The 144,179-nt window shown below is 38.8% G+C and overlaps 6 protein-coding genes across 9 annotated transcripts in view; 1 reads left to right on the top strand and 5 right to left on the bottom strand.

Moving 5' to 3' along the window:
* Window positions 1–5,802, bottom strand: part of smtnl (smoothelin, like) — a 17,566-nt gene extending 11,764 nt beyond the window's left edge. Inside the window, exons 1-2 of the mRNA XM_082180540.1 lie at window positions 5,668–5,802; window positions 4,943–5,550 (exon numbers count right to left, since the gene is read on the bottom strand). Of these exons, the coding sequence (XP_082036666.1) occupies window positions 4,943–5,419 (477 nt within the window). The 5' untranslated portion in view covers window positions 5,420–5,550; window positions 5,668–5,802. The remainder of the gene's footprint in view (window positions 1–4,942; window positions 5,551–5,667) is intronic.
* A 21,916-nt stretch (window positions 5,803–27,718) lies between these two features.
* On the bottom strand, window positions 27,719–32,417 carry LOC309506652 (tapasin-related protein-like). Its single transcript, XM_082180554.1, has 8 exons — window positions 32,265–32,417; window positions 31,720–31,902; window positions 31,359–31,631; window positions 30,372–30,701; window positions 29,634–29,963; window positions 29,385–29,474; window positions 28,357–28,376; window positions 27,719–28,077 (listed from the first exon to the last, which is right to left on the bottom strand). Exons 1-8 carry the CDS (start codon window positions 32,338–32,340, stop codon window positions 28,069–28,071), a joined length of 1,311 nt encoding a protein of 436 aa, XP_082036680.1. The 5' UTR covers window positions 32,341–32,417; the 3' UTR covers window positions 27,719–28,068.
* A 296-nt stretch (window positions 32,418–32,713) lies between these two features.
* Window positions 32,714–36,743, top strand: gemin4 (gem (nuclear organelle) associated protein 4). Its single transcript, XM_082180474.1, has 2 exons — window positions 32,714–32,967; window positions 33,508–36,743. The coding sequence occupies exons 1-2, from the start codon at window positions 32,958–32,960 to the stop codon at window positions 36,660–36,662; spliced, it is 3,165 nt and encodes a 1,054-aa protein (XP_082036600.1). The 5' UTR covers window positions 32,714–32,957; the 3' UTR covers window positions 36,663–36,743.
* Window positions 36,744–37,875: 1,132 nt separating this feature from the next.
* On the bottom strand, window positions 37,876–40,202 carry dhrs13b.1 (dehydrogenase/reductase (SDR family) member 13b.1). The gene is made up of 5 exons (XM_082180568.1): window positions 39,973–40,202; window positions 39,742–39,860; window positions 39,536–39,659; window positions 38,567–38,893; window positions 37,876–38,345 (listed from the first exon to the last, which is right to left on the bottom strand). Exons 1-5 carry the CDS (start codon window positions 40,115–40,117, stop codon window positions 38,086–38,088), a joined length of 975 nt encoding a protein of 324 aa, XP_082036694.1. The 5' UTR covers window positions 40,118–40,202; the 3' UTR covers window positions 37,876–38,085.
* A 1,933-nt stretch (window positions 40,203–42,135) lies between these two features.
* Window positions 42,136–53,184, bottom strand: phf12b (PHD finger protein 12b). 2 transcript variants are annotated; one of them, XM_082180485.1, is made up of 15 exons: window positions 52,158–53,184; window positions 51,847–52,025; window positions 50,055–50,127; window positions 48,724–49,141; window positions 48,515–48,635; window positions 47,332–47,464; window positions 46,971–47,135; window positions 45,927–46,079; window positions 45,340–45,820; window positions 44,185–44,292; window positions 43,869–44,027; window positions 43,684–43,782; window positions 43,514–43,596; window positions 43,253–43,391; window positions 42,136–43,171 (listed from the first exon to the last, which is right to left on the bottom strand). In XM_082180485.1, the coding sequence occupies exons 3-15, from the start codon at window positions 50,103–50,105 to the stop codon at window positions 42,807–42,809; spliced, it is 2,475 nt and encodes an 824-aa protein (XP_082036611.1). In that variant the 5' UTR covers window positions 50,106–50,127; window positions 51,847–52,025; window positions 52,158–53,184; the 3' UTR covers window positions 42,136–42,806. The 2 variants fall into 2 exon arrangements, with proteins under 2 accessions (XP_082036611.1, XP_082036610.1); XM_082180484.1 differs by having other exon boundaries at window positions 52,533–53,184.
* A 2,392-nt stretch (window positions 53,185–55,576) lies between these two features.
* On the bottom strand, window positions 55,577–122,655 carry LOC309506616 (seizure protein 6 homolog). 3 transcript variants are annotated; one of them, XR_014208870.1, is made up of 15 exons: window positions 122,466–122,655; window positions 89,121–89,306; window positions 85,493–85,661; window positions 84,770–84,936; window positions 80,880–81,074; window positions 78,987–79,125; window positions 66,165–66,361; window positions 63,422–63,616; window positions 61,447–61,638; window positions 61,012–61,206; window positions 60,779–60,835; window positions 60,575–60,683; window positions 59,006–59,105; window positions 56,314–57,162; window positions 55,577–56,139 (listed from the first exon to the last, which is right to left on the bottom strand). XR_014208870.1 is itself a non-coding variant. In XM_082180507.1 (14 exons), exons 1-14 carry the CDS (start codon window positions 122,650–122,652, stop codon window positions 56,110–56,112), a joined length of 2,118 nt encoding a protein of 705 aa, XP_082036633.1. In that variant the 5' UTR covers window positions 122,653–122,655; the 3' UTR covers window positions 55,577–56,109. The 3 variants fall into 3 exon arrangements, 2 of the variants coding, with proteins under 2 accessions (XP_082036633.1, XP_082036634.1); XM_082180507.1 differs by lacking the exon at window positions 56,314–57,162; XM_082180508.1 differs by lacking the exon at window positions 56,314–57,162 and having other exon boundaries at window positions 60,779–60,817.
* Between the last annotated feature and the right edge of the window lie 21,524 nt (window positions 122,656–144,179).

The following is a 144,179-nucleotide window of genomic DNA, read 5'->3' as shown; positions in this document are numbered from 1 at the left end:
AGCAGCAGCCTATACTCTACTCCAGTGACACACACATGGGTGGTAATGTGACCCCATGCACGGTGGATAAGCAAGGTCTTCACTAGAGTTTCCTCACTTAAATTCTCTGCACACATGCATTCCTACAAGGTGGGACAATGGTTCCTGAGGGGCAGTGAGGTCATCCCGTAAACAACGAATTATTAACCTGTAACCATGGAGATGAAAATACATGGCATTGTCTGGAAGTAATTAGGAGAGCTAGGGGCAGCATGGGAGTGGCTGGATGCCTTTCTCTAGCCTCCCATCCACAATCTATTCTCTCTTTTCCACCCTCCCTCTCACATTCCCTCTTTCTCACCCTCTCTTTCTCTCTCTTGCACTCTACTGTATTAATAGCTGTGCAAAGGTTTTTTGTTCTGCTACTTCTTCTCTGCCAGGAATCTGTGCTGGACATGGAGATACAGGCAGGGCAACGGGAGGAGATTAAACGTTCCGTTCCATTGTGAGAGCTTTGGCTTTGGGCCAGTCCGAGCTAGAAACATCAAGCATATCTCAGGCAAACACATGCAATCAAACACACACGAGTATGTTCGAGTAAGCTCCTTACACCCTCCTGCTAAGGTGTGAAACTACACAGGCGAATTTTCATACACTTTCGCCTCATAAATAAAAGTCAGGAGTCCAGTGGCCTTGCAAATTTGGACGCTTAAGTGAATCTTTGCAAATAAATGCTCAGCCTTTAAGCCTTCTGAGGCCTGCTTGGCTACCTGGAAGGCTATCCAAATCTAGAATTCCCAACATCAAAACTGAATTTAAAGCAAAGCACATCAGATCAAACGACATTCCGTTCTGGGCTTCATGTTTTAAAAACAGCTCATCCCTGGCAATGTTAGACGGCTGTGTGGACTGAAAACTAGATGTACTGGTACTCTGGGGTGAGGTAAGCCAAAGTGAGGAGGGTGTTTCTCACACTGCCAGAGCCAAATGTGGGATTTGAAGTACTATTATGGTAATTTGGTAATGCTTGGCAACATGGGGTGTGTGTGTGTGTGTGTGTAGAGGAAAAAAGGTCCTTGCTACAGATGTGTGGTGTATATAAACATGACAGGAAAGATATAAATGTTTATGCTATGTCATAGCATGGTAAACGGTGTACGTCAAAATTATGAATGTTAGTGGTTATTTGCCAGTCTGAAAGTTCTTGAAAAGTATGACCACAGGAAAGAAGGATACACATTCTTGAGCTCCTCAGTAAAAACAATATTCATCTTAATTCTTAGGGCTAGTTTGGTTCAAGAAAATGTTCGTCAATAACGGGGATTTTTTTTGTCAACAAAAAGATGATTAAAAAAAGTGTGTCGTGGCAATAATTAAAAACAATGTGGATGAAAATATAACTAGTAAAAACACTAAATGTTTGAATATATTTTGTACTCTCTCGTAAACTAAATGTTAATTCAGCTGAAATTAGATGCTATTTTAGTTGTGTAAAACTGACAAAATACTGACGGATATGTTCGTCAACAGACAAAATGACTAAAACTGTGTAAAAATGAACGGTGAATGAACTGTCAAGAGAACTACAACACAAAATTGTTAGTTGACAGATTTCAGAAACTCACTGTCAACCATGTTAGCAAATAAACCAGGTTAGCAACCGAACCAAGATGCTAGAAGACAGCTGCTAACATTCAGTCTGATGCAGTGCTAACTTGGAGCACAATGTGGAGCAGCTAAAAAAAAACCTAAAAACTCTTAGACAAGAGCAAGAATCCGGAGGCCAAACCCAGGCCTTATAATCTTCATAATTTTGGATTGACAGCATGAAGCTAAGAGGAAATCGACTGAGTTAATGTTTAAATATTTCCAATATCTGTTAGCTTATTTGTGTCTGTGGGCATCTGTGTGTGTTTATATCCTTTCACTGAGATTGTAAATGTGCCTTAACGGAGTTTCCACAGATAACAGCCGTGCAAATCTTATCTTCCTCCCACCCCGATCTCCTGGAGAAGCACAGCCGAACACACACAGGTCCTCCAGCGGGAGTCAAAGTATCTGACATTTTCAATGCAGTGCCAGTGACTATATTGAGGCACAGTAGAATCAAAGATAACCCACTGACCCCTAAACAATTTATTCACATCGGCAGTAATGAAGGGCAGAGTCTTTGTGCTCGGGGCCAAGTGTGATCGTGCAGTGAGACCACGCTCCACAGGTGTGGTTCCCTTCCCAGCCAAGCACCTGTCCTCCGAGCAAGAGGGACTCCAGAGGAGCCAGCAGGGCTACATCTACATCACATTTTGGTGAGGAAAGAAAGGAGGAAGGTGTCCCGGGTGTTCTTCAAATCCTGACTCACCCAACGTACTTCAAATGAGGCAGAATGTCGACACAATGGTCCATTGAAACCACAGAAATGCTGCGGTAATTGGCAACAGCAGTGCAGGACTTCTCTGTGGAGCCAGCACAGAGTGAGGACAGAGCAAAAGCATTTCGCTGGCCGCATGAACTCTGAAAGGAGAGAGGAACACAGCACGATCCGGTTCATGTGCATTTAAAGTTTTGACGTAAAATTCAACGCAGCATAAACATACATAGTGAAGCCGGTATCTTTTTGTCATCAATCAATCAAACAATCAATCAATCAATCAATCAATCGATCAATCAATCAATCAATCGATCAATCAATCAATCAATCAATCAATCAATCAATCAATCAATCAATCAATCAATCAATCAATCAATCATTCCATTCATCCATACATCATCCATCAAATCATTTATCTATCTATCTGACTGTCTGCTCGCCCATCTGTCTGTCTGTCTATCTGTCTGTCTATCTATCTATCGTTCTACCTATCCATCCATCCATCCATCCATCCATCCATCTAAACCTTGACAAACTTTTTTAGTTACTGATATGAATTTCTTTGAATTGCTATTACTACATTAAAATTTTAATTCTTGAATTCATCTTGTTTGCTACCTTAATTTAAATTCAGTTTAAATTCAGTACTAAATTTGAACTATAAAACCTGTCAGAGGACTATGAACTGCAATGAGGCCAATCATAGAATGAGAGCAAGAAAGACGGAGAGGGAGAGAAAGTGATAAAGATATGATGTGGACTGGAGACTGGAGTGTTTTTTATGTGAGACAAAATGATAGTTGGGAGAACTATCCACAGAGAACAAATGCCACAGATACAGTGGCGGCAGTCTGAGATTGAGCCCGGGATAAACTGTTATTTCCCAAGAACAGAAAGTACAACAGGGCTCTGTAAGAATCTTAGACAGACAGAGTTAGGAGGAAGAGCGTGAGATAAAGCGTGATTCTCATGATATCTGCAGGTGCTCACAGCACAGCCGTGTGGAGGCAGGCCAGCACACATCCCCACGTGGAGTCTCGCTGTCTTTTTTTCCAGTCTTTCTAGCTCACTTTTTCCTGCAGGCTGGGACTGAAAGGGAGTGCTCCGAAGACCTGCCACAACAGTCTCTGAGTATTTTACAAGCCCAGAATGCAGCTCTCTCATTATGCGGTTGGCAGGTGTGGATGTGGCAGGGAAGATAACAGCCTTCCTTGTCTCTACTGACTCTCACTCACAGCCTAAATCAACTGCACTCCCAGCTACTGATAACATAAAACAAGACCTTATGAAACAAGCCAATGTAATTTGAATGCTATGCAAATGATAGTATTTTTATTCTCATGGCACAGAGCTCTAGATTAATGAGTGACGACTGCATGATGTTCGAGTTTTCATGTTACAGGCAGCAGCTGTAAAGGCTGCAAAGGCTTTGGTGACAGGTTCAACTCAATAGAAAGTCTCCTAAAAATAGAGCTGAATTCTCTAAATCCTGAATAGAGTAATTATCTATCATGTCAGAATATGTTTGGGGGTTTACAGTATAAATATGCAAACTATGAAATTTACCTATCAAATAAAACATGCTTTGAATGAATGACATCTGCTAAAATGGCCTGGGTTGTTTGAGCATTGTTTTTAATTAAAATGTGTAATTTCACAAATCTTTAGACAGGCAAGTGTAGGTTTCTCTGAGTGAAAGTGGCTCTGTTCCTGCTCCAAATTATGCGTAAACGCACAGCTTTGCATAAAATATGCTGCTTTGTTTCTGTGTAAATGAAATGCAGCATCAGAGCCACCTTAATTTATTTCCATAATTCCATATCATATTATTAATTTAGTTCTGTCATGTCAACTCTCGGAGTGTTTGGCATGGTAATGGATATGACGATGTTGATTTAGTACTGGCGGAATAGATCTGCTACGCTGCTGCTGTTATTGCTGCTGCTGTTGGTTATTGCTGCTGCAGAGTAAGTGCAGGGCTTGCTACTGCCAATAAATTCACGACGGACACACTGCTGTGAGCAAGTAAGACATGCTGCTGCTGTACAATATAGTGTACAGGAATTACCAATAGCAGATCTATACAGGTGGAGCTGAGGAAGGAGGTGGGTTTCTGAAAGAACTGCAACTGCTACAGCAATACTGACCAAATAATTGAAGGTTGTGCAGTGAGCTCATTGGCTAAGCCAATTAAGATGCAGCTTCTGTGTCGCCTTTGTAAACATCCAAAAAATATTACTTGGTGGTCAAATTGTTTATTCGCTTTGTGCCTATAAGGACACCCTTAACTGTGGTACAATAACCATAATGCATGGCCATATGTGGCTTAACTTCATCAGGTCGAAATGGTGGCAGTAAACGACTGTAAATTGATTTAAACCTCATCCCACATTTGTCAGAGACTGCGCCAAAGGTCTTCTGCTTTTACAAACATTCAGTTCGTTTGTATACGTTTTCCAGCTTCGGCCTTCTCTATATGTCTAAATATTTAGTTTTCGAACATAAGGTTTCTCACATCACTTCATTTTTTCCAGTTCCACAAAATGACCTCACTCGAGGTCACGCTTCCACTCATTCTTGCAGATGTCTACTCACGTTTGTTTTGCTGGTGACAGAGAAGGTGGCTCTGCTGGAGAAGCGTGTGGTGGTGGGGCTGGAGGCAGAGCCGCTGGCGGAGCCGGTCAGAGCCGCTATGCTGGGGGCCGCAGACGGTGGAGACTGATGCCCTGCGGTGCTGCTGTTGGTCTGTGGTGGCGCTGATCCTCCTGTGAGAAGTGCGCTTCTGTCACACACCGACCCAGTCAGCATCTCTACCTGTCGGGTCAAGGCCTCTAACTGACCCCTGAGCTGCCGGTTCTCCTGCTGCAGCTGCGCCACGGCTCGGCCTAGAGGTCCGCTCACATGAATGGCCTCTTCCAGTCTCCGTTCGATGCCTAGCTTGAAAGCGCTGACGTCCACGTGGATCTCACGCACGGCATCTCGCAATGTGGTTTCATAGCGGGCCAAAGCTGCACAAACCGTCTCCCCTTCCGGGGAGCCCTCTGCCACTGATGCCAACGGGCCTGCGTCCATCTCTTCTATGAGTCCAGGTATCTTCCTTCACAGTCCAACAACAAATTGAGATCTGTCTCTGATATTTCCCTTTTGAAATTGTTTAAAGTCCCAAATCCATATAGAAATCCAGAGGAAATGACAACAGTGACCTGTGGAATCAAAACTCAGTCAGAAACAAACTTAATTTCCTTATTGAATGAATGAAAACATCTTTAAAGCTCACTCAGCTTTAAAAAAAAAAGTCAGTAGAAATAGTGTTTACAGACCTTGTGTTTTCAGTATGATTTTCCTGCTGTAAGTGTGTCTGAGTGTGTGAGTGTGTTCTGCCCGCCGTGCTGTTTTAAAGTACAGCTCTCACAGTCACGTTAACCTCCTACTACTCCTGGAGTCCGGGGGAGGGAGGAGAGAGGGAGGGAACAAGAAAAAAGAGGAGGAGAGATAGAGCTCCACTTTATCCTGGCTCCCCCTCCTTCTTTCCACTGTATTTGTATTAATCTCCACTTTCACAACACAGTGCTCTGTCTCTGCTCTCTCTCACTCACTCTTCCTCACTCTTTTTTTCTCTCCTGACAGATAAAGGCCACTGCTCACATTACTCCAGCTCAAGCATGTCCCACTGTCTCACCAACGCTATATCAGAGAGGAACAGACACGCCTTTTGTTTTTTTTTCTGTCTCACTTTCACTGGGTTCAGAATGTGGTGGTTGAGGTCAGTATAAAGACTGCACTCTTAAGGTTTTAAAGTACCTGTTTGCACTGCAAAGATTTACAATATGCGGTTTAAACTGTCCTAACAAGTTTCCAGCATCAAGCAATTTGTCTGTCCGCACTGAATGTGAAACTGCAGATCATAATCACATCCAATCTAAACATATTATTTGATGTTTAATGTACCGTTATGAGAAGTGAGATTTTGGGTTACCTAATGCATTGTTGCAGAAACAGAAACCAAGTTGTTGCATCATGCAGCGTTTTTGAGTTCAGTTGGGACAGACAAATTGCTTGTTGCTGGAATGTTGGTTAGGAAACAAAAAATACTTTTGTTGGTGTAACATAATGTAATCAGGCTGATTCAATGTTATTAAATGCTATAATTTACTTTTTATATTTAATATTTACTTTTTAAATTATTTAATAAATATTGAAAGATAAAATGTATATAAAATACACTATTAAATATATTATTTTATATTTTATAAAATATTTACATTTAGTATCTTTAATATACACATTCAAAAGGTTGGGGTCGGTAAGATTTTTTGAAAGAAGCTTCTTGCTTATTAAGGCTGCATTTATTTGATAAAAAATAGTTGTTTGTTAATTGTAAAATATTATTGCAGTTTAATATAACTGTTCACTTTTTTATATATATATTTTAAAATGTAATTTATTCCTGTGATGGCAAAGCTGAAATTTCAGCATCATTACTCCAGTCTTCAGTGTCACATGATCCTTCAGAATCATTCAAATATGCTGATTCGGTGCTCAAGAAACATTTATTATTGTTATCAATGTTGAAAATAATTATTCTTTGATAAAAAAAATTCAGGATTCTTCAATGTATATAAAGTTCAAAATAACAGTATTTATTTAAAAACATTTTGGTAATATTATTTGTCTTTACTGTCACTTTTGATCAATTTAATGCATCCTTGCTGAATACAAAAAAAAATATCTAATTAGGTTGCCTGACAAAACATTTTGGAATCCTCCCTTCTCATTTAAATACAATGGCTAAACTCAATTCAACATAGTAAACAAGGAGGTAATTCCCTTGAGAATTCCCCCCTGTACTTCATAAGAGTTCAATGTCTTGTCCTTTCCAAACTGACCTTGTGTCCTGTCATGATCATTCAGTCTATAGACAAAATGGGGGCTGATTGGATTTCAAGAGTTTGCTGTTAAGGGTGAAAAGAGGGGCATAATGGATCTGGAGGAAGTGGGCTTGTTGTGTTTGTGTCTGTGTTTGTCTTTTGTGGGTGGAGGGAAGAGCTGCAACAGAACCCAGGCAAAGCAAACAGGCCTGATCAGATAATGAGGTACAGGGGGGGCTCTGGGTAGGCCTAACGGTCTGTGGCACAACCACTACAATGAGTCCTGGCCAACGGACTGAAATAACTTTACATTCCAGCCCACTGTTTACTGTAAACACTGGAAGCCGCGGGAGAGCGGAGGTGATTTATAGCTGTACACACTGGGCATGTGCTCATCAACTTTACATAACAGAGCTGTGAGTGAATGCTACACGCATGAGTCAAAGAAGAAGATGCCATGGTAAGGAATAGGTTATCTATTCATTTTTCCACAAGACATCTTGATCTAGACAGATCTAAAAAATGTGCTGCTATAGGAAAAGCAGAGATTCTTCAAGAGTTAATCTTGCAACATATCTTTAACATATGACTCAAAGTTTTCTGGAAATTCTGTGCAAGTTTCTGACTCTGAAGCAGCTGTTTTTTTTCTTCATCCCCCCCCTTCCAAATATGATTTCCATCTTGCAATGATGTCAGACTTTCACGTCAGGCACGGGCTGTAAATGTCTCTCAGGATCAGCAACAGGCACATAGAGGAATGGCACAATGTCATGCTTCACCCTGGCAGTTTGTTATTGTTTCTTACGCAGCCACCATTTCACTCCTATCGCCCTTATCTGATCTAAGATACTCAGTGGTGAGATGTCGCATCGAATAGGATCAGTAGTGCTGAGAAGGACCAGTGCAAGACCTCACATGCTCATGCAAGACCTCTTATCAGAGGAGGGATCGGTGATAGAGATAACCTGCACAGGTATTGCAACACTGACATGAGAGAAGGATGTGACTGAGACAAATCTAGGACACAACTATAACTTCTTCCCAAGGAGCTGTTGAGCCCCAGGGATTTCTGGGTGTTGGGAAATGGCAGCTGCTATACAATCCTGATATGACTCACCAAATTACAGTGTAAGATTATGTCTGATTTAAACATACTCATGTTTACAGTCATTTTTGACAAATTCTTACAAGACTAACAAGTCAGATAAACAATAGTGTCTATTCATGAAAGACACATAATACTTTCAACACTTCCAACAATCATATAATTATGTTGAACTGTATCCACAGTTTACAAACAACTATATAAACGTTTTTCTTTTTTTCTTTTTACAGCACAGCTTTTTAATTGTTTTTCGATGTAAATATGACAGCATAATTTCATCTCACTGTTTGTGTTTTTCATCATCTGACATGCATGAGTCCAGATGCTGTGGATGTTCAACGCTTCCACTAAGCTCACATTTTTAAGTCACATTTTTTAAAGCAAATATTAGTCCTGTGTTAATTTTTATTTTATTTTTTACTCCAGTTGGACGACGCACCTTTACTCTCTTCCATTGTAGAAAAGTGAAGCTGCCAATGTCCCAATCATAGACAGTATATAAACTGGACACAGCGACCCCATTGGATTCAACGGAGACAAGTGAAGTCAATTAGAAGCACTAACTTCCTGATGGTTGAGCGTACTGCGCAGACTCAAACTGAGCTTGACGACGTAGATGTGACGTGAGCAACCCGTCTATCTACTAGTAGCTGTGCCGAGAGAAATCTGAATCATTCCCTTCCGAAACTTGCAGAGACGGAGAGTGTGAGTAGGAGGTGTCCATGAGCTAGGAGCAGGAGAAACTTTTGCCAAGTATTCTGATTAATTACTTTGTCATTTTGCCTCCACGTCCCCCCGATTGCGCGCGAGCTTCTCTTCCTGTCCATACGGTAATCTCTCTACTGTGCGACAGAGAGTCGCGTGGTTATGACACAATCGTTAGCCTATTTTTACAAAAACTGCTTCTACGGGGCCATAACGTAAGATACAAGGTAATGGAGCCTTTTATACATTTTCGTGTTTCTTTAGAAATAAATAATGGACAAATGGAGTCTTTAAACGCCTCAGATGTAAAGTTATTTGCTGTCAAAGTGACGCCAAAATGAATGGGAGTCAATGGGATGCTAACAGCAGGTGATGGTCCGCTAGCCAATGGCGGCGCCCGGGGAAACTTCAAAATAATATGAAACCCTGCCCCCCTGGTCCCAATCTGGCGCTGACATCTTGTGCTCATTACGCAGACTCTGAGTGCGAGTCTGCGCAGTAGTGAGTGTGAAGTGGAGCCGGCGCAGCCCCGCCCACACTCATTATGTCAGTGTGAAATAAACTGTTATGTAAATGTAGAAATTAAAGTTAAAGCTCTAATCTACCCCCTAAAGATCCGGGAAAAAGTCCGTTGGTGCCTCATGGCTACTTCACTCAGAGAAGCTGTCAACCATAGCTGTCAATCATGAATGTCACACCCTGTTTGTAAAAGCATCAAATGAAATTACTAACTAAACTTAACTTATTTACTATTTACACTTGACCTTCCATCAGCCTGATAAAAAACTACTAAAAATGACAGACACCATCTTTGGCAAAAACATTTTTTGAAATGTTATTTGATTGTTTAATTTGTCTCACGTGCCATTAGATTACATAGAGGGCGGGGTTTATGACATATACTGCATCCAGCCACTTGGGGGCGATGGAAACGTTTTGGCTTCACTTTTCAGGACTGTTCTGTGGCACACACGTGGTTCAGACTGTCATTCCAAATCCGTTTTTTTGTGCATATCCGATTGAAATCCGATCAGATTTGGCAAGTGTGACCAAAAAAAAAAAAAAAAAAAAAAAAAAAAAAAAATTTCACATGAAATGCGATTTTTACAAATCCTTTTTTGGAAGGATTCTAATTTCTGGAAATCCGTTTCAGTCTGACCGCTCTGATCGGATTTTGTGTGGTTTATGTGACTTTCTCACGACCATGTAAAATGTAAACATCAGACGTGTCAAGCAGAAAATGACAATATAATGGAGAAAAAAGCCGTGCATAGCAGCCTCCGGTTCTGCCGCTGCCTCATAAAACGCAGTAGGCCAGAAATGCGATTTGAATAGGATTTCAAACCACATATGGGTGTAGCTCAAAACGGATTTCGCATTTCATGTGTTTTTTTGCTGTTCACACTAGCTAAATCTGATAGGATATGTACAAAAAATCGGATTTGTACTGACAGTCTGAACGTAAACCTTAGGTAGGCCTATAATCAATGAGAGTTTAGAATTATTTGATATTAAATGACAAATCCCTAAAGTTTCACAACATAAACCATAAAAAGCATGCTGTTGGTTAAAGCATCATGAAAGTGTTGAAAAGTACAAGATGTCTTGCAGTGTGTTCTGATTGGCTGAGTTTGAGTCATGAGTCAGGCCCCATTTTCACATTAGGTGCTGGTTTGCTGTTCTTATCTAGTTTTAGCTGGGGCACGTTCAAGTTCAAAACGGTGCGCAATGTTTTGCTACGGTTTCCGGGTTGAACGTCATGTTTCCTGGAAACGGCGTGCACCGGCGTGCAACGGGGTTTGAGCATAGACAGTAAAAGAAATGGACACAGCGACCCCATTGGATTCAACGGAGACAAAGTGAAGTCAATTAGAAACTCTTACTTCCTGGGGGCCGAGCGTACTGCGCAGACTCAATCTGAGCTTGACGACGTAGATGTGACGTGAGCAACCCGTCTGTCTTCTATTAGCTGTGCCAAAGGAAATCTGAATCATTCCCTTCCGAAACTTGCAGAGACGGAGAGTGTGAGTAGGAGGTGTCCATGAGCTTGGAGCAGGAGAAACTTTTGCTATGTATTCTGATTAATTATTTTGTCACTTTGCCTCCACGTCCCCCCGATTGCACGCGAGCTTCTCCGCCTGTCCATACGGTAATTCTCTACTGGTTATGACGCAATCGTTAGCCTATTTTTACAAAAATTGCTTCTACGGGGCCATAATGTATAAGCTACAAGGTAATGGAGCCTTTTATACATTTTCGTGTTTCTTTAGAAATAAATAATGGACAAATGGAGTCTTTAAACGCCTCAGATGTAAAATTATTCACTGTCAAAGTGACGCCAAAATGAATGGGAGTCAATAGGATGCTAACAGCAGGTGGGGGTCCGCTAGCCAATGGCAGCGCCCGGGGCTACTTCAAAATATTATAAAACCCTGCCCCCCTGGGGGGTTTGAGATACGTTTTCTCTTGTTTGGTGGGTGTGTCAGAACTGCAGTCCAATCAGCAGCAACATGTATATAAAGCACGTGGTATTAAAGTGAACTCGCACAATGGGTTCAAGGAAAGTAATTTACAAATGTGTTCGATGCAGCTCGGTATACGCAACAACTGAGGATATTAGAAGACATGTTTGTCGTAAGTTTTATTGTAAAAATATAGGATATCAACATAATGATGTAGTTGTTTATATTTTTAGCTTCATTGCAAGTGTATGACATTTGGTATAGAAATAAACAATGGTAATTAAGTGCTTTTCCTAAAAATGAGAAAGAAAATACAGGGTATTAAAACAGAATGAACTACAAATAAAGTCAGTATGTGAGGCTAAATAGATGTGTTTTCATCTGTATTAGGTAAGATGTGTGCTTCCATTTCAGTTTCAGCAATCCCTTCACTCGATTGGATGTTCTCTTTTGTTCTGGGCGGCAAGTGCAGTAACTGTAACATCGGGCATATTTTGTAGTATTAAACACATATTTATACCGACTTCATCAGGCTCCGAAAATTCTTCACAAAGAACACAAAGAATGGCCTTCTCAGCTGCCATAGTTGCAACTCTTGCGTCATCAGAATAGTGTGTTCAGCGCATCACCGTTTCTGTTTAAAAAACGTTGTGCAACGTTTTGTCGGGGCTGAAAGCAGCCCTGGTCTCCCAGCCTAACTAGCAGACGTGTCTAAAACACCTCTATGGCGTTATCATTATATCATAAACAGACTACTACTTCTAAACACTAGCTAAGAATATTTAGGCTTGTTTTTCTGCAGTAAATAAGCATTTTTGCAATATGTAAAAATATTACCATAACTATTTTGATCTTTTTATGGATGGATCAGTGGTGCCATTCTAAAATAACCAGCCTGTCCTTATTCGGGAGAATGAAGCATGGTGGGAAACATGTGGTAAACATAAACTAGGGAAGTCGAGTTAACCACAAATGATCAATTCTACGTCACAAAACTTTAACACACACCGGTTGAACCACGACTAAGCCTGTGAAGCACATGGTTCCTTAACCAAGCCATGATGACATAGACTGGAACTTTTCCTGTTCATATTGAGAAAATGTCAAACCATCAGCCTAAAGGAATAAGTTTCATGATCATCCTCAGACGTGAACCTTGTCTGGCTTTCATCTGCAATATAGCTGTTGACAAACCACCGATCCTTCCAAAAAACAAAAGCCCATCTATTTCACCACGTGTCAGCTGTGGTTTTCCTGAAAACAAGTCTGCGTGGCCATTACATCAGAGTTTCCATGGGAACCCTGAAGTCCAAACACGTCCAAAAGAATAACAGCCAAATGATGATGTCATGGTCGCTTCAAAGTCAATTTAATTAAGCACACATGGTGCCAAGTGTGTGTGTGTGTGTGTGAGAGAGAGAGAGAGAGAGAGAGAGAGAGAGAGTGCAAGCAGACGAGAGAACAATAAAACTGATTTAAAGTTATTTTTGTGATATTCTTGGCATTGTCTCAGAGGCATGAGCAAAGACAGTTTCTGGCAGGCTGAGCTGGGACAAGAGTTATAGTTGAAATGTGATTCTATTGCATATCTGAACCAGAGGAGATTGATTTCGTGCTCTCACAAATCATTCACATACTTAAACACATCACTGAGATGGACACTGCACGGCCTGTCTTGTCCACTCTGGTGCGGCAGTGTGAGCGCTCCAGCTGAAGAAATGCTCTTTCGCTGGAGAAGAGAGAGATGGAAAGAGGGTTGAAGGGTGAAAAGAACAGAGGTGTGGAGGAGGGGGACACATTCCCCAAACCCCAGCCGACCTCCTGAGATGACTGGCTCCGGATAATTACAGCCCCTTTTGCTTGGAACGGCCAGGATGGGCTGACTGAGCTGTACTTCACTGTTCTGTGCTGATCTCCATTGCTGCACACACACATACACAGCCTCTTTTATCAATCGAACCACGCACACACACGTACAAATACGTACACACATAAGCATGCCTGAGATTACATCCACACCACATCAGAACTCACCGCAACACAATTACCCCCTGATTCAGTTAAACCCTTCGATCAACACTGTACTTATTCTACTGTAGAAATGTGGTCTAGTGGTCTGCTGGGATGTCTTTGCAGTGGAGAAAGTGATCCCAACTCCATCTCATCCATGAAATGAGCCATATCTTAAGTGGGCTTTGTCTTTAAATGAATAAGTAAACAGAAACTATTGCAACAACAAGTGCAGAGTAATTATGCACGCAATGACTTAATATCGCGTTTGGATGGATTCATTTCCTCTCAAAACCACAATTTCCTTCCAAATTAAAGAGTCTGTTTGTCATTCTGGTGTAAATTAGGCTACACTTTGCCTAACATTTAAACAGAACAATGGGGAATGATAGTGTTCAATGAAAGCTTGCTGGAAAGTGGGTCATCTCATTCGAAAAAAAGTCCAGAACATACAAATGAAAAACACTGCTGGGTCCAAAAGTTCGAGACCACATTGAAACATGGGATTTATTTAATTTAAACAGGGAAATAAAAAGAAAGACATAGGATGTCAATGTAAAATGAATAAGAAATATTAAAGATTCTGTAGTATTTCTAAGTAATTCGAAATTTAAGTAACTCTTTTGTAGAGACAGCAAAATGTCTATCGCTCTTTGGATCATCTCAGGTTTTACACAAGATATTGAAATGTTTCTTGAGCATAAATCAGCCGATTAGAATGATTTCCTGAAGGATCATGTGGCACTGAAGATCGGAGTAATGATGCTGAAAATTTAGCTTCGCCATCCCAATTAATTACATTTCTATATAAAACAGGTATTTTAAATCGTGATAATATTGACTGTATTTTTGCTCAAATAAATGCAGCCTTGTTTGAGCATTAGAGACTTTGAAAACATAAAAAAAATGTACAGACCCCAAACTTTTGAACAGTAGCGTATATGAGTGTATTAAAACAGGGTAAATGCACAAACAATAAAGTCAAGCTCTTGTCTGCAAAGCGGAAGCCCCTTCCTGAGAAGCAGGAACTATCAGTCTGTAGCCCATGCCAAGAATAATAATTTAGCAATGAAAGATTTTCTAGGAAGCAAGTAAGAGTGATGTAATCGAGGCAACACAAGCCAAAACACATTTTCTGTCATATCCATCTATTGTTTCTGCAATCAGCTCTGCTGTACCGAAACTTAGCCAAAATCTCCCAGGCTCCTTTGCCCTACAGCAGCCTCATATTGCATGACATCATCCTCTCTCTCTTTAACCGTTGGTGAGGCCACTTACTCTTTAATGCACGCACGTACAGATGCAAAAATACACAGCAGTGCACTTGGAAAATCATCATTGGTATTAGTGTCACCATGTTGAAAGTGATGAGCTGGGATATGTGCACTCCTCTGGAGTGGTTTGGACAGCATAATGATCAGCTTATTTTACCGTGTTCCTGATGAGAGTTTCATGAGCTGTGCTGAGAATGTTCATTTTGGTTTCTCACTTGAGGGAAGAAAAACATATTTTTTCTATTAGTGGTTGATGTCAGCATGTACAATAGCGGTTTGAAATAGAAGGGTTGGAAAAGAGTTTATCAAAAAAATACAATGAAAACACTTGGACGGTGTGCTACTGATGTATATTACTCAATATGTCACATGGCTCACACTTGACTGGTTCCATAATGCATTGTATAACTGCATATAAAAGAAACCCCATTATAATGGTTTGTAATCAAAGTTAATTTGAAAACAAGTAATTTAATATAATATAATATAATATAATGTAATATAAACTTCAACCAAAGCTAAAGTTAAGAAGCTAAAAAAATCAGCTAATTTTTTATTTATATCTTTAAATTTATTTTATTTAGTCGCCAGTTTCCAATACTGCTTATTTCCAAGCAGTGCTGGATAAACAGTCAACCAAACAAAGGCTTGTGTGAGAGAGAGAGAGAATGCAAGCCCCTGTAAAATCTTTCATTTGGTGTGAGCTATTCACCATGACGGTTGAGAGGCCCTTTACAGGCTGAAGCACGGAGGCCTCTCCAGGTGAATTAAACTAGGTGTCTGTGTGTGCTTGAGTATGTGTACCATTCCTAATTGTTTGAGCACAAAGACACTTTGGAATGAACACTGAGAGCGAGCTTCAACATATTATTAGCATGAAGTCTTTGCTCACAAATCAGCCTTTGACAGAACACACACACATCACAGCGGGCCCGTGAGCTCATAGTGAAAGTGTTACTGATTTGTGCAATAACAGGCTTCGACGTGGCATACGTGCATGTGCTCACCTGTGAGGGATCAGAGCCAAATGTATGTAATCACTCATACACCTGCCACTGCAGTTACAGTATCAGCCTCCAGCAAGAGTCAGTGCTTTGTATAGCTCATTAGCTGCGATGCACCCTGGTAAAAATACAGTGAAATATTATAAGACACAAGTGATATATTCATATTGGTGCAATTGGAGCTGACAACTAATTGCATTTTTACTGCATACGTTGTATACTTAAATATTATATATTAGCTGTCATTTATATTCTGCTAAAAATTGTATCTATAGGCTATAGAACTATTTACCACTTCGGCGCCTTTCATGTAAACTGCATATTAATATTTGAAAATACTTTCAAATGTAATTTTTTCCTGTAATGGCAAATCAGAATTTTCAGCAGCCATTACTTTAGCCTTCAGTGTCACATGATCCTTCATAAATCATTCTAATGTGCTGATTTGGTGCTCAAGAAACCTGTATGCCATGTTAAAGAGATGTGTTTTTAGTCTATTTAAACTGACAGTGTGTCTGCTTCCTGAACGGCTAGAAAGACTCCAGAGTTTGGGTGCTAAAAAGGAAGTTGCAATTGATTTTGATATTCTAGGTATTATCAACTGGCCATAATTTTTAGATTGGCAATAGATGTGAAGGTTGTTTTATTATTGTTGTATGTAATACAAGTACCTCTGAAGAGCTTAAGAGCTTTGTTAAGAAAACATAAGAACATAAGTTTAAGAACATAAGAGCTTTTAGAATGTTATAAAACCTATAGAAATTAAACTGAATTGACAAAAAAAAAAGAAAAGAAAAAAAAAGACAGCCATAATCATCTTCTTTTTATTTAATTTATTTATTTATTTGTTTATTTATTTATTTAACACTCCTACCAGCCCAACAAAAGAAGTACACATCTATGTAGTGGAGTAAAAAGTACGATATTTGTCTTTCAAATGTAGTGAAGTTAAAGTAAAAAGTTTCCAGAAAAAATAATACTCAAGTAAAGTACAGATACTCAAATAGTGTACTTAAGTTCAGTACTAAAGTGAATGTACTTTGTTACTGCCCACCTCTGATGACAGGGACCCCATTGTAACATCCTACAAGGTAAAAAAAAAAAAGAAAAAAAAAAAGAAAAAAGGATGACATATTTGTGCATTTAAAGTCTCTATGAAAAGTTTTGGGGCTTTTATGAATAGCCTTACTGTTATCTATAAGCTAGTGTGCTCCAAAACAATGACAAAATTAAAATTTAGAAGACCAAACCCAACGTGAAAATGAAAATCAGGTTGATGCCAGAATCCAACGTCAGATTGATGTTAATCTCCAACGTTGGACAGACAAACCAAAATCTAACATCTGTCCGACGTTGGATGTTGACGTCAATCTGGAGCCGGGTTCTGACGTCAACCCGACTTTCATTTCCAAACAAAATGCAACCCCTGTAACCAAAATCATCCCCTGACTGATGTTACTACTTTCTACTCAAGGACCTAGACAGAAATTTAGGGGAGTAAAAAGTACGATATTTGTCTTTCAAATGTAGTGAAGTTAAAGTAAAAAGTTTCCAGAAAAAAATAATACAGTACAGTAAAGTACAGATCCTCAAAAGGTGTACTTAAGTACAGCACTCAAGTAAATGTACTTTGTTACTGTCCACCTCTGAATGCAATGTTTAATAGAGGGAGATAATGCAGTGTTGACAGAACCAAGCTCATATGGTCATACTTCCTGGATCTAGTAAACTCTATCTGCTGCGTTTTGGACCAGCTGGAGTTTATTAAGCATCCAGGGCAACCACCCAGTAGAGCATTATAATAATCTAGCCTTGAACTCATGAACTAACTTTTCTGCATTTTTCACTGTTTGTAACATATGTTGTAATTTAGATATATTTTTAAGATGGATAAATGCAGTTTTACAGATACTAGAAATGTGGCTTTTAAATGAAAGTTTGGTATCAAAGAGCACACCCAGGTTCCTAACTGACGAAGAAGACTTGACAGAGCAGCTATCGAGACAGTATTCTAGGTTATTACGTGGAGGTTTATTGGTCCAATAATTAAAGCCTCTTTTTTTTTGGAATTAAGTTGTAGTAAATTACTAGTCATCAAACATTTTTCATATCACCTATGCATTTGGGTAATTTTGTGAATTGGTATGTTTTGTCAGGGCGTGAAAAGATTCAGCTTAACAGTGGAAACTAACACAATGCTTCCTAATGAAATCTCCCAAGAGTAGCACGTACAGAGTGAAAAGCAACGGTCCTAGTACTGAGCCTTGCGGTACTCCATACTGAGCTCCAAGTGAATCGATATGACATCTCTTAATTTACTGCTACAAACTGATAACGGATAGATAAGTTTGATTTGAACCATGCCAATGCAATTTCACTAATGGCAACATATTTTTTGAGGCTATTCAAAAGAATATTGTGGTCAATAGTATCAAATGCAGCACTAAGATCCAGTAACACTAATAGAGAGATACAATCACGATCGGATGATAAGAGCAAATCCTTTGTAACTCTAACGAGAGCAGTCTCAGTACTATGATACGGTCTAAATCCTGACTGGAAATCCTTGCAGATACTATTTCTTTCTAAAAAGGAACATAGTTGTGAGGAAACTTCCTTTTCTAGTATTTTTTTACAGAAAAGGGAGACTCAAGATTGGTATGTAATTAACTACTTTTCTGGATCAAGGTTTTTTAATAAGACATTTAATAACCACCAGCTAATAGGTTTTATAGGTACATATCCTAATGACAAAGAGGAATTAATGATATTAAGAAGAGGATCTATGACTTCTGGAAGACTTCACTCTTTCAGTAGCTTATTCGGTATAGGGTCTAACATACATGTTGATTTTGATGATTTAACAAATGTAGACAATTCTTCCTCTCCTTTAGCACAGAATGAAATATATTTACTGTCACCTTTGATTAATTTAATGCATTCTTGCTTAATAAAAGTATTAATTTAAAATAAAACAAACAATTTCTTGTTACTTTTAAACATTAGTGTCAAAATATATATAGTCAAAAATAATTAATGAGGTCTATTTCATCCTGGATGATTTCACATGACAATATGTAGCAGGCTGCATTAGATTGAGCTTATTCTGTGAGTGTACTTGACTTGATTAACTTGCATGTATGGTGCTATATATATAGAACATTCATCACCTTTAATGTCTAGCTTAGCAGGTGAGGAGAGACCCATGAACAGATAGCAGCAGAAGCAGAATGGGCCTGGAAAAGGTTATCTACTGGGACACAAATAATTTTCAGTAAGGGGCAAGCAGAATTTAAAGTGAGAGTTCACCCAAAAATGTCATTCTAAACCTGTATGAATTTCCTTCTGAGAAACACAAAACAACATATTTTGAAGATTGTTCATTTTTGCTTTCCTGTAGCTCAAACAGTAGAGCGTTGGCGCTTGCAACGCCAAGGTCATGGGTTCGATTCCCAGGGAAAGCAAGAACTGATAAGAATGTAAATGTGTACCATGAAATGCAATGTAAGTCGCTTTGGATAAAAGTGTCTGCCAAATGCATAAATGTAAATGTAAATGTAAATGTTTTGACCCCACTGACTTTCATTATAATGACAAAAACCATGTGTGGTGGTGATCCGGTCTGCTGTTTGGAATGACAGGTCTGAGAGGTCATGGCTTGTGCTGGAGGGATGTGGCGACTGCTGGGCGTCTGTCACTGTTCATGATAAGCCTGGTGGATGGGTCTGGCGGACTGCAGAGGTACAGGAGATTAGACATAATACAGAGAGCCGAACAGAGACAAGAAAGAGTGTCGGTAGAAGTTGGCTTCTTACACTGGTCAGAGATAAACTCAGCTGTTGGTGGGTGTTTCTGATCCCGGATCAGTCGAATGCAGACTTGAACAGAGAAGTGGTGTTGAAAGATGATGTCTTTCCTTTCCCTCTGGAAATAATCCCTGTATGAATGAAAATGAATGATGAGCAGTAGGATGAGTATCAGCAGAGCTCTCCCACACACCGCTCCGAGACATTCTGTCCTGGACAATTATTGGAGTCCATCCCCTACGTCTCCACACTATTGACTGCGGGGCGCCTCTGCTGGACGTGCTTTACCTCTGACACCATGGTGGACGCAGTGGGAGGCTCAATAAAGTGCGTCATTGCTACATCTAAAACACACGATGAGGAATGGGAGATTTAGAGGTAGAGAGTAGAGGAAATAACTGGACTTGCCTCTGGCCCCCAGACTTATCCTTCTGTGTGTTTCTTTAGCTATGGCACTTTTGATCAGGTAAAAATGAAATAAACACACTTTTCAAAGTCATGTATCACAGGACAATTCTGCCATTTTTGTTGTCATGAACAAATGCCATTTCCATCACATCTGAAATCACCATTCAATATGTAGTGTAAATTATAGTAATGGAATGGATAGTTTTTTGGAAAATAATGACAGGCTTCTTTGTTTTGGATAAGCTAATTTTATTGCTAGCATTTTATGTGCCCTTAATACAAATTAAATATTATTATTTTTAAAATAATTGTGTGCATAATTTGACAAATTAATTGGAAATGCCACACTTTATTTTCTTTACACATCATGTTTCTCTCAGACCAGAACATCACTGAGGGAAAAGTCATAATTTTGGGGGAAAAAATTAAATAAATTTTTTTCTCACAATAAATGTTGAAGTCAAGTCAAGTCACCTTTATTTATATAGTGCTTTTTAAAGCAGCTTCACTGTGATAACATTAGAATAATGCAACATAGTTTGATTTGACTGTACAGCAGCTCTAGAAGAAAATAGTGTTATTGTCCAGCTTGAGTAAATTCAGTATATCATCAATGATGGATTTTCATATATTTATGTCTGGGGCTCAGTAAAATTTTTTGGAAATTGGGGGTGTTTACCTCATGATTTTTTATTAAAATATGTGACAGACTCTGGTGACGTATGCCGAACCTCTCCAAACATTTCGTCCCCATAAACCCCACCCCTTTCGTTCAACTTGACTTCATCCAATCGACAACAGATGGATGGATAGAAGTCTCGCCCTACATTATTTTCTTTTTCAATAATCCATTTCACTTGGATATCCATCAAAAAGTGAAAGAAAAGATATGTTGCTGCATCAACTAACATCACAATTTTAAGAAAAATCAATGTCCCTGCCTGTATTTATTACTTTTATTATAACCTTTATTTTACCAGGAAACGAAGCACATTGAGATTAAAGGAACACTCCACCGTTTTTTGAAATAGGGCTTATTCACCTTCTTTCCTACATTTAGATAGGTGGGCAAATGCATTTTTGTCTCAGTGCATGCATTGTTTTAGTTTGACAGGGTCGGCGCTAGCTTAGCTTAGCATAATGAATGGAATCCTTTGTTGCCAGCTAGCATGTCCTGAGTAAAAGTGATACTTTTTTTTTTAAAAACCCACCTAATTACTTCTTGTGGCCTGCGTATTCACAACAAGTACAAATAGTGATGCAGATTAACACTAGGCGATTTCCTATGCAGATATTGACTTGGGACTATATTAGGGGGAAGCACAGGTGAAGCACTGCTACTTGGGCGCAGAGATATCACGCCCAAGTAGCAGTGCTTCGCCTGTGCTTCCCCCTAATATAGTCCTTAATATATAAGTCAATATCTGCCTAGGAAATCGCCTAGTGTTAATCTGCATCACTATTTGTACTTGTTGTGAATACGCAGGCCACAAGAAGTAATTAGGTGGGTTTTTTAATTTTTTTATATCACTTTTACTCAGGACATGCTAGCTGGCAACAAAGGATTCCATTCATTGTGCTAAGCTAAGCTAGCGCCGACCCTGTCAAACTAAAACAATGCATGCACTGAGACAAAAATACATTTGCCCATGTAGGAAAGAAAGTGAATAAGCCCTATTTCAAAAAACGGTGGAGTGTTCCTTTAAGAATCTCTTTTACAAGAGCGTCCTGGCCAAGACTGACAGACACAGCTCATGTGAGTTTAACAGATAATATCCATCAATACATACACATATACACACACAAGCAAATCAAATCAAATTTCAATATCAATACATAACTAGTTTAAAACTACTTTGAAAATGTCCAATGAAACCAGCTCCCTAAGTTTCAACGTACTTTGCAAATTATTCCAGGCAGAGGGAGCAGCAAATTGAAATGCCTTTTCCCCAATTCAGTACGTACCACTGAAACAGTAGGACCGTACTATATGGGACCGTAGGCTATACCTACAAACATACTTTTTACAGATGTAGGTATAAAGATATGAAGGAAGTAGACCCAGGATAGATTTATAAATAAAAACATGCCAGTGTTTTTGTCTTCGGATGGACAAAGCAGACCATCCAACCCGAGCATACAACACACAATGATGAGTGAGGGTTTTAAGATTTGTTACGAACCCCAGTGCACCATGATAAACAGTTTCTGAAGCATGTAAACACTGTGAAGATGCATGCATATATAAAACACCACCATAGACCAGTACAGACATAAAAGTGGCTGCAACAAGCCTCTTTTTTGCCTCAAAGGAAACTTATTTAATGAATAATGGGCATTAAAACATTGATTTGAGTTTAAATATTATTATTTTTTAATACAAAATTTATTATGTGAGAAGAAAGAGACTACGAGATACTAGCACAATGGAGGTGACTGTCCACCAGGAACAATGATCAAATACAGTTTAGAGGTCATTATGCAAAAATCTTTCATGGAATGTTGCGACTGACCAATCAAAATGAATTATTTCTGAGAGCTGTGCAATAAACTTCTCCATATTAAATGAAAAGAACACAGAGGTCTGCGACGGGCGCCAGAGCTATTGATGACTGTCTATATTGCAAACACACGTGATTGAGCTGACAGGGGCACACAAACACTAAATGACTAATGGGAGAAAGATAAACAATGTTAGGAAAGACAGACAAGGTAAAGAGATAGAGAAAATGACAGGCCCCCAGCAGACCTGATAAAAAGGAGTGGACGACTTCAGTTCTCGGCACTAGGTCCACAAGGCGTACGAGCAGAAGGGGTCAGGGGAGGGCAGCGGCCCGCAAGGCTTTTCCATCCCTACCCGTTTTAATGGCTGGGAATCTGCCCTGCTGACCCTTCTCGTGTAGCGCTGCAGGGGAGGGTGTCTGATCCCCACCTTTGACCCCTCAGCTGGTCTTCTCTTCTCTTTCCTCAGTCAGTTCGGCGCAAATAACACCACATCATAGGAATCAGATTACAAGCAGGAAAAACATCAAATGCAGAGTATGATGTGTTTTACCAACAAACCACTCTTTGAATCTGCTATATTCAAGGACGGTCACAGATTTATAGGAGTTCAGCAGGGGAACGTCTTTGGGATCCTAAAATCCTCCCTACTGCAGATTCCTATAAAATAACAGATGACATAAAGATGGCCGCCTTTAAATTACAGTACAGTGCTGCAATATAGAGGCGAGCTGTGCGGATGTCGGAGTCATCACTCGGTTTGTGGCGTCACATTTTTTCTGAAGCTCACTTTCAGCTGACAGCTTCATCTTTAATCACCTCTGCATCTGGAGAGCCAAATGACTGAAGGAAAAGCCTGGCGATATTTCCTGGCAGGTCTCGGAGAACATAATCATATATGGTCTACAGCTTTGAACGATTGCTAAGCATTTTAGTATGTCTGCCCCATGACATCATGACCGAGCAAACATGTGTAATACGCTAGCCAATTTTCTAATAAGGCAGCAGGGAGGCTGTGTGTGTGTGTGTGTGTGTGTGTGTGTGCTGTGCACGTACCGGTACATGGCTGTTTCTCTTATCTTCAACCCTTTACATTTTTCAAAGGTGTGTTTTTGTTTCAGCTAAGCACTTTCATCAGGTTTTGTTTTCTTAGTTGGCATTCATTTAACATGGATCCACAGGCTTGTTCCACAGACGGCGTGGAACAATTACCCTTCTGTTCTCTGTCCGTGCTGCGCTTTACAGAAAAAGCAACAACAACAGCCTCAGGCGATGTGAGTTCAGGTATATGTTGCATGCTTACCGACTTAACCGATAAACACTACATCAAAGCAATGGTTGCTGAGAGACTGTAAACTATTATCATCAAGCTTTGAGCCCCCTGAGACCTTTATATGCCATAGCCATTTTCATTCATGTCATTCTCATGATTCCATGTGTTGATTTGTTAGATCCCCTTTCAGACAAACTCCCAACCCATTTAAACAGATCTTCAGACTAAGTTTTTCTTGGACTGATATTATTAGAAAGCCGTCTCCCACAGGCTCACTGTATAATTAAATGCATATGATAGTAATGTCCTATTGTATATAAATTAACCCTCCCTTTGAATTCATTTTGAAGGATGCTTTGGGGTCATTACAGTTCGTTAAGGTGATTTTTAAATATTTATTGGATTTATTGGATTAAAAAAACAGTAATATTGTGAAATATTATTATAATTTAAAATAACTGTTTTTCTATTTGAATATAATATTATAAAATGTAATTTATTCCTGTGATGCAAAGCTGAATTTTCAGTATTATTACTCCAGTCTTCGGTGTCACATGATTCGTCAGAAATCATTCTAATTCGCTGATTTGCTGGTCAAGAAACAATTATTATCAATGTTGTATGCATTTTTTTAGAAAGCTACAAAAAAAAAACCCAGCATTTACCTGAAATAGAATGCGTTTGTAACATTATATACTACTGAAAAAAACAGCATTAAATTGATCAAAAGTGACAGTAAAGACATTTATAATGTTACAAAAGATTGTTTTTCAAATAGGCCTACATGCTGTTCTTTTAAACTTTCTATTTATCAAAGAATCCTGAAAAAAAATTGCACACAACTGTTTTCAACATTGATAATAAAAAGAAATATTGTTTGAGCACCAAATCAGAATATTAGAATGATTTCTGAAGGACCGTGTGACACAGAAGACTTTTGTTAGCTTTGACATCACAGGAATAAATTACATTTAATAATATATTCAAATAGAAAACATTCATTTTAATTTGTAATAATATTTCACAATATTACTGTTTTTTTTTTTTTATAAAATAAACGCAGCCTTGTAACCTATATTTATCAAAAAAATAAAAATAAATAACTGAATAAAAATAACAAAATATTTTTGTGTAACATTGTTTATTATATCTTTTAGTTTATACATTAGTGGAAAATGTGCTATAGGACTAACTCTCATTTTTCTATGATCTCATAACTCGATTTGTCTCAGTTATCAAAATATCAAAATAGTATAAATCATGTTCCAGATGCTAAAATGTTTATGCCTGTGAACACGCTAAATTACACAGCTATAAACTTGTTTATATCTTGGTAGTTTTTAGACCAAGTATTTTATTGCCAGACCAGTTTGCTGGGCCCACTTAACCCCAACATCTGTAATGATGAAGCACTCTGTGAAGAACCTTAAAGGCCAGGCATGGATTTAGTTAAACCTCTATTTAGAGCTGGACATCCCCAAACTATTAAATAACCATGATGTCTAGCACATCTCCATTCTGATCTTTACTACACATATCGGTTCTTCATAGGTGTCATTAGGTGCTGTCAGAAGATACAGTGTCTCAACCAACTATCTCACACTCTAAAAATAATACAAGTCGTAATGTCAGCTCTTGGCAGTGCTGTCTAAAGGGAGAAGCCCGAGCGTAGATGTAAGGAGGGTGGAAAGATAGTAACGGGAGAGATGAGCGAGAGAGGTTCAAATTTAAAAGGCAGAAACCTCAGACAGATTGATGCGTGTAGCGAGCACAGAAGTCTTTCCATGCTATTCCATTTCACCGATTAAATGTGAGGGGTCTGACGGAGCATGAAGCCAGTGCCCTCACCAGAGAACCAAAGAATCCAAGGGAAAGTCTCTCTTTTGGATCTTCACGCCACCAGACTTCAAACACAGGCCAGGACATCACAGGAAAAATAAACACACACAGAGACACAGGACAGGAAGGGGGAGCGGGACATATGGAGAGGAAAATAAGACAGGATAAAAAGACAAACAGTCAAATAATCCTGATGATAAGGTGAAGAATTAAGGGAAAAAGCGAAAAGTGTCTGTTGAAACGTTTACTGGAAAGCTGGAATTTTATGGGAGACAAATGTCTAGCAAGTTTATTTGACACAAATTAGGTCTGCAAAGACAAATGCTGAGATACTCTAAAGTAGTAGAACATCTGGTACAGTCAGGAGAACAAATTTGCTCTGCATACAAACAGAGACAGCAGACTAGAGGTAATAAAATATGTCCTTAAAGAAATAGTTCACTAAAAATGACATTTCTCATCATTTACTCACCCTCAATTGATTCCAAGCCTGTATGATGAAATACAGCTGAAATACAATAGAAATATTGCCATGGCAACTAACTGAAATACAATTAAGTTGAAGTATTAAAAATGACAAAATAACAAAAAATAAATAAAATAAAATAAATTAAAGCTAAAATAAATATATTTAAAAAACAATAATTAAATAATTAAATACAAATGACAAATACACATAACTAAATGACTAAACTTGAAACTAAAATGAAAATGAAAACTGAAAATATAAAAATAAAAATAAAAAGCTAATAAAAGAAAATACAATAGATATAGTAATAGCAATAGCATATAAATAATTATCAAATAACATTGGATTAAGGTGAGTAAATGCTGACAGTTTAATTTTTGTGTGAATTGTTTCTTTAAGAGCAGCTTAACTGAAAATCCTGTCATTGTGCCTGAAAGTCCATTGGAGAAATGTTTATCCACCAACTATAACCAATTCAGCCATTATTGATTTCCCCAGAGCACTGACCACCACACGCAATCACATGGCTCTGTATTTCTGGGCTTTGGAAACAAAACAAGCCGTTCTCTCAATTCTCTTTGGATTACAACTCCCAGAGTGACCAGGCCTGTTTGTTTTTAAATCCCATCTGTGGTGAAACCAGGGCCACATGGTCGCCAATTGCAGCACATGGAGGTTAGGAGAGGGTTAATCAACTCCAATCGTTCTTTAGCTCAGCTTGATTGATTAATTAGAGCTAGAAAAATGATCTAACTTCCACAACCCATTAGCCGAAATAAAAACAAGTCACTGCCGAATGCTGTTTAAAATGCCAACAGGTCGAATGGAAACTGACAGGGCTAATAACGGATCACGGGTCAAGGGCAGGCAGCCCATCATTTATGCAGTTGGTGTAATAGAGACTCTTGATTTCTCAAGGCATAAGCCTCATACGGTCCCAGGGCAGCTGTTCCTGTAGAACTGCAAAGCTTGGCTGAGCACTGACCTTCCTCTAGCTACTGACCCACCAGGGCACGCTATAGTTTCCAATGAGCCCAAAGAGCATCACCACAGGATAAACCTTGAGATAAAAACAAAACCGTCATCGCATGCACATGAGTCTAAAGATTCTGAATTCACTTACAAGATTCCTTATAATGGCCCCATTGTGCATTTGAAGAGAGCTGCGATGAGAGAGAGTATATGAGAGATGAGGAGGGTACTGTGAGAAGGGGAATGTACCAAGTGCCATTTAGGAACAGCTGCCATTCCGGAGTGAAGTGTTTATTGTTTAGATAACTGGGAGTCAGGGAGATGCCTCGCAGGGGGGCTTCGTGTGGTCCAGAGATGAGTATTTAGCCAAGAATACTTCAAAATCTCACTGGTGTTGGCTTTCACCACAAGCAGAAAAAAGCATTGCAAACATCACACAAAGTTCTCTGATGATGGATATATTCCAGTTTGACGCAATCAGAACATGTAAAATTCAACAGATTTTATTTATATCCTAACATTTTTACACATATTCAATTCAAGTACATTATTTGAAGCATCAGAGGCATAATTTATTTCATATCTTTTTGCAACTTAAGAGCCCTTTTTGAATACCTTTCCCCACTTATATATATATATATATATATATATTTAATTTCTAACTCAAATGATCAAAATCAACAGTGCACTTTGCAATCATGAATTCCTTTCCCAATTGGCATTATTTACAGACATGCAAAAACGATACAACCCAGAAAGCAATGAGTAAATTCTTCTTCAGATTTTGGAGAGACATAGTGCCTTATCAGCCACAGTAAACAAGGACGTAAACCATGATATCTGGAATTACATCTCTCAAAACACTCCTCATTTTCCCATGAAGAGCACCTGATCTTGGCGAATGCAGCAGCAGGAGATGGCGGGGATGAGGGGAGAGAGAGACAGATGAGGGAGGGAGGGAGGGATGGAGGGATGTGTTGTCTGTTTCCATGACGGCGTACTTTAAAACTTCAGGCATGAGCTCTCAAAACCTCTGCACATAAGAGACACAAGGTAAACATACAGCCTGTGAGACTGGACATATGGCAAATATACACACACACTTACGTCACACTTCCACATATGCCAGTAATTACACATACATGTACACAAAGACGTGTAAAACACACACCACACACACATACACAAACATAAACAGTACAGAGAACCTATTCATCTCATTCATATTCAGTCATATACAGCTGGAGTCTGTGTCAATTTGCACAAAATATATGTTATTGTTACTCTTCTATTCTTTAGAGCTATCCCTTACCTTTTTTGCTGCATTTTGTCCTAAAACAAGAGAAAGTATTAAGAACATTAGATTTGGAACAAGTAAATAGAAAACTAAAAGGCGAAAATGTTTTTGTTCAAGATAACATTGAACTTTTGATCGATAGATTTCTTTGATTAATTCTTTACTTATGAGCCACACTGTGAACTGATGACAAATAATTGGGATTGGGAGATGGGATGCAGGATGCTGAGATCAAAACTGTGTTTTCCAGAAAGAAAAATAATTTAGGAAATTGTTTCTCTTTGCATTTTAGGTATAATCAGTGTTGGGCGTAATGCATTACAAAGTAATTAATTACTGCAATTTAATGACTTTTCCCTTGAAAAAGTAAAGTATGGGATTACTCAAAATGTTTCTGTTATTTAATCACAGTTACTTCTGTAATATCAATTGCTCACTAAAACCATCTCACACTTTCAAGTCATTTCAAGTTTGAATGTGACATAGTTGAATTAAATACTGTATAGACTATAGAACAATTCTATATAAAACAATAGTGGATTTAACATCAAAATTCAACATCTAATATTAAAATGTTTGTTTTTAATGTAACCTTCTAAATGTAAATACTTAGTTCAAGAATAGTTTATGCAGTTATTATTTCAATTAACTTAACTCTAAATCAGTTAAATTATTGATTTGACCGAATTTAAAGAGCAGGTTCATGCCCTTATATTGTTCTAGTAATTAGTAATAAGTAATGCATTACTTTTTAGCGAGAGTAATTAAAACAGTAATCGAATTACTTTGTTGAAGATGTAATTAGTTGCTAGTAATTAATTACTTTTTAGAGTAACTTACCCAACACTGCATAATAAAATAAATATTTTCAATAATATTTTATTGATATAAAATAAGATTTTTATGTTAGCTCCTAATGTGACCATATTGTTCAAATAGGAACATAAATTGCATAGTGTTTGCTGTTCAATTTTGCAACAAACAATTAAAATGTGGGAAGCACAATATAATTCAAAGGGATTTATGAACAACGAATTACTTACTTGCAAGATGCTGCAGCGCATAATAAAGAATTACTACCATGAGAATTATGAATACAAAGACTTTGATATACCACATGGTAGAGTCCGGTTCTGTGATAAAAAAAAGAGAAAGTAAATTGAAGAGTTCTGAAAATCAGCCATAATGGTACATTATGCCTGCCACCTAGTGGTTATTTGTAATATTTAAAGGATATTTAGGTACTTTCCAATTGTGTGATTAATTCTGTGTTTGTGTTAAAACTGATTCACCTGTAACTATGAGGCTAAAGCTCTTGCGGATGGGAGTGAGCAAGGACTTATGGGAAACTCTGCACGTGTACTTATATCCAGAGTCCTCCATGCTAGGCTGGAGAAGGAAGAAGGCTGAGAGCGAGTATGTGCCATCTTTATGAAGTCGATGACTTGAGTACAGAACATTCTTCAGGAACAAAGGTGTAGGGCTGCCCCCGAACGGTTCACGGTACCACTCAATGTTTACGTCCAAAGGATAGTACCCCTCTGCGTCGCATATTAGCTTCTGGTCCGTACCAAGTGTTATAGACAAGGTGGAGCCCACATTCAGAGACACACGGGGTTGTTCTGTGGAGTTTGAAAGGTAAAAAATAAGCATTAAAGTGATTGGTCACCTAAAAAAAATGATATTATTATTTCGTTCCAAACCTGTATAACTTTCTTCTGTGGAACTCAAAAGAAGACATTTTGAAGAAGGTTTTAACTGTTTTTGTTCATGCAATGAAAATCAATGTGGTCCATTGACTTTCACTGTATGGAGAAAATAATCACTGAAACATTTGTCAAAATATCTTCTTTTGTCTTCCACAAAGAGTTTGTAATGACATGAGGGTGACAGAATTTTTGGGTGGAATACCTTGTGTGATTCCAATGCTTAAATATTTGAAACACTTGTAATAATTGAAACATGCTTTTTCTGTAAAGCTGCTTTGAAATAAAATGTATTGTAAAAAGCTCTATACAAATAAATCTCACCACTTAGGCTAAGGGGAATATCATGGCTGCCATAGAGAGGAGGAACCATCACAGAGCAGATATATGTGCCCTCGCTTAGTTTTCTAGTGGGGTGAAGTTTGAAGGAGGCATTTCCAGCGGCAATGGCCTTGACAGCCACTCCGCTACCTTCACTCTTCCCTGTGCGGCTGGAATAGCTAAAGAGTTTGGTGCGCTCCCCGTGTCGCTGCAGTCTCCACTCCACTGTTGCATTAGGCAGTTTATGATCCACTGCAAACTGACAGTGCAGGTTTGGCTCCTTCAAGAATCCCACCTCCACGGAGGGTGTCCGGGTCAAAACAACCATCGCAGCTGGAAAACACATATGGAAGAGAGGATGAAACACTAAAATGTGGTAGAGGAAAAAGTTCAAGTAGAATCCCTTGATTGCAGTGGTGTTTTGAAATGAGGAGGCAAAGTCCTCACTGTTTTTTATGATTTAAAAAAAAGAAAAGTAAAGTAAATTCATGTTCAGTAAGTTACACTTAACACATTTTTCAGGTTAAATAAACATAACTTACACTATCAAGAAAACAACAACCAATTATGTATTTTTACATTAACGATGTAAATCGAGCATTTTTTACTTTATTCCAAAAAATAACTCTAAAGAATGCAGTAACATATTTTTCATGTATATTTTATTTGTTATCTGATGTTCAGCTGTTCTTTTTAATCATCAACTTGCGAACGCAGTGATTATCAGTCATTAAAACTCTGTAAACACTCCAGGTGTCATAATGATCACAGACACAGAGTATCTTTACTTTCACCAAATCTTTAGCGATTGCTCACTAAAAACCCTCACAGATCATGTTTTCAAGTCATTTCAAGTTTGAATGTGATATGACATAAAGCATTGATAACAAGTTGAATATTGGCATTGTTTTATTTTTGTACTGTGGATTACTTTCTCATCTAATTTTTTTAGGAGGCACTGCCTCTCTTGCCTCCTTGTTTGATTGTTACCTGATGTTGTCAGGAGATCCCTATCATTAACTGTTAACCATTGTAGATAGTCCATCTGTCCTTGGGCAGAAGCCGTAGGTGTGTGTCTGAGGAAGGTGGTGATGACGAACAAGCCTTTTGTATGGCGTATCGTACAGGTGAACCAGACGTCATGATCTTGCGCTCCTGTAATAGGCCAGCGCATTACAATCCCTCCAGTGCTGTATCTACGAATCTCACAGTGAAGTGTATCCTCATCTCCCTCCAAATAACGCCTCATATCCACTTTAGAGCCTTCATGAGACACAACAAATGAACACAGTATATTATTTAAAGAGCAAAGGAAATAATAAGGTTACAACTTCTAATGATTTTCGCTTACCTGTGACAAGGAAGGTAATAGTAGGATGTAAAGGGCTGTCACCGACATTACCAAACTGAAGCACAGCCTCTCTGTGGATATAGTTGGTTTCTGTGTGGCCCTCTTCATTTATATTAACTTTCTCATCCACAAACTGACAAGGAAGCCATTGAACATCATGAACCGAGTTTGTCCCATTTACACCTGTCAAAACAAACAAATCCGTAAATACAGAGAATAATAACAGAATAAACTTAATTCTCAATTAACTGTAAATGAAATGTGAGGCTAAACAAAACTGAAAATAATAATAGGACCTAACAAGTAAAGCACAGTTCCCAATATAAACAACCCTGCTAAATAAAGGTGACTTAAAACTCCTCTAATAGTTATTTCCTTCAAAATTATGGATATAGTACATAATACTTCTGTTTAATTCGATCATTTTATATTTATAATACAACTTTTGACATAACATTATACGAGCAAAGGAAGCAAAGGAAAATTTGTCGGTGACTGCAGCAATATCCTTATTTATTTGTAAATAAATGTAGAAATAAGCCTACCTAAGCATACAAGAGCTAGAGTAAGAACCCCAAAAGTCCAAAACATAATGTCAAGTCTCGTCCTCAGGACAATCATCCCTGTTTCCTAAAACCGCCATGCAAACGTGTACTTTCTCTTTCGTTTCGCTTCTAACTGATTCGACTGGTTGTGTTTCGTTCAGTCTTAACTGAACAATTCGTTCGTTTACTTCCACGCACACTACAGACTTATATTTTAGTTTATATTTTTAGCGAACTGAATGAACTTTGACAAATTGTGTAAAAATGACACATTTCAGTAAGCATAACAAAAATTTGTGTCGGTCACTCATAATGAATGATAATAACCTGCAGAAAGTGTCACTAAATAAGTAAGTGAACGAATCTTTTGGTGAACCAATTCAAAAGATTCGAATCAACTGTTACCTCATTGTCCGCGTGAGAGCGCTAGAGAATAGCAGCAAGCGGAACACGATTTGGAGGTCCTCTCTTTCTCTCTCCATCCGTCTACGTTGACGCGGAAGCACACTGTTCATTTGAAAACTACTCAGAAATCAAACGTGTTGAGCAGATGATTCAAAACTAATGTTTATTTCAGATTTCCAGAGATAAACATCTGAAAACTGCCGTGATCATTTTGTCAGTGTGGGGATTCAGTGGATATGAGTTAACTGTTACCTAAACTGGCGACGTTTCTTTGAAAGCCTTGCAGTTATGGAGCAAGGTAATAAAAAATCTATTAACTTAAAAGTTTTTAGGACTTAATGCACGTTCCCTTTTTCTTTCCCGCCTTTAGTTTTATGTTGAAATTCTATACGGTTACGTGAAATGCCATCATTTAATTCATGCATGACGTTATCTGCGCTTGTAAAGTTTACATTCTTCTATTCATATAAATTAGCATGACGTTCATCTGACCTACACTAGTACAGGATGACATGATGTAACCATTTGTATCATATTTTAGACGTGGACTTAGATTTAAACAGCACCATTGAAACGCCAAATAATCAGAAAGTGTCCCATCTGATCTATATTCACACAAACAAAATGACAGAAGAATTCTGAAAGCATCCTATTCATGCATCGTATCAGCGCATTGTATGACATCCACTTAGTGCAAGAGACAAAACTCATTTTAATTATAAAATAAATGGGATAAAAGTAAACATACACATTTCAAATAAACAATATCAGACTATTCAGATCAGATCATTTATCATGCCTGAAAGAAGCATTACCTGATACACCTCCTCTTTTTCAGAGTCATGGCTGAGCTGTGAGAAGACAGCTGTGCTACAGGGAGGATTCTTATTGGCCAATCAAATCTGCCAACCTGAGCCACTGTCATCTCTGAGGAAAGAGGACTGGGATCGGATTGGATCTCCGATTGTTAAAGCTGTCAACGAGATATGCGTACATTCGCTCAGAGACTCCAAAGACAGACTCCATTGGAGAAAGAAGATTCTCTGTATTGTGTGGAGCAAGATCCTAGAGGTGAATAACAAAGAGGACATCGATATCAGATGGAAGGAAGACCCATTGTTTGCCGTACAGAACAGCCTTCCTGACATTAATCACATTGTGCTGTTTGAGCTGGTAAAGTCGATGAGCTTTCCTACCATCTATGTGGAGCTGCTGTTGTGCTTTCAACCAGTTGAGCGGTGCAAAGAGCTCAAGCTGTTGGTTGATCATGTGACAAGCAGCAGCACAGAGGCAGATGTGAAGCTACTGTTGGAGGTGTGGTGGGAACTACTGAAGGGCAAGAGAGGATGTCTTGATGCCTTAGACCGTCTCTTTACGGCTCAGTGCTCACGCTCCATGACCGAGCCATCACCACTGGCATCAAAAAGATTCAAACCTGACCCAGAATCCACATCTACATGTATGGTGAACATACTATTTGAGGGGCTGAGGAAAATAAAAGAGCATTTGACTTCCCCTGAGTTGTGTAATTTTGCCCTCTCAAATTGCATGGACACACTGTATACCAACTACCTTTTAAGCAGTGCTGCTGATCTCTCCATTGAAGTTCAACTCCAGAACATCTCTCGCATAGTGAGCCTTAAAAAGAGAGATGAAGTGAATGATGGTTTTGACTTGATTGAGGTCATACTTGAGGCTCGGAGAGACCTCGCTGCCGCACACACTCCTGCTGAGACCAAGCCGTGTGGAATGACATTCATCCAGGCCATGCAGGTCACACTTGAGAGTATATGCTCCTGGGAGGTTATGGGGCTTCTGAAGATGCCCAGCAATGACCCAAGTGTCACGGCGATCCGTCTGAAAGATAGCCTGGGCAGAGTTCTGCCGTCTTTGGAGCAGCCATCGCTTGCTAAAGATCTGGTTGGAAATGGGCAGACTTTGAATAATTTGAGAGTAACTTTGAAAGGCTTACTGGCGTCTTTATCATTCACTGTTCCTGAATGTTCTGCAGCAGAAGTAGCAAATATTTCTATGACCATCTTGGACCATCATCTTGAGGGGTTTGAAGGCCTTCCTGGACTGTTTGCCTCCAAACTAAGTCAAAATGTCAATGAGGCGGAGTGGATTCAGTGCCTAGAGAGAAATGTATGTATGTTTCAAACCAAAGATCTTTTGATGACGTTGATCTCCACCCTTACAGCTAAATGTCAAAGTGACGCTGATGTTCAGTCCTGCAGAAAGCTCAAGGATATTATTGTAGACATATTTTCCCACTTGTCCTTACCTGACAAAAATGCTACACTTTCAGAATTGCTCTCCATCTCCAGAAAAGGTCTTCATGGATTTCTTCCCAGTTCGGTAACTATAGGCTTCTCTGAGGAGCTCAATATGGCCTTCAACAGCATCATTCAGAGTGGTGCAAATAGCAACCTTGATGCAGCCGTCTCTGCTGTTGCCCGAGTGGCTTTCCAGAACCCCGAAGCCACTTTGCGGCGATGCTGCCACATGGCTGTTGTCAACCTGGGAGCTCACACTCTGATAGCCGAGATTCTCCTGCAGCTCTCAGGTCTCGTGTCTTCACCAGGAGTTCACAACTACAACCTGCTGTGTAGATGCCTGCAGGACACAGTGTGGAGCAAGCTGTCCTCACTTCAAGAAGAGAATCAGTTTCTACAATTCTTGACTGAGATGATGAAGTGCAACATAACTGGAAGCATGGGAGAAAAGCGGAGTTTCCTTCCTCCGGAAAAAGCCTTGCATGTGTTTGTACAGCCGTACCTTCTCCCAGTATCTCCCAGCTCAAGCAAATTAGAGTTTTGTCTCCGACTTCTTCAGTGCGCACTGAGCCAGGAGACCATGAGTGATTCAGCACATTGGATAATGAGCTGCTCTCCATTCCCACTTTTATATTGTCTAGCTCAGCTCTTGAATGAGTGCAATAGGTGCTGGGACCAGCCGGTAGAAGGTGAGACACCAATCTCCATGGAGTCCAAAGACCTGCTATTGTCTGTACTGCACACACTGGGGATACTTGTTGGGAAGGAAGTGGCCCATGCACCTGATGTTTGGTCCAGAGCTCTCTCTTGGCTCTACAGCAAATTGGAGGAACTGGACTGGACCGTGCGGTTTTACCTGAAGGATGTGTGGGGAAAACATTTCAAGTATGAAGTTCCAAGCTCTCTGTTGTCTGTTTGTGATCTTCCAGAGCAGGAGTGGTCCAGTCTGGACTTGCCTCAGTATGGACAAGGTACTGGACTTGTAGCATTTTTAGAATGCTGCGCTCTTTCAGACTGTGTTCATGAGACAATGCTGGAATCTCTCTCCCTAAACCTGCTGAAACCAGATGACCTTAACATGTTCAGTAAGGGCCTGTTAGTAGCTGTGTGTCAGTTGCTCCCGTGGTGCACATCTAGGGAATGGGAAAGACTTCTGAAAGTGTCACAAGAACTTTTACAGTCAAGCAAACTTTATGTGCCATACTCTTTAGAATACGTTGATTTCCTTCCGTTACTTGACCTACGTTCGTTTGCCGGAGAGATGCGCCTATCAGTGTTTCTTCTGCGTGTCTTCCAGTTGCTTTGCAGTTCCAGCTGTTCTGATTGGCTGCCACCTCAAGGCTGGGTGCATACAGGACGGCTTTACGCCAATGCAATGAGGGGCATTATCAGCTCAGTCACAGAGAAGATTCCCCTGCAGTCCACCGCCGCATCCCCCAAATCCTCCGGAGCTTACAGTCAGGAAGTTCTGTTTGTGATGACTCAGCTCTTCTGTCATGTGCTCCATGTGCAGGTGATGATACCTGGCCAGCCAGAGGTGCTGTTCCTGTGTGCACTGGAGATTCTGACCCACTATGAGGCTGTGCTCTCAGCATATCCCGACAGCTGCACTGCCCTACAGGGACTCGACACGCGCCACTTCTTCACTACAATCGCAGACAATTTGCAGTGTGCAGATATGAAGGCTGTTCTACACCAGAAGATAGCTCAGTTATGAGTTCGCTTTAGGAGCTCAATGCAATATACCACATAATTTTTTTTTGTTGTTGTTGGTTTGTCACAAAATAAAATTAAATAATTGTGCATAGCATTTGTTGTGTTCAACAATTCTTTTCGATTATATATTTAACACTTTGCAATAAGGCTGTTTATTAATATTAGCTATTGCATTAGGTATCATGAACTAATAATGAAAAATTCTTATCGTTTATGTAGGTTAATGTTAATTTATGCTAGTTCTAAATACATTATTGTAAAATTATACAGCTTTTTAAAAATACATTAGTATGTAGAGATGAATATTAACCTAGATATTAATAAATACTGTGAAAAGCTGCATCCATGATATTTCTGATCTGTACACATTGGCCTAGTTTCATAGACAGGGCTTAAATTAAGCCAGGATTAGGCCTTAGTTTAATTAGGACATTTAAGTGGCTTTTTTATAAACATACCTTAGAAAAAAATATTACTGGTATGCATCTTGAGACAAAACAATGGCACGGACATATTTTAAGTTAATTTTAGCTAAAACATCTTAAACTTGCATTTTAGTCTGGGACTAGGCTTAATCCTTGTCTATAAAAACGGGGGTGGAAGTTTTCTTTTTTAATTTTAATTTCTTTATAAAAGGCCGCTTGTTGACCAATGAAATTGGCTGTAGGGCAGTATTTCTGCTACACTGGTTTGGGTGGGACAAACACAATTTTGGCCATTTGCCAAAACAAAACCCTGCCCTAAAATGTCAACACACCCAATGTCTGCAAACCTGCTGTCAACAAATGAAAAATGAATAAGCAATGAGTGTTTCTGATTTCCTCCCCCAAAGTGTTGTCGTACTATAACAGGTTTAATAATTTTTTCCTGTAATTAAAAGAACTGAACATTTAAATACAATAAACTTTTTTTACAATCTATGGTTGGGCTTGTTTACATCAGTGCGCGTGCCTCTTTGACGCAGCATACAGCAGTGTTGTGCATTTTAAAAGCTTATTGGGTAAAGTATTCTTAAAATGCATTCTAAAAATCGGAATAATTCCTAATAAATCATTATTCACGGTATTTTGAAGTGCCCGCGAAAACAATACTGTACATATTCATTATCGTGATATAGGCTTGTCGTATTACCGAATACCGGCACATGTCTAATGATAATGGTTCTCTGGAGGTAACAAGCATTGCATTAACTACAATAATAACAAGGCAATCTGTCCCAAATAAAATGTTTTATTCCAAGTGAAAATTTCAACAATGTAAACTCATGAGGATCATCGGTTTAAAGTCAAAGTCAGGTACAAGTCTCATGGTCTTTTCATAAATCTGCAAAACAGGTGATTATAGTAGCTAAAAATTATAATTCACAATATTACACTCATGTGTAGTGAGTACAACATATACCTCATGCAAGTCTCTTAGTGGTTTCAGGACAGACCACTTAATGTCTCACTCACTTCCCATAGTTTTTTGGCCACAGCATCGTCTTGAGCCTTGGCTTTCACATTCTGCACAGCACAGTTGGAGAAATACCTGCCACTCAGGGCTTCAATGCCCTCCTGCACGGCACAGTGTAGAGTTGTCTGGGCACCAGCCTCTACATCCTTAAAGAACAGAGCTGCGATGCCTTTCAATAGCCTCCTAGACATTTTATTCAAATTGCGGGCCAAATCAGAGTTTATTGCACCTGGAGAAACAAACGTGTTGGTATGAATGGTTAGCCATTGCATGATATAAAACACTGCAAGTCAAAAGTATGTTCACAACTTGACTAAAATGTTGCTTGTGATGCAAAAAAACGTTCCAATCTCAAGGTTTCTGCTTAGAATCTTGAAATTAGTAGTGTAGCGTAAACTAATATCAGTTGTGCCTACTTATGAAATTCTTGATAGAGCTAAAATACCAGACCTGGGTGGAGGCTGTAACAGGTCACGCGGGTTCCTTGCAGCCTCTTGGCGAGCTCATGTGTGAAGAGCACATTGCACAGTTTGCTGTGGGAATATATCCTGAAGACATTCCAGAAAGACTCACCTACTCCAAACTCCTTGTGGGTGCGAAGAGTGTCAAAGTCAAGGTTACCATGATTATGCAAATATGAAGATACGGTGACAATGCGGCTTGGCGCGCACTCTTTCAATCTGTCCAACAGCAAGTTAGTCAGGAGGAAGTGACCAAGGTGATTGACGCCAAACATAAGACCAAAACCATCTTCAGTAGTGCCCTGCATATAAACTCCTAAAAATATAGATATCATGCATTACATATGGACTTACATATGATTTTGATTAAATATCCCTTACAAAACCAGCACTGGTGGAATCAGACGCAATAAAAAACAATGGAGTCCACATTGAACATTGTGGTTTTATTTTTATTAATGTATTGAATACGTATTAATACACTACCTTTCTACCTAAAGGTTTGGGGATAGTAAGATTAAGGAAGGGTATGAATTAAAACCTTTTTTTATTTATTATTATTGATAAAGTGGCAGTAAAAACATTCACATTCTATATTTAAATAAATGCTGTTATTTTTTTATTTCTTTTAATAAAAAAAAGAAATCTATTCCTGAAAACACTGTATCAGGTTCCACAAAACTATTAAGGATAATAAGATATGTATTAGATACATACAGTATTCAATATAGAAACCAGCTATTTTAAATTGTAATAATATTTCAGCATATTACTGTTTCTGCTGTATTCTTGTTTTGTTTTTTTATCAAATAAAAGCAAGGTGAGATTAAGAGACAATTTCAAAAGCATTCAAACCTAACCCAAACGCTTGAATGCTAGTGTATTTAATGATTAAAATAGCCTATTGAATTAATATTTTATAGTTTATGATATGTTTGCGAATTAAACAGAACTCAACCTGCATTGTTGATAAGAATATCCAGTCTTCTCTCGGTCTTGAGAAAAGATTCCGTAAAGGAGCGCACTGATTTCAAACTGGCCAAATCCAGCTGCATGTACACCACATTTTTACTCCCGCTCTCCTGTGTTGAAACAAAAACATAGTGTATACGTTATTTATAACTATAATACCATACATTTAGTAACTTAGGACAATGTTCTCACTCTTTGCACAACATCAACAGCAGCTTGGCCGCGTGTTTGGTTCCGACAGGCCAGAATGACTCTCGCGCCTCTCCGCGCTAAATCCACCGCGGTGACTCTACCGATGCCCGTGTTACTGCCTGCACACCGTCACAAAGTTCACATTAAGTGCTTTAAAACGACTGACGAAAAGATTGACTTGACACATTCTTAAAAAGGAAATAATAATAAAATGAAAATGACGCGTTTTACCTGTAACGATGACCGTCTTGCCATGCAGTTTTTCCTTGCTTTTGCATCGCGCTCCATTTACATATGTACGAAATATCATCAGCACCCCAATCACAACACCCGCGATCAGCAATAACTCGGACATTTTAAGCGAGAAATACAACATGTACGGAAGTAACAATCCACAATATCCATACAGCTATTCTGGGGTTGGCATCGCCTACCTGTAAGACCTGTTGCACTGTCTAACCGGATGACTTGGGTAGTTCATTTGTTGTATAATAAAGGTTTTGTTTACATGGGACCTACTTTTATAAAACAATATGCGATATGCTGTATATTATATCGGTTAGCCTTTATGATATCATTTTGAAATAAGTCTAAATTACCATTGTTCTACCAAAACGTAAAATAAACAGTTTAACATTGCCTACATTATGCAAAAGTCTATATTGGAAAATAACTTTGAAATAACATTAACAGAGTGGGGGCAAAACAACGGGCCCTGTAGGGGCCCCACTCTACATAGTGTGGGAAACCTGAACACTTTGGACTGTCCCAGTGGGACTTGCAGTGTTTATTATTTTAGAAGAAACTATGATTAGCATAGTAAAAAAAAAAAAAAAAAAAACATCTAGCTAAATAGTTATAACACATAGAGTAGTTTCCTTTTGTGAATAATAGCTTTAACAAAAATATGAATGAATTAGTCCCAAACTGAGGTTATCTGTTGTATCCAGGGCCTGTGGCATAGGCAAGATTATATAGGGAAAGGCAAGTGCAAGTGACTACTTCCGAAAGCTTGTTGCCTCGCTGCCCTATCAGACAATGAGTTTGCAGGCAGTGTTTGCGAATACAGGTAAGCTACATCACAAAAATGATTTTGGAAAGTGAAAGGTTTAATGATCCACCACAAAATAGAACAAACTTTAGTGATAACTAAGAAAAAATGTAATTGCTACAATTAGTAATTTCTCACTAGAAATTACATGACATTTATACAACTTTCAGAAGGCATATGTAAATATGGGCTATATTTAGCTCTGCACTGTTGTATAAAATCAATAGGCTTTTGCAATAGTGCTGATGTTCAGGAAAACAGCACTCTATATCCTGAATTATAAACATATAAATATAGGCTATAATAAATATCAAAAACAAAAACTCATTCAGAGAAATTGTTTGCCGTATACCGGTATACAGTATTTTGAATTTGGGAAAATTTTGATTAATTTAGGTGACATTTTTGCCCCAAGCCCTGATAACTTCAGACCCTGGAGTGTGCGAGCCATGATGGCGGGGGACAGGGCTCTTCTTTGAGCGCAAGCAGAGGCCCCTTCTGTTTCGAGGCCCGTTTCAAGTTAAACGAGTGAAACCCAGCAAAGGCCGCTACTGCGCACTGCATATGGGTGAAGGCCGGTGTCATACCGAATCATGTAACCATACACATACCCCCGGTTTCACAGACAAGGCTTCTTGACCCAGACTAAAATGTATGTTTTTGCTGTTTTAGTTGAAAGCAACTTGCACTGACATTGCTTAAAATACTTCAGTGCAAGTTGCTTTCAGTCAAAACAGCAAAAACATGCATTTTAGTCTGGGTCAAGAAGCCTTGTCTGTGAAACCGGGGGTATGTGTATGGTTACATGATTCGGTATGACACCGGCCTTCATCCATATGCAGTATGCAGTAGCGGCTGGGCTGACATTTCTTAAAATATTTCAGTGCCATTGTTTTGTCTCAAGTTGCACAGTAATGGTTTTTTTCCAAGAAACATTTATAAAAGCTACTTAAATGTCCCAGTTGAACGAAGGCCTAATCCTGGCTTAATCTAAACCCTGTCTGTGAAACCAGGCCCTAATGATTGTGAGGTTAGGATTAGCTCAATACAGCGCCTACTATGGTCACATAATTCAACACAACACCGGCCAGTGCGTTGCAGGATCGATGCAGCGACTGTTTCCTCAAAGTTAATTTTTTCTGTGCTGCACGCGTTGAATTCCATAACGTGGCAATGTTTCTATTCATATTGTTTCTAAACTGTATAACTGACTTTCTTATGTGGAATATAAAAGATAATCCGAGTCAGTGGACACTAAAACTGTTTCGTTATACAACATTCTTCGAGATATATTCTTTTGCGTTCCACAGAAGAAATTCATACAGACTTGAAACAAAATAAAGTTAAGTAAATGACAGAATATCTTTTATTATACACAAAAATCATAAAATGGTCTGTTATTTAAAAATCTTTATATATTTACAATGTAATGACATACATGTCAGAATTTTCTTGCCGACAAAATGACACTTCAGTCACATGTACATGACCAAAAGACAACTTTAGTTGAACAACTAGCTTTATACACAAATGAACTTCACAACCAAGGCTGCGTGGGGGCTCTAACACTACAGAGAAATGGACAGTTCCAGAAGAAAACTAGAACGATCAATGATTCTGCTAATAAATCCTACAAAGGTATTTGCACATGTATGCACTTCTGCATATAGTTACCTAGTGTGCAAAAAACTGCAGAAAAAAGAACAATACATTTTTATAACAAAATAAAATATTTTGGAGTAAATATATTGTTCAAAAGAGTACATAAAAACCTCTTATACTGACACAAAGTATACAGGGTGTAGTGTCGACGAGAGGTTTAGGGGAAAATCGAACATCTGCTCCTCAGTCAAAAGGTTTTGCATAAAAAAAAAATGATAGAAATGTAATGTGCAAACACTTTGTCCGTAACACCCAGCACCCAAAGTACAAATGAATGAATTAACCGCATTATCAAAGTTCTTCTATCCAAACTGCATTTACGGTCCATCATATTTTTTAAGGAGAGGATGTGTTATGATACAGACTTGGACTGTAGCACTGGCATTTGGTGGAGTTTGGGAGTCTGTGCGTCAACCACTTCAGTCTCTTCTTGGCTAACGGTAGTGGATGTCTCCTCTTTTTTGGGTTGGTTGCTAGTAAACTCTGTGATGCTGAATAGGAACTGCATGCAGCCCACTTTGATGCAGCTGCTGTGGTGAAGCAATGCGGTGCCCTCCCAGCCGGCTCCGCTGCCCCCTATCAGGCTGGAGCTGCTGGCTTTACAGTTACAGGGGGACTTGGGTCCTCCTTGAGCCTGGCTGCTCATCATAGCACCTGCGGGCATCAGCACCGCCTCCGCACACACCTCCCCCAGCGGCTTCCTTGACCTGTTGCCTCCTGCGGATTTACCATACGAGATGCAATGCATTATGACAATCATATCACGCATTACAAAAACAAGATGTGGGCGGTACTCACTGATGCTGTTTTGCACTTTGGACGCAAGCCCACTGGGTGAAGTGATGTTTGGTTTGTCGGAGAAGTCACATGAGTAAAGCACGTTATCTACAGTCGTCCCGTGCTCACTGTAGTTCAGAAGCTCATAGTGCTTTGTGTTCTACGATAGATTAAAAAACATTTATAAACATTCCTCTCCCTTGATCTGTTAAATCTGGACAATCAGATTAAAATGAGCTTCCCAAAAGCCTTTAATGAGGCATAATTACTGGATTTACTCACTTCATCATAAAAGATGCAGGCATGTTTCCCGGAAACATAATTGCAATGACCGTAGTTTGTAAGGCACACGTCCATTTCAGCACCTAAAAAAAAAAAAAAAAAGGAAAACCATCAATGATTCAAGCTCAAAATGATGCAATCTTGTTTATGTTGCTTTTTGCAAACCATACCTGTTCCTATGTACAGAGTCCTATAGCACATGTTGATAGCTGCCCCTTTTCCCGTTAAAGGACACAGTACTGCTCGAGCTTGCACATCCCTTTTTTGTACTGGAAAAGAGGAAATATTTGCTACATTATGACTGGAAGGGTCATTAGCACAGCCTCAACATGATGTGATGAGCGAGTTTTGTTACCTTCAGTGTGCGGGGAGGGTTTGGGCAGAGAGGCAGCGACGGCTGGAGAAATCCCACATTTACTTGAGGGTTGAAGTGATTTGGGAGACAACAGTTGCTGGATCCTCTGCCAGGCCAGAAGTCTGATCAACTCCTCATCCAGCTTATTCATGTCCACTTCTGCAACAGAGCAGATGTTATGCACGGGCATAATATAACTCGTTTTTAAATTAACCCATTATTTCCCAGTAGAAATAATAACTTGTACTTGCATAATACACACATATTGCATATGCATAATACACACAGTTATTTCCGGGTGAAGTTGAACTCTTACCTGCATCACCTTGAACCACATTCTTAATGTAGCTGTATAAGCTGCCTATAGAGGAGGGGAGCGTCGAGCCTTTCCCAACAGACACTGCATCAGGGCTCACTTTGTTCTCTGAAACAAAAACAAAAAAACGGCATAAATAGGAATCTTTATGTGGACTAAAAATTCTCTAATCTTAAAACTCCAATTCAGTCTCAATTTGGACAACAAATATAAGAGGATTGGAACTATAAATGATCCGATTCAGATTTCCCTTAATTATTTAGTTAGTAAACAATTCTTTTAGTAATTTAGTTGAGAGACAACATTTGGAATTTTAGTACTTTTTTAAAAATGTTACAAAATATTTAATATTTCAAATAAATGCTGTTCTATTCAAAGAATCCTGAAAAAATATTTGTGGAAAAATTAAGCTGCAAGCTGTTTCAACACTGGTAATATAAAGAAATGTTTCTTGAGCACCAAATCAGCATATTAGAATGATTTCATAAACTAATTTTGATAATTTTTTTGGGAATGATAGTGAATTTTGTGACAATTATTGTGCAATATAAGAAGGTAATTACCCCTTTGTCTTTAAAAAACAAACAAAAAAACACGTACTTTTTAATTGCAGGATACAATGAACCTGATCCTCAGAAGGGGATTGTTAATTATAGAGTAGTGGTTCTCAACGGGGGCCGTTGGAAGCAAGATTTTTGAAAGGTTCAGGTGCTCATGGGGGGTGTTCACGAGTTTACACCAAAGATCCAGGCAAGACGAGATTAAACATGTAATTACTTGCAAAATAATTGCCTACAACATTCTAAACTCTGCCAGTTTAATGCGACATGCAAGCTATGTATCATTTCTTTTGCAACGACTCAAAAATGTGTTTCACGCTGACAACAATCCGGTGGCGTCTAGAATCCAGCGCTGACTAGAATCACGCGGCGGAGGAATGGAAAGTTGACAAGCCACTTATATATTTTTTCAATAAATCATGTTCCCATTCACTCTGGCGACGGAAAATTAATGAAACTAAATTCTATTTATAAGGTAAAACTTTTACATGTTTAGGCATTAACTAAAAAGTTGAGAACCACTGTTTTGGAGCAAAGCCGAGGGAAATTATGTATGATGTATAGATGATGTAAAAAAGTATGTAGGTTCAAAAACCTTTAGTTTGAGATGAGAAGCTGCTGTTTGGCCCTGAGGCAAGGCTGGTAGATGAAGGAGTATCTCTCTGCACACAGGAGCTGAGGGGACTGCTGCTCTCCGTCTTTATGTCTACATGGTTGGGCAGGGCTGGTTCTGAGAGTGGAGTTTGTAGTCTGTGTGGGGTTTCAGCTGTCATACAAGATTTACCCTCACACACCACCGGGCCATTCACTCCCGTGCCCTTCTCCGCTGGACTGTCAGAATCTCCCTGACAAGATCTTTCTCGGCAGCTTTCGGGATGTTTGGGTGTCAGAGAGGGCAGCAGAGGAGCCCCCTGGGGGCCAACTGGTGTACCGCTGATCTCCTGTGTCTCCATACACTCCTGCGTCTTCACGCCCGACATATCAGTAAGCTCCAAAGCCCGGAGGGAAGAAGACATCTGCTTAGCAGATAAATGTTTCATAATACTGCACTGAAGTGCAATGACATGACGAAGCCACTGTGGAAAGGAGAAAAACTGAATGGTACAGATTCCTTTTGCAGTCAAGTTTGTTATACAACAGCAGTTAAGTTTGTTATACAAACACTTTATACAGTGCATTTACCTCCTCTTGTTCTTCCTTGCTGGTTAAATGTTGGGCAGACGAAGAACATTCTTGTTCCATAAAACCATTTGTGACCAGCTCTCCATTGCGAAGGCCCATTTGATCCATCAGCACAGGGGGGTTTTGGTAGTGACTTTTAATGGCATTGGGGACCTATGAACACATCAAAGTGACAGTCATAAACTAAAATTACTGTCTATGTAAAGGTCCCTTTGCTGAAATTACCAGATTTTTCCAGCAATTTGATTACTGGATAGGGATGATTCTTAAATCATGTTGTAGAGATCACACTCACAAGAGTAATTTCGAGCCACATAAATTGGAACTGAGCATGAATAAAACAAACAAGGTCTAGTTAAGTTCTTTTAAATGTTTTTGAAAGAAGTTTCCTATGCTCACCAAGGCTACATTTATTTGATAAAAAAACTGTAATATTGTTAAATAGAATTACAATAATTTAAATAACTGTTCTCAAATTTTTATATATTTTAAGATGTATTCCTGAGATGATAAAGCTGAATTTTCAGCATCATTAATCCAGTCTTCAGTATCACATGATCCTTCAGAAATCATTCTAATATGCTGATTTGCTGCTCAAGAAACATTTCTTATTATTATCAATGTTGAAAACAGTTGTGCTGCTTAATATTTTTGTGGAAACCATGATACTTTTTTTCCAGGATTCTGTGATAAATAGAAAGTTTAAAAGAAATATTTTGTAACAAATGTATTTACTGCCCCTTTTGATCAATTAAATGCATCCTTGGAGAATTGATATTTTATTTTTAAAAGCTGACCTAAACTTTTTTAAATAGTATGGAAATAAATAAATGCCATTTATCAGTGAATTTAAGCCATTTAACAGGACAACTCAATTTAAGTCAACAAGCCACATAAGCTTCTACTGTCAATACATATTATATATTTTATTAATATTATTATTTTCATCCTACATAAAAGGCCTGGTAAACACACTTGTGAACCAGTTTTTGAAGGACTGCAGGAACCCTAAAAACCATGTTACGCTGCTCTATGAGACTCCACCTTTAATGTCTTTTTCTTGATGTGGCGGACACCTCTGCGATTGGGATGGTGTTGGCGGTGAACCCACCGCAGGAAGTCCACTTTGACGGCGTGTTGGGACAATCGGTCCTGGAACTGATCGAAAAGCTGGCAACGTGTGCTGAGGGTCACGTTCTTTTGGTTTAGCTAGAATGGAAATAAACAACTTTTTCATTTTATAGTTCTTAATGTCAGGAGAGAGTAATGAAATCACAATCAACTAAAAGTAAAGATAAGAAAAAAATGTATGAGCTAGTTGAAATATTACTACTAAAATGTGATATTACACAAACTGAAGAAGTACTGTAATCTGTTGTGACTGGTTCAAAGACGAGCCACTCACCACCATGTGCTCTACGTGGTTGGGACACATCCATCTCCCAGTGGGCATGGCAGTGAGAGGCGGGTCCAGGCAGTCCATATGGAACAGGAGCGCACAGTAATCACACTGGATCAGAGGAGCCACCCTGCAGCTCCTATGGAGGAAGAGGAGAGAGAGAACCTGATGCACTGCGCAACAATACTGACAACAATGTGATTCCATTTGGGTTTCATGGGTATTAAAATATAGTATTTGCAAATATCTTGAATTAGCTTTTATTGCTATATTTTCAGGCTTCATTTTAATTTTAGTATAAATTGAGTACTTCGGTTATTAAATCAATGTAATTTTCATTCGTTTAAAAAAAAAATTCTCCATTAATCGCAATAAACTATGTGGTGTAATGCGCAAATATGTCAAATGTGTATTGCATTTGCTGTAAGTAGTTTAAAACAGTGGCCAGTAACATGCATACTGTAACTGAATGAACGTGAACGAACATCAGAGGAATGTTGAAAGATACAGTACAACTTATCGAAATCTATATCATGTCTCGTAATCGCTCAATCAGCGTTTCAAACGTTGAAAGACGTCAATAAAACAGATTGAGAACAATATTTCACGTAATGTTACATTTACCTAATAAAAACCATTCATGACTCGTTAGTCAGCTAGAAAAATTAACTCTACAGAGGATCATTATGCTAATTATATGCACTGTTGCATATCCATTGTATTTTTACTTAACAAGTTCTTTGATATTTAATGTATGTCGTAATAAATTAGTCATGTTTTTTATGACAGCCACCATTTAAATGTCTATATTTAAAAAATAACAATTATGTCAATAAAAATATATTATAAAAAAATCTCCTTATGTGTAATTAACTGATTTGTATAGGCTACTTACATTTTAAATTTGAACCTTTAATATTATAGTGATAATAGTGACTGGGGTTTCCTGTATAGTTTACAGCGTAAGTTGAGAGATATTTTTTCCCTGAATAAATTTGCCATGTACTGTACATGATAGGCCCCAATTAATCAATATTAAATTGAATAGAAACCAAATCATGAAATTAAAGTCAATGCCCAGCCTTAACATATCTATATCTAAAAATAGAATATATATACATACAGTATATATATACATATATACATACATACATGCATACCAGTGTCTGTAATGTTTCTGGGCTCTTACTTGCCACAGGTGAAGCACACTTTCACTGGCAGAGGGACCAGCCCACTGGGATCCAGCTCATGTTGTGGCCTTTTTACATTCTTGCCTATTGCCTCCTCTTTCCGTCTGCGCTTACTGCTGCCTGTAGATACACACACACACACACACACACACAGTTATTCAATGCACACTTTAACAACACATCGCACAAAAGTGTGGGCGAGTCTCACCTGGCAGTGAAGTGGTGCACGTAAGCTCAGTGGGCAGCTGGAACTGCGTGGGGTTTCTCTCCATGGCCGCAGCGATCAGCAGCTGAAAAGGTTTCTTCAGGCGAAGTGTGGTGCTCTCGGACTCAGAGCAGTGCACTTCCTCTTCAACATCCATCAGGTCCTCGTCCACGTCGTTCTGTTCCGATGGTGTGGGCGTGTCAGTGGACGCATTGGAAGTGGGCGTTCCAGGACGGCTACTCGTGCGTCGCTCGAGGAGACGGACCTGCGCGACAGCGAGTCTCAGGCCTCCTGACGCAGCAGAGGGAAGTCCGTCCAGACGCAGCGTTCCCAGCTCCAGCTCCGCTGCAGGGGAGGACGACCGCTTGGACAGCTGCCGCTCTAGCGCCCCGTTCACCTGCTCTGCCTTCTGCTCACGCTTCTAGAGAAACCACAAAATTATACTGTATTGCTCTGTCCTAAAACTAGTAAGCAAGGTTGCTAAGGCAACAGTTAAGGATATTCCTAAGCATTAAAAAAATCATAGCACACAAATGTTGACTAAAATTATTCTTTTTGAGTTGACATTTGACTTTTTATTGATAGTTTAAGCATTGAATGAAATGCAAGTTTGTTTATGATTAACATTTCTCTCGCCTTGCCTGCCATCTGATTTTTATTTTACTCAAAGCTATACATTCTGGGATTATATCCTTTGTGAAGGCGGCATGCATTTTGTGTCTTCCTCAATAAATTATCATATGTTCAGGTTTTTTCTTGCACTGAAAATATTTTGCCTGCTGCTTAAATTTAGCTTTGTTCCACCAAAGATCTCGAACTTCACAAGTTTCTGGATTGACAACCGTATTTAAATGCGTGATTGAATTCGATTGACAGTGATAACCTCGGCAATGGACGGAACATATACTGTATGCCAAATGATCTGTGCAAATGATCTTGCAAAAATCAGACCTGCCATTTCTTCTATGTAATGCGTTACTTTGTTGTTCATTTTATTACTTACTTTTTTTAAATGGGTCACTCAGTGACTTTTTACATATAAATGCAGACTTTTTAAATATATAATAGTTCTAAGCACTTTGTTTTATGATCTGTCCTGACAGCGATTCTTTTTTATATCATGAATAAATAGGATAAGTTATTATTACAAAATGCTCCTTGGTATTAATTTTGGATTTATTGTCAGTACTGGGCTCACAGTTCACGTGTCTAAGGTACTTTGTACGGTGTGTAGATGCCCCTGTTCATCCGCCACCACCAAAGACCATATTTGACCCAGGAAAAACCTGCTAAATGTTCATAGACAAAGCAAGGGCAAATATGACTGCACCAACCTTCTTGCGCACACTGCAGCGATGACACATCCAGTCACCAGGGGGCAGCATCTCTCTGCTCAAAGGCGGATTACTGTAAAGAATGACATTTCTTTCACAAATCTTGATATGTTCAAAAACACAATACTGCTTTTAACACATTTAAAAATTTCCGTAAACTCTTTGCGGTAATAAAAAAAGCTGATTTTATGTATGAAAAATAGTGATAGTTCACAGGTTTTATTCACTGTGCTAGATGCAAAGAAAACCAAATCGCAGCAATCACACTAAAACTGTATTGGTTTCACAAATCTACAAGTTAAAACTCATTGTAATATTTAGGTTACATAGCACAAATTATGCAATATTATTGACATGCCACAACTATTTAAATACAATTCTTTTATTTTCCTCTTTGACATACAGTAGACTAGCTCTATGTTACATCAGTTAAGAGAAAGATTGGATCGATTGAATGTGAAACAACCGCACAAATCAGGACAGAGTTGTTGAATAATACATTTACTTCCCCTCAGTGATAAGCACAGGACAATAGCAGTAAAAACTAAGCGTTTGCTTAATAGGACATGGCAGAAAAACAATTATCAAACGGCTATCAAATAAATTATCAAATAAATTGAGGCAGGGGTGACTCCCTTCAAACAAAACTTACATGATAAGAAATTAAAACACAGCATTGGCTTCAGAATGAGAGAATTGTGATCTTACACATGAGATGTAGATGAGGACAACTAAACAGGAAAATAAACCTGTAGGCATCAATAACTTTCTCGTTCTTAGGGTAAATGTGCATTAATACTTTAGCTCAAGCTCAGGCTGTCAGTGAACAAAAGACTTCTAAATGCCCTTTTTTGGAAGAGGAAGTGGTGATAAAACAATATGCAAAGTTAGCAGTCATGCAATCTACATCGATTATGCTATAAGTAGCTTCAGCAGGATGAACATATGCTGAAATGCCAAACTGACTGTAGTTTCTGATACTGCTACAGTTTTTTCAAAGAAATTTATATAAAAAAAAGAGAGGTGCGTGCAACCACTACAACAAATACAGAGGTCAACATTTGAAGTGGATCAAAAAAGTTCATCAAACTTGTCCTAAGACAAGAACGGGTATTGTTTAAAATTCATGCATAACTTTGATGAAAGGTTTTGATCCACTAAAAATTTTGAATACTGTATAAGAGAAATTATTGCTTTAATTCAGCAAGGACACATTAAATTGCTCAAAACTGACAGTAGACATTTGTTTCCACAAAAATATTAAGCACTAATCAGCACAACATTAATAAGATGAAATCTTTCTGGAGCACCAATTCAGGATAATGTGACACTGAAAAATTCTGCTTTGCCATCACAGGAATAAATTACACTTTCAAATATTTAGGAAGTTAGTAGAAATTAACTAACATTTCACAATATTGCTTTTTTTTAATCAAATAAATGCAGCCTTGGTAAGCATAAGAGACTTTTAAAAACATCCTCAAACTTTAGGATGTCACTTTTTTTAATGTAATGTTATGTTGACACAATAAATTCATAAACACTGTCTTTTACTAGAGAAATATGGCATATAATGCAAACCACCACTTACCACTCTAACAAGTGCTTCCAATACTACCACAAGCCACCCTCTTACATCCAAATCAGCCAACCAGACAAATAACTTTGTGAGTTATTTAAAACTCAGCAGTACAAACAGACATGTACATAAACACAGCCGAAAGGACAAACAATAGTTCACCATTCTTATGGTTTATCCCTGACTCTATATGAAATGGCATTGCAAACATACCAGCACTGCAGGTGAAAAGCAGCCGGACAGTGATCGCAGCAGAGCAGATCTCCTCCCTCACGGCAGCTGTCACAGGTGTCATGGTTTGTGGCTCGGCCTCCTCTTCTGGTCTCCCTCTCTGGTTTGCGTCTCTTCTCTCCATCCTCGGAGCGTGGAGGTGCGAGCAGCTGTTGAATTTGCTGGAACAGATTGGCAAATATAATTGAAGCACGCATGTGGTGTTACACAAAGATCTCCTGAAATGTTTAAAGTGACAGACGTCAGTGGAGAGAAAGTCTGTTCACACATTAAACGGGTGTTTCCAACCTTACCAGTGAAATGTTTTGGATATCATCCGAATCTGATTGCAGATTTTGGAGTAAAATCAGGTGTTAGTTTTTATTGAAACCTCCAGAGTGTGCAGTCCTGGACCACTGCGTTCAACTACCGAGTGGGTCATTAAACTTTTTTTCCATGTCAAATCAGATCTGGTCACGTGAGCTCACTAACGAAAACTGTTCGGTTGCTGTATAGGCAAGTTTTGTTCACGTTTCTGCAACAGGCCCAGCTCTACATAAACTCACCAAAGCGACTCACGTCCATTCTGCAACTTACTGTCATTCGGATTCATTTAATCCATAAATGCCTGTATTATAACTCGCATAAGGCAGTGATTTGTGGCACAGCTGAAGGGCAGACAGGCTTACCTCCATTAGGCCCCCAGACGTGTCCAAATCGTACAGAATCTTCGGGGTCTCCATTTTGTCCCACATTCACACTGCTGAAATGTAGCATGAACACACAACCCGACAACAGTTCTCGCTTTCTCCAAATCCAGTCGGGTTTATCTGCTGTCCTTAAGCCGTCCTGGAGAAATTAAACTGGTCACTGGTCGATAATCTAACAAGATAGCGGATTGGCTGCTCCGATGTTCGGCTAGCTAGCAGCTATCAACAAACAAAAGCACACAGGTCGCCGGAGGTCTGGTGCTAAGCGAGAGCTGATGAATCGCTCAAACTCTCATTTAAGTGCAAATATCGTTCCTATTTTGAATGAAAAGTTGCTGTCTGGTGCAGTATTGAAGGTTTCATGTGGGATGTAAAGGCCTAGCTCGCTAGCCTAGCAGCATCCTCTGCTTCAGCAGCAGCCGCCTGCAAAGATGCGTGTAGAAATCCACAGCTGTCTGTCCCCATCGCATACTGACTAGAAAAGCGCTCTCTTTAGCAAAGCAAGTCTGCTGGAATGATTGTCGGCGGTTAGGTCCTTATGTGCAGAAACACTCGCGGATGGTGTTCAGATGACAGCAGTGAAGAGCAGAGGTGTTGTTATGAAAAACCATTGCTAGTAGCTATGCTAACTGGCTGGCGCTGCCCTCCTCTGACTCGACTCAAGCAAGGCTGGAATGAAGTCTGCGCATGCGCACTGACGACGAAGAGAGGAAGGGCTCCTCCTAGCGTTAGTCTGGCAGAATAACAGAATAATTCTCCAAGCCTGCAGGTCATGTTTTCTCTCAAGCACGGAGGAAATATCATAAACAAAAGGAAGAATGGGTAAAAATAGTTTACCCATTCAATACCCAATATAAGAACAAATAACACAGCCCAATCCAATGGAATATCATTTTTAATTGAAGATATGTTCCGACAATGCTGTGGTAAATAATTACAGTACAGTACAATAAAGTAAAAATATATTTTAAATCAAGATAATCCCAAAGAGCCAAGTTTCTTGCAGCCATCAAGATGCATTTTAAGATTTCTTCCACGACTGAATTCCTGCAATGCACTAAAAAAAATACATAAAAAACTCAAAACTATTCTTCCACTGTTTTTCAGTTCTCTGGACTACAGCACTTCTCATATTACAGAACTGCTCATGTTTTTCCTCACCCATAAATTGCTTTGGATAATTAAATAAATATGAATGTAATGTATGAAATATTTTCATATTGAAAAATGCACTTGAGTTCCTTGAATTCCATTAAATGTTGTTTCTTATGTTCCCAAAACACTGTTGTTCAATTGGAGACAGTGAAACACTGAAACGTACACACACAATGCAAGTCTGTCATGTGACCAGGTGTGATGTTTTTGGCAGCTTTTGCTAATTACATTGAAATAACAATATTTCAATCGATACGGACAACATTCAAATGGAGACCAAGTACATAACTCTTTTAGATAATCCATATCATTGATATTAACAGACAGAGTGAAATGATGAACAAAGATCTATTCTATAATAGATAAACCTCATATATACATACATTTAAGCCATATCTAATACAAATTTTATGTACATTCTTAGATATTTATATATTAAGAGTGCCTGCTGAAAGAGTACAGTCAATTGTTATTTTGTTCCATATGTATAAAAACATATAAAAATAAACGGAAATCAAAAAATCAGAGCCAATTGATCAGTGAAGGAGGGATGATTTACAAGAACTTCCTGTACATGGATTTTTACTTTTGGCTTACTCAACCAATGCTGAAATTTAGCGCAGATAGAGAGCACTTCCCCAGCAGGCTTTTGTTTGACACTGTACACACAGGCGAGTCATAATTAAGGTTAACGTAAATGCTTTAGACCACCCCAATGAAACCCACTTCACATCACTGGATACAGGTGTACCAGTTTCCATGCAAAACACTACACTTTATAAAACTGCCAGATGTTATTTGAAGGTTGTGGAAAATGAAAATAATTATAAAAAAAGATTTAACTGAAAACCATGCATAGGTTTAATTGTTCAATAATTGCCGTGTTTTACACAATTGATTTAAAGAGTGTGTCCCCCCCCCCCCCCTCCCTCCCCTCCAGATTAACTACCATTCAAAAGTTGAGTTTTTTCAAGAAATGAATACTTTTATTCTGTAAAAATTAATAAAGAGTAAAGACTTTTACATTGTTCTTTCAAACTCTCTATTCAATCAAAGAATCCTGATTTATTTTTGATCTTGGTTTCCACAAAAATATGAAGCAGCACAGCTGTTTTCATCATTGATAATAATAAGAAATGTTTCTTGAGCAGCAAATCATCAAATTAGAATGATTTCTGAAGGATCATGTGACACTGAAGACTGGAGTAATGATGCTGAAAATTCTGATTTGCCATCATAGGAATAAATTAAAACTGTAATAATATTTCACAGTATTACAGCTTTTACTCTACATTTCATAAAATAAATTCAGCCTCGGTGAGCAGAAGATTGAACGGTATGTATGTCATTGCTATGGAAGCTCATATCTGCCTGAAAATGAAAAGGTAATTGTGTCTTTTTTCATAATTGCGGCTATATAGTGCAATTACTTTGTATTTCAATGTTAATTTCTATCATTTTTGTCTATATTTCATAACTGCAACTATTTCTCATACTTGTGTTTTTCTTTAATCTCACAATGTGATTTTACATTATACATAATGGGCCCTATCTTGCACCCAGCGCAATTGACTTTGTACACCGATGCATGTATCATTCCTATTTTGCTTTCAGGTTTCATTTTTGCAAATCATACATTATTACAAGGGAAAATATTAACACACGAGGGAAATCATTGTTGTGTCCATGAAGATGTGAAAAAATAGGCATAAATCTAGCTTACACATTTACCCAAATTATTATATGCCTGTTTAACCGAAGCTAATTTGGGTGTGTTTCTCCCATGGTTTCTCCCATCCCCAATGTCATTTCTCTCCTCGGCTGTGAACCGCTCCTGGCGTGCACCTGGCAAATCCTCCGTTATAATAGCAACAGCGCCCAAGACCCACCCACAAAGTTACTTGCGTTTCGCGCTTGATACTTGCGTTTCAGATCGTTAAAATAGGGCCCAATATTTTATTACATAAAAAATTTTTTTGGGAGGGTGGGGGATGGGGGGGTGTTGTGAGTGCAAAAGTGCGACAATTAAAAAACTTAAATAAATAAATATGTTTAGAGAGACATCAGTCACCTAAATAACATGGTTTCCCCTATTTTCAGTCATTCTTTTGAATTCATCAATTCATTTGGCTCAATTACGGGTAAAAACTGTACAAGCAATTCTGCCAGGACAATGCTATTGAAGCTCTACAAAAATAATATCATGTTGTCCACACTCTTCGCTTGTGGATGTCCTCAGAAGCAAGGTGATATTTACAGCAGATGAGAAAAGATGAGAAGGTAGGTCCAGGTGAGAAGAAGAGCAGAGTTGGCTACACAAGATGTGAGAGGAACTGAGAAGATCTTCCACAAGGCAGAGAAAGGCTCGCGGTCCTCCATGCTAAAACAAGCTTTGTTTTATTTAAATGGAGACTTCGTATTCTCTCGTGTCCTGTGGACCAAACAAACAAACACATCAAATATAATATAAACATTCATGTATATATATGTATATATATCTCATTTCATTTTGTGAGGGGTGGGAATATGTAAACCAAATGCTGGCTGCAAACACAACATGAAAGAGATGCTAAAGATGGAGACGCCCTACACCAGTGATTCAAACCTTCTCAGCCTCGTCCATGTGATGCTATTCCCTTGATCAACTCTCCTTACAGGCTTTTTCTTTACAACAGAATCCTAGAGAGTACCTCTGGTGGCTGCTTTGAATCATAGGTCTCTGTACAAATCAAAAATACCATGCAACTTAAGCATGAAAAGGACTTAAAAATAATAATCAGTAATGGAAGCATGATGGAAGTTGGAGGGAAAACTATTGGGCAATGTGTGATTTAGGAAGCTGTTGTCTCACCAATGTACACAAAATAGTAGATTATCAAATGAGTATTAAAAAGCCTTTAGATGTTTATGGGGGGGTGGGGGGAGAGCATGCAAAGTCAGTTACGCATATGAAATAAAAACCTTTAAAATGCTGAAATTAAATATCCAAAACACAATAATAATTGGCTCTACTTTTTGTAAACAATCTTTTGTAAAACCAAACCCATGTCTCTTCATACCCAAGAGAGGTGCTTGTGATCCCCTGTTTGCATCATCTTTAATTCCTGACACGCATAATCCGAGAACACGACTTCAAGGCATCAGTGCAAGAGGAACCAGCACACATACACACACACACACTCCGTCCAGCAACAACACTTACATACAGTCAAACGCAGACGTGGCCCTGGGGGCCAGAAACTGTTATTGAGCGGTTTAGTATATGCAGGCAGTGCTGCTGGGACTGTGTTATGAGTGCTACAGCATACAAAGAGAGATCTGCAGGGACACTTGCACAGCATATAAGAGGTGTGAATAACCTGCAGTCTGTAACACATGCTACACGCAGCAGGCTGGGGAAAAGGTCCATATATCAGTGTAAAAGTATTGACAGTCAAATTCTCACCTCATTGTTCTTCAGGGATGCAGATACAGAGAGAGAAGAGAAAGTGCAAATGTAAATGATTGAGCAAGTTTATGTACTGTAGGTCAAAAAGAGTCTGAATTATTTTTCTCTGCATGAAAGTGATAGTTCACCCCCCAAAAATAATGATTCTGTCATCATTTACTCACTTTCATGTCATTCTAAACCTGTGTGACTTTCTTTTTTTCCCTTTCCCAGAAGCTTTTTTTCCATATTTATATGGACTTCAGCATATTCAAACTGCCAAATCTCACTGGTTGTTGATTTTCACATAACTAAAACTGGTGCATCACGCAAAAACAACATACAAGTATCATGTTTGTATATACGGTTCAAAAGTTTGGGGTTGATCATATTTTACAATTATTTTAAAATGTCTCTAATGCTCACAAATGCACACACTGTGACAGAGCTATAAATCAAAGCTGCATGAAAAGGCACCCTTCCTGAAATTACCTGATTTTTCCAGTAATTTGATGACTGAATATAATTTTTTTTTAAGTACTTTTTATAAAGATCACACACACTAGAGTAATTTCAATAGCCAAAGATATACTTCAGAACTGAGCATAAATAAACATACATATACTATCGTTTAAAAATCTTGGGATTGGTAAGATTTTTAAATAGTTTTAAAAGAAGTCTCTTGTTCACCAAGGCTGCATTTATTTGGTCAAAAGTACAGTAAAACAGTAATATTGTAAAATATGATTATAATTTTAAATAACTATTTAATTTTTTTTAACAGTTTAAAAAAAATATTCCTGTGATGGCAAAGCTGAATTATTCCAGTCTTCATTGTCACATGATTTTTCAGAAATCATTCTAATATGCTGATTTTCTGCTCAAGAAATATTTCATATTATTATCAATGTTGAAAAACAGTTGTGCTGCTTTATATTTTTGTGGAAACTGTGATAGATTCAGGTTTTTTTTCAGGATTCTTTGATGAATAGAGAGTCTTTACTAAACTAACTAAACGTAATTGATTAGAAATAAAAAATATTTTGTAACAAATGGCACTTTACTGTCACATTTGGTTAATTTAACGTATTCTTGCTGAATAAAAGTATTAATTTCTTTAAAAAAAAATCGTACTAACCCCAAACTTTTGAACGGTAGTATACATGAACACAAATAAGCCTTTTCACTGACTAACACAATTAATTTTGGTTTGTTTGTCACTTAAAGCTATTAATTACAGAGTCATGTGGACTAGTTTTATGATGCCATTTGACCATTTGATACTTTTACGATCACTTTTGGAGCACAACAATCAGTCCCCATCCACTTGCGGCATTGTGCAAAATTTCTCCCTTTTGTGCTCCACAGAAGAAAGAAGGTTTTGGAGCGACATGAAAGGGAGTAAATGATGACAGAATTTTAATTTGTAGGTGAACTATCTCTTTGAGCCGAATGTGAATGTTGAACAATGAGAGCAGGTGAAGCAGAGGTGGCTGTGATATGCCAATATACTGCAATAATGAGGTTAAATGTGTCACATCCTCTTTGGTGTTCTGCCCCACTGATAATTTTGTAAATCTGTGTGATCGTTAATGATGAGATGATGAGGGCGTGGCTTTGTGCGCCACTTCATTTCAACTCCAGAATGCCACTTTACAGCTAATTAGATTACAGAAATGAACCCACAATATGGCAACGCAGATGGTGTGCAAAGTGCAGATGTGCACCTGTAAGACTGAACAGATGAGTACCTCACAGTCTACATTGAAATATCACTACGAATGGATGCGATGGGTAATACGCTTCTGTTACAAGTGATGAGGAGGTTGCCGATGAATGTAGCCTTTTGGAGAGCACATGCTTTACTTACTGCAGTTTCGTAAATGGGGTTTTCAAAAGCTGACTCTCCTCTGATGTGATCATATTGTGGTGATGTGGACATAGACAGGCGTAGAGACTTCCCTTGCACCCTGAAACAAACAAAAAAAACATCAACAATTCATATGCCTTGCACTGGCTTGAACCAGAGAAGAGAGATTTCAACTAAACTATCATTGTCACAAACATTGTACAAATTTCATTGCATTATTACATAACAAAATGTCAAACCATGTGGTGGAGCTGCATGATTAATCGTTAAAAGATCATGATCTCGATTCAAACACCAACAGTACACGATCTTATTCCTAAATGACAATGATTCGCCTGTATCTATTAAAAATTTGAGAATTACGATCGTAGTGAAACATTCAGATCTGCATTGGCACTGTCGCTGAGCCAGAGAAAGCAGTTGTCATGTATGGAACAGCTTCACAAACAGTCTTTTCAACCACACAGTATTATTATTTCTATTACAATAATTAAAAGGGTCACAGAAGTACTGAGATAAAAGTTTATAATTTGGATAGAAACACTGATATCTACAGTAGCGCTCAAAATAGAGTAAATCACCTTTTGAAAGTAATGATTTAAGTAAAGATTGTATCAATTACATTGTTACACCAGTAGGTGGCAACAAGTGACTTGAAAAAATGTGTTTGTCATTGAATTATTCATTCAAGAGATTCGTTCAAAAATGTTGATTCATCCAGTAAAGAAACAAGTGAAGTATTTGTGCGTGAGTCATTTAATCATTCGTGATTTAATTTTTTGTTGTTGAATAATTCATATTAATTTAACATTTTAAATAGACTGCAGCAATTAACATTTTGTCAGAACCTGTAAATTAGGTTTTGTTAAGTTGTTTGTTCAGAATTGTGGGAGAATCGTGATCTCAGTTTGAAACAAAAAAAATGTGATTCTCAATTTATCCACAATCATGCAGCTTGAGTTTTTTTTAATGTTTTTGAAAGAAGTTTCTTATGCTCACCAAGGCTGCATTTATTTGGTCAAATATACAGTAAAAATGTTGAGATAAAATAAGTATTTAAAATAACTATAAATTAAAAAAAAAAAGCATTTATTATGTCGCCTTGTCTACGGCAGTTCATTGGAACGAATGTCTTTAAGGCGACATCTAGTGTATATATCTATGCACCAGTCTGCGTACACGTCAGATCAGATCACTTGGACATGGCTGTGTATAAGAGGTAAAAACGATATAAATACTGTTCGTTTTCTCACACAAACCGCACGTTTCGTGTCTTAGGCCATCAATGTGTACTTACGATGGGGAATTGTTTAATTTGGACGACGGGGAATTGTTTTAATTTGGACTCTGTGCATGCTCTTTGAGACAGTGACCATCGACCTGCATTATATGACTGACAGACAAGAACGGTTTGACCTAAAAATATCAACATTGAAACTACTGCGGAAAAAAAGACACCTACATCTTGGATGCCCTTGAGGTAAGCTAAAACATACCAAAAATTAATTTCAAAGTGAACTATCCCTTTAAGTGTAGAATAAGTGTACAAAAGTTTTTGGGACCACTTACCTTGAAAAGTAGAAATATATCGACAAGATGATAATTATGATTACAGCCACTGGTATGAAAATGGAAACAGCCACACTGGCTCCTTCCATACTGAAATCTGCACTGGCCACTAGTAGACAAAGTATAGCAAATACATCAAATAAGTCGAGATGGATACCTGTGATTACAAATACATGTGCATTTCTAAGATGCAAAAGTTCTTACCATCCAGCCTACGTTCATCGATGTACTCCTGTGTTACCGCTGGGAGAAAAGTGAGAGCTTTTAACAAAACGAGAAAATGTTGCATGTCATACCAATTATTCAAAACAAACACTCCCTTCCCTGAAGAGAAACAACATATCAATAAATAAACATCCACTGCAGACAGGATAGAGACCTTGAATGTTATAGTATGCAGATCACACACCATGAACATTGCAAAACACACGGACTACCTTTGCACAGCGGGGGTGGATGACTCCATTTGGAAGGGTGCCCGGGGACACATCGGAGAACAGGCTCACCCTGGAGCTCAAACCCACTCATGCAGGAGAAGCGCAGAGTTTCTCCAGCCTGATACGCACGCTTCTCGGAGCTCTGAATGGTATAGGCGGGAGTGCCGGGGTTCCTACACGGCTCATACGATTCAGCTATATAACACAAATACACGTACACACACATGTACAAATGTAGATAAGTTAGTTCTATACTACTACTTCTGTAAAAAAAAGAAAGGCTCTTCTTCAATGGTTTTGGAGTTTATACTGTAAACTGTAAAGACTTCACTGCAAGTTGATTAAATTGTAATTATTATACAGTTAACAACCACAATGTGTGTGCATCTTTAGGTGTACATATGGGATTATTTGCAAATGAAATCAAGTACTCACGAACGCATTTGGGCAGTTTCTCGCTCCATTTGGGGCCGGTGGAGTCACGATGGTAGCAGGAGAGGAGGCTGTTTCCTGACAGTGAGTAGCCTTTGTTACAGATGTACTGGACAGTCGAGCCCACGATGAGACGCGGGCCTGACATCACCCTGCGACTGTGCTCCACTGTGCCTGGGTCTGGGCATGACAGGACTGGTAAAGAAAAGATATTACAAATATTAAATATTGAATACAATAATATATTGATATTAAAACAATATTAAATTAATTTCAGTTGAACTACGTGCATTTGATGTAGTAAAGCCCTAAGTATCTTATGCTCACCAAGGCTGCATTTAATTACAGTAAAAAATACAGTAAAAACAATTATATTGTGAAATATTTTTACAATTTAAAATAACTGTTTTGTATTTTAATATATTTCAAAATGTAATTTATTTCTGTGATGGCAAAGCTGAATTTTCAGAATTCTTACAAAGTTCAGAGGAACAGCATTTATTAGATTTGTTTTCTTCTTTTCTGAAAATTCGTTACTGTCACTTTTGATTGATTTAATGCATCTTTGCTGAATAAAAATAATGACTTAAAAATTGTACTGACCCTAAACTTTTGAACAGTAGTCTACATGAACAATTACTATTTTAATGGCTTTGCAATGTAAGCTTCATAATAAAACATGTAAATACATTAACATGGCACTATAAACATGCAATGTTAAAGTTTACACAATATGTAACAGAGGGTCCCTTTCAGTATGTTAGTTAGCCATTCAAAGTTAGTCAACAAATTAGTTGATTTGTATTGTAGTTCTCACTTTCACCTGAGGGTGGCACCAATGACTTATATTAAAAAATTAGTTGGGCAAACAATGCTTTTGAATTATAAGAAATTATTAATTTTATTTAGTTATTCTTGCAGTTTCCACATCTTTTGCTGCTTTTTTTTTAACATTACATTTATGCATTTAGCAGACACTTTTATCCAAAGTTATATATGGTGCACTCAAAGTACATAGTATCAGTATGTTTTCTGATTTCTTTGTTCTTCACGTCTCAGTCATACATGTGGTTCCACATCCAATCAGAGTGCCAGGGGCCACCGCTCATCTCACCCAGACAGTGTGAGGCAAGAAGAGCATGTGACTTTGATCTCAGGGCAGTGTACGGACACACAGTGCTCTATAATAAAAAGATGACTTCGCTCCAGCCTGCCCAGCTGCAAACCCAATTCTCTCCCCTGCAGAAGAGGGGCAGGAAGAGGGGACGGGAGAGGCGAGTAAAATTAATGATGTTTGCGTGGCGGGTGAGAAGCTTTGAACCGGATAACGGTCCCCGCTGCTTTTGGCCTGCTGTTTTTGTGAGGGACAGCGGCCCCAGGGTCATACGTGTGTCTTGTCTGCGGATACTTCAAGTGACGAATGTCTGCGGACGTCCCGGCAGCCTGCAGTATTACACACTCACACACACAGTCCAAGCTACACAATAGCCATGCGACAAGATTTAATTTCAATCACTGGAGCGACCATGGTTACAACAGAGCTACCCTGCTCTGAAATTTGTTGAAACACTCGATGCGGTCTGGTCTCACAAGGGGGTGTAGAATGAAATAACAATTCAAATCACAGAAATCATCTTCACAAAGGTATCGTAAGGCGTGAGCACATAGAGGAAGATGCACCAATACTGCGAAGTGAAATGGCGCCTGCTTCATCCGTAAAGTCGCCCTTGAAAGAAAAGTGAGTGATTACCCACAAAGCCCTCCTTCACTCCTCACCAGTCCTTGAATGGGACCGAGTTGCAGAGGCGAACAGGCACTTGTGAAATTCCCCCCTCAAATGGAATTCAAAAGCTCATCTAGTTTTAGAGCACAGCATTGCTCTTGATCAATAGGCAGTGCGTGCTGGTTTGGAAATGGGGTGAAAATGGATTTTAGAGAGAGTGGTTATCATCATGAATGTGTGTGAATGTGTTTTCACCTCTCTCACAGCTGGGCAAGTCTCCACTCCAGGTCAGGTCCCATTGACACATGAGCATTTCGGTGCCCACCACCTCGAAACCCGGGTAACACTGATAGGTCACCACCGTGCCATGCACCAGGTCAGGGTGAGATGTGCTCTTCCAGCCATTAGAGATCTCTGGAAGCTCTGGACAGGTGTCATTACGGGGAACCTCTGAAAAAAAAAAAAAAAATTTGATGCATCAACTTTTAGTCAGATATTTCTCCTACAATCATATGAGATAATTGCTTAGATACTGTGACGATAGAGAGCTATAAAGTGAATGTTTGCATAACACAGATTACTTGTTTTGGGAGAATCTTATGAGAAATATTTGAGATCATTTGACAATTTCTGACTTTTGAAGAAATGTTTTAGTGGTTTTTTGTCCATACTATGGAAGGCAATGGTCACCAAAATGCTTTCATTGTTCAGAATATTGAACAAACACAAATTCTTGAATTCCACAGAAGAAAGAAAGTCATACAGGTTTAGAATGACAAGAGGGTGAATAAATGAATGATGACAGAATTTTCATTTTGGAGGATTTCATGTTTGGAAGATAAAAAAATTCTGAAGTGGTCTCATAAATGCTCTCAGATTTGCTAACATGCCAATGTTTGCAATGAAAAGTCAGAGATTATCATGTAATCTCAAATATTTCTCATCAAATTCTCCCAAACCAAATGCAACTGAGGAAATTTCTTAATGAATAATTTGTTACATTTATATAAAGCTTTTCTCTGGACTCAAAGAGTTTTACATATGGAAAGGGGGAATTCATCAACCGGACCTGGATGATGCGACGGCAGCCATATTGCACCAGAACGCCCATCACACACCAGCTTATTGGTGGAGAGGAGAGAGTGATGAAGCCAATCAGTATATATAGATATATGGGGATGATTAGGAGGCCATGATGTTGGACAGAGGCTAATGGGCAAATTTGGCCCAGGATGTCGGGGTTACTCTTTTTCCAAAGGACATCCTGGGATTTTTAATAACCACAGACAGTCAGGACCTCGGTTTAACGTCTCTGCCCAAAGGAAAGACTCTCTATTTAATCTGACTGCATTTAATATAAATCCATTTAATCTACTCTCCATTCTAATCTGACTGCGACATCTGTGAGATCTAATTTAATCTTTAAGGGATCGCTCTCCCAAAAATGAATACTCTGTCATCATTCAGTCACCATTATGTCATTCCAAACTTTTTTCTTTCATGGAACATAAAAGAAGAACTTTTTTTATTTATTTATACAATGAACATGAATGGAGACCAATGTTGTTTTTGGTACCGATTTACTTTCATTATATGGACAAAAACAGTTTTGAAATATCTTCATTTGAGTTTCACAGAATAAAGCAATTCAGGTTTGGAACAACATGAGGATGAAAAAAATGATAGGATTTTTATTTATGAGTGAACTATCCTTTTAAATAAAGGTCTCCATTTCTTTTCATTTAATCTCACACCTTTCTCTAAGCAACAACTGAGACATCAGTGAGTTCTCATTCGTGACTTCTTTCCTATGAAGTGAGACTCAATTAGTTTGATTAGCAGAGCAAGAGGGAGAGAGGGAGAAACAGAATGTTCAATAATGCTTGCAAACAATTTCTTTGTTTCTCACCATGTCCCTGAACAAACCACAGGTGTTGTGCCTAATGACTGATAAATGAAATGCTAGGAATCAGCTTGGCTGTGATTAAAATATGAATAGAGCAGCACAAGACAGCTGGCAGGCGTTTTGCTGATGTCCATTCTTAGAGTGGCAAAACTGTGGAGGGCATGGCACCCGGCAAATGCGGCTAATGAGTACAAACACGCACTGTAATTGTTAGCGCCTCTGCAAGGCCATATCCTCTGCTCCTGCAGGAGCTGCCGGAGGAATCTTCCCTATGTGCTGCATGAAGGAAATGGAAAAACAGTCCATTTCAGTCCACTCGAAGAATCATCTGCATTCCTCCAGCCTCAGAATAGAACTTATTATATGTTATCTGATGTCGCGCAGTAGTCGGCCACCGAGAGAAGCTGATAGAAAGACCTTCACTTTATCCCCAGGAAAGGTGAGGACTAAACCAGCTGTGGCTCTTGCTCTATAACCTCTCTCTCTCTCTCTTTCGTCTCCACACCACCTTTCCATCAAACTGAGATTGGCAATCCCTGCGGCATCTCAAATAAATCTCATAAGCAGATAACTAACGAGCTTCATCCGACTACATTTGAGATTAATGAGACTGACATACACTACCATTCAAAAGTCTGGGGTTTGTAAGAGTTTTTAATGTTTCTGAAAAAAGTCTCTTCTGCTTACCAAGGCTGAATTTATTTGATAAAAATACAGTAAAAACAGTAAAATTGTGAAATATTATTACAATATATAATAACCAATTTCATTTGAATATATTTTAAAATGTAATTTATTCCTGTGATGACAAAGCTGAATTTTTAGTAGCCATCACTCCAGTCTTCAGTGTCACATGATGCTTATCAATATTGACAGCAGTTTTTTTCAGAATTCTTTGGTGAATAGAATGTTCAAAAGAACAGCCTTTATTTGAAATAGAAAACTTTTGATACAACAAAAATATTTATACTGTAACTTATGATCAATTGAATGTGTCCTTGCTGAAATCTTACTGACACCAAACTTTTGAATATGTACCGTACATGTTTGAAGCTGAGAAAATGCCATAGAAAGGGTTAAACAAGCCATTACCAAAAAAGTGCACCACAAAGCCGTTGTTGTAGCCGTAGATGTTGGTAGCAGGGTCCGACTGGAACTGGATGGTCACATCAGCCATGGAGGTGTAGAGTTTGAAGCGAGGACGGGAACCGCCGTACTGGCCCAATATCTTTGCAGTCAGGTCATCGCCGTCGTAAAAAGTCAGCAGGTCGTTCTTTCCCATGTGGAGACTGTGAACAGATAACACACAACGGGTCAGTCACAGACTAATCCTCTATCTCAGATATTCAGGTCTCACCTCAAAGCAATACCAGGGGCCCTGATAGATTCCTGACCTCCTTCTCACCTCTCTTCCACTAGTCCTTATTGTCCAGCCTCAGCGCTTTTCTCTTGTCCTTGCTGCATATGAAATCTTTTCTGCTGTTTAATGTTTACCCACTGCTTTTGTTAAGCATTTTTTTGGCCACAGTTTCGATAGTCATGCAATCACAAACCACATTCATTTCACTCAGACTATAAAGAGCAAATGATCCAACAGAGGGGGAAACAACTCCTCCTATCTCATGTTTAGAAATAGCTGGAAAATCAGTTTCCTGATTTTCAGGAGCCAGAGAGAGAACATTTGGCAGCTTCCCTGTGGCAAATTCAAGAGAAGCTCAATCACGGACATGCTTTGAATTTTGTAGTGGAACTATTATAGATTTTACAATTAGAAATAAAAAGTCTAATTCAAAGACATAGGTTTTGTTTGAACATTTTTTATTCATAATTCTTATTACCATTTTAAATAGCAATTCATGAATTTACTAGGCCAGGGTTTAACTTATAAACACCCATGTGCTTGGCAGTATCACTTTTTAAAATTAAATTACGGTAAGAAGAGAAAAACAAATGAGTAAAAAACAAAAAACAAAAAGAGTAAACGAAAGGTAATTTTTTTTTGTTTACATTCCAAAAAAATAGATATAGTAATGCAAATCAAATTAATTATGTTAATTTTTACAACTGTAAACACAGGACAGAAACATATGGGCCCTATTTTAATGATCTGAAACACAAGTATCAAGCGCGAAACGCAAGTAACTTTGTGGGCGGGTCTTGGGCGCTGTTGCTATTATACCGGCGGGATAAATGAGTCTTGCGCCCGACGCAAATATAAAATGGGTTGGTCTGAAGTAGCTTCATTATTCATAGGTGTGGTTTGGGTGTAACGTGATATTAACCAATCAGAGCGACATCTCACATTCCCTTTAAGAGCAGGCGCGCTTGTTCCATGGCGGATTGCTATTATAACGGCGGATTTGCCAGGTGCACGCCAGGAGTGGTTCACAGCCGAGGAGATCGACGTTCTCGTCAGGGCCGTAAAACACCGAGAAATGACATTGGGGATGGAGAAACACACCCAAATTAGCTTCAGTTAAACAGGTGTATAATAATTTGGATAAATGTGTAAGCTAGATTTATGCCTATTTTTTCACATCTTCATGGACACAACAATGATTTCCCTCATGTGTTAGTATTTTCCCTTGTAATAATGTATGGTTTTCTAAAAATGAGAACTGCTGCGTCTGTGTGTAGATGAGATAAGCAAAGTGTATGCGCATTGTGCACACGCTACATTGATTATGGCCAAGCATGTGCCCTTAAAATAGCATATGAATAACATGCGCAACGCGCCACTGACTTTAGACTAGGTTTTTCCTGCTCAGTGGCGGAATTGTTTTCTAAACCTGCAAAATACGTTTGCGCCGGAACACGCCTCCTCTTTGCGCTGAACCGCCCCCGGGAGCGCAAAGGCATTTGCTAATTTACCTGTGGAGGGAAAATTCCGCTGTGCGCGGGTGCAAAATAGGAATGATACATGTGTCGGTGTCAATTGCGCTGGGTGCAAGATAGGGCCCATAATATTTATATGACATTAAATATGTACACATATTTACCAAATACAAATACGCATACTGTTACACACCTACTAATTATTATCAATGTTGAAAACAGTTTAACACATCCTTGTATATTTCTTTAAAAATAAAATCTTACTGAACCCAAACTTTTGAATTGTAGTGTATATTATATTCAGTAGAACAGTTGATGAACAGTTTTGGATTATATCAAATATAAAACTAGAAAATGAAATTTTTTTTAAACCAGAGGGGAATCCAAGCCTGTTGCTGAATGCCTGAGAATACATGACCTTCAGAATACTTTGTTATGCCTGAAAACCTTACACAAAGGTGACAAAAATCCCAGTCTACAAAAAAAAAATGTCAATGAAAAACATTACCTTGACATCTGATTCACTGCTGCACAAATAATCGGCCTATACTAAAAAAAAACATATTGAGGTATATTACAGCATACAGTATTTATGTCTATTTCTGTGAACGTGAGTGATCTGTAACTGTGGGCGACGTCCACCAGAACTAGACAGTCTGGCCAGTCAGTGGTGGAGGGGGTGTGATTCAGTTGGGCAGGGAGGTGGCATACACACTCTATCTTGTCACTAATTAATCACAAGTGGGCAGTAATGGAAGTCATTACTGAAAAGAGGGGAATAATTAATCATCTCCGTTCTGCTGCTGCACGAGGCAGAATGGTAACATTCGAGCAAAATGAAGACAGGATGTTTAAATTATGGCTTACACACGTACACACACTCATGCACTTACTGTTATATACAGATGTATATTATTCAACTGTCAACAGCCCTCTAATACTGTATGCGGGAAAATCTCTGTATCTATTTCCACTGAGAGACACATTTAAGCCAGAAGAGTCCCTGACCCGCTCTGAGGACCGTAGAGAGTGAAACTGTGTCAGCCCTTATTGGATTTGTTGTGATGAAGTTAAACAAGCCTTTGCGTAGCCGCACACCGTATCTGCCGAGAAAATCAATCATGCTTTCCATTTGCTGGCAGTAATTTCATTTTGTTTAATCACAAAAACAGGCTCAGCTTGACTTGGCCGACAACACAGCCGCCATCAGAATGCATTAAATTCTCATATGGGGCTCGCAGACACATCGTCGTCTGCTCAGCACAATGAAAAGGAAGTGACAAATACTGCCTTTAAAAAAAAGAAAGAAATGTCAATAAAGACATTCTCTGCATCTCAGAGATGGTTGAAATACATTTCTGCTGGTGAAAGCCATGAAGATGCATTTAATTCTGTTTTTTTTTTGAGAGAGAGAGATTAATGGAAGTATTTTGTAGAGGGATTTTGCGTCTGGTGTTTCTTTGATACTAATACATATACATGTATTATACATAAACTAATACATAAAGATCCATCATATGTCAAGCAAAACCGAGCCTTTCTGTAATTTACGGGCCACAACTGTTTGTATGCGTCAGAGTGAACAAATTCTTCAGCGGCATCCAGAAGCCTGTCTTTCCTCCTCTGCCCCATGTCTGTTTAGTGAAGAATCATATACCTGAATGATTGCCCTGCTGGAAAAACACCATTTCCAATCAAATCCCCTGTGCAGAGGGTTGGGCACGATGGGCCTGTGCTCGACATACCAATAACAGCTTTGCTCCCAGGGCACAGCAAGCCCCTGCATGTCTTTGAAACCTACAGTTATTTAAAGTAAAAATGCAGGATGAGCTAAATAAAAAAGTTAAACAGGTGTGCAACAGAGTTGCTAATTCAAATGGTTTTTAAAAATGTAAAAACAATAATCAAAATAATACTATATATACACTCACCGGCCAAATAGGTACAACTGCACATTAACAAATATCTAATCAGCCAATCAAATGGCAGCAAAATGTAGGCATGTAGATGGTCAAGATGATCTGCTGAAGTTCAAACTGAGCAAGAATGGGGAGGAAAGCTTTGAACGTGGTGTGGTGGTGCCATACGGGCTGGTCAGAGTATTTCCGAAACTACTGATCTACTGGGACTTTCACGCACAACCATCTCTAGGGTTTACAGAGAATGGTCGGAAAAAGATTCAGTGAGAGGCAGTTCTGTGGGAGAAAATTCCTAGTTGATGCCAGAGGTCAGAGGAGAATGGCCAGACTGGTTTGAGCTGATAGAAAGGCAACAGTATCTCAAATAAGCACTCATTACAACCGAGGTCTGCAGAAGAGCATCTCTGAACACATAACACGTCAAACCTTGAAGCAGATGAGCTACAGCAGCAGAAGACACACCAGTGCCACTCCTGTCAGCTAAGAACGGGAAACTGAGGCTACAATTCACACAGGCTCAGAAAAATTGGATGACAGAAAATTGGAAAAACGTTGCCTGGTCTGATGAGTCTCGATTTCTGCTGCAACATTCAGATGGTAGGGTCAGAATTTGGCATAAACAACATTCCATCTTGAATTGTATCAATGCTTCAGGCTGGTGGTGGTTGTGTAATGGTGTGAGGGATTTTTTCTTGGCACACTTTGGGCCTCTTAGTACCAATTGAGCATTGTTTAAATGCCACAGCCTACCTGAGTATTGTTGTTGACCATGTTTATCCCTTTATGACCACAGTGTACCATCTTGTGATGTCTACTTCCAGCAGGATAACGTGTCATGTCACAAAGCTCAAATCATCTCACACTGGTTTCTTGAGGATGACAATGAGTTCACTATACTCAAATGGTCTCCACAGTCACCAGATCTCAATGGAGCACCTTTGGGATATGGTGAAATGGGAGAGTTTGTGGAAACCTACACTTTTGATAAATTTAATGCATCTTTGTTGAATACGACTATTAGTTTCTTTAGCCTATATATACATATACACACACACATATATATACATATATATACAGTATACACACACACACACGAATGCTCGCACGCAGGTACGCACGCACACACACACGCACGCACACACACACACACACACACACACACACACACACACACACACACACACACACACACACACACACACGCACACACACCTGGATATATTACAGTGTGTGCGTCATTGTACATGGAGTAAAACCCACTATGGAGCCACAAGCGATCCTGGGTTGGACTTTAGTCCACAGGGATTTGTTTAAAATGGACTCAGGACTGAGGTAGCAAATTAACACAGGACTTTCCAGAGATGAAGGTGGATAAGTCTGAGTTACTTCTGCATGATTAGCCATACAATGTTGACTTTTGGAAAGCCAGTCAAATATAAGAGACTAAAACTTCATTTGGATTGTCAACATTTCCAGAGAGACTTAGAGGATGATGCTTTCTCAAATAAAGGAGAGAAATTAGTTCCTCTGTTTTTGCAGAGTTCTTCTTTAATTAGAAAGTTAAATATTGGTCTGGGTTCTGGCTCGGTGCCTGGGGGATGAGACAGCCTTGATTTATTACCAGCCTGCTAAAGGCTGTGACTCTCTGAGGTGCACACAACCACCATACAGAGCTCTGCAGACAAGCCAACTATAAACCCAATGCCAAAAAATGCAGGGGAAAAAGAGAGAAACAATAATAATAATAAAAAAAATCAACAGCTCACGGTCAATTAGGACTATACCCCATAAAAAAAAGTGATTCAAACACTGATGCAACACATGAAAAAAGACATTTAATTTTTTTTAATCTAAAGTGACTTGCATTGCATCCAAGGTACACATCCATTTGATCAGCTCTAGCTTTCCCTGGGAATCAAACTCATGACCTTGGCATTGCTGGTGCCGTGCTCACACGGAGAAAAACAGAAAGGAAGTACTTTAAGCTTGAATTTCTCCAATGGTAGGTATTCCCAGAATTTACCCATGGGCCATAATTTACAGCATTTTTTTCACATTATTTTTTTCTAATAATTACTGGGAAAATTAAATGCAACTATTAGCACAATTTATATACGATTGATACATTTACATATCAGTATGTTTGAGAACAACAACAGTGCTACATGGTGATCAGCAGCTCTTTGTGGCGGTCTTTATAAGCGAGTCATTGAATCATTCATTCAACTGATTTGTTCAAAAATGTTGATTTATTCAGAAAATAAAAAAGTGACTGTCTATATCAGTGAGTCACTGAATCATTAACTCAACATTTTGGTTCAAATACAATGATACATTCAAGATCGAAACATTTTTGCTCTGTTTTGCAGCTGTGTTTGGAACTTTTCTTATTGGTCTAGCAAAAACTGACAAAGTAACTGACAATATTGTATCTTTCATATTAGGGCTACCATCAATAGAGAAGAGGCTTATTCGTCAAAAATTCCACAGGAAATGACAAAGTCACGCAGTCCGTAAGGGACAGATTGTTAACAGTGGGTCCTTTTGGTAATTACAGTATGTCGGGCAGGAAATCTGTCGCCTATAATTCATTAACCTCAAATATGGCTTATCCTTTAAAACATGTAAGTAGTAGCAACTTTACATGGCTGCTCGCTCTAACGTTAACCTAAATAATTAAATGTGCGCTACTATTAGGCACACATCCAAGTGTTTGTGTGTGGAAGCTAGAGTATAGCACGCTTACTGCATGACATGGAGGCGCGATCACTTGCATTTTTTTCCTAATAACAGTGGAAACAACTTAAAATACTCTGTCATTTATGGTCATACATATAAGAGTACTACATCGAAATCATTCGAAAGGGTCTACTTTTATTTGTGTAAACTCACAATAATAACAAAACGTTGTGCTTTTGTAAAATAAAGAATAACAAACAGGATGCACTTTCTGCCGTCTTCGTCGCCGTGAACTCAAAAATTTACCGAAACTCAGCGTATAGGCTACTTGCCTCACAGACAAGTTGAAAAGTCTACTTTTAAATGAACCAATTTGAATAAAAAACAAATACTCTCAGATCATGTAATCTGTATGAAAGGTGCATTCTCTTTAAAGGCGCAATATACTGTTGAGATGAAGAGTCAGCATCCTCAACTTCATCTTTGCAGCCGACACTAACTCAGAAAACACTAGTTTATTAATAAACAATTAAAAAGTCTCCTTGTTATTTTATTCCGACGCATTTATAATCATATTTGCCGGTGCTTTGTGGCAAGCTTTATGCATGCGTTTGAGCGTTGAATAGGCTATATTCCTCCATGCACCCAGTGTATATTTGATCAGCCCAATTAAATTAATATAAACGTGCGATTAATCGACTAATTTCTTAAATGAATGACTATTAATCTTTAGTTGGGGGCAGCCCTATTTTATATATATACAAAGTACATATAGGCATGAAGGCATGAACATCCTACTTGGCTAAATCATGTCGATCTTGCACAGCTGTGCACTACAACTCCAGTAGAGGGCTGTAGCACTCATGAGAATCCCGGAATTTGACTGACTCTGATATATTCAGCATTCCATGCTGTGCGGCTAGGTCTTTGAAAGACTGTGTGCAGGTGTTCCAGCTGTCACCTGTGCACCTCTCTCCCCCCTTCCTCCGATTCACGGCCCGGCACATACAGCATGAGAAACCCTCCCTGCTAAATTAATTCATCAGCTTTCATTACGCCCCACGTTCTCAGGTAATTGGGAATGCGCGGTACATTGATGAATGATTACAGAGGAGTGGGTGCATATTCATTATTGGGCTAAAATGTTCTTATGGCCCCATAATGAGCCTCCAGCAGTGGCCCGGGCCCTGCTATTACAGTACCCATGATTCAAGTTCAACCAAAAGGCTCTGCAGGACACCTATGTAGCAATAAGGACATGTGTGGGGCCAATGCTCGCTTGTTAGAAGTTGCAAGCAAGAATATAAGTACAGAACTGGGTGAAATAGGGAAACTGGAAAAGTAGATTTGTTATTAGTCTCTCAGTCTCTCTGGGCTGAACAGCTGTGGCTGACTCCCTCCTTACTCATTTTCCCTCGCTATATGTCTCACTTGATGTGCCTGGCTGATAATATCCCATATGTCCTTTGATAAATCTGGTCATTTGAAAATTATAAGGATGGGTGATGCATAGGCGTCGCAAAGGACCATAATGACTCCAGACACACCTAGACCAATCCAACAATGTTTCTCTGCTGCTCAATCAATGGTCCTGTTTACACCTGCTATTAAGCTTGTTGAGAGAATTATGAAACCACAAGATAAAGTGCAAAATTAAGGGGGAAAAAAAGCATGAACATTTTTATTTAAATTACATTTGGCCATTATTAGGGACGTTGTTTTATTTTCTGAAGCTTGGCTGTTCACATTATATGTTCATCCTAATTATGAGCCCCTCATATATTTCAAAGCACTCTCATTTAGGCCTAAATTATGGCTTTCAAATATAATTATACACATTTTATCCACAGAAACTGACAAAACAATTGACAAAAAAGCCATATATATATATATATATATATATATATTACACCAAAGCTGCAATTATTTGATCAAAAATACAGTACTGTTCTCTATTTTAAAATCTATTTATTCTAAATTTCTTATTATTATCAATGTTGAAAACAGTTGTGATGTTTATATTTTTTTGTAACATTTTATAAGTCTTTACTGTCACTCCTGATCGATTTAATGCATCCTTCTAAAAAAAATCGTACTGACCCCAAACTTTTGAACGGTAGCATATGGTTAATTACAGTTAGGCATAGGAGCAGTATAATCACGCACATCCCAGTTAAGTACGGGTGCTGGATCTCATATAGAATGCACATTTACAAAGTAAAGATCCGCACACCGAAGAGCTCCCATTCACAAAATGTATTTCAAGTGTGACGTTTCGGGCCTTTACTGAGGCCTGAGGAAGGGCCGTAAAGGCCCGAAACGTCACACTTGAAATACATTTTGTGAATGGGAGCTCTTCGGTGTGCGGATCTTTACTTTATAATTACAGTTAGGCCAAATTAATTTCAGAAAACTATACAATATATTAACTGATTCTCAAATCAAGTTGTCTTGTATGATGAACTTCAGACGCAAATGCTTCACATGATCCATGTCATGTTGGTCCATGTTGATATTAGAAGTACTGAAGAAATTCTCTGCATGTAAATGAATCATCCTTTTGGACGCCATTTATACCTGTATTTAGAGTCATCTTATCTTGTTTCAAACCAAAACATATTTTATAATTGGGGCAAATATCTACACACCAGTATAACTGTCTGAAGACATCTGGACCACATGTTGAAGCACGTGGCCTCATCCTCACCAGCAGGAAAAACAAAAAATTGCCATTGCCACAAATTAATTATGTTGATTGTATCTCCAACAAAACATCCAGAATGTCATTTATTACACAGTCCCACAATGTAGCACTGCAGTCGGGACACTTGCAATAAAAGAGTGAGAGAGAGAGAGAGAGAGAGAGAGAAACATGACAAATGCGAAAGGAACCATATGCAAATGAGTGAATCTTAATTAAGGCAGCCAATTATTGAATGCATGAATAATCTATCTGGGTCTGACACAGCAGGGCCTCATGTTCCGCACCTCACCTGACGGCACAATCACACTCAACACTTGTTTCCCTGCTCACATAATTGATTTCACATTCATAAACCATCCAATAAAATAATTGTTGTTCTGTTGAGTTTCTTATTAAAGGGTAACTAAACCCTAAAACAACTTTTTTTAGTTAATGATCTGTAAGACTGGAGCTTTATAAGTGCTGTTCATTGATTCGAGTAAATGTTTTGACATTTGGGTATAAAGTGTTTTAATTCTACAATATGGTAAAAACGTCTGAGTGCTGCCCTCCTTGAGTACATTGTGTTTAATTTGTCATTTAATTATATCTAATATATGTTGTTAGTGCGGAAAATTTTCACATGAATAAATACATAGATCCGACTATTCTACGTATGTACTATAATGGGCCAGTGACAGAACTTTTGCCAAGCGCAAATCGCAAAACCGATTAAGTTTATCAGTGGTTGTATATCAAGCAGGGACACGTTTGTGTGCATTTTGTTTTGTGATTTCACGAATTGAGAATCTCTCCGAAACGAGTGCTAGATTGAGTGCTAGATTGCCTCTTATTTAACAAACGAACGAAATGAATGCTCTGCTAGAGTTAACTGGAGATGTTACATTTATTTGTATTGGTACATCTGTGCTGCGAGATGTCTCAAAAGTGGTGGGGACACAATCGACCCTGGCAAAAAGTGGTGGGGACATGTCCCACCCGCAAATTACGCCTATATGTCAATCAATCCGACCGCCACTTCCCCTTCCCCTTCCCCGCCATTAAACGCATTTTCTGGCTTTCTGTGTTTTCACTGTTATACAGTAGGAGGCCCTATTATGCTAACTTCTGAAAGAGTAGAGAATCTCCTAATCAAAACAGACAAAAAGGAGCAGAAACAAGTGATAAAAGCATTACTTATGCATGTTGTAGTCTATGAAAAAAAAGTGATTTTCTCAGCTTTTTGTTCAAAATGTTGCTTTTTTTGGTGAAACTTATCCACATTCAAGTGTTGATAAAAAAAAGAATGCATGAAGCTAGAATAAAACAGCTTTTTTTTTTTTTAAAGCAGAGGCTTTGTTCTTTCTTTTGATATATTGCATGTTCAGATATTCATACAACAAAATATTCTGGGGGCCACAAAATGTTTATGAAAATGATCAAAAACGCTGGTGGAGGCTAGCAACTTTCTAAAAAAATAACTAAATTCTTTGTGGGGTAAGAATTAATATTCATCAAAGAATTGTGGGGAAATATTGTAACGCAGTTCCCACAAAAATATTAAGCAACAATCCTTTTCAACATTGATAATGATAAGAAATGTTTCTTAAGCAGCAAATTAGCATATATGAATGATTTCTGAAGGATCATGTGACTGGAGACTGGAGTAATGGCATTTAATTGAATGACAATATTTTTACTTACGATATTAAGTACAGCCATCATAGGTCAATTTTTTAGCTTGTTGTAAAGCGTTCTTGAAATGCATTCTGCAAAATGCAAACTGTACATGTGATGCCACCTTTGAATTTAGTTCAAATGAGATGTCTTAAGATGCAAAATAATAAGTTACCTTTTGGCACAGCTTTCGCATCGATGATGCCTTAAAATGCCGCCTCTATAGGTAGCTCACTAGGTTTTGAAACAGAACAAACTGAGTATTTTTCCCTGTGCGAGGAGGGCCCCTGTCCCTGTTGATCTAGCTTGCTCCAATGCAGTTTGAGTCTTTTTCCCCAAAAGGAACTGCAGAGAAAATAACTCTCTCTCGCTTGCCATCTTTCGATCTCTCTGCCAGCGCAGTTTGACTGCCCGGAATTTAGCAGGGAGCGTGAACCGAGTAAACCTGATGTGATGTTAACCGCAATTTACAGATATACTCAACCTCTCCCATGACCCCTCAATTAAATTCAACATAAAGCTACACAACAGCTATCTTGTCTTTGAGAACTTGGCTGACAGTAGAAGCCACCAAGGAAACGCCGTGCCACACTGATCGCAGTAATTACTGATGCAACGAAGAGAAATTCAAATAGTTTTTGGGTTAATTCTGAAAGAGTTTAAAGTATATTTTGAAAAAAGCTGTTGTGTTGTGTCAGTTCTTTAAAGATGTATGCTCTGGGAGATCTTCAGAAAAACCAAACAAGGTCTTCGAGTTCTAGGTCGTCGCAGATGAACAGAAATCTCACAAAATGCCTAGAGCGATATTATGACGGGTGTTTCATTTGGACGGTTAGAGCAGAATGAAGCCGAACCGGTCAGTGGGGAGCAGATGACGCAAACACCAGCATTTGTAACTGTGGTGCAATCTCAGCCACATCAAGGACAAACCCAGCAGAAAGGCGGCCCCATGGTGAAACATGTTTGAGTCCGTAGGCATCTAGAGTTAGAGACTGATAGGTGCGTCGGGAGTGTGCAGAAAGGTCTTGATGAACCCACAGTGGATTTGATCCACACTTATCTCGGAGGATGCAGCATCAGTTGAATTAAAGCACCTCCTTATGCTTTTTCGAATATATAACCTTTATGCAGTGTATAACATAGCTCTTTGTGAATGTAAAAAGCCTGACAAGTTTTAAAGATCAACGTGCACAAAAAATACATTTATTGTATCATAAAAGAAAGAATTGATTCTGCACTGCTGCAACAAGTCGTCAGCCATTCAACTCTCTCTTCCTGATACATACTTACAAAACAGTGCAACAAATTTGCATAATTCCAGCGTATGATCTTCACTGACTGCCCCTGAATGACATCTACTCTGACCCACCCTCAAACACTGTAGTTGTAGCTGAGACTGGTTTGTGTAGTTCATGTCAAGAAGATGCCGTTTTCAGCAATGCAATTCCATTGTTTGTATACAAGAGTTTCATTTCTGACATGTAAGCAGTAGACCAATCACAACAGACTGGGCCATCTGACCAATCAGAGCAAAGGAGGCTTGCAGAAAGGAGGGGTTTAGAGAGACTGAATCTTCAAATCTTTGTTTTCAGAATCTTTGTGAAATGAGGTGATACGCAGTGTATATTGAAAATGAAAATGTTTTTTGACCCTTGATGCATGTAAACCTACTTGTAGGAGACAAAAAAAAATAGGAACCTTTAAAATAGCATAATAGGGGCACTTTAACTGGAGATCATACATTAAAAAACTGGGCCATGTCCACCGAAAAACTCTGGAGAGGCCAAATGCAGAAATTTTGGGAGAATATAAATGTATGTGGGTCAACATATATGCACATATGTGTATCTAACTAAAGATTACAAAATCCATGTTTCAAGATCGATGCATTTGCATCGGCAGGATTTTTAATTGATGCATCAAGAAAAACGAGTGAATTGTAATGCAATTTATGAGAAATTTCCCCAAGTTTATATGATAAAGATGTTAAGTATAGTGGAAATGAATGTAAAGATTTGGCTGGCAGATACATATCTCTCTCAAAACTGTGAGGACTGTGTATGGTGTTCATGTATGATTTTTGTCGCGTAATATGCATATATGTCATTCACTTGGACTTACACTTGGATGTCTAGCATGATCCTCTTGTCTTCTTCAACATGGATCCCCCAGATGCAGTCCTGACCCTTATCATAGGCCTCAGGCCAGTTTGGAGATAACACCACCCCAGCTGAATCTGTGATCTCTCCACTGCAAACAGCTGCAATGCAACAAGAGAGAGAGAGAAAACAGGTCAGAGTGAAAAGCAAACACACACAAAAGTACCTAAAATGCAAAAGTACCCAAATCTTTATTTAATCTGTATTAAATCTTATTTATTGCACAATACAATAAATATCAGAATAAATAAATAAAATGAATGTTGTCAGTGTTATTTTAGTATTATATAAACTGTAGAATTTAGGCAACATGTCTTTTCATCTAAAATTTATATTTTATTTTATTTCATCTTAATTTTAATGAATGAAAATGATTTTAATATTTTAAGTTAATAACAACACTGATGTTATACAAAATCACTATATGTTCAAAAGTTCTCCCAGCTCTCGAACAGAGCTCAAGCTCTGGATTAATCCGACTGGGGTCTAAATGAAAAATTCTGGCCAGATTAACAAATGACTCATTGCATCCTGTTTTCATTTCCCCCCTATTCACATCACTACACTGGCTTAGCTGGATGTAAGCACATTTTCAAATGGAAAAGCTGTTGTCTTGACCCTCTTCTAGAGCCAGTACGATTAAATCCTTTCAATCCAAACTCTATTGTGAGGCTCAAGAAATGTACTTGAGCAACGGGTCAGATAAGATAGCCGTGTGTGTGTGTGTGTGTGTGTGTGTGTGTGTGTGTGTGGAATCTGGGCATTATGAGTGAGGCATTCTCTCACATTATTCGGCTCTGTGCACCTGGTTCTAGCATCCATGGCTTAATGCTTTTAGTGCTGCTTTAGGTGCGTGACTGTGGCTAAGAATGTCTGAAACCCATCCAGGTGACACAGGATGTAGTGGATTACATAGAAAAGGCACTAAAAGGATGTGAGGGGTTTGTACTGTACTTGCACATGCGGCCTGAAGAGCTCTTCAGCAGCTAACTAATGCAGGATATACACAGAAACGCATAAATGTAAAGCTTACACTATACCCTCCACACGTGTGAACGTAGAGGAGATAATAATTTGTTCCTGACAGCTTTATTTACAGTACATGCTGCCTGTGTTGTTTTAGCACCAGATTCATGAAGCAAATTATCCAGTTTAGGTAAACACTTTTGGATAAATGGCTAGTTATAATGCTCTTTACATTGATTAGATCAGCTTTTGATGAATAATACATGAAATAAAATAAGAAATCACTCAATAAATATTCAAATAATAATTTAAATAATAATAATGATGATAATCCATCTATCCAATCTCCAATCCGCTTTATCCTCTGGAGCCTATCCCAGCATCTCTCAATCTCCAATCCGCTTTTATCCTCTGGAGCCTATCCCAGCATCTCTGGCCATAGGTGGGGGACACCCTGGGCAGATGGCCAGTTAATTATAATAATAATAATAACTGGTATTAATAATATTATTAGTTTAAATTTGAACTTTATTTAGATTTAAATCAAAATCCAATCAACAACTGATGCATAGAACAAAATGAATAAAATGCACATTTTTATTGAATACTGGATTTGACCCACAGTGTACATATAGGGTTGAACATCGTTTAGAATTTGAATTTGAAGGAAGTAGAATAAAAAAAAACTGAACTCAAAACAAAAGACAAAAGTGTTAGCTTGACAAAGCCTTGTTTGAAAGATAAAAAAAAGTTTTAAAAGCATTGAAGGCTTATAGGCCTAACGGACAGATTCAAATTCACTCTCATAAACTGAAAAGGAGCTAATTCTTCACTTCTGAATTTGGCCCAACCCTGGTACATATGCATATGCAAACATTCCCACACACACCTCTGCAGGCGGGTTCAGTCTCATTCCATTGAGGGTTGCTGGGATCCATGCACTCGATGATAACGGAGCCCTGCTCCAGGGTGTAGCCGGGGTCGCAGGTGAACTCCACAACCGTGCCCACAGCGTAGGTGCTGTCAGTGCTGGTGAAGTTGCCGTACTTGACGAATGGCTCGTAGCAGTGCCCTGCTGCAAAAGCTGAGAGGACACACCATAAATCACCTGCTCCAAGACGCACATCACAGTCCAAACACTATCACCAAGCATCTGATTTCAGAAGAGCTTAAAACACACAGACAACCAGTCCGCTCGGCTCAGCCTTTCACATAATAATTTCATTGGAAAGGCAGAGGGCAACGCGGAATCTGAATTTAAAAGCATTTTTAGATGGCAGTCTAAAATAATTTGTCTGTTGAATGTGGCAAAGCAATGTGCAGCGTTTTACATTCCCACCAATCAAAATCCTCCTGGATGCAAAACCAAGGTTTCGGGTTGCCCTTGGAAGGATATTGTTAGTTAATCAACCTTAGCCAGACTTGCAAGGCCATTTACGGGCGTAAAAGGAAGAGAGACGGCCCGACAACGTGAATAAATGTGCAACGTGAATGAACAAACTCACTCAGGGAAACAACAAACTGACATGCCTGGCTGAACCGTTATTGGTTGTTGTGCTCGCCTGAGAATGTAGAATAGAGATTAGAGCAAGAGGAGGAGACTTAAGATGAGGATGTTCAGACTATGGGTAAACACTGGCTTTGATATCCCTCCGGGTCCGGCCTCATTCAAGCGTGCGCTAGATTAGACTACCCACTTTCAGCCTCGCTCTGTTTAATAAACACAGGCCATTCTGCCAATTACAGCAAACTGTACCCCTCCCCCTCCACCAATCCCCTTACCCAGACACATTTGCATTATTCATCTTTGTATTCATCTGGCTCCTTCTCTAAAAGAAGTAAAAATGAGTCATTTTAATCATCAGTTGATTCTTGCTCTCTTATATCCACAGAAACAATCATTACATAAGATGGCATCAACATAAAAGTCAGATTTATATGGAAATGAGCTTTGCACATAATTTAATTTAATGCGCAATGCACATTTTGTGTTATTGCCATGAGTGAGGTCCCCATAGGAAAGAAAAATCATATTAGTTATTTGTCATCAATTAGATTCATTTGTGATCAAAAATACTTTTTTTGCTTCAGTTTTATTTATTTATCAGTGCTGCACGATCAATAATACGCAATCGCGATGTCAAGCCTACGCGATTATATGACGCAAAATGCTGCGATTTTATATGAAATAAACAAATTAGGGCTGTTAACGCAATTAACGCAGCATCTGTTAATTTTTGTCATCCTTTGGCTAGTGTTACATGATCCCGCTCTTATTCATGCAAATGCTTTTAAACCATTCATGCGCGACAAGACAAAAAAAGAGCGCGCTGCCTGTGAATGTCCTGACTGTGACACACAAAAGACTCGCGCTAGTAACGTGCGTGCGCACAAGACAGCACGTCAGAATACAGTTCTCTTTCGTGCTGGAACGAACAATAACACACACAATTATGCCAAAATGTCTTTTTGTCGAGTATCTTCATAACCGAAGAACAGTCTTATGATGAACGTGAAGAGTTGTGACTCGTGAGAGAATGAGGCATGTGTGAGATCCGCGTCTCTGTTAGCAGCGGCTGGTCTTAAAGGGACTTTACACAGTAGCCACTAATTATCTCTGTCGTTAAAGTTAATCAAAGAACAAAGGGAACAGAGAAAAACACTCACTGCTCTTGACTAAAGAACTTTTGTAACTTTAATAAGGATTAGTCTATATATAATTTATAATTAATGCAGCGCAGACTGTTTGATAACTTTATTAAATTTCTGTATATGTCCTAAGACAGGAAGGGCACAGGTAAATATGATATGCAAGGTTTTTATTTTTAGGTGTTTATTTATATTTTTTGAAGCCTAACAACTGTTTTAACTTTGATGATAATAAGAAATGTTTCTTGAGCATCAAATCAGCATATCTGAAGGATCATGTGACACTGAAGATTGAAGTAATGATGCTGAAAATTCAGCTTTTCCATCACAGGAAAAAAATTACATTTAAAAAAAGACAAAAGTTATTTTTTAATTGTAACAATATTTCACACTATTACTGTTTTTACTTTACCTTTTATCAAATAAATGCAGCTTTGTTGAGCATGAGAGACATTCAAAAACATAAATAAATCTTCCCAACCCAAAGCTTTTGAATTGTAGTGATAAAAATGTAAAACAGCAACTTTAGCTATAAAAGTTTATCTGGGCCATGCTGACGGTCATACACAACAAGGTCAAAAAATAAAGAAATTTACCTATGAAAAGTATGACAATACCTCTATTTCAGCAAATACAAATATTCCAAATACAATTATTACATAAATTTACATGATTCTGGTTTAAATGGCCTTCAGGGAACTGAACAAGTATTCAATGTGTGGCTTCTCAATACACAAAGAGTTCAATTCTTTTGCTAGTCTATTGAAATTTATAAAAACAGATCCATTTTGATTTTAAGCACTTCAGTCAGAAAGACTATTAAAGGCTGAGCACTCTAACTGGTGTGAAATTCAGAGAGGTGTCAGAAGTGTGAGAAGACAAGCCAAATTATTACAGGTAGCCGTGAAGGCACATTAGTATATTGTAGATAGCATAATCGGATTGTGGCATGGTAAATGAGATTAGATTGATCTCGCCAGATAATGACTGCGAGGTCCCGAGGTGTGCATGTCAACCCTGTGAACAAATGCAACTGCACACATTCGACTGACCTGTCAGAGGGAATAGGAATGTAATTTATGCAATTTCTCTTTCCAGTTAAAACTCATTTTAATGACCTTGCCGGGTTACATTTGATTCGATTTCCATTTGATTTAATCTGAATAAATCTCATTTGAGCCATGAATCTAAGGAGTGTTTAGCAAGGCACGTAAGAGAAAAGATCTTTGGTGTGAATCGAAGCAACAAGGGGAATGTGCCGGAAGGTACAATCTTTGTCTCCACCACAGCCCTGAGGCTCTGTAAAGGACATGTGTTCTTCAAACAACGTTTGAACTCGGTAACCGCCGCCGTGTATGGCCCGGTTCAGAGACAAAGCAGCGGAGGACGGATAAGAAAAGATGTCAAGTCCTCATTATTACGATGTCCTGTGACCAATGCTGTACAGTGACTAAAAAACTGATAATGAATAAGACATTAGTGAACCGAATCATGATCTACATTTACACCCAAATAATACGCTTATAATCGAATTGATGGCAGTCAATCGGATAAAAAATTCTTAATAGAAAACATCAATCGATCCACACTTGAATCCAACCAGTTTCAAAAAACCTTGTGCACAGGCAATGGGTCATGATGTTTACATACATTCAATGACTTATGAACGTGCGTATGTTTATCTCGTATCTTACGAACTGGTCAGTGGAGGAGACTTAATATTTACTCAATATTTGCTAAAAAAGCTCTACTAACATTTTTGTCAGCTTTCTTTTTCATCAAGATAAAAATTGCACTCCAGTAAAAATAGTTCTAGTGACATTTTCCCGATGGTTTTCTCGGTTCTGAACGTGGCGACTGAAATTTTGTTGAGAATACATGTAATGCACATGTAAACGAATATGTGAATCAGATTGCAGCATTTATAGTTCATGTAAACAGAACTTTCAGAATGTGAAATCAGATTGTATTCATTCTGATTGACGGAAATTAGTGAACGTAAACATACCTACTGGTTCACTCGCGAACTGACCTGGGCTGCGATTCTCAAAAGTTGATCGTAGAGACCATTGGTGGCAATGATTCTACGATCTACTCAAGCTTACAATGAATTGTCTAGTTAGTCCGTACCTTCATATCTAATGGCCACCCCCGTGTTGGTCCCGAAACCATCCGTCGTGAACTCCACAAAGAGATATCTGTCGGAACAAACGATCCCCTCGTTCGGAAGGTATTCCACCTCATACGAGTCATACAGAATGGGCGAGTCGATGTGGTTGCCATTTTTTATCAGAAACCTGCAGACATAAACAGAACAGAATGGTTTAGTTTGGTTCAAAACAGCGAATCTCTCTACAGTATCTGTTTGGCAGCAGATGTAACGTTCCTCCGATTTCTAGTACTGTCTTTTGGCAGTTTTCATAATAATTGCCTGATATGATTTTGAATAGCTGAGCAGCAAGTGACCTCATTAAAAGTCCATTTGTTAGCAAAGCCTGCAGAAAAAGCGGATACTGCTAATAAAAATAACTTAATCCCCCTCCTGAGGCCCCGGAGTGGGCTGTAATCGCTCTCTCCGCGCCTGCACGAGGGGATTTGATTATTCTAAATTATTTTAAAGGAGAGCAAGTGTCTGATCTCAGAAACTTTCATCCACTTTCACTCGCGCACTCACAGCTGTTCCTATCATCCCTCGCTCTCGCCGTAGCAGATAATGCCCTGAAGAGTAGCGCCACATTTGGAGTGTGACGCACTGTGAAGAGACACTCTGAGCTTCTCCAACTGTCTCTTTGAACATCAGTTGACTAATTAGTGTATAATAGCGGAGTACTGAGTGAGTTGACTGATACGAACCTGTCATCATCTTCGGCGAGGGCCACCTTTTCGAAGTGCACGTGCAGTCTTTGACCCTCAGGGGCCTCCAGCACCCAGTGGCAGGTCAGGTTGTTGCTGTAGTTGCCAGGGAAACCAGGCGATACAATGCGGCCGAGAGTCGCGTTCTTCACCATTCCACCACAGGCCACTGTTCAAAGTACAAATGGAAGGAGACAGATGCCATTGAGATGAAAATAAGAGTGCTAGAGTTCAAGGAAAGCCCTCAGAATGAGCTTTGAGCTGTGGATAACAAAACTCTTTCATAGTGCATGAACACAGAGACTAGATCTCTATCTAAAACACAATAATGTAGCAATAAGAAGACATAGAAAGTGAGGGTACACGTCAAAGACTTTCAGATACCCTCAGTGCATGAAAATGTGTGCTTATATAGTAGGAGAAAAACTGTATCTGAAATGAGGAGTACGTCTGAATTCAACAGTAGGTGAAAAGAATCCGAATGACCTACTACTTCCGGCGAGATTCTGAAGTGCAAATCTGATGGATGTTTTCTATCCCATGAGGCCACGGGAGAGCAGTACTGAATGGCAGTGAAGCGATGCAACTGACACCACAAGTCACATGACAATGTCAACATGGCTGATGTAGTAAAGTGGGATTTATTCATACTACATACATTCATTCTGTAGTCTATAGAATATATATTTTTAACGGTCGCAATTTTTTTTCCCATTAAAAGCCGTACTTACTCAGACATTATGTGATTTCAGATGCACCAGGTGCTTGGGATTATAAAAGACTTTTTAAAATCTAGTTTAAAACACATGTGCCGAGATCTTAAAAATGTACTCGTTGTATTTATGCTGGTTTTATATATATTTTTGAAAGACTTTTATACCATTTTCAACAAAAGTTTAAATGTAATGACTATAAAAATGCCATTTATTAAGTATAAAGTATTAACATAATTCCCTGACTCCGTGAACAAATGCTAGTGTACAATTTCATTATTAATAATTATTTTTAATTAAATAATTGTATAGTATTTTATTAGTATTTTACGATAATAATATACATATAGTAAATAATTAATATACCTTTTACACGTTGAAGTAATCTTGCCTTGTCATTTTAAGAAACTTCCTGAACTTGACAGGGGTCCTCTCTATGATATAATTTCCTGTTTTATAAAAAAAAAATCTGCATTTTGGTCATACCACAAGACTTTGGGGAAAAAATCAAATAGTAATAATATGGGAATCAGTTTTGCATAAAACAAAAACACTAAAAGAATTTTAATTGAAAAATGTTTTCATTGTGATATCAGGACAGTTGTGTCACACTGAAATTCATCCCCCACAAAGCCATACAATTATTTTTAATTCAGAAATGAAAAATGCTGAAAATAAAAAGAGGAGCATTTAAGTTATTGTATTTATGCCACCTCTTGACTCAAGAAACTTTAGACCACAACGACTCAAACAGAGAAGGATTACTATTACTAAAGCAACAGTAAACAGTTTTTGTTAAAGCAACAAAAAAAAGAGTGAGAGCTTGTCGGAGGTATTCCTTCAGAGCTTGACGGCTGAAGGTTAGTCAGGCGCACAGAACGTAATTAAAGTGGACCCAAAGCCCTGCTCCCTGGCAGCCGGCCCATGCTGATCAGTAATCAGACTCTGACAGTCTGGCCCGGCTCCGCATCAGCATGCTTCTAAAACTGCACGTTTATGCTATTTCACTCCAAAATAATGGCAAAAAGTGAAAAACCCCAGGTCCTGTAGGCCACGTCTGGCAGCCGCAGGCTAACTAAACCACCTCACGACTCGTGCCGCCGAAGCACTAAATGAGATCCTTCATCAAAACAGCCGTCCTTCAGGGAACCCGGTCTTGTTTGCAATCGAAGATGTTGTTCTGTTTGTCATGCAAGAGGGAAGAGTTCTCCAGCTCTGGGATTCGGCTCTACAAAGAGATTGAGGCACAAAAAGTCCTTATTTATGCAGAGGAGGCAGACCTGTCAATCACGCTGTCACACCAGGCTGCCTTGAGGGGGTACGGTTGTTAATATTCACTGCCTTGTAGCACAAACAATTCTGTTACAACCATTCCAGCCAAAATCAATGATCAAACCCCAATTAACTTAAAAGGATGAGGGAGCAACCGCAACGGGAGTTTCTCCTCTGTCAAGTTAAATCACACCTGTGTGGACTAAATATTTACACAGGCATGAGGTTTGGTTGCGTCTGAATGACAAAATGACTTGTGGGTGTATGTTTATGGAGAAACGAAGAAAATAAAACGAAGGATAATTGCTAGTGAGCGAGTCCAGGGCGGCTTCACAATGATGCAAATCAGCAAGTGTGAGGAGGCTGTGTTTATCATTGACAGGCAAAACCACTTGCATCTAGATAAAAATAAAATAAGGTTCATTAAAAGCAGAAACTACTATTTCATAGATTTTCCTGTACTTGTAACATTAACAGTGCTGCTTACTAGTGCTACTGCTTCATAATTGAATTTCTCAGGGGCAGAGATCAAATACTGCAGATTTGGTAATTAACTGTCATTTAGCTGATGCTTTTGTTGTAGCGCACTCAATACAGGGACAATCCCTCTGGAGTAACCTGCAATTAAGAGTCTATTTGGTGAAAGGGCACATGTGACATGTTAGGTAGTTTCTACTTCAAGTTTACAGCCACCTGGAAGCAACCTGCATCTATTGTATTATCAGCCTAGATACATAACCCTTTAAAGGGATCACTTGGGTCCAAGTGATGTTCAATAAACCGCATTTGGGGCATATTGTCAAGTAGCACAGATTTTTTTTTTTAATGACTCTAGTTAAAATAAAAGCAAAAATCTTGGTAAGAATAATAAACTTAATGGAGGTAAATTATGCCATCATTATTCAGATAGTATAAAAGTATTTTTTGTCAAAGCACTTTAATTCTTATCTAAATTGTAATTTTTCAGTGGAACGACTGGTCTAGCCACCAACGTAACCAATTTCACCAATGTAATCCCAGTGGTTGTCAGGTAAAAACGTAAGTGTGTTCACTCTTGGCATGTTTGGTTCGATTAAAATTAACCCTGGTGCAATTACTCTGTTAGCGCGGTTCATTTGAATAAGTTGAATGGTGCCATCTGAACCCTGGTGCGCACCACACAAACGGACACAGACCACTGAAAAGATCATAGTCAAGATGTTTTCCATCACAGTTCGGTACAGACATCAGAACCGCGTCTCCTCGCAGCAGATCTTCATTTGTGTGCGTGACAAAGGGATTCCTGGTGCTGTTTCGACTCCTTTACACATTTTATAAGCTCTTCACGAGTTCTCAGCTGGTCAAAATACCATCATACGCAGGCTACGCACATACAACAAGCGCATTTACCCCAGCACACAACATTGTTTTGGATGTTCTGTCATGGAAAATATGTAATAAAAGCCGACCAATCAGGTTGTGAACATATCCCTTTATATTTAGGTTTGGTATCTTTAGGTTCGATGTTAAAATGCCAATGTGAACGCTTAGCGGACCAGGATTAAATGTTTGTTTTGTTGTGGGGGTCTGGACCAAACAAACCAAGCGAACCAAACTACAAGTGTGAACACCCCCTTAAATTCATCATTAAGTTTGGGGCTCACCAAGACAGCGTGGCACTCTGCCGCTCCAGTAGGGTGTGGTGGCATTGCGGCACGTCAGTGTGGAAGGACCCTGGAGTTGATATCCATTGAAGCAGTAGAAATAGGCCTCTCCCTCCGCATGGAGGCTTGTGACGGACACATCTCCATACGCTGGTCTATCAGGGAAGTTGCAACTCAAGACAAATGCTGTAATGGAGAGAAAAAGAATAAATGATTAGGCACATGATTAAAACTGCAACACGTCAGACCACACTTATTTAAACAAACGTCTGAAGCAGCTCTGAAACTATCATTAGACTGAGACTAAGGTCTGTGGGGAGTTTGAATATTGCATTACGGCGACTCCCACTTATTTCAAGAAGACTTATTATCTTAACAAACTCCATCTGTCTTTCTTTCTCTCAGTTTAATATGGTCTCCGAGGGTCTGTCCCCAATGGATGTCCTCTCTCCATGTTCTCCAGACCGCAGTCGACCTTTTCTGTGTGAAAGGGACATCTTGAAGATGACAAATAAACCCGAACCCTGAACACTGTCCGTTTCCCCAGCCAGAATGGGCCTGCTGGGATGCATGGAGACAATCATTAGCTGCCTAAGATGATAGATTAGACTCACATTTGGCCTAATGGTCGCAATAGACCAAAGCCCTCTCTAGCGCTGAGACTAGTGCAGATTCTTAATCATTTTTAACTGGACACTCTTTCCATTTTGACTTTCACACAGAGTCTCGCAAAACTCTGGTCCACATAGCAGTTTAATCTGGCCCACTTAGACAGACCGTCTGAATGTCTGATGACATACGGTATACAATGACCAGTGACAATTCAACGAGGTTTCATTTTGTTTCTACGTGCCATTTAGAAGCAGGTTTGAAATAAATTATGCCTCAATAACATTATTTGTATTTAAGTAATCTTACTGGTCTGGTTTAAATAAACCTTCATTAAAAATGGCCTCTTACAAAAGCTTTAGTCTTCTGAATAGGGCTGTAAAATTAGTCTTTATTGACCATTGCTGTCATGATCCCAGCCTGTGTTCCTGTTTGTCCTGTGTGTTCTTTTATGTTCTTTCTGTTCTTATCCTTTTGTTGATTGGTTCCCCGTTCATTAGTCTTGATTGTTCCCAGGTGTGTCTTGTTATATTGTTAGCCCTTGTGTATTTAAAATACACTGAAATCACCCCATGCCCTTAAATAGGGCACTATTTGGGGGGACAGCCATTTGTAGTGGTGTCCTAAACAACAGTGAACGTTATCAAGTGCACTCATTCAATCCCATAATGCACCGCAATAACAAGTGTACAACTGATGTATACCCATAATGCACTGTGAGGGTCGTGCCGAATGAATTCCCAGGTCTCGCCAGAAGATGGCGCTTGCAGCTGAATCATCCATTTTCCAAACCGCTGGTCCAATGTGGGTACAGCGTAATATTTAACAAGTATACATTTCTTTTTGATTGCTTATTAAATAGTTTAAACAAGGTTTGTACATGCTAGTTACCATGACAGAATTCAAGATAAATATTTTCATTACTACTGGAGCTGCCAGTTTCAAATGATTATTAAACAGCAAGCAAACTATGCAAAAGCTCAGCCCTTCCGGCGCTCTCATTGTACAAATTCACTCACTCATTTCTATTCACTCCTTGAAGTGGACTATATTAGTTGAGCATTGTAGGGAATAGTGAATGGCGATAGGGGGCGATTTTGAACACAGCCCCAGTGTTTCTTGGTCAGGACTTATTCTCTGTCACACCGAGCTCTCAGAGAAGTGTGAAGGCAGGATCCAAGTGCAGAGGATATACACAAAGAAAATCAAGAAAACCAGGGAGCAAGACTGAGACCAGCAACGTAACATCCACCAAAGGAAAACACCAGACAACAAAAACAGGAACATAAGTGCTTATATATACACACACAGGCTAATAGACTAACAAGACACACCAGCGACCTAATCAAACAAGAAAATGTTTCTTTCACCCTTTCAAAAGGCCTGAAGAAGGTCTTGGATCGAAGTGCTGCTATTTAGAAAACATTTGCAAGCTACAACAGTGCAATTTTTCAATTTTACCTTTTAAAATCAACAAGCCCCGATGATGTGAATACTAAAGACATAAAAAACTGAGATTTTTCTTTGAAATGAAAGAGGTCAAAATTCAAGGCCAGAGAGAATTTAATTGCAAGTCAGAACTGTGTCTGCAATTGAAGGATGCTTTGATAAGCAAGTGACCATCTTCTCCTTCATCACAAAAGTTCGCACTGCCTCCGCAGTAGGCCCTGCGAGGCAGTAAATCCAGGTTAGACCGCAAGTGCCAGTCGAGCTAAGAACTGCTTTCCCAACACCAATTTTTTCGTCTCCTCCCCCCAATCCTCCTTTGAGAATGTTTTTGCAATTTATGACAGAAATTTCAGGGCTCATTTCTCCGTCTCGATGTGGCTGCGGCAGCCGTATTGTTAGCTGTTGAAATTCAGAGCGGAGTGTGGGTGTTGTTTTTGTCACCAATGACAAGACTGAGCCTGAGGCCAAAAAATTTGCACAGGGGCGATAAATTATAACCTTTGACCTGGCTTGGATCCATGTCATATCTGCTCTCAACTTCTTTAGCTGACTGAAACAGGCCAAGAATAAATCTTTTCCAGCGCTAAGAGGGATAATTCATTAATAATGAAATGTGCCAACCATAAGCACATTTATTTGCATGCATTGCAACTGTAAATAAATTTGGTAAATAATAGCGCTGTACCATTTTCAAACATAACTTAAACAGCTTTTTTAATTTTTTATTAGTTTTACTTTTTTAAATTTAAAAATATATTTATATAGATATAAAATACAAATATAAATAATATATTTAATCAAATTAAATATTTCATTTATAAAAATGAATGTAATTTGAATGTACATAAATCATGCAATTGAGGTAAATAACTTTGCAAACAGCCCAAAAAAGTCTGTGATGAACCATTTTCATGGCACAACTGCTTCTGAGCGAGAAGTTGCGGAGGATGCAGCAGTCTACCGAGATCTGCCATTTTACCTGTTAAATAAAGCACAATATAATAAGCTTAATTTACATTCAAATAGTTTTTTGTTCTTTTGCAAAGAAATGAATGTTTATTTAATTTAAATACTATGGCATAGTGCTATTTCAGTTCACATTGCATCTGGTTAAACTGGATTGTGGGAGGTTAGTCATAAACACAGATTTTAAAATGCAATACAGCAAAGTGAATTCTAGCCAAAGTCTTTAGAGATAACTTGACACTGTCTGCACACAGCAAGCAAAGAGCTCATAGGGCTAGCAGCTAACGGCAAGCACAAGGTCTTCAATTACACCAAAGCCCTGTAAATAACAGGTAAAAATGTCAAGTTGTATTACACATGATCGAGATGCTATCCTATCACAAAAGAAATGTTATCTCACATTAGAGGCAATAGAAGCTTCTACGAACCAGTCTTCTCTAAAATATTACAGCAATTTTTCAGGTGTCAGGCATTAATTAAACCGTTCTGTACAATGCCCTGTAGTATTGCTTTCATGGCTCAGATTATCCGTATCTGATCCTGAACCAACAGCAAAAGTGAATCACTGCCGTGTTTCAAGCGAGAATCACTCTCTCTCTGGTCTCAGATCCTGTGGTGGTGTTTAGAGAGGTAGAGGGCCCTGTCAAACAGAATTAATGTTTTTGTTTAAGTTTTTTTCCCCTCTGCTGGCTCAGGTTGGATTCTGTGTCCAAGAAAGCCACAGTTTGATAAATCACTGCAATTCTTTTCCCTTACTGAACAGAGAGGAGCTGCGTAATGGGGTGGTGCACCTCAGCAACAATACAGGAGCCAGTAAGCGAGTGTTATACAGAACTGACATCCACAACCCTGAAGAGCATTTTTTGTGCCCCACATGATGTTGAGATTCTGCGGTACTTGCATGAAAAATCTGAAAACTATAGTTTACTCTGCAAACTGTTACAGGTGAGCACTAGCAGTCTACACAGCTTCGTTGATTATAATGGCTTTTAGTTTTGATCGATCTTGATGCTCCACATGTTTAAGGTGTAACCCCACTCTAAAGCAGTTTGCTTTATACATTTATATCAGAGTACAAGCAGTTTTAGCTTCAAATTAAAAAGACAAGCTAAAACAACAGTAGATAAATATAAATATTTTTTAATGAACCATGCTGAAAATCAACCTATTTATAAAATATTTTTAGCTGATGCTAACTGGCTAGCTTACTAGAAAGCTGGTGCTAACTTGACGTAATTTTTCAATTCAAAGTCAAAATATTTTTATTCAACCACCTAGTTAAATTACATTTGATGGAAAAACAAAGGATGTGATGTTTAGAACATGGTAACTACAGTAATTATGATGAGGTCATTTACCCCAAGCTTCACGGTGAATACTTCTACATCACTCTCGTCAACATCTTGACTTTATCTAGAAATTATTTTGGGGAAAAACATAAAATTTTAATTTAATGAACATTTTAATTCAGCAGTGTAGTCTGATTCATGAACAAATTACACTCGACGATTCAGGGAGCAGGCTACACAGTGAACTCCAAAAAAATTGTTTGCGAATAGGCTACTACAAATGATGGGCATGAATAAAATATAATATTCAGAATGTTACAACCTTATTTAATATCTAGAGGGATTAAGGAATGTAACATTAAAATAATGAGCGTGTACTGGAAAACATCAAACACATCACCCGATTGAGTTTTCTTAGGGAAGTGATTTATTACAATGAGTCTCAACATGAGAAGGACACCTCAAAGTAATTAGTTAGATTATAATAAAGAAAGGTAAAGAGAAAAGAACTAGATTTGTGCCAAATCAAAAAACTAAATAAAACCAAAAACCAGTCTCACTAAAAAAAACAACAACGTAATCTGACTAGATCAACGTCCAGCAAGAACCAAACAAAACATCTTCAGCGTCAAAAAGACGCCCTAAATAAACTATTCTTACTAACAAAACAAAACTTACAAGGAGTGGCACAAATCACTAAACTGGTGTTCTAAACACAAATTGATCTCTCAGTGTGGCATATGTATATCACGTGATATCTAAGCTGTTCTTTTCTCTTTCCCCATTTAACAGTAGATCAAACCACCAGACAGAATAAATGGTGATACTCACAAGGAAAAAAACAGCGCAAATGAGCCTCACTTACGGAGGTCTCATTACTGAGTTATCAAAGAACACATCAATCCAATTAATGGTACAGGTCAGGCAAAACTAACAAGCGAGAGCTCTAGCGTGCACAAAGTCATCTCCCGCCTCCAACACAGGTGCGCTCTTTATAGGCACATGGCGCGCCCTCATTGGTGTAGCCGCGTTGAATCATCATCCAACAGCAATGATGACGATGACATCGCCCGGATGATTGACAGATGGATAAGCCAATCAGGTAGCCGCATCATCCTGCTGACAGTGATAGTGAAAGAAAAGAAAGAGCGTACGGGAGGGAAAAAACAACAACAACAACAACAACAACAACAGCTCCAAACAGATGACAGTATAAGACGTAACACTCCTCCCCATAAGAATAAACACATAATGTTTATTCCACTCAAATCTTTAAAATTACACTCTAGATAAGGCATCGGCGAGCACATTCTCGGACCCTTTCTTATGCTTGATTTCGAGATTGTATCCCTGAACCACCAACGACCAACGCATAAGGCGTTGATTCTGGTTGTACATTCTTGCAAGGAACACCAACGGGTTGTGGTCTGTATAGACGACTATAGGGACACTTGAAGAACCCAAATACACTTCAAAAAATTGAAGGGCGAGCAGCAAAGCCAGAGTTTCTTTTTCAATAACGGAATAATTTCGTTGATGCTTGTTAAACTTTTTGGAGTAATAACAAACGGGATGATCTACTCCGACATTATCCTCCTGCAAAAGCACTGCCCCAGCTCCCACAGCGCTCGCATCAACCTCAAGTTTAAAGGGACGTTCGAAATCTGGAGCAGCTAAAACAGGGGTATTATACAACAAAGCTTTCACAGTTTCAAATGCACTTTGACAATCCTCAGACCAGATGAAAGAATGAGCAGGGCTAAGCAAATTTGTTAGTGGACTAACTACCGTAGAAAAGTTCACACAAAAACTACGGTAGTAGCCTGCCATACCTAGAAAACGTCGTAATTCTCTCCGTGAGGTAGGCACGGGAAATTCGGTAATGGCAGTCACCTTAGCCTCTACAGGTTTCACCTGTCCTCCGCCCACTTCTTTACCCAGGTAAGTCACACTCGCCTTACCAAAAACACATTTAGCGAGGTTGAGTGTCAATGTTGCCTTCTCTAAACGCTCGAACACGACACGAAGAAGTTTCAGGTGTTCTGACCACTCCGTTGAATATAATACCAGATCGTCCAAATAAGCGTTGCAATGGGGAACTCCAGCCAGTACAGTTTGGATTAATCTTTGAAAGGTGGCAGGTGCATTTCGTAATCCGAAAGCCATCACGTGATACTGCATGAAGCAATCTGGAGTTACGAAAGCAGAGATTTCAGATGCGCGAGATGTTAACGGCACCTGCCAATACCCTTTCAGTAGATCCAACTTACTGACAAACCGGGCTGATCCTAAATTGTCAATGCAATCTTCCATTCTAGGAAGTGGGTAACAGTCAGGAACGGTAACTGAATTTACACGGCGATAATCCGTGCAAAAACGAAACGACCCATCAGGCTTGTGCACTAAAAGGCAAGGAGAACTCCAAGGGCTACTGCTAGGCATAGCCAACCCATTCTCCAACAGATAGTCAGTTTCCTGCCTCATTATTGTTCGTTTTACAGTATTCATCCGGTATGCATGCTGTTTAATAGGTAATGCACCATCAACATTAATATCATGCTGCAACACCGTAGTCTGCGACGGCACATCTCCAAATAGAGATGGAAAATCAGTGATAACACCCACAATATCCTGCACATGAACATCAGATAAGTGAGTAAGATGCATCGGCAAATTCTTCAGAACCTCAGAGTTTTCCAGCTTAGCACACTGCTGAGAAGTATTTCGTAGGACTATGTCATCAACAGCACTAACCTCATCCTCCAGATTTAATGGTAGTCCACAAGTCAGAGCCACAGAAGCTTCCATGGGCCCTATGGTCCCCTCAGTAGATCTGCTCCGTGAACCATCTCTGGTGTGATAAGACTTGAGCATGTTAATATGACAGACGCGCGACTGGCGCCTTCTGTCAGGAGTTCGAATGACATAGTCGGTCTCGCTAATTTTCTTTAAAACTACATAGGGTCCTGAAAAGCGTGCTGATAATGCCGAACCCAGGATAGGCAGTAGTACTAAAACCTCATCACCAGGGTTAAAAGAACGAGGCACAGCTTTTACATCATATCGTTTCTTCATTCCAGACTGAACGCTCACCAGAGAATTTTGTGCAAACCTACAAGCATGATGTAGCCGTTCCCGAAATCGACTGACATAGTCCAAGACATGAACCTCTGACCCAGAATTAACCTCCAACATTTTCTCTTTCAGAATTTTTAGTGGTCCTCTTACAGTGTGTCCGAACACCAATTCAGCTGGACTAAAACCCAGTGACTCCTGTACGGCTTCTCGTGCCGCAAATAACACGAGAGGAACACCCTCGTCCCAGTCATTACCCGTCTCTAAACAATATTTCCTGAGCATTGATTTCAATGTCTGGTGAAATCGTTCAAGAGATCCTTGACTTTCAGGATGAAATGCACTGGATACTCGGTGTTCAATAGACAATGATTTTAAAACCTGTGCAAAAAGTTTTGATAAAAAATTAGTTCCCTGATCAGTTTGTACGACTCTAGGAAGTCCAAACGTGGAAAAAAATTTGAGCAATGTTTTAACAATCACAGGAGCCGTAATTCTTCTCAACGGGATGGCCTCAGGAAATCGAGTGGCCCTACACATAATCGTGCACAAAAATTGGTTACCGGACTTTGTCTTGGGTAACGGTCCGACACAGTCTACAAGCACCTGTTCGAACGCTTCACCCACTACAGGAATAGGTACCAGAGGAGCGGGTTTAATTACTTGATTCGGTTTTCCCGATACCTGACAAATACTGCACGTTCTACAAAATCTAGCCACATCTCTCTTTAACCCTGGCCAAAAAAAATGTCTTAGAATGCGATAGTACGTCTTTGTCACTCCTAAATGACCAGATAATACATGTTCATGCGCCAAAGATAAAATATATCGACGATACTCACTGGGGATGACAATTTGATAGACAGCATTCCAATCTGAATCGGAGTCAGCAACAGAGCTCCATTTACGCATTAACAGTCCAGCGTCTATAAAATATGCGGTGTTATGGAGTCCGTTCTCAACAGTCTCAGATCGAACAACATTAGAGAAACACTTATTTAAGGACTGATCCTTCTTTTGTGCCAAAATAAGCCTCCCGCGAGTTACAGGCAACTCTAAAACATTATGATCGAGTACACCGCCAAAACCTTTTAAACTAGACTTTTTCTCTGGTGTAGCTGTCTTTTCTTGAACAGGTAGGTTTTGTACCATGAAAGTATCTTCCAGATCGATATCAGTGATCTTTTTCTTTGACTGCGCGCGAGTAGTTACGCACGCCGAAAACACCTCCGGATAATCTCGGGATAACTCGTCAGAAGGAAACCGCAAATCAGGTGTATCTGCCACTTCTAGCATAGGCGTGACTTTACCCCCTGCCAAGTCATTCCCTAAAATGAAAGTTACTCCTTTCACCGGAAGTGAAGGACGTACTCCAACCTGAACAAACCCTGTAACAAGCGCACTCTTTAGGTACACCCGATGCAGTGGTACCTTAACCACACCCATTTCAATACCTCGCACAAAAACACTCGAACCACTATATGATTCAGCCGACAAAGGCAATACATCTGCCAAGACAAAAGAGTGACTTGCCCCAGTATCTCTCAATATATGGATTTCTTTTTGTTCATTTCCATCATCAGATAACGAAATAAACCCAGTTGTCACAAAAGGTTTATAGCTCACATCAAAGATATTCTCCTCCTCTGCTCGTCCAATATGAGATAGACCTACAGCGTTTACCAAGCCAACACTTTTCGTCTGAGCTGTCTGTTGTTTCCGTTTCAAGATGTTACACTCGGCAATTAAATGGCCTTGCTTATGGCAATAAAAACACTCACGAGCTTCTTTCGACGACGACGAAACGAATTTCGTTCTGGGAGACTGATCAAAATTAGGAGAATTTTTAACTACAACAGTAGTCTTGTCTATACGTGGAGAAAACACAGTCTTGTGCGTAAGGACAAATTCGTCTGCCAAAACAGCGGCTTGTGACAACGTGGATACCTTCTGTTCGTTTAAATAAAGCACAACACGATCAGGTAGACAACCCTTAAAATCTTCCAGCAAGACCAATTCTCTCAGTGACGCAAAATCATTGGCTTTATTTGCATGACACCATTTATCAAGCAAATTACTTTTCTCTCGGGCGAACTCGACAAAAGTAGAATTAGAATTTTTTTTATGACTTCGAAACCTCTGCCTATAGGCTTCAGGAACTAATTCATACGCACGGAGAATTGCCAGCTTCACGGTCTCATATTTTAAACTTTCTTCAATAGGTAAAGTCGAAAATACCTCTTGTGCCTTCCCTACCAATCTACATTGGAGCAGGACCGTCCACACTTCCTTCGGCCAAGCGAGCGAGGTCGCAATACGCTCAAAGGCACAAAAATAAGAATCAACCTCGGTTTCCCTGAAATGAGGTACTAACGATATATATTTACCTACATCAAATGTGTTTGTTGCCGAACTTGAGACTGGAATCGAAGGAGCACTCATGACTATAGGAGTAGCTCTCGCAGCTTTAGAAGGAACGGGCTGCACAGCTACGCCACCAACAATTCTCATAGCGTCTAACTCTAGTTGCCGCATCTTTACTTGCTTCTCTGCCTCAATCTCAAGGGTGCGTATTTTAAGACGCATATCCAAATCTGCCTGTCGGTTATGTGCTTTATCTTGAGCTTCCATCTGTAAACGAGCTAAACGCACTTTTAACTTCGTATCTTCTTTAGTCGAGGGGGAGACAGGTGAAAATGGTTCAAACGGCGATAAACCGGTCCGCCTCTCAGTTCCAAACACAGAATCAGTAACCTCACTTCGCGCACTGTCTTGATCCGTTAAATTACGATCAGGAGGACCACCTTCCGCACCATCTAACTCGTCTGACACAGGCCCTACTAATAACTTCAATTCCACTAGACGATTCCACACAACAGTTTTAATTTCCCTCTTAAGAGCCTGTCTCACTACCGGAATCTGAAAATGACCCGCAATGGATAATAAATCATCCTTTCTGCATTTCTCAAACTGCTCTAAAGTTGGACTCTCAACAAAAGATTGTAAATTAAACGAAGTCATGATTATTATGCCTATCCAGTACACTATATTCCACGACATGAACGATACAAACTTACAAATTCAAACAATCCATGACCTGTACCATTACAAAATTTTCCAGTACATGAACAATATTTATTTCATCGGGAGAAGTTATAAATAACGATCCCGGACCAGCCCCCATTAATGTTACAACCTTATTTAATATCTAGAGGGATTAAGGAATGTAACATTAAAATAATGAGCGTGTACTGGAAAACATCAAACACATCACCCGATTGAGTTTTCTTAGGGAAGTGATTTATTACAATGAGTCTCAACATGAGAAGGACACCTCAAAGTAATTAGTTAGATTATAATAAAGAAAGGTAAAGAGAAAAGAACTAGATTTGTGCCAAATCAAAAAACTAAATAAAACCAAAAACCAGTCTCACTAAAAAAAACAACAACGTAATCTGACTAGATCAACGTCCAGCAAGAACCAAACAAAACATCTTCAGCGTCAAAAAGACGCCCTAAATAAACTATTCTTACTAACAAAACAAAACTTACAAGGAGTGGCACAAATCACTAAACTGGTGTTCTAAACACAAATTGATCTCTCAGTGTGGCATATGTATATCACGTGATATCTAAGCTGTTCTTTTCTCTTTCCCCATTTAACAGTAGATCAAACCACCAGACAGAATAAATGGTGATACTCACAAGGAAAAAAACAGCGCAAATGAGCCTCACTTACGGAGGTCTCATTACTGAGTTATCAAAGAACACATCAATCCAATTAATGGTACAGGTCAGGCAAAACTAACAAGCGAGAGCTCTAGCGTGCACAAAGTCATCTCCCGCCTCCAACACAGGTGCGCTCTTTATAGGCACATGGCGCGCCCTCATTGGTGTAGCCGCGTTGAATCATCATCCAACAGCAATGATGACGATGACATCGCCCGGATGATTGACAGATGGATAAGCCAATCAGGTAGCCGCATCATCCTGCTGACAGTGATAGTGAAAGAAAAGAAAGAGCGTACGGGAGGGAAAAAACAACAACAACAACAACAACAACAACAGCTCCAAACAGATGACAGTATAAGACGTAACACAGAAGTAAACAGTGTTACAGTTAAACCACAACCCTCTAATGTCAGAATGTTTATTTTTAAACCCCAACCTTCACTCTAAAAAATGCTGGGTTGTTTTTTCAACCCAAACGCTGGGTTGAGACTGTTGGGTAAGGATGCTGGGTTGATGTAACCCAATTTGGGTTGAAAATCGTTCATAATCTGTAACCCAGCGGTGCTGGGTTGGGAACGCGGACATGAAAGAGAGCACGCACGTCACGCAACAACACGGACGACACCAGTCGGAGAAGCCGCCATTTTCTTAGCGCCTTCAGGTGGAAGCGAATAAAAGACGTTAATGCAGTTTATGGTAAATAAATATACAAATTTGAAGTAGTTATCAATTGGTTTTTATCCAAGAGTATTTTGAGATTTCACTTCATATTTTCTTCAAGAAGTTATTTCAAGTCTTTCTGTGATATGGTTTCATGCATTTTCATTGAATTTTGTCAATGGGGAGGGAGTGATAAAAAAAAAAAATTTATTCACAAATGGACAATTTTACTTGATAAAACAAAAATACATTTTCATATTTTGATTACTGAAATCTGTTTTGCTGTAGATGTGTTATTTTAGTCATTTTAAAATTAGTTTAAATTTAGTCAAGTTTAAATTTAAATTTCCAACCCATTTTGGTCAACTAGTTGGGTTAAAACAACCCATCGCTGGGTACGTCCCTTTTTGACCCAGCGCTGGGTTGTCAAAATAACCCAAATTGGGTTGTTTTTAACCCAGCATTTTTTAGAGTGTTCTAAGTGCTTCTTTTACCAATATATTTACCGATATCTTTTGCATTTCTAATCCAAACAACGTCAAACTTGGCACTGCACTTACTCGTGCCCGTAGCAAGACATCTGTCAAGTTTGAAATCCATCGGACTAATGGTTCGAGAGATATGCGAATAACAGACACACAGACAGACAGACAGACAGACGTTTCTGTAATTTATAGATAGCCGAGCGCAACAAGAGCAGCACAGCTTCGTCACGACCAACCAAGTTAGAAGGTTTCCTGTATAATTTACAGCACTAGCTGAGAGAAAATGTATTTGATATGCAAGCAAAATGCACATCATAATCTAAATGAATCAGAACTAAATAAGCCTTGCTTTCTAGCCTGTGATGTTTCAAAAGTTGAGCTGTAGAGGCAATTTAAAAACACCCTAATTCCCAGTGCTTAGTGTATATTTTAGTATTTGATGAGGCAGTTTTGCATCCTCTCTCTCTTATAGCCTTAAAACAGAGTATCTGAACTCACAGTAATTATGCCCTGCTCATGACTTCCATCCGCTTACACCGGCACACATGTATAAGAGCTCAGCGCCTGCAGCGACGGGGCATGTGGAGAGGGTATCTGCCCCTGATGACTGTCTAATCTCGACACGGAGAGGGGGAGCACTCTCACCGACTCAATGAGCCGGCACATGGGGGGGCCCTTCACTCCCTCAGCCATCTATTTTATTTATGGTTTATTAACGCTGTTTCAGCACAGCGGGGCCCGTGCGCCAGCACCGCCGGGTTGTTATAGCATTATTACCCCTCTGCTTCCATTTCAATTAGACTAATACTGAGGGGGCATCGGAGGCTGGCTTTATGTGGAGCCGTCCGGTCAACACTAAATCACATGCCCGCAAGTTTCCTTGTGGCTTCATAGGCCATAAAGACTGAGTGTTGTAATGTGGCCTGAAGATGACTGTGTGGGAACTGGCATGGTGGAGATTAGCTGGCAACTGCTTAGACAGCAACAGATGCAGTGCTAATGTGCTTCATTAGGTGCCCTGGAGGAAGGCCCATGGGTGGAGTGGTGAAAATGGGGCGATGTATGTCCGGTCACACTGGCGAACCCCATGGTTTAGTTGGCTGGTTTAACTTAAAGGGATAGTTCACCCAAAAATAAAAATCCTTTCATTATGATTTGGCTGTTTTTGACAATGAAAGCCAATGGGGACCAAACATTCCTCAAAAACCTGATTTATCACATTTGATTCTCAAACTTTAACAGGATTTAAAAATATTTCAGTTATCCTTACATTTACTGTATGAAAATACACATGTACCTCAACCTGAAGGGAGACACTTTTAGAATTTTTAGTACTAAAAACCTTTTTACTTTCTAAAAAAAGTATAAACTCTTAGTCAGACAACACAAGGAATGTATTAGATTGTGTACAGGTTCATTGAGCAAGAACAGGTTATTCAGCAAAGTTTTGATCATGTTGATTATTTCGAAGAAAAATTTGCATATCAGATATGATATAGTAGGCATTATAGGACTTATATTGCACATCAGCAACCAACTTGATTAGGAAAGCTATAAATCATTGTGTGTTTATGTGTTTGATTTACATTATAGACTACTGTACTGTAGTGAATAGCGATAGGTGAAAGAAGATCACACTGTAAACCACTGAAAGGTGCAAACCGATAGATCTCTTTGCTCTGAATTCTTTACATGTATAAAAACATCACAAAAAGATTTCCATCCACACAGGCCATTTGCCCACTGGAACTCTCTGAAGGCACTGAATATGAGTCAGGACCTCGACTTGGCACATCTCAGGCTTCCAAACAAACATGCTCACCGCCTCTAGCTCAATGCATCTTCAGCTGTAAACACATAAAAGCCTTGAGCATATGCGATGTGCTCATGAAAACTCTCATTCATTCTGGGGCAGGCCAAAGTATGATAAAGGATGGAGAATGAAGGTTTATTTCCAACCCTGATCAATGCACTCAATGACAATTAGAAATATATAGAGAACATTGCCTATGACAACATAAACAGAGAATCATCACTGTATAAGCACTATATCTACCTTTAACCATAAAGGATTAGGTGAGCGTTGGAAAACAAAGGTCTTCAAAATGCAAAAAGAGGAAATATTCACAGTATTGGCTGATGGTGCTAAAAAAATAATCAGTATGGTACAGATGTATGTATTTAATTTCAGTATTAAAGTTAAAGTAAATTTAACAGGTTCTCTATGACATCAAAGACCCTTTTGGTCCAAACTGGAACCTTTATTTTTAAGAGTGTAAAATCAATTGAATGGATTTCAAACCTTTTACAGGCATTTGTAGATAATGCTAGCAGAGGAGGTCTCGGTGAGGTGGTGCCTGCTGGGTGAATATTTGTTTTCTTCAGACAGGACCACATCTGCTGTTTGATAAGACCACAGTGACCAGCTGTGTGTCAGGCTGCTCTGACAGCATGTCAAGAACTAGTGGAGCAGTTCACGTCCATAAGTGCCTGGGCTTCCACTCTTCCAGTGCTTGTACAGGTTCACGGTCTACACAACCGCAGAAATTCACTGATAAGCAGAGCTTCATCTCCGATTCTGAGCATGAAATGCCTGTGTGTGTGTGTGTGTGTGTGTGTGTGTGTGTGTGTGTACATATCGTCATCTGGGAAAACATCGAAATGATGCCACTCTTGTGTCATGCAGTGTCTTTGGTAAAAGTAGTACAGCAGGGTAGTAGTACACTTACAAAAGTGAATGCGCTGTTAAATCTGTTGCATATTACATGAGTTAATAAAAATATATCCTCTTTCGCTTATTTATGAAGTATGGGCAGGGATTCTTAGACTCCAAGCTCATCATGTCTTATTGAGGCTGATTGCATGTGAGTGACTAAATCCAAGATGACACAGACGCAAGGGAAATCTCCCCTCAATTTAAGACTGGCTTCTACATCATTTCTTATTAACCTGGGACATGGTGGGAGCAAATGGACATCATGAAGTAGATCATCCAGACACATATGGGGAACAACACGGGAGTATACTGACATCTTCGGCGTGTTTCACACGCACACACACAGTGTGTAAGCAAAGCAGCAGCATAACAGCTTTTTCTTAACTGTGGCTCTACACAGAAAATGAATTACTGTGATTACTGAATTACATTATTTCCATTTATATATATATATAGTCGTGGTCAAGCAGGTTGTGTTTCCGCTTATTTTCTCTCGCTGTCAGAATACGGTCTCCCGCGGATTTGTAGAAAGTTTTGATAAGATTTTGTGAAGATACTGGACAAAGAGTGTTTTGACACCATGCAAGTACATTTTTTCATCACACGTTTTTTCTGGTTTCTGAGTTGGGTGTGTACGTCACCAAATCTAACTTTATATTCCCTTAATCACTGTCTTGTTGGCTAAAACATAGCACCATTTTGAAACATAGCAGCAACTCCTAGCAACTGTTAGCTAGGCTTAAAATATTTTTTTACACAGTGGGGTTAGTTGTAGCACAGTGTTACAACTAAACCGCCAAGTGTACAACGATAATGAAATGAAAACGGAGCTTTTCAACTTTGGACTTTTTCAAACAATGTTGGAATTTAAATGTCAAAGTATGATTTTTTTCACATGTGTTAACTATGTATTGATCACTTGTTTTTTTTATTAAAAAATGCAATAAACCCTTTAAAATGTGATTTTGAGCTTGTTTTTATTATTATTACTGTTATTATTATTAATAATAATTTTGCAGGCAGCTGCCACACACAAATATAATTCAATAGCAATTACAATATTTGATGATTTTATTTATTTATTTATTGCAAAACTGTGCAGCCCTTTCATATATCTCTATCCATGATATTGATCCATAATAGAAGGATGTTTGAATGAGGGATGGATGGATATCTATCTATACAGATGTACAAACAATATCAAACTATACAGATAAAATAGTACTGAATTACGTGTGTTACAACTAAACCCTCTGTCTGTTACAATTAAGCCCGCATATGGGGTAAGTTGTAACATTTGCACATCTGTAACTTTCAGTGCAACTGTACAAAAATGGTAGGTCCTAGAAAAAAACTTTGTGTTCATTAGTAGCAGAGATGTGTATGTTGCTTGTGTAAAAGAAAAGATTAATCTAACGTAATTATTTTTTTAAATAATTGAGCCAAAACCAAAATGTGTTAGGTTGTGCTCCGCTATATACACTGTATATGCCATAAAAACCCCAGGGAGCTAAGAAAAAACACTGAAAAAATTATTTTCCCCAAAATAGAATGCAAATGTTTTAATAATAAATATTATGATAATAATACATATTTCAATAAACATATTTAATAAAGTCAACCTTAAGTTTGACAGCCGTAATCAATACATTTAGTAAAAAATATATAATTTTTTTTAACATTTTTTGCAGACCGCTCTTGTGGCCCCCATGCAGTAAACTTTTATATATTGCCACCACATACTGTAGGCTTTTGCCAGTCGACAAAAGACTGTGAAATGTAAATTTATAACCCAAAATATAATGTTTTAAGGATGGTGAGTAATAGTTGTCAGTGAAAAACAAAAAAAACATCTTTGTGTATATAGAGCTACACCACTATGCACTCCTTATTTTCCACTACATGACTTTCTGTTCAATTTAAAAGGTACAGCGAGAACACAGGTGGCAGCATAAAACACACACACACACACACACACACACACACACAAAAAACCACATGAGGCACAGAAGTAGAAAGTAGAGGTTTCATCAGCAAAGAAAAATCTGCCTAGTTCCCATGGAAATAAAAGCAACCCAAACTTATTTTATTTGCATTGTCACCTCAAGTGACAAAACACGGAGACAGTAAGAATCTTTGCTTCATTAAACGTACGTCTCACTGTCAGACTTTCTCTTTTATGGAAGTGTTGAAGTATAATTCATGTCATCTAAATGTCTTGCTCCAGCACGCCCACATAACTCAGTGCCAGCACATATAATTTCATAAAAGCAAACAGACAGTCGGTGGCAGAGTGTACTCCGTGTTCACGCTGGCATGTTTTTCATACGGCCCTACTAATGATGTGAGGGCATAGAGAGCGGTCAATAAATGACAAAACAATGGTGTGTCACAGCACGGCCCAACGGCTCGGCGGGAAGCACTCATTAACTGGCCGAACTGAAGCACAACTTTAAGAGTTCAGGATCCAACGGCCCGGCAAAACATCAAACGACTTCAAATAGTGGCGGCGGGGGAGTATAATAGCCTGTGTTTGATTGAGGTGCTCTTACTGCCATGCGCTTGCTCAATCAATCTGCCCTTCTCGCATATGCTCGAGTGCTGTCTTCTGAGGAGAGCCTGTATTTCACACTAGTGTCATTCAGACACTATGCGTTATATTTTTATTTGTTTTGAATTATGCTTTTATCCAAAGCGACTCACAAATGCGGGTCCGAAAGGGAAGCACGAGATGTGATCCCTACAGACCTTTATCTCTGAATGTCCAGACTGTTAATCAAACTCTGATAGGTAGACGCTCTGTGTATGCAAATGACCTCCTTCCTTCATATTGCGAAGATCTTCATTTTTTTCACAGCACGGGTAATGTAATTTCTCATAATTGCTAAGGGTTCTCTTAATGAACACTGTTTGATAGCTAATGGGCAGATGAGCAGGTGGTCGGCGCTATCAATCAATTACACGAGCGCACATGCCCCGCCCAGCCCCTAAAACAACCGCAATTTAATTCCATTTGCCGCGGTTAGATTTTACGCTATATCACGTCCATTAAATGCAAATGAGAGAGCAGCTGTCAGCTCTGTATTATTAAAAGCAGAGGAAACTTCCACTGCAATTACCTCTTAATAATTATCTGATAATTCCTTACCAATAACAACCTGGAAACATATTAATTTAGTTTAGGACAATGGATTTTTGATTTTTTTTTTTAATAGGGCTCCTGCAACTTTGTGATAAATACAATGCCCTTTATTAATTTTTAATTAAAAAGATTTAATGAAATGGGCTCCTCTGCCAAAGTGTTGCCAAAGGTTTATAATAACATCCATTCTGTACAATTTAGCTTTAAAGGGAGAGCCGTTCAAATTATACAGGATTTAATAACTGGAAATGTACAGTGCAGAATCCCTCAGAAAGGGGATGAAAATATACCAATAAGTGACAAAACAGTGTTAATCTCGATATTAATGATGAAAAAGTTTTGTTTTTTTGATTTTTCCAACACTAGGAAAGACAATACAAAATGTGTAGCTGTGTAGTCTGTAGCTATAGATGATAATTAAATGATTTTAATTCAAACATACTGTTCATGAAAAATTGAGAAGCAAAAAAATAACACAGCAAGATATTAACAATGTTTTTGAAGCTCTCATAGTCAATGTCAGGGATTGACTCGCCCAAAATTAATTATTTTGGCGAGTTAATTAACTTATTACAACAAAAAACGTTTGGTTTGAGCTTATGCTCACCAAGGCTGTATTTGTTTGATAAAAAATACAGTAAAAACAGAAATATTGTGAAATATTATTATAATTTAAAATATCTGTTTTCTATTTTAATATATCTTAAAATCGAATTTATTCCTGTGATAGCAAAGCTGAATTTTCAGAATCATTACTCCAGTGTTCAGTGTCACATGATCCTTCAGAAATCATTCTGATATGCTGATTTGCTGCTCAAGAAACATTTCTTTACTTAATATTTTTGTGGAAACTGTGATCCATATTTTTCAGGATTCTTTGCTGAATATAAAGTTCAAAAGAACGGCATTATTTGAACTAGATTTTTTTTTAATGCCTTTACTTCCACTTTTGATCAATGTGTCCTTTCTGAATAAAAGTATTATTTCTTCCAAAACAATCTTACTAACCCCAAACTTTCAACAGTAGTGTACACAACATAAAAGTATAATATAAATTATTATATAAAATTATATGTTTAATATTTGCCTTATTTTGCCAACTAAAATGTCATTTATCAATTAAATTCAGATGCCAGTTTAGCAATTATGTTTAAATTATGCTGAACGGAGACTTTCTAACTGGGATAGGAATGTATTTATATATACATGTGTTAATATATAAGAAATGAGCGAAGACTGAAATTAAAAATACATGAGACTGCACAACACGGCGGACAGCAGCAAATATGAACACAAGTGTATACTCACATCCTCAAATTCCCTCTGGGATCAACAAAGTAGCATTGTATCATATCTTAAAACAAATTTTTTTTTGAAAATAAACACTGTTTAGCAAATATCCATTTGCTCATTCTACTATTAAATTCTCAAACCAGGAATTACAAGCCTTTCACTAAATAGCTCACAATACAATTTTACAGCCTTAAAAAGGCAGCATATGTTCTCTGAAGGAAGAGGAAGTCTCCTGCGAAAAGCGCCATTTTGTCCGGACGGGGAGTGCTCTCCTCATTATAAGTTGTACTTTCTTACAGCGCTACATTGACAGCATGTCTGCAGAGTGTTGTTGAATCTGCGACACGAGTCCGTGGACTGTGTCCTGAGAGATTTGCGAAGGATTCTGGGGGCCGCATGTGTCACACGGTGAGGCAGGGAGCCTGGAGATACTCCCAGACATCTTGACAGCATCCCAGCATTCCTTTCTCTCACTGACAGGCCATCAGAGCACTCATGTGCTTTCAGTAAAACCCAGAGCAACCACATCCCCCTGACTCCAATAACACAGCCTCCCTTTCGCTGTCGGTCTGCTCACAATACAGTGATAGATTATCTACACATTGGCCGCCGCACCGAGTGACGTGAATGCATCTCTCTCAGTATGTAGGCAACAAAATTGAACAGAATTTTTCTGCTCCATTGTATTTGGGATGAGGATAGACTACAAAAGGCAGTCTTTTCATACAATAAGTAAACAACTGTGGCAGTATGATTGTTTTGTAAATAACAGCGCACGGTGATATTTGAAATCCAATGGATTATTTCAAGCTGTGGATCAATTCGTACAAAAGTGTTTCAGGGAGGCAATTACACAGAATGAAAAGTGAACTTTAGAGCTGTACATGTGCTCATTGAGATAGGATTCACATATTAAACTGGATGTCAAACTTCATTCACAGCTGAACGGAAATCTGCCGAGCAGAGACTTTCTAACTGGAACACGAACGTATTTAAAAATCCATGCATGAATATATAAGGAATGAGCGAAGACTGAAATGAAAAATGCATGAGAATGCACAACGCGATGGACAGGAGAAAACATGAACACGTGTATGCTCGCATCCGCCGGCACACGAGAAAGCATGAAAAGTCTTGATGTTTTCTCCCACCCACCGACATCACGCTCCATTGTTAAACCATCTGCACTGACATGCACCCTGTGTCACAGCCAATCATTAATGTAATTACTGTGGTTTTGCATCATTACTGTTATTCACAGTTGTGAAGTAGGAGGGAACAGCTTTTAGTGGAAGAAGGAAACAAAAGCAGCCGTAACCCAGACAACCTCAGGAGCCACACTGCGTTTAAATCTGTCTCTCAATTACTATTTTTCTGCACTTATTACAGAGTGTTACAGAGTGACAGGCACATACATGAGAGCAAGACCATTGAAAATAGGTCACTGTTATGGCAGTGAGTGTGTTTGAGCAAGAAACAGCTGATCAATAAAAAACAGAAATACTTGATATTTACAAGTAGATTTTCTGAGGAAAATATTAGTGGTGCTTACAAGCAAATTTCGTAAAGCGGAGCCAGCGGTACCTACGTTTTCAAAGAAGGAGCAATATCCTCTGTTCCTGAGTCCATAGAGGTTTAGACTGTTGGTGTGTGACCCTGTACAGCCTTGCAACCTTCAGCTACCTCTTGCTTCGCCAGCCAACAGTTGGATGTGGTTCGAGGACCCGGTTTCGCCTTCTCACGCACTCTCTGAGGTCATCTAGAGACAGGTACACATCGTCGCTTCCTACTGGCGAAGGTTGCGATCGAGCCGTTCCTCCAGGCGATATAAAATAGGCTTCTAAGTGAGGCCTGTTCTTCATTCTCATTCTTCGTACTCAAACTAAAGAGAGTTAGACCATTAGGGATCTGTGTGCTTGATTCGGGCCATTTTTCTAAGCCTCCGTTCAAGTTACTACACAGTACGCATTACTAATGCCCATCTCTATGAATGGTCTGCAGCGTGGGGCCTGAAGGACGCGTACTTCAGATATCCACTCCAACGCAAACACGGGTCATCCTGTGTCTTGCGTTGAGGGGTCGAAGTCTCGGTACAAGTCCCTCCCTTCGAGTGCTACATAGCCAGTTGGGTTTCAGGTCAACTGGAAAGGAGTACTCGTCTACGGACTGAGGAGCTTTTTTCCAGTATGGAGGTGTCCGGTTGGTGCTTAGAGGTGAGAAAGGGTCCCACTGAATAAACTTCAGAGGCTCCTGGGGCATATGTGAGACGCAGCCGCATATAAACGGTTTCCTCCATATGATGACCGCTTCAGCACTGACTTCATGACCAAGTTCCTAGGTGGCCGTGGCAGAGCAGCACGTGACACAGAGCGTGTGTTAACAACACCTGGTATGCTGTCAAACTCTCAGCAGTGTTCAGACCTTTTGTTTCTCCGGGCATGCAGTAAGGAGGGCTTGGGCTTACCTCACACTGCATTGACATTCAATTGCCTCAAATTGTAGCAGTTTCCTTGCTTGATGCCGCTGCTCAGCAAGATTCACTGCCCAGTACAGCGACCGTTGCTCATACGCTTCCCTCGTATGTCACAACTCGCCCGCCACCTCCTCCTATGGGGTCAGATGCTTCTGAGATCGCTTCTTTCACTCTAAAATTCCGGCCTGCTCAATCGTGCCTCCCAGGTGGCCTTACGACAGCCTGTTTTGCCCGAAGAGAGTGGAGACTCCATCCCCAGGCGTTCCAGCTGTCCGGATATCTACAGGGCCGCACAGTTACATCTGTTGCCGCTCTGATTTATTCCCTTTGCTTGTTGTTTACTCCCTTAAACACGGAGACACTGGCTCACAGCTGACACCAGGGTCTACGCAAAGTGCGCTAATAAAAACCCCAGTGAGCCTTCTTGCACATCACTGTGCTAAGTCAGGTCAGAGGAGCAGGTTCTTTAGTTGCCCCGTAATGGCCCAACTAGGACCTCGTTCCCTAGACAGTCTTCCTGACTTCTGACTCAGCCTGACCAGCTGAAGGGAAGGCGGTTTCCATGCGGAGGTTGACCTACTAACATAAATTAGTATGGCCATCATCTTGGTAAATTCCATGGTGCACCGTGCCCACTTGGGTAGTGAGCTCCTCCATAAAGAGAGTGTAGCTCCTTCCTGGGTGTTGACACGAGTGACTCACTGACAGTTTAAGAGTTGTGGGCTGGGCGACACCAGCACATTCGCTAAGAAATTAGCCTATGTGTCGAGCCGGTTGCTTCCGTGGGCTCCCTTCTCACAAAGCCAGCTTCAACTTAGCCCGGTTTGTAGTGTCGGCTTGCTGCGCTCCTATGGACTGGATAAGTGCGCCCTTTGCTCCAGTTGAGTTCCCTCTACCGAACCCTGTTGAGTTCCTCCGAACCCCATCGATGTTGGACGTGCTGGAGCATCCGATACTAGACCTATCACTTGTATGCTTGTGTAACTTGTGTTAGGTGGGGTCCATATGTTGTGATCCCTACGGTGATCCCATATGTGTATTCTTCCACGGGTTGACTCCCTGCGGAGAGCCCATGTCTTCCCTGGGCAGAGTCTGCTCTGCCGTCACTGACCGGTAGCGTCTCCCCCCTGTTATTGGCTGTTGCCACCTCAGTGACATGCCATATGTTGTACTGCCCGCTAAGTTCGCTTATGTGTCCATATGTGTTCTCCGCATGTTACCTCCTTTGGGCAGGATGTGGCTTCCGCAGCGTAGACCTTCCAACGAAAGGTACGCTTTCCCAGTGGTCCTGTGGAACAGCAGTGACTTTCCTGGCCTAAGCCCTGTCATATTCGCAAGTGCGGAAGATCTGGAGGCTTTTGTCTAGGCACTGGAAGGTGGCAGCACTAATGGCGACTTAGTAGGATCCCAATCAGTCGACACGTCGACTACCTCGAACGTGCCCGACTGAAAGGGAACGTCTCAGTTACGTATGTAACCCTCGTTCCCTGAAGGAGAGAATGGAGACGTAGTCCCCTAGCCACTATTGCTGTACCACTGCTGACCGGGTTGCGGGGCGGGTATCATGCACGGCAATGTCCATTAGCTCGTTTTTACAATACTCGAAGATGACAGGCTCCCTAGCCTGATCCCAATCAGTCGACAAGTCGACTACATCTCTGTTCCCTCCTTCAGGGAACGAGGGTTACATACGTAACTGAGACGTTCTGTTCTTTGAGACGTTGGCGGTGTGCGACACTTCTCTGCTAATTGGCTATGAGTATTCAGCCGGTGTTGTTTCTCATTTCGGCCTAATAAAGCACAGAGTGTAGCACACTTCTCATGCTCGCTTTGTTACATTCAGATCCTTTTTATTAGATCACTCTTCAGGCGTGAGAGTCCTTCAGATTTGATTGTAGAGGGGTGTCTTATGTGATGGTAGGTTTTCTTGTGTAAGCTCATTGAACATTGATGAAGAACAAGTCCCTGAACGCTCCCTGACTTTCAAGGACATATGAGTATTGAGAGCTTTGGCCAGATGTGGTCAGCATGTCATTTAAACTTAAACGCCTTTTAAAATGGGCTACTTTTCAGATATTAACTAACCTGAAAAGGCATGCCGACCTTATTATCAGCTGCTGTCATGGACAGAGACAAGGACACACTCTGCCAACGGGGCTAATTACAATCTCTTTTTATTCTTCTTCTTTGCTCGGCTGATCTTCATGAGCTGAGCCAAGTAGCTTGTGTAAAGACCCCGATATACTTCAAGCGAAATCAAAGAATTAACTGATGTGACAATTTCGAACAAAATCAGGCCAAAATAAGTTTGTTTGGAGTTCTGAGAGTTTGAAACAGCATGATAAAGCTCCAGCAAGTAAACACCTTTGCACTACCATTGGTCCGTGGCGATTACGCAATGGTAGGTGTGCGCTGAGGCTCTCCATCTTTCACATGGAAATCTTTTCTTCTATTCAGTCCGTTGAGATCAGACGTCCGCGAGTAAAAACATGAACACTGGATAGCCGCTTTATAGTAGAAAATGAAGTTGTACTTCTGATTACAGTATATGAGACACTGACTGTTTTTCATGTTTAATACTGTAAAGCTGCTTGCATTTAAAGCTACATTGTGTAGGATTTACTCCCATCTAGCGGTGAAATTGTATATGACTACCAACTGAATATTACTTTCTAGCCCCTCCCATTCCGAGGGCGTTTTAACTCCTACGGTGGCCGCATTATTTCAAATCTGCCGGCAGTCGCGAGTAATCTCCCTCTTGCATTCGTCACGGTGCCACTGAGTGTAAAAACGCGAAAGGCGAAGCTTGAATTTCCAGGATGTCCCTCTTTGTCTAATGTATTTTCAAGATGGATGCGCAACATGGCTTTCTCCTTTCGAGCGACTCGCTCGTATGTATTCTAAATGGCAGATTATACACTTACGAGAAAACTTAATTAGTTGGTTGAAGGGATAACACATTAATTAGAACGTATAATTTTGAAAGAACAAAGTGTTTTTTGCTAAAAATCAACTTAAAATAGTACACAGTGTAGCTTTAAGCAATCTATTGTGTAAAGTGCTATATAAATAAATGTGTCGTGACTTTACTAGAGCGTCAAATTTCAGAGCTCGTGCAAACATATCCACTTTGCTATGATCAGATGATTTTCTTATGCTTTCTTAAAAAAATGCTTAAAAATGCTTGCTGTTTTATTTGATTTTTTTACATTTTGTTGTGTGTTTATTTTCTTATTGAGAGGAAAGCGTGCAGCACAGCGTGCGAAATACGTCAATATTCGGGGGCGTCCCCATTTCCCGGTTGTTGCGCAATACCAATCTAAATTTTCTCAATATGCAGTAGGCCATAACATTACAATATTTCATGAATGCAAGCCAAGACAATCAGTCTATAGCCTACATGACAACACACGCACTTAACAATTTTTTAGAATCCGATATGCTATATTATTCGTAAAGCAACACTGACATAGGAGGTTGCATTGGCTAAAGTTGTTTGGATGCACATTGTTTTATAACAAGGAGAGGCTAAGTTGTGCATTACAATGCAGACATGACAATAATTGGCACTAATCTGGCGCACTTACAAGAGCAATCAACTTAATAAATGTCAGGTATGGCCTATCGGAGAATGGCATGCAATCAGTGCACTTGCAAATGAGAGCCTGCAGTTTGACCGATCGTGGTGTGACAATATCAGCCTGCATTTTGTTCGCTGATTTAGTTGCACAAACAGCGCAAGCGGCTCGTGACAGAACACAGACCGACTGAATGACACTTTAATTTAAGTAGAAAATCTCAAATGAAGATCACGGAACTCCAGCGTAGAAAGCGCGCGCGCTTGATGATGTCAATGATATTGCATGTGTTGATATAGTCGTGTTGATATAGTCACAGTTATCGTTTAATGACGTGGGTGTCGTCGTCTCTCATCGTCTTGTCTTAGTCATGGGAAAAAAAGTCGTCAACGTACATTTTTCGTCATAGTTTTCGTTAACGAAATGAACACAAAATATTTTATTTTAATTTTTGACAAAATTCGAGACTCCCTTCAAATTTTGCTTTTGAGGCTTTCAGGGGGTCTCATGGGTTAATCGAAAACAAACTTTGCTGTGAGTATATCGGGGCCTTCCGATAGGCTATATAACCGCCTTCCCTTCAGCTGGGTCAAAGTCTCATATTTGTATGTTATGTCTGACAGACTCTGGGTTGCGACCGAACCGGAGAACAGCCAGCAGCCTCGAAGAGAGGACCTCATTTGTGCTTCAAAGAAACATAAAAGCTGAAGGCTGGTCAGATGCTTTCTATTGAGCTTAAGTGGCCGGATCACAGGATTTTTGTCTTGTTGTATTGCTCAGCACCCGTGTACTTGACATGTGCAGCAATGGATACACAAGTCACCAGTGATTACTTTATCAACAAATTTACCTTCATTTTACCTTCTATGTGGTGAGCCTAGTCTCATGATACTGTATTTGCTGGATCAGACACAGGACTGGATCCTCTAGAGGTGTGAAGTGGGATTCCACCTTTTTAAAAGTGCACTGTTACCTGGAACATCACAGGCTGTACCTCCTAGCTGAGGAGGAGGGCTTATGAATAAATGGATGGTAGATCTAAAACTATGCTAACTGTGCGGCAGTAAGGAGTGAGTTGTCAACACACTTTTCACACACCTACACACACTAGATTTCTCTCTCTGTCCTCCTTTAGCATCACTACCAGTGGAGAACAGCCTGAATGTTACCGCCACGGTGCCTGAATAGCATGCCGTTTGAAACAGCTATTAGCTATGTTTTAGCTAACAGCTGCCAAAAAAGGGTTCGCGCAAGGCCGTTATCATCACAATCATCATCAAGTGGATGGGGTGTTAGTCAGCGGAAGTCAGACCCATTAATACTGTAATTCTATTGATCAGCTTCCAAAATGTCTGCCAAAGAAAGCTGTGCATGTGAAAATTGTTCCTAGCAGCATGATATACCTTCCTGGTCTTAATAAGCATGATTCATTGATGCATGAAATTGCACTGAAAATATTTGTCTTTGTAATGGTTTTAAAACTGATTGTAATGTTATCAGAAATGATCTTTGAATCAACTTTTTCATCTTTTTCCATCTAAGATAACCAATCAGTTTTAAGGGCCATTCACACTAACTAGGTTTCCTTCCACACATTTTATGCTAATTTTGGGATATCACTTAAAAATGTCAGTTAAAACCACCAAGATGCTGATAAAATTAAGTTAATATAAATCAAATGACAATATAATATAAAATAAAATATATAATAAATTATATATGTTTTTATATATGACAATTTCCAAAAACGTGCAAAATATATTTTAAATAATACTGTATATAAATGACAACATGTTTCAATAAATTAATGGCTTAAAAATGCTGATTAAAAACACCAAGATGCAACTAAAATGTCCAAAAAAAACCCCACATATATAAATATTTATGATATATAACATATATAAATAATATGTATTAAATTATATCTAAACATTTATTAAGACATTTTGATTAAATTATATGAAAAAAATTAAGATTTACTAAAATAAATAAATAAAAAAGAAATAAGATACACACATAAACTACAATGGAATAGTATAGCTTTGTTGCTGTAAATCACTGTTAGTGTGAACCGCTCTTTAGTTTTCAACCCCTCACAATCAACCATTACTCTCCATTCAGTTATGTAATAGCCACTTTTTACAATCCAATCAGCTCCTAATGGATTCTTTTTTTTTTTTTACCCATCAAATATCCTGTTTCACTCAAAAGGCAGATCATCTATGTAAAATAGGATGTAAATGCCAAGTTATGCTGACTTGAAGTTAAAACATACTGATGATGTACTCTCTGATAAGTGCAGGGTGTACAAAATAATTTATTATAACAAAAAACCAAGACCAAGACCTCCATAAATCTGCCGTAGACTTGTGCACAGGGGCGGTTTGGCCTTTTATTATTGGCCGTCACACACGACAGGGGAGCACGAAAATTAATGTTGCAGAAATGAGACGGCCTCAGGCAGAAGTGAACCTGGCATAAAGGTGAAATACAGCCTGAGCTGCACATCTGCTTAAGCTGATCTGACACCTCAGCCGCCGAATGCTCTGACACCACTAAATGTCAAAGCTCTTTTACGGAAACTTTGCCTGTCTTTTAACGCAGCCGTCAAATACACTGATCCATCCAGACGTTTATCACTGAGAAGGGCAATGTTTGCGCCAAGATGTGGAGGTTTCAGGCTTACAAATCAGACATGGACGCATGACACGACTCCCTAATTGGGTGAAATACTGTAGTGTGTACAGAATGGCAGGTCAAATAAAGTTGAAGGGATAACGGTGCTTATAAAACTGAGAAAGAAAAGAATTACAGTTTGCGACTAGCGCTCAATTTCTGAGAAAAACTCGCAATTCTATGGGACCCAGCATGGTACCATCTCTTTCTGTCAACCCACCGACTCTTTAAATGTTAAAGCAATTTCCCACAGAGAAGCGGAGGAAGGAGAGTGCTTGATGGTTAATTGTGAAGCCTTTTCACTGCAAAATCTCCTTTACTCTTTTTTCTTATTTCATGAATGGCCCTATTTTCATCTATCAATCTCCATGCCCTCGGCCACCTGCAGCATTGTTCATTCTTAAAGGCGTGCTTTGAAATGACCTGACACGATTCCTCTTCCTGTGCAGGTCCAGATCATTTTTTAGATGACTCCAAGGCGTAACTCCGTGATGAGAGGGCAGGATTCATTAGCCTGTCAACCTCTCAAAAGAGGCAGCTCATTACGCAGAAATTAATTAGCCATTCTCTCAGAGACAGCGTGTCCATCTATAATCAGATCTGTCTCGTCTTGCACGCCTGTCTAACGAAAATGTTTCACTTTTTTCACACCAGACAAGGTGAACCTAGGGATCAAACGGAATGAAACATCAAGGCGTCATCTTCTTCCAGAACAGAAAAATGCAGGCAATTAAATGATCAACGACACCGTTTATTCATAGAATAGCTTGAATTGTTTAATTTCGCTTTACAGCTATTCCGACTCACCCGTCACACAGTCAAGCTCACCCCGAGATCTGTTAAAAATGGTTCTACTTTCATCTTACGCTATATAAAACGCAAGGGCGGAACTGAAATCAAATCTGGATGTGGCGAGCTCCAGATCATTTGGGATTTAGGGCCTCGGTCCAATGCCGCACAGACGGGCAGGGTCGGAAGGAAAGAGAAGTGCATGAATGAGTCAAGGCAGGGCACGTCTAGACACATAAAACTACCACATTCCCATCTATCACAGAAATCTGGTCTGTCAGTGCATGACAGCACTTACAGTGCCTCCATGAAGACCTTGCAGACAAATAAGGTCAAAGGACGACTTACACAGAGTTTAAGATTGTATCATAAAATGGCTTGATTTAGACTTTACGGTCAAGCAGCAAATAGTAAACCTTGACCATCTTGAGAGTACAGAGCTCCTGATGGGTTTGAAAGATATTAATCGAATACTGCTGTGACATTGCCACCGGCTGGCTGAAGAATGCCTCTTTAACTTCTACTAGATGTGAACTAGACGTAGAAACTAGAAAACCTATTTTTTGAGCACCAAATCAGCATATTAGACTGATTTCTGAAGGATAATGTGACACTGAAGGCTAGAATAATGGCTGCTGAAAATTCATCTTTGTCATCACAGGAATTCATTTGAAAATATATTAAATATATATATATATATATAAATATATATATATATATATATATATATATATATATATTTATATATATATATATATATATATATATATATTTATTATATATATATATATATATATATATATATTTATATTTACAGTATTTTTGATCAAATGCAGCCTTAATGTTTTTTCCCAGCCAAACTTTTTAACGTTAGAGTGTTTGTATCTAAAGGAGGAAGGTTCTCTCTAATTTAAGTCCTGGAGTTAGTAATACAAAAGGAAAAAATTTTCACAAAAGGTTTCACTTTATTTTGATGGTCCCTTTAACATTTTCTGTTGACTATAAGTAACATTGCACCTACATGTCTACTAACTCTCATTAGAGTGTTAGAAGAGTATTAGTAGATTAGGGTTAGAGTTCGAATAAGTTGACATGTAGTTGGAAAGTTACTTATAGTCAGTAGAATGTCTGTTGGGAAGCATCACAATAAAGAGTTGGCAGATATGAAGCAGACAGTCTACTAATACTCTAATGAGAATTAGTTGACATGTAGTTGCAAACTTACTAGTAAACAGAATGTTAAAAAGGGACCATCAAAATAAAGTGTTACCAAAAAATTATAATTATTATTAGTATATACATGCCAACTGGCCAATAACTCTTTTATTTACTCACAAAAGTCTAGTTTTGCTTCCATGTGGTGCTTGGTGAATGCGACTTTTGCTCTCATGAAAGTGCAAAGAAAGTAGCAGACGGAAAAAGTGAGAAGTGGAGCCCTGCTTTGGCTGAGGATGTGTGTCAGTGGGTGAGAGCGTGTATCTCAGCTGGTGATCCCTCGCCCTGCAGGGTTAATCTCCTCTGGGAGGGGCGAGCGGCAGGGTGGAGGATATTACAGCAGCTTCCTCAGTCATCACTGCACACTGCAACCCGCCATGCACTGCTAGGCTCAGCCCAGATCAGCCGACTTTATCACGGCTCAACTACACAACTGAGCTCATACTGGGGCAGGACTCCAATCCTCAGCTCATAATACCTCGTCTAAAGCGTTCACAAAATAGTTTACCCAAAACACTTGCATATGCACACCTGCTTCCCCTGCAGTGCCGTATGAGAGTGACAACCTCTCAAGCTTCTGACATTTAAGTGGTGGGGTGAGGGCGGTGCGGCAAAGGGGGCGATTACCTGTAGAAAGGCCATTCAGACCCCAACAGCCTTCATTTCAAACTTCACTCCATCAGCCCTGCCTTGTTTGTGTTTAACCTTTATCCAGACGCAAAGGGGTGCAGCGAGGGTCCTTTCATTGTGATCTGAATTATTTAGAGGTCTAAATCTTTAATGTGCGTGTCTTTGATGGAGGTTCCCATTTAGAGAATCTGTCATTCGTCAAACTGTACGGCCTGCTGAACGTCGGGACAGGACAGGTGTGTTAGATCTGCGTGGATGGTATAGCAGAGAACGACTTGCTTTAGACACATGACAAGAGATCAAAGTTCAATGTAAAAAGATTTTGATGCGTTCATACTCTAATGCTCACACCACAAAGCCGTGGAAAAGAGCTGAGGCGATCAAAGAATGCTCATCCATGTTGAAACACAGCCAATTTTCTTTGTAGACATCCCTGACATGACCATGTTAAAAACTGATATTGGAGGGGAAAAAAGAACATCCAGAAATGTTATTCCATTCAATTGTCTGGTGAGTTTTTGAAGTAAAAGGAAGGCAGGAAAAATTATAGCAAATGCAAACAGAAACAGCGTCTAACCTCACTGATTGCAGAAAATCAAGAGGACCTTCTTCATTTTGTCTTGTAGCTCAATGAGGATCATTTTCTCTATAATCTCAGTATGTTGCAGTACAAGGCTTTAGGTTTGGTTTTAACATTGACAGGGACATTTTAATCTCAAATTATAGAGATGCACCATGTTTTTGAAAAGAAAATGAGACCGCCTATTACAGCGCATCAGTTGTTTTTGCTTAAAGGTATAGCGGAGGATGTTTTACTTCCTGGTGGGTAGTCTAAACTATTGGTCCTCCTAATTGTCAATCATTCTGGTGAATCAATCAAACTTTTCAAAAAGTGGAGAGGGCGGGTCTTATCTAAAATTTGGAAAGATCCTCCGCTATACCTTTAAGACTATTTAATTTAAATATATAAGTGTTTGTCCACTACCTTTGGTAGACTGAATAAAAGCGTCCAACAAAATGTAACTGACTTTTTTAATGATTATTTTTTTAAATAAAAGTTATTTTACAGTATGTTCATGCTGGTCTTTTCAATAATCCCGAAGACAAATCCTCCAAAATCATAGATTTGTGTGAAGAACAGACGAAAGTTTTAGTCATTATTATAATTATTATCATGAATAAAAGAATGAATTATTATCAATACTTAGTAATATGATAATATTAATATGTTAAATTTTTTTACATTTTAAATGCCATATATTCATGCCATTTGAATATGCATATATTTTGCACTGCAATTTAACTTGCAGTGTTGTTATTGTTAACTAAAACAAAACAAAAATAATTTTAGTAATTCAAATAAAGTTCAAATAAAATAACCAATATTATATGAAAAACTAAAAATATGAAAATTCAATTGTGCATTTTGTCAATTGTGCAGCTTGACAGCACCTGATCTACATTATCTGATAAAGGAAAGAGTGAATATTCTGCTAAACTTCTCCTTTTATGTTCTACAGAAGAAAGAAAGTAATTTAGGTTCGGAACGACAACAGGATGAATAAATAATCAAAATATTTTTTGTCCACACTCGACTCAACACTACAGTCATGTTTCAGTGTGTATTTACGCTAGATCTCAATCCATGCTTTGTTCTTGTCCTTCCTTGTTTGCCATTACATCAATGCCAAGGCAAGTGTAAACCCAGTGGCAAAATTAGCTGCTCTTGCGTGTGCACATCCATCCAGCATAGCAGCTGGGGAACATTAAATTGAACCGGAATCAGGGGAAGCAGAGCCTTCGGAACCAAGTAATTGGAAGTTTTGTAAAGAAGCAGAGAGCCTTTATGAAATATGTGCTGTCTGTCTCCTGCGGATGATTGCAATGAGTCTAACAGGGGGAATGTAGCTTCTTTTCCATGAAAGCTGAACACCACTGATTACCCCCCACACACTCATAAAGACAGAGAGAAAGAGGGGGTGGAGTGTAAACGACTTTCTTATTCAAAAGGCATATTAAGGATGTGAAAAAAAATGATATTAGCCACTGCAAACCCGCCACAGTTCATTAGCTCACAGAAACAAAAGAATTTTCCTGTAACGGTCATTTGTCATTTTATCGTCCCGCATAACGAACGAGAGAGTGGCGCAGCGCTGGGCCGGGGCGCATCAGCGCTCTGTAACCTTTTCTGTTGTGCCGATCTCCCCTTGATGACTCTGTTAAAAGACTATTAGTAGAGAATTATCCAAGTCATTCTCCGATGTAATTATGCAGCCTATTGACAGCAGCTGTCATTTTCAGGCTAACATGAGCATATTATGTTGACATGAGATAACAAGGAGTGTTTCCCCTTCAGTGCACAGAGAGTCTCTCCTAATAGAAAGGAATGATTGAGAGCTCCCTACTCCCAGAGTCCTAATCGTTCGTGCCAATCTAATCAGTAAGTGTACACTCATAAACAGGTTTGTCTAGAGCGCTGGATCCATGCCAGCCGGAGACACTGGCACAAGTGCAATTAGCAGGAAGTAGATGAAGCAGATGTTTAGAGGTTGACGTAGGACATCTCACCTTGGTAACGCAGCAGCAAGGAGCTGAACTGCGGCTGCCGGCTACGGAAGTGGATGGATATTTGGTTGCTCCAGCTGCGTACCACCAGACCTTTAAGCAAGATGGACTCGTTGGCCAGCATCGAAGGTTCCCTGCCGCCCAGGTCTTCGAATCTGACCACGTCACCCTCAGCCAGGCTCACGTTCATCACCTTAATGTTATGAGATAAGAAAAGAAAGAGAGCAGAAACATGGTTGAAGAACCAATTAAATCAAAGTGAGCTTTTTGAATTTCAACTTCTCATAGCAATGGATTTTTTTTCCCCTCTGGATTTATAGAAAACAGTGGACATACATGCAGCACGGGAGAATTCGATTATTTTTGGAAGTCATGAATATTCCCACCATGGTGTCATTTCCACCTCATCTCAAATTAAGTATTGTGTTTAATATTATTCTGGGATGGAAATGACGGTGATGGAAATTACATTTCTAACCTTTTTGGAATAAAAAGGCTGACTCCATAGCTAGCATCCAGAGTTGTTACTGTTAATTTTTTTCCTTGAAATAAAGCCTAAAATAAAATGGAAATGGAACTGTCCAGAAAAAAAAAAAAGTTTAGTTAAAAGTTTTATAGAACTATATAAAAAAATTGTTTGTTTAAAAAAAAAAAAAAATGTAAGTGTAACTTGGCTGATTTTCAACCCACTTTGTATTGTTACAATGTCAGTAGTATATATATGTTTACTTGTTCTCTGTGTTACCTGGCCTGAGAAATTCATGTTTATTTGTCTGCAAAAGTGAAACAGAAAGAACGGCATAAAACACAGTGGAATACAACTGTGACACACATAAAACAATACAAGTCGACACCATTATGACTAAAAGTTTGCTAAGAAGTATTTCCTGCTAAAGCAAGATGATATTTGACTCTGGTAAGCGTATCCATAGCAGACTGGTGGGAGTGGCCTTGGATGGCAACATACCCAGTGCATTATGGGTATTGAAGTTTTCATTCCTATTCGGCAAAAGGAAAGACAACAGCCTTTTTTCTTTGTTTCAGTCAGGTAGCACTGATAAATAAATAAAAATCTGCCTTTTTTACTGCATAGGCATACGCAAAAGTCAGTTTTGCCAGCAGTGAGGTACCCCTTAATTCCTGCAAAAAAAATTCCTGGGATATAAAAGTGACTCCCCCATGGTTTCAGACATGACTCATCCAATCAGAAGCAAAACTGTGTTTGTTAAGTGATTTAATAGGGATAGGAATGTTTAAAGGTGGAAAAGTTTCGACAATACATAAAAGCAGAAGGACAGATTGACGTGTTTTCAGCTGTGCAGAGATGGCAGTGGGGTGACACATTCTGCCACACTGACTGCACTCATAATGGTGTTGGCTTGTCTGTCTGCCAAGCTGCATGGTAATTGCACCACGGGCAATCTCCTGTCTGCTGAAGCCAGCATGCATATCCTCACCTGTCACTAATAGAAAGCAATAGCCGCCCATTACTTCTAGTTCTGCCCGTCTTCCACTTTAGACAATACATGCAACAACTGCATGAGCCAATATCCAATATGGCAGCGTGGGTGGAAGTCGTGACACGGAGCAGAGTAAAAAAAGTGTGCATCTGAGGAATAATTACAATCATGCTGAATGAAAAAATCAGAACTATTCAACTAGCACGTCGTCGTGAAACCGTGCCATTGTGGCTGATCTGGGATGAGCTGGGATGTGCCCTTGTGCTCCTCTCAGGTAATGAAAGTGTCTTTAATCAGATGCAGGCAAATGAATGTGACCCGATGAGTGACCCTGCCTAGACGCAGACGTGACGATAGGTTAATGAGGCCTCGCACACGTCGCCCTCAATCTAGACACCTCAAACTCTTTACGGCAAAAAGACACGTCAAACTCTCAGCACAAATTAATGCCACTGTCTGAGGTTTACCATCAGGAAAATTTCACAAAAAGCACAACAGTACCCAGCAATTTAAATTCGGCCACAGTGAATGATGAGGACTGAATTTAAATAAGCACTGCTAAAAACACGCTTGAAGGCCCCTGAGTGCCGTGAAGGCAACAGGTGACAACCTGATGATGTGTACTACAGAATAAATTCACGCTTAATAAAGCTGGAGCTGCAATGTGCTGAAGCAGTCCATAAAACAAAAGTGCATTACAAAGTAATCACATTACACTAAAAGCCCTTGGATAATAAAATGTTTCCAGAATATTGCTCGCCATAATCCAATTTGCGTTGGCACCGGGCCCGACCGTCTACCCTACGCATGTAATCCCTTGCATAAACATGACTGTCAGTCAGATGCAGACGTTGGCGTGTAAATGTGCAGCCGCTGTGTCATTCGGGGTCAGCGTTGATTAAAATGTTTGCTGTTTTTTACACAGAGCACAACAGACAGGTTCAAAATAAAGAGAAATTAAGTCAATTATCCCAGCACTCCCGGCCCCACATGCCATAGAATGAACAGGGAAAAGAGGAAGCCCATTTTTTTTGGTCCCAAATACAAAAAAGACCTTAAAGGGACAGTACGCCCAAGTTTAAATTTGTACAGATATTAAAATATCAATATTAAGGTATGTCAGTACTTTCTTTTGCTATAATATCACTGTATTTAACAGACTAGTAGCAGACAAAAAGAAAAGAAAAGTGATTTGTGCAATAAATTTGGCCTTTTCAGACAAAAATTTTGGTGGGAGGAACTACGCTGCTGAGAAATATGTATCAAAATTGTCACTGAATCAAGGCTCATACCTTTCATTTCTTGTATGAAGGCTCATACCTTACATATCTTGTGCATTTTTGTCATTTTCTAGCACGGCACCTCAGACAAGCTGTCAGGGCTCAAAAGAGTGTCGCTGCATTCAAAACAGTCGCTCAGTGTGGTACTATACGCCATGTGGATTAACATAAATACGGTTGTCATTACATGAACCTTTGGTGTAAATTTGTATATAGAATGCATTTTCACTCTAGTAAACAAGTGAAATCTGTGTGTAGAGTGTGATTTAGGATTCAGCACAGGAGTGACAACTGTTTAGCTTCAGTGAGTGTGCATGGCCTATAAGAGAGACACACTGATACAGTCACTGTATCAGCACTATGAGGGCAGGCGGATGGTTAATTAATCTGGAGATACATGCTGTGTCACATTAACAGAGAATTAGCAGAAAACCCCCTCCAGCTATGTCTGAGTTTGAAAAAAGAGCTCCTGCTCTCCTGCCTTCCTGTCCTGTGCTGTGCTGAATCTGATTTCCTGTTTACAGCAATAAAAAATTCAGAATAACTGAGGTGACACCTCATAAATAAACAAGCGTTATTTGCAGGTGATATGAATCACCTTATGAGATCTGAGTGAGAGAAACAAAGCAAAGAAATGAACAGGGTTTGAATATGATCTGTGTCATCCTGATTCCTCACCACTGGCCAAAAGCCCATAAACAAACAAACATGAGAGGAGAGAAAAGTGAGAGATAAGATTAAGGGACAGAATGAGGGAAGGAAAGAGGATTGATGTCCATGTGCTCAGCTCTTTCAGTAGCAATGAGTCCAGCAGAGATTTTTTAATCATCTCTGTTGCCTTAAAGCTAATGAGAGGACTGTTTTTTTTTTGTTTTTTGTTTTTTCACGACCTCTCTTTCTGTATCTGACACACATAACCGCTCTCTGGTACAGAGTAAATGTCTGATTAACAAATAAATACCAGACAGATACCAGGTCAAGTGTCATTCTATGAAACTGGTACCTTTTCCATTTTTTTTTTTTTTTTGAAGTTCGAATTTTTTTTAAGACAAATAACTTCCTCGCCCCTTCTTCAAGTCTTTCGATAATACATTAGGGATTTTCACACTTGAAATAGTTAACCCTGAGTCATTCTAAACTGATTCCGGGAATCCTGGGTTATCTTGCTTCCGGTTTCACACTGGGTTAACGTTCTTATTTGCGTATTTGCGGTGTCAATGTCATTGATTTCATGAACGCAGCATCGAACCCGTTTACATAAAAGCTCTAGCATTGCGCATTCTTGTATTTCCGACTGTACTATCGAGTTTATACTGAATGGATATTTCGGAATATAAAGGTAAGAAGTACACATTTGACACCACAATGCGGGGTTAACACTGCAAAAGCGGTGCTAACTCTCCTCCAGAGCAGGGTTTCAATACCACAAAGAAAAAGCAGTGCTACCCTCGCTTCTAAATTACAAGTGTGAAACGTTCCTTTACCCGGGGTTAACAGCGGTGTTAAGAACGGTGATAACCTGGGGTTAAGCACAGTGTGAAAAGCAATAATGTCAAGATAAATTACATCAAGATTAATGTAATGTAATAATACATATGTAGAGAAAGAGTAAAGACAAAATTACAGCTTTACATAAATAAATAAATAAACTTCATTATATTATGTAAAAAATACATGAACCAAAATTTGCATGTCTAGCAAATATGCAGATGATATCAGGCCTGGGCGATATGGATTAATAGAGATACAGTATATATCTCTATATTTTCTACTTTTTTCTATTTGGATTTAAAAAAGCCCCTATATTTATAAAAAATAAAAAAAAATAAAAAATCATATCCTGCCCAGTGTTGTTCTACAAACAATGTTCATATTGAAGGCTATGAAAACAAATACAGTGAATTTAACCGTGTAGGCTATGCTATTGATTATGTGCAAATAAGGGTTAAAATGACTACATTCTAATAATCATTACATTCTAACATTGTAACAAAATTACAATCTAAAAACACAAACTTGGTTTAAAACCAGTATTTTAGTCAAATCTATATTTTAATTAGAATTACTGTGTTCCGTCTGCTTGGGGCACATGCGAGTCTGTGAAGTTTAGTGGAGACTCAAAAAGGAAATATTTGCATGACTTTCTAACATTTATAGATGAAGAATATACCTGTGAAATGTAAGTTATACACTGAGGAAAACGCATCTCACACATTAAACAGCACAATTATCTGTCAGAGCATCTGACGGGGTAAGCCACGTTAAACTATTCACGTTATTCAAGTTATTTTGAAGCCCTTAATATAGAGCATGTCTCGTGTTTAGGACAAATTGGATTAAGCCCTTTCCTCAAAGCAGCTCACTCTGTGTCTTCCGCTATTTTTCAGATGTGCTCATAATATCAAACCACTATATAACGATATAAACAGTCTTGCCTCATCTTATATCGTTATAAAAAATATATAGTACAAACTCAATTTACCGCCCAGCCCTAGGTGGTATATACAAATATTTCACAATATTATTATTTTACAGTATTTTTTTTATCAAATAAATGCAGCCTTGGTGGGCAATGGAGACTTCTTTTAAAAACATTTAAAAAAGCGTTTTTGGAAAAATGTCTAAATTTGAAGTTGCCAATAGCTATGATAAGTAAATGAATGTAGACATTAAGGACACAAATAGTACCCATTTTGAGGAATAACCCCAAAAACTGAAACTCTAAAACTTGCCAACCGCTCAAGCGTTTCAATGCAAAATAAATTCCAACTATGTTAAACTTACTGCAACTTTCCGCATCCAGGCGTGTAACTACAAAGGATGCCACTCTACAGATGCCAAGTTACAGCAAATGCCACAGTGAGGAGTTTCTCCTCTGAAAGTCTCTTTGCAGTGCAGTGTATGGCAATTCACTTCTATGCACATCACTGCTTATGTGGGTCACACACGCCTAAAGCTCTCCCAACATGAAGGACAGCAGATGACAATACTGATCTGATATAGAGTGGTCACCAACTGCGCTCTGTCTCTCTCTCCCATTACCAGGCAAGTTAGTACCATTACGAACCCATCAGAGTTTAAAACAGCAGAGCTTGAGTTGACTTGATGTAGATTGTTTGGATTTGATTGATGTGTTTGTGTATTCAACGAATTCTCAGGGAGTTTCTCTCTTATGCAAATCCGAGGCATGTAAAAGTCGAATAGTCCCTTGTGTCGCTGTATAAGAATAGAAAAAGCCCAAAAGCCCTCAGTGGTGCTGCTCTTTCTTTCTGTCTCTGCTGCGTTCTTCTCCTCTATTCCCGTGGTTCCATTTCTCTGGGATAACAGGAAGGATGGAAATTTCCTCTAATTAGCAGGGTCCATTCCTCTGGAGCTGAGAATCACGTTGGGAAGAGAATATACTTGTATTTGGGCTGCTAATTAGAGCCTGTAATTAAGAGCAAACAGGAAATGATGTACAGATCTGGGCTACAGGTGCGGATGAGTTGAAACGGGCAGTAGAGACACAGGGTCACCGGGAAAGATCAGGTAGCTGTTGCTATATTAAGGAGTGCCTGGAGTGTAGAAGAGGAGAGATGAAGAGACCCATCTGTGCCATCTGGAGGGGCCAAACCTAGGCAATCCATCTGACAGCCGTGCGATAATCCGCAGGTGGACTCCGGCTCTGACGGCCCTTATCTCACTCACCTCTCCCCTCGTACATTACCCAAGGAAGACGAGCCTCGTCCGGCATGCGTACCATTATGCCACAAATGATCAGACATGTCCTCCACGTGTCATTTGCTTGACCTTCCTCACTGAAGCACCGTATTGCAGCAGACCTGAAGCCGGTGACGAGATAAAGAGAAACCCTGAGATTAACGCTCACTGACAGGCTGAAACTTTTGTCAAGCCGTACAAAGGCGACACTCATTATTTTCCATTCTGTTTGAGCACCTGAATAATCCACTATGAATAGGCCCTGTGAATACTGATATTCTTCACAAGATGTATAAGGACAGACCGAGCACAGAATTTCTCTCATTACCTGCAGGAAAGAATTGTCACAAATGACATCTCTTTAATGCAGTGGTTCTGGTTTGGCCATGGGATCCACATATTCCCATGGTCATTAAGCTGCGACCCAATTTTTTAGGAATTTGACCTATATCTAATAAAAACTGTAATAAAAACCAAGCAAATTTATTTCACAAAAATATCCCACACACATGTGCCATCCCTTATACACATCAATTGTAAGAATATGACTAATACTGATGAATAAACACTTTAAAGTAAGTAAGGCTATTAAATAGCAGTCCTAAACAATTTTTTGTTAATACAATAAAGTTAGTAAGTTGGTATCAGACACCACAGTCATTTAAAAATATGAAAAGTGAAATAGTGGCATGTTGGTATTGCGGAAACGACAGCTACCACGGTAAATACACAATACTAACATGAACTGTTAATGAAACATGGAAACTGCTCCTGGTGAATAGAATGAACATCACACCTGCATGTAAATCCTTCCCAGCTTACACACGAAGTGCAAGTTATGTAATTTATTGGTACTTTCTGATAATTTCATAACTTAGTAATTGACAACATCACCACGACATTGCATGCTCATAATTTCTTTTGCGATTAATTTATAATGAAGTGATATACGGTGTGTGCCGCTGCATTTGAGCATGCAATTGAAGAGCGTGAGCTACGAGTAGGAGCACAGTAGCTATCCACCTTATTTTTCAACGCAAAAGTAAGGTGTTTTCTGTGAATGTGCGAACCTTCCGATTCATTAGCTACTATAGTGGGAAATAATGAGAAGAATACAAAGTGCAGTAAACTGTAAAACTGTTTGCGCTACAAACCAGTGTGTTTAGAATTAAGACAGTACATTACAATAGTATTTTAAGAAATATCAGTTTGCAGTATCAAGCAGCATAACAAGCTGTTTTGTACAGCTAAAAATAACTGGAAGAAAATGACACCGGAAGCCAGACACATTAAAATTACAAATAGCTGTGCCCTCGCTTACCTGAAAAATAAGGTGGATAATGGCTGCCAGGACAGGAAAGTTCGCTTTTCTGAGGTGAGAGTTACAAACATGTTACGAAAATAACGTTAGAATAATGACACTGACAAATAGCCTGACAACATCTCAGCTGACCGCAAATACTGAATCGGAATAGCAAGTTTTTCTCAGGCACTCTTTACTCAAATTGCACTTTCACTAATCTTTTGGGGCAGTCGTGGCCTAATGGTTAGAGAGTCAGACCTGTAACCCGAAGGTTGCAGGTTCGATTCTAAATACTGGCAGGGAAATGTACTGGCAGGGGAGTGAACGAACAGCGCTCTAATCCACCCTCAATACCCACGACTAGGTGACTTGAGCAAAGGCACCTAACCCCCAATCGCTTCCCGGGCACCGCAGCAAATGGCTGCCCATGCACTGCTTCGGGTGTGTGTGTGTGTCCACGGTTTGCAGTGTGTGTGTTCACTACTCACTGCTCATAATGTGTGAGCACTAACTATGATGGGTTAAATGCACAGGGCCAAATTCCGAGTATGGGTTATCTTATTCGGCCTTCATGTCACATCACTTTCAGTGTCACTTTCAAAATAAAAGTCTTGCATCAGAAAAACATAGAATTATGTTTTTTGTTGCTTCTTTGACTGCACATTACACGACCCACCAGTTGAGAAACACTGCTTTAATGTCTCAATTATTTCTCCTAGACAGAAACAGGATTTAATAGAGACTTTGTAAATCTCAGTCTTGGATGATTTGATTCATTTCGATAATTGACCTTTTAACCAATTAGTGTGACATTGTGAGTGGATCTAACCTTACTAGTAAATCTCAGATTTTTCTACTAAGTAAAAGACCCCAGTAATCTCAAATGCATCTCCTCTAACATTTATACTGTCTAAAATCAGTAAATGTTAGTTTATTATAAAGACAATATGTTATAAATTAAATAATCTATCAATAGATGTTAACCCGTGCATTTATCTTTCCCCAGTGGAAAATAAAAGCATAATACTTTTGGAACATAACATAACAATTTTGTTTTTGTTGCCATTGACAATGGAAATCAATGTCTACTAAAACTCCTCTTCAAAATATCTTGTTTTGTGTTTCACAGAAGACAGACAGTCATACAGGTTTGGAACAACATAAATGTGAGTACGATGTCAGAACTTTTACTTTTTCGGTAAAATATTCATTTAAATATTCAAAACTGCTGTCAATTGAATAAGAAAACTGTAATTATTCTCATGATTTCCAACTAGTAATTAGTATAAAAAAAATAAAAAAATTAAGTTATTATAATTACAAGGTCAAAAACATATAAAAAAATAAAATTTTCATTTCATGTCGACTTTGAGTCTCCCAAGCAATGAAAGTGCAACCACTAAGCACTACCTCTGCAATATAACCCACATTGCCTCAAATTCAAATGAAAATGTGCAATACAGCTTGGTCGCCTAATGTGTTTCTTTGCTATGAAAAAAGAAAAACTATACGGGCCATAACAGGCTTCTATTGTATTGACCATCCAGTGCTGCCACTACGTGTCTCTTCATGCTTGTAATATGTGCAACACACACTTATGTCACACACTTTTATCAGCATCCAATTACCCTGCTGTTGTTCTCAACATGTGGGAGGAACAAAAAGTCTTCTGGGGGGAATGGTGCTGGCCTTCCCACCGTCAGGGCATTCACACAATCTCCATGTCTGCGCTTATCTCGTTTTAACATTCACCTCAGCCAGTCTCTTTTTCATTATCACTACAATCCCCCCGCACGCCGCACCAGAAATTGGTTTTATGCGACGCGGCTGAATAACGGCAGGGAAATTGCAGAGGAAGGCAAATCTTGACAACATGAAAACAAGGGCAGGGTGATGGGGGTGGGGGTGTGGTGGTGGAGAGAGTATAAATAAAGGGTGTGTAAAAGGTGGGTGGTCTGTTATGGAAGTTGAATAATGATTTAAGAAACAGAAAGATGAAGGCAGAGTTCACTTAGATACACTATGAGCTCAGCATTGAGGATCTTTTCAATTAAAGACGGAGGGAATTTCCGATTCCGCTGTTGAAGTCGTCTCCGGAGACATTACTCAGCAAGAAAAGTACTCCACGCAGCAATTTTTCTTTCATTTAAAAATATTTTTTTCTCTAAAGTTTCCCTGAAGATTAATCATCCTCTTATCGTTTTGCTCCAGGTGCTTCATTTATTCAAAACAACCACAGTGTGATTTGGTTTAAGCTGATATAAACACAAGGACAGAATGTTTTTGTCAGCATTTTTCCTTCTGCTCACGCCTGTGTTGCCTGTCATTCGCCATGAAATAAGGGAATGAAAGAAAACAATCTGAATATTGTGGTATTTCCCAGCTTCATGTCAAGAACAACTGTCAAAAATAAAGCACATTCTGACTGTCATTTTCAAAAGTCACAAAGAAAATCCATTGAAATGTGCTGCTTGCATTATTCCCAACATATCAATTAAAGATTATTCTTGTTTCCATTAAGAAGCTATTAAAATCCATATTGAACATCCAACACACATCAGTCACTCCTCTTTTGTTTATGCAATCTTCAAGATAAATAGTCAGAGCCGCATCTCACAAAGACAAGTCAAAGCTGACATTTCACTGAAATATTGATTCTGTTTCTCCATTAGGTTTGTCTGGCTGAGCGAAAAGGGAATATTTATAATAATGACACTAGCTAGAACACTGTCATCTGCTCTTCTTGCCAAATTTGATGAAAAAATCTGTAATTTAATTTGTTTTAAGTAGCCAGTCACTGATGTTACTCTCACACTGGATGAAGTGAGAGTTATTTTATTTTTTCCCCAATTAATTATTTATTTTATTAAGTTTTTAATAAATGTTGGTTCATAGGTAATAGGTAAATTTAGATATTTCTTTTTCTGTTAATAGCTAATACTTCCAGCTCCTTTTGGGCAGATTTTCCTCCACAATCATTGGAGAAGACTTGAACTTTTCTAGGCCTAACAATATTAGCTCTAGATATATCTCACATTGAGTGGTGGATGTTTGGACTGGGCTTCGTGATTTCGTGATGATAATAGGAAGGACCAATAGACACATCGATGAAAAAAAGTGGTCTGCAATGAACAATACCTGGTTGGACTGTTGTTATCTCTTCAGAAAACAAAATATAATCTCCAAACAAATTTCACATTGATCCTACCAAACAAGCTACCAATCTGGCATGACAATTCCCACTAAACTTCACTGGAATGCAATCAATACTGTTGAATTTAATACAAGAAAACAGTCGGCAAGCTGTGCAAATTCACCACCACCCAACAAAAATAATTCATAAAACTATCACTGAACTATCCGTGTTCGCAACACCTTGTATTAAGCAAAATGTTATCTTAATGTACATATTACACTGTGTATGTTACTGTATGTACTACCTATCAAAATTTAGGGTCAGTAAGAAATAAATACTTTTATTCAGGAATGTAAATTTCAAATAAATGCTGCTCTTTCTATTCATCAAAGAATCCAGCAAAAAAGGTTTTTTATGTTATGTTATTTTTTACCAAAACCAAAGTTAACATTTAGCAGAAAAAATATAAATAAAGTTTATTTTATAATCAATTAATCTAATTTATTTAATAATCAACACTCAAATAACTGACACATAATATAGTTTTATAACAGGATTATATTTCTACTCCAATTTGTTGCTGAAATATAAACATTTGAAATCTGGCTGTCATAAAAAAAATTTTTCAAGGCAGATTTATACAAACATCAAACATACATACATGAAAAAATCTTACTGACCCGAAAGTTTTGTCTGGTAGTGTACAGTATAAAAACACAGTCTATATCACAGTCTCTTTTATCAGTCAACTTTTTTCATTACAAATTATATTATCAGCATAGTAATTTGAGTGAGATGTTGCAAAAAACATGAACTAGTAGTGCAGAATCCTAAACCTTTTCCCTTCATTTTACATTTTACTATTTTGTTAATTGATTTTTTTTTAAAGCATTTTCTGTTACTTTTTCTTATTATATGGTTTCAATCAGCTTATTGTACCAAACTAACTTCTAATTTTTGCTTGTCACGTATCTTTAAAATAAATAAAATACATCATTCAGTCAGAATTCAGTCTCTAACGTTCCCTTACATGATATTCGGTCTTCAGTATTCAGTGAAATATTCAGATTTATACAAATATGTAGAGCTCATCAGTCTTCATTGTATCCTTTTCCATTGGTTTCCATTAATCAAAAGCCTAAGAGTTTCGTTTTGTAAAATGGATTGAATAATGAACCGATGTGTCCCATTTCTCTTTTTGTGCTTGCTTCTTCTCGTCTAAATTTCCTCTCACTGAGCAATTCACCCTCTGTGGCTGAGTGAACATGCCTAGATGTGCATTTTAAAGGGTGCAGAAAATTGAGGCTGAAATCTTCCAAAAGGTGACCTCTGGGAGTCCGGGGGCAGAGCGAGGCGAGAGAGGGGGAGAGCCCTCGCAACAGAATAAATCAAAGGGAGTTGAGAGGGCTGCAGAGAGCTGATAGCTGACCTGCCGAGGCCAAATCACCACAAAAAAACTCACATACACACATGGACACAAACACACTCACACCTGAAAAGCTTCTAACGCACAGCACTGCACTCTCCACATCTAAAAACCCTGCCTCAGCCGCCCTGGACAAACTTCAAATCCCTCACAACAATAAAATGCTACAAAAGAGACCTGCAAGAGAGGCTGCAGGCCTGATGATGAGTAATGGACTCCCTCATCTCGCTCTTCATATTACTCTTTCTATATCTCTCTCACGCTGTCGTTCTACCTCTCACTTTCTCTCTCTAGACTTGAAGTAGCTTTATTGACATGGTAATATAGCTTCACATTGCCAATGCATTAGTATTATATATACATACACTTTTCGCATTCTCAGAGTAGAGAAAATACGAGCTAAAACAAAACAAATATCACAAAATACAAACTCAAATAGTGTGTAAAGTTATTATTCTAAAATAACACCATGCAAAAGTGACACCAGTGGTGTCTGAAGGAGGAAGCATTTCTTATTTATCTATTATATGTTTGAAATAAACCGCAAATCAACCCGAATTAGTCAAATTTATGGAAAATGAATGGACTATACTTTTACTATACTATACATTTGGTCAAGTTTAAGTTTAAATTAATTTCAAATGAATTTGAAATAAAGCATAAAATGCTTTGTAAATAAGATTAGTTATATTATGGGCATTAACACAGAAAATTATACAAAACAGAAACCATTCACAAAAAAACAAATGCATAAAAGGGACTCATTATTTAAAAGGAATAAAAATTCTTAATATTATTATACAGTGTGTGTCGGTGTGTGTGTATATATAGTTTACATATAAATAAGTTAAATATGAATCAAAAAATATATTTATTTACCACAACACTACTATTTGTGTGAATATATTTATATAAGCTTTTATAAAAAAAAAACTAAAAAAAATCACCTTCGGAAAAAAATTAATAATGAAACAATGTCCTATTACTCTTTCATTATTCCTTTGGCCATGTCTGATTTGATATAAAGGAGCGCCAGTGGTGCCCCTTCAAAAAATATGGTACATTACGCCCCCGCGCTCTCTCCCTCTTTTTCACTCAATCCATCTCATTCCCTCCCACTATATACGTATATACAGTATATTCTATTTACCATACAGCCTATCTCTCTTGTGTTCCCTCTCACTACCCTGCATTTGGTCCTGCATAGGGACTTGCAGCAGGAGTCAGTGCCATGGCCCGGTGGCACAAGGTGGAGCTGGTATGGAGCAGAGCCAGAACTCACAGCTGCTTCATGGGCTGCAGAGATTACAGCCATTTAATGAAACCAGATCTGAGTCAGTCACTGAGCTGATATGACAGACGCCCAATGTCCCCTGCCAACTCATCCCTATAAATCTATCATCAAAGAGCAGACAAGTGGGTCAGTGGTGAGCGTGACGACTGGAATTGGAAGCTGCAGTGAACCCTTCAGAGCTGGACGCGAGATTTATGTACTTTCATGAGACTTCGTAAACTATCAATTCTCATTTAGGCAGAACAGCACATATCTGTTAAAGGAATGACAACTTTCGCCAAGGTCATATCTACAGTGAACACGTTTTCGTTTTTCAGAAAAAATAATGCTATACTTCATCTGTTATTAATAGTACGGAAGAGCTGATAATGTTTAATGAATGTTCACATCTTAATCATTTTTTAAAAAAGTTAGTTTTGTGAGCCTCGTGCCTACAATCAAATCACAACCACACATTCGAGAGTGACATTGTTTTTATACAACCGTTCAAAGTCCCTTTCAAAGAAAGTCTGTTCACTCGGCCATTCAGTTTACCCGGGGTTTAGAATGACCCAGGCTTAACTATTTCAAGTGTGAAAAGCCCTAAAGACTACTTACTGAACTCACATTTAAATAACATGTTTAAAATCAGCAACAAAACATTGCATGAACTATCCCATAAATGCTGTTTCTTGAGCTCAAATTGCATTAAAAAAGCTTATTTTTAAGGCAAGCTTATTATTTAGAATCATAAGGCGAGATATATTCAGCCATATTGCATGTTGAGCACTCATACGAGTGCACCATCTTTGTCTATCGAAAGTCTTTGGCTTAACTTTGTTTCCACCAGCGTAAATAGTTCAAAAACAAAGCAGTACTTCCTGACTGAATCAGCTGAGTGAATGATTCAATGACTCATTCATAAGTCACTTGTTTTGCTCCAGAATGAATCAGGGCTATTGACTGAAATAATGATATATTGAAATATATTGATATATTAAATAATAAGTTATATTTATGACTTATAAATATAATTACCTACTGGTGTTAGTTAGTTAGTTAGTTAGTTAGTCAATGTAACTTGCGGAAAGAGCCACTAATGCACTGAGTTATGCCGAGTTTACACTGAACAATTTCAAGCCCGATTTTCGCTCGCCGACAGGAAATCGCTGACAAATGCACGAAATCATAGGCAAATCGGTGCTCGTACACGTGAGTGACAATCACGCAGTGTGAATTATCAAAGACACGATCTGAGAGAATCGCCGACGAGATATTTGGCATGCTAAATATCTGGACCTGTCGGCGATTCAAAATCCTGCTGTGTGAATGTGTTCTGACTGAAAATTACATCGGCGATGACCGACAGCCAATGAGAGAGCAAGAAACAGGACAGCAGGATGTTCGGGGAGGAGTTATAGACCAGAATATCAGTATTTTAATAGATATAATTAAAAATATATCAAACAGAAATAAAGCACAAACATTTGCTTAACCAGAAGCAACAGGAGCACATTGCAAAATTATTTATTTACCTCCACCTCTCTTTGCAGAACACACTGTCCTTGCCCCCCTCGTCTCCCCAACCATTTCCTTTCTGCATATAACCTGTTTTTTTTTCTTCTTCTCCTTTTCGCTGCAAATCAGCGCACAGACAATTTGAATCGCAAGCTTCTTGCAGGCTATATTTTTAATAACAATTTCAGTCTCACGCACGCGTGATCTTGCGTTATTTCCTTATCACTTCTCGCGTGTGTTTGGTCGAAAACGTAGTTTGCGGACCAGACAGAAGTTGTCAGCGACTGTTTCTTTTGTAGGTCGTGCAGTGTGAATCCTCCTGTCGCCGATCCATCGTGCAGTGTGAACACACCAGCAACTGAACGATACCCCAGATAGTCGTGCAGTGTGAAAAGAACAGTGACCGACTACTTTGAAAATCTGAAACGCGCTGATTATGTCTGATTAGTTTTTCCTAAGAAATAATATGATTATGCCAAACTTAAGGTCTTCTTTTGAAGAATTTTTATTTTATTTTTTAAATAAAGCTTAACTCAAAGTTTTTGACCCACAAAATAAATCAAAATTAATTTTAACTCAAAAATGTTTTCAAGTCAAACTGCATTTTTAATACATTTCTGAATAAATTATTAGATAATAAATGAGCATCATGTCACTAACCCAAAAAACACTTCGATCTCCTCATCCCCTCATTGCTTGCTACATGTGTTCATTAAACAATCAAATGAGCCAGAGAGATTTTAAATATTGTAATATTCAACATCCATCATATGAATCATGATCCGAAGCGCAAACAGCAGTCACGTTTAAAACACGTTTAAAGCCAGAGCTCTCTTTAACGGGTGTCGTATATGATTTTAGGGTAAAGCAAAGTGGGGTCGACAGCGGCGTTCTCTATGAGTGAAAATAGCACTGAAGCGGTGTCAGAAAGGATTACGCACGGGAGAACTCGCCCTTGGTGGCCAGCGACCTTCAGGAAGGGCGGGGGGGAGAGACGCGGCCTGATGTTCAGGAGAACGACGTGCACGTAAAAGCCTTCGGGCTCAGACGGGAAAGGTGGAAGGCTATACAGCCATTCTCGTCATCCTGCTTTTTTCGCACCATCTCACAGGTGTATTTCACGAGATAAATGTCGAGCATGGTTCATGAGCACCTTTTAGAGCTTGCCTGTGCTTTCGCGTCCCCTGTGTGGTGTTATGAGTGCATTATCATAATTTGATAATTGTGTTCCTCTCAGCCCTTTGGAGGACTATTGCAAAGCCTTGCTAAAGCAATAGATGTGTAATCGGAGTACAATAAAAGTGTTGTGACAGAGGACACAGAGTGATCAAATGTGGTGAACGTAATAGAGAGTGAGAGAGATGGAAAACAAAATGATGCTTAAATGGACAGCTCGCCAAAAAAATTAAAAGATCACTATCATTAATCATTATTTACTCACCCTCACAAAAATTATGCTACAGTTGGTTACTGAAGCAGTTGAAGTTGTTACTTTTTATTTTATTTTAAAAGCACCATAAAAATTATCTTAAAAGTAGTTATGATTCATGCAATATATTCCAAGTTTTCAGAAATCAATTGATTTTTGTGATGGACAGTGCAAAAAATAAGGTTTTCACTGATAATCTTACCATCCAGTGAGCTGGTTACCACCGCAACCGGACTGAATCAGTATGCTTTACAAAAGAACGACTCATTTAGTCAGATTTTTTGACCCAATTCATTGAAAAGAATTGCAAAAAGCTTGCTGAATTGCACTATACTTGAAATTTTTTAATGCATTGTATTTTTAGGGCTTGTATTTTTATGGGCTGAAATTCAACATGGTTGTATTTAAACTGTGAATATTTCAATTCAAAACATTTCACACGTTTTCATTAATAAAAATTCAATAATCAATATTCACCTTTCAGATTTCACTTCCACAATATTCATTTAGCTTACAAATACAACCTAATATTCGACAGGCAATTTTCGGTCCATTTTATTTCGCTTTACAAATTCGCTTCCACAAATTTAGTGGTTCAAATTCGACAGAAAATTCAACATTTGACTTCCTGGAACGGCAGGAATTTCAGTAAATTGCCATAATTTCGTACCGTACCGCTCGATGGAAACGAGCCATAAATGTGCGAATCTCGAATATCCAGTGTTTCATTGGGAATCACTCAGCGTTAAACTTTGCGTATTACGTTCATATTTTGAGTCCGCTTGCCTGCTCCAATATCTAGTATTCTACATTTTATCTATACATCAGCATCGGGTAATAACATTATAATCTCGTTCATGGTAGAGAAAGTAAAGCGAAATAAAATGGACCGAAAATTGCCTGTCGAATATTATAGGTTTTTAAACAGGATGAATATTTTGGAAGTGAAATCTGAAAGGTGAATATGGATTATTGAATTTTTATTAATGAAAACGTGTGTGATATGTTTTGAATTTAAATATTCACAGCTCAAATATACAATACAAACATGTTGAATTTCAGCCCATAAAAGTGCATGCAGGGTTAATGCAATGCATATTTTTTCAAGTAGTGCAATTCAACAAGCCAGCAGCGGTTCCTTCATTAGGCGATCGGGCGACGCACCACCAAAGTGTGAAAGGGACTTTTTCAATCACAATCTCATTCAACCACAGAGTTACGCTAGCAGTCACTCACTGTTGTTCTGCCTCTGGATATAGTCCAATCAGCGCCAAGTCCCGTTCTGTGGAGTACCGCCTCTTTTTGGGCGATTTCACTATGGCCGAAAATCGCCCAGAGTGTTCCCATAGACTTACATTCAAAGATTTTTTTTTTCGAACTGAAGGCACTGAAATGCATTCTCTATGGGTTCCGGGAGGGCTCGCACTGACGTGCTTTCGTCATCATACGTAAACTTCACTTGTGCAGCGATTGGTGGAAACAAATATACCTCTAATAATATTTATAATATTTAAAAGTGACATCCAATAAGTTCCTCAGTGCATAACTTACATTTCACGGACATATTCTCCATCTGTAAATGATAGAAAGTCAATATTTCCAGTTTGCTGTCATGAGTGGGCGAACTCTAAACTTCCGTGAACAAGCGCCGCCGCGTGCATGCGTGCCGAACAGACGGAGCGCAATAGAATAGGAGCGCAATTATTCTGACTAAAATATACATTAGCACTAAATTGTAAATATATTTAGCTAAAATATTTGTTGTTGAATATTTGTTGTTGTTGATGAACATAAATGTGCTAGAGAATTTCAAACCTACATGTGTATTTTTATGATATTAGCTTTGTTTTTTGTTTTGTTTTAGTTTTTTTAAGTTTAGTAAATTTAACTACTTCTTTAAAAAGCATTATTTTGTTTTTAGATTGTAATGTTGCAATGTTAGAATGTAATGTGTTTTGACCCCTTTTTTGGATAGACTGCAGATAGACAGCAAGGTTACACTATGTTTGTTTTTATAACCTTCAATATGAACATTGTTTGTAGGACAATATTGATCAGGGCCCGGTTTCCCAAAGCGTTCTTATCTCTAAGTAGTTCTTAACCTATTCCTTAACCTCTCTCTTAACCTTATGGGACGGTTCCCGAAACGTTCGTACGCTAAGTATATCTTTTGTAAGTCACACTTTCGTAAGGTTGGTCTGGACCACTCTTAGCTTTACCTTATCACTGTTGCAGGTCTATATGAATATAATTCTGAAGTTTTAATACACCCAGACAGTGTTCAGTTAGGCTAATTCAAGTGTTTTCATGCAAAGAATAAAATTGTCATTATTTTTTTTTATTATATTATTATACAATATTATTAATTTAATTAAAACGCTCTTTTAAAGGCCAGTGAAAGCATAGGCTACTGTCAGTTAAGTCCTATTCGGACGCTAATATTGTTTCTCATGGGCTCGTCGTATTTTAAACATTTACAGGGGTAAGTCGGTGATTTTAATGCCGTCCGAATCCATAATATCAGTGTTTTTCTCACCCAACCCGCATAAAAATCCCTGGCCAAATTAGTACCTTCTGTTTTTTGACAAACAGGTCGTGTGGTAATTTAATTGCCGCCTGAATCCACATCTCCGAGTTAACAAGAGATTCAAAATTCACGGTTTAAATCCTTTTTGATCACTGCCGAGCACCGTGCGCAAGATGTAAACTTTTATTACTGAAATGCTGGAAAGTATTTCCAAGAACAATATTTCATCGCAGCTCCACCTCAGCGAACAAAAATGGGAAAGAGAAGAAGGCACGTACATTTTTGAAAAGGTTATTGTGGCAGCAATATATGTTACAATTAAAAAATATGTAGGCTAGGTTATTATAGGCTATTATAGTTTGGATTATTTTTTATAATATCCAATAATCATAATAAATGCAATTTCAACTATTTCTGAAGTGCTTCTCTAATAAAGAACACCACTTTCTCACATAAACAGCCCCTGCACGAGAGAATAATGGATTCTCGAGCCATCGATTTCAACCAATTCAGCACCATCGCCACGGACAGCGCCGGGTAACGTCGCACGTAAGAAGGTATATCTTAAGCAGCTTTCTAAGGTATAGTTCGGGGAACACACTTAGGAACATAAACAAATTTGGTAAGATATATCTTTCGAGTCTTCTTAGCACGCTAAGAGTGAGCGTTATCGGGAAACCGGGCCCAGGATATTAAATATATATTAAACAAATTAAATACAGTTTTTTTTTAGTTTTTTTTATAGAAAAATAATAATTAAATACTCAGATTACATCGCTATTTAGCCCAAAAATTCAGATTTATTTGGCAATTGGCTATTTCCCAACCCTACCGGCTGAAGTTTTAGCTAAACTTTAGGCTAATGATAGCTACATTATTATCACTGTTAAATTGTTATTTCACAATTAGCCTACATTCAGTCCTGGATTAATAATTCAGTTTGTTGTGCCCCCCCATTAGACATCGCTACACACATCACAATCAAATAAAACCAAGAACATATTGAGAAAATGTCAAGTTCCTTATTCAAAGAAATATATCAAAAGTCACATGAATCACTTTTAATATATTTTTACCATGTTTTTGTTGTTGTTGTCATTTTGGAGCTTAACAGCATTTCTTCAGTGTACTATCTAAATAGTCTCTCTGTTCGTGGCCATGCGCTTAACTGAAGAAGCCTAGTCAGTTTGTTCTCCCTTTAGAAAAAAACATTGCCAGTTTTTGATGAAAAGTGTGTGGGAGAGCCGGACATGAATCACACAGTTGGCTATATTGACAGTGAAAGTGTACGAACATGCTGGATTCTTCCTTATGGTCAATATGTAACCCAATATGCAAGCCTTGTTCGAAAGAGACATCTAACTTCACTTTCAAATTTTCATCAAAAAATCCTCGTTATGCAGCCTTTTTGCATTTATCGACAGGTGAGTGCCAATTAAATTCTTTAAGGGGCCCAAGCAAGCAGATAGCGCCCTTTCAAACCAATTCTCCAGTGCCATTCCCAGTTTCATTCCTCGACCCCCCCCCCGCCCTCCGTTCAATGTAATGCATTTCCAATTTTAACCTCATGTACGCAATCTACCAAGCCAGAAAGGTTTTAATAGGCGTTGGGAAGAATTTGCTGGAAGGCAGTGCTGCTCACTATTGCCTGACTTTCATTCCATGGCCCTTTTCATTCTCCACATGGAGGCGTATACTGAATGAAGGAGAAAATAAAATGAGCCCAACAAGATGGCTGCAGCTAAAATGGTGCTGTTTGCATACACTTTCTATTTGAGGCCCTGGTCGGAGGATACAGATTGAATACCTTCAGTATTTTGAGTGGATGAAGGAGGAATTAAAATACACTGTAAACTGAGAGAAGAAAATAAGGACTGGGGGTGTGTAAACTGGATGATAACGGACCGTAAGACAAGAGTGACCCTTTGTTATGAGAAATCATCATCAGCCCGTCTGTCACTATCTGTTCCCATCTATTAACAAAAACACATCAGTACACACGCTGGATACCATGGAAACAACAGTGCAGGTCTAGAGAATAAATAAAAAAATGCAAAAAGAAGTGGAGAGCATTGAAATAAAGGGAAAATGGTCCAGAAGAAGCCTTGCATATACAGTATATATAGCTTACTGTCTTTATAAGGTATAAATCACCCAAAAATCTAAATCCTGTCATTATCTCACCCTCATATCGTTTAAAACCTTAAAAAAGATTTTCGTTTAACTTCCAAACACAAATGAAGATATTTTTAGAGACAAGTCATTCCTCTAAAACTTTAAAGATCCAAAAAATGTCATTACTACATTATACTACTAATAATAATAATAATAATAATAAATTTTATTTGGAAAAGCGCCTTTCAAGGTACCCAAGGACACTGTACAGTTTGATAGGCAGAGACAAGGGAAATATAAACACAAAAACATAAAGAACATACAGGGTTTAAAATGTTATCATGCATACACAAAACATAGAAATACACTGCGCACAAGGTGTAAAATCAGATCAATCAAGTCAAATTATGGGACTGCAGAAAAGCTAGGCTAAAAAGATGGGTTTTTAATTTAGTTTTAAAAGTGGATAAACCTGTGCATTGGCGCAACTCTACTATATATAATATTGAATGTATAATAATTCAAAGGGGGAATATTTGTGGGTCCTGATA

This window comes from Leuciscus leuciscus, assembly GCF_965113295.1.
Source record: "Leuciscus leuciscus genome assembly, chromosome: 9".
NCBI lineage: Eukaryota > Metazoa > Chordata > Actinopteri > Cypriniformes > Leuciscidae > Leuciscus > Leuciscus leuciscus.
This window is presented reverse-complemented; position numbering and strand designations above follow the sequence as displayed.

What these genes read in the sequence shown, in the direction of transcription:
- LOC309506616 (XM_082180507.1), bottom strand. Translation starts at nt 122,652, where the DNA reads ATGAACGTGAGCCTGGCTGAGGGTGACGTGGTCAGATTCGAAGACCTG. An exon ending in GGTGGCCATTAGATATGAAG is followed by an intron (nt 81,075 to 84,769) that starts GTACGGACTAAC and finishes GTGTCCTCTCAG; the next exon opens with CTTTTGCAGCAGGGCACTGC. An exon ending in CGATGAACGTAGGCTGGATG is followed by an intron (nt 60,684 to 60,778) that starts GTAAGAACTTTT and finishes TTTGTCTACTAG; the next exon opens with TGGCCAGTGCAGATTTCAGT.
- LOC309506652 (XM_082180554.1), bottom strand. Translation starts at nt 32,340, where the DNA reads ATGATTGTCCTGAGGACGAGACTTGACATTATGTTTTGGACTTTTGGG. An exon ending in TATTACCTTCCTTGTCACAG is followed by an intron (nt 31,632 to 31,719) that starts GTAAGCGAAAAT and finishes TGTCTCATGAAG; the next exon opens with GCTCTAAAGTGGATATGAGG. An exon ending in CTTTAGCCTCATAGTTACAG is followed by an intron (nt 29,475 to 29,633) that starts GTGAATCAGTTT and finishes TTTTTATCACAG; the next exon opens with AACCGGACTCTACCATGTGG.
- dhrs13b.1 (XM_082180568.1), bottom strand. Translation starts at nt 40,117, where the DNA reads ATGTTGTATTTCTCGCTTAAAATGTCCGAGTTATTGCTGATCGCGGGT. An exon ending in CAAGACGGTCATCGTTACAG is followed by an intron (nt 39,861 to 39,972) that starts GTAAAACGCGTC and finishes GACGGTGTGCAG; the next exon opens with GCAGTAACACGGGCATCGGT. An exon ending in TATTCTTATCAACAATGCAG is followed by an intron (nt 38,894 to 39,535) that starts GTTGAGTTCTGT and finishes CTATATTTTTAG; the next exon opens with GAGTTTATATGCAGGGCACT.
- phf12b (XM_082180484.1), bottom strand. Translation starts at nt 52,598, where the DNA reads ATGTGGGACAAAATGGAGACCCCGAAGATTCTGTACGATTTGGACACG. An exon ending in TCAAGAAAAAGACATTAAAG is followed by an intron (nt 46,080 to 46,970) that starts GTGGAGTCTCAT and finishes ATGTGTTCATAG; the next exon opens with GTCCCCAATGCCATTAAAAG. An exon ending in CAAAGTGCAAAACAGCATCA is followed by an intron (nt 43,172 to 43,252) that starts GTGAGTACCGCC and finishes GTAAATCCGCAG; the next exon opens with GAGGCAACAGGTCAAGGAAG.